Consider the following 121896-nt stretch of genomic DNA (forward strand, 5'->3'; position numbering starts at 1 on the left):
TGCTTTATTGTGCAATAATACAACCATGTGAAATGGTATATATGGGTGTATATACTGTATGTATCGCCCATTACTGTGCTGTCTATTTGTTACCTGTTGCTTGTTATATGTTTACAACAACTGCACATAGGAGCTTTGGAGGAAGGTTTGCAGGTGTGTTCTGCTCTACACATCCTGTTGCCTGACTGAATGACAATAAAGTTCACTTTGACTGCGCACACACTGATCTGGATCGAGACACGGAAATACAGAATGCTAAATGAACATCTCTACACAGGAAACGGAGTCGTGTCAACAATTAGACGCGGTTTTTTTAATCGGCTTATACGGAGCATCCTCCGTGTGAGTGCCTGCGAACGCCGTCACTGTAGAAATGTCATTAGAGGAAGTGTGTTAACATTAATTGGTGATTTGTTGAGCAGCCCGGAGCAATCGTCACAGCTGCTGTTCAGAAGACTGGGATTTAATAAACGAAGGAAAGTGTCTAAGATGCAAAAGCATGCAAAGGAAACCGTGTCATCGTTCCTTCCAGTGAGATTGTGTGTGTGTTGCGTTTGAATAGTGAAAGTCTCTGAGACTGAACCAGCTGGAGATACAGCGTAAAAATATCCTGTCCAGCCGTGTCGTGAGTACGTGCCTGTTATATGTACACATGGAAGATCTCATCTGGAATAAAAGCGTGGCACTGATGAGCTCAGATCATCCTTGAAGTCTCCCTGAATGGTGGGGGAGGAGAGCAGGGGGCAGGAGGACTGACAGATAGGGGCATCTGTCTCGGTCTGACTCTCGCTCTCTCTCTGTCCTCTATCATACAGAGGATCTAAGAGAAATCCCTCAACCTCTTCCCTGAGATGTTATTACACACATATCACTAGTGTGTGTGTGTGTGTGTGTGTGTGTGTGTGTGTGTGTGTGTGTGTGTGTGTGTGTGTGTGTGTGTGTGCGCGCATGAATCAATGCCACTCCAGTGGGGTGTGTACTGGTGAAAGGAAATCAGCCAGGGAAGGAAAGAGATGTAGCGATAATGACGGAGAACAAAAGAGCGCCTGGAATTCCGCAGCTCAAGTGCTGCTTCTTCACATTCCACAAACGGACATTTCGCTCCTAATGTTCCGTGGCCATCTGAGATTCCAAACGTCTCCAGAGTAAGAAACTGGAGACCAAACGCAAACGCTGGACATGCCGAGTGCATTCCTCGTTCCTGGTACAATAATGGATGTGTGCTGGGCTTTGAGAAGAGCGTGAACTCTAGCGGAGTCGACACACTAACACACTGCAGGGCTGGAAATGTCCCACTAGATCAGGAGGGTAAAACAAATCCTACGCCTGGGTGTCAGACACAAACAAAATGCCTGTGTGCTTTTAAGCCTCTCTTTTTGTTTTCTAAACCAGGCCAAATACACATGTCCAAGCATCAACTAAATTTACTGGAGCATCTTCTGGAGTAATTTGAGGGTGATATCTATTTCATCCAATCCTGCAGAGAAATGCAGCTTTAAAAAGAATACACAGTTCAAGAGAAGTAAACATCTGGGAGTCTGTTGCACCTCGTGCAACTCCAGTACAAAAAAGGAAATGTAAACCTTAAACACGCGTGACACACAAACAGATGGTGATTCAGGTCAGTTCTCAGTAGAGGATCAATAAATCTATAGGCAGAGCTGAGGAAATATTGAGCAACTCCTTTAAGCTTTAAAGTTTAACAATTCAACTCTATTTTATTTGTACAGACGCTGTCCCGAAGCAGCTTTACAGAAAGAGCTCGAAGGATAGCAATGATACGTTTAAAAAGAATATGAGCCAGATGTGAGGATGACGAGGAAAAGCTTCCTGAGGAACGAGAAGAAATCTTAAGAGTAAGAAGACTGGAACGTGGAGAGTCTTATATTTGAGAGTCTAATCAGGGCCACACACATCAGGGGAGATGTTTCTGTTAAACTGTGACCAAGCAGGATATGAGTGTGTCTCACACACAAACACACTCAGCCTGTACGAGAGCTCGTGCAAAACTCAGAGTCATCTCCAAAAGCCCCTGTGCTGTGAGCCAGAGCTGGGGGGGGTGGATGATAAAATAAACAATGCCACTAAACAGAGTGCGTCAATAGCGCGTGTTCCTGACAGGACCCATGTGTTTTCCCCTGTAATAAACAACAATCCCTCCCATTCTGTCAGCAAGCACATTACAACAAGCGCATGCTTTATGACAAGACCCCAGTAATACGTGCCCTGTGATGAGCTCTGTGCTGCGCTGCTCATTCACACATGATTCACACAGAGGAAACAGGGGCCTCTTCATCGCTACATGCTTCCAGTCTGCCTCATCCACAGCTACTCATTCAGTTCAGGAAGAGCGCAGAAATAACGACCTGCTTTAACGCTGCCAAAATTCATCTCCTGGTTCCCCTTGAAGTTTTTATGGAAGCAGAGTGAAAACCGAAATCCCCAATATGAGGAGGACGTCTCTGGATCTGGGTCGAGTATGGGACTAGATGTTTTCTACAGCTTGGATTAGATTTAAATTAGATTAGACATGCTGCTGTCTTTAGATAGAGAAGATCATTAAAGACCTGTATTTTTTTGCATGAATGTAAAACAAAAGCTGCTCGAAATAAAAAGACACACATATGCACACATGCAGCTGTACTGTTGTTCCTATTAAAGTGCACAGTGAGCATATAGTCCAAACGTTCATGAGCCGCTTCTGTTAAGACAATAAGCAACATCCTGTAGTCACCGCCCTGTGTCTCTCTGCGCTCACTATTCTTTTCCACTGACGGACTGAACATAGACGCCGATCTTCCTAAGAATAAAGTTCATCGCCGCTCTATTTTAGGAAACCTCTGTGCAACACCTACAGCGGTGACGCTGCTTACGAGTAACCGGATAAAGAATGCATAAAGGTTAAAGGTCGAGTTACTAGACAACAAGCTGGTGTGAGAAGGAGAAGGTGAGACGGACAGAGCGAGGTCATGACAGTTAAAGTTTAACGTGTCTCTGTAGAATCAGCCCAGTAGGAAGTTTGATGGCTGTATATTTTTATAAGATGTCCTACTTTACTTTCAGAACCAATTTAAAGAGAGAAAAAAAAGCTCCTTTTATCTCTGGAGCTAATAATTATCTCAAGCCTCTTAAAAAGATGAGTCACGGTATTATTCGAGCACAGCCTAGACATGGCGAGAGGGTAGGGCTCTGTTCCTGACTGCTTCTCTGAAGCGGAATTATTAAAAAGAGCAGAAGAAAAACAGGAACTTAAAGAGGGGGGAAAGAAAAGAAAAAACACCATCACGGGTGCAATTATCTAACACGTGTGTAAATGATGTGAGGTATATGATATGATCGCGATGTTTACAGACAATAATATCACAGTGAATCAGAACACACCTGAAGATCCTGTTTCAAAGCTAAAGAAAGCACAATCATCTACTTTGGCTCGCGTAGTTAAAATCTGATTCGTACTTCTGCACTGAAACACACACGTGTTTATCTGCAGTGTGTCTCAGAGAGAGGGCTCATGGGTAAAGCTTAACTTCAGGAGGCTAGCAGACATGACCATGTGCACGTCTCCAGCATCCTAACAGTGCGTCACGTCCAGCGGCAGTTCGTACACAGAGACTCTGGAGAAATCAGGATGGCGTTAAACACCACCGCCTCAAACTGACTTCAATAGAGAGACTATTACACTTGACATATGCTATAGGCAAGCAGGATGCACTTATTTCCAGGGATTTCAGAACAGCGCAACAGATATTGCGTCATCGGGCAGGCGTGGCCTATGTGATAACCTAACCCTGGCCGTAGTTTTTGGTTGTTTATTTCTTTTCGAAAATAGCTTAACTGTAAGATAAATGATATATAAGCATAATAGATATAAAATATAATTGAATGACTGTTTTGTCCTTAGTTATCCATCGTAGTATGCTAGAGGGCGTTTTTCCAAGACCTCCAGAAGCACGCCCACTTTACGTCGTGGTAACGAAACCCCTGGAATTTAGTGAATGCTATAGGCAAGCATTGTTTTTGCCGCATTTAGATGCACGTTTCCTGCGTGTAAAGTGTGCACAGTATAATTAATATCATTAGCAAGTTTTATAAAGTTTCCAGCTCAACTACATCACAAAAACCTAGAAAGAAATACCTAAAACTAGAGAAAAAAGAGACAGGATTTCTTCTTTTTCTCTATCACCACATGGGAAATAAGGTCACTTAATACTACTAAATATAGTAAATACTCCTGCTTTTCCTTTCAAGTGCAAGGGTTCTGTACATCATACATACTGTCTGTACTCACACTTTAAATTGGTTTGAGGATTTGTTTTTGATTTAGCACCAATTATTTGTTGTTGTTTAAAAATAAAAGGCTGCTACTTCTTTCCCAAGCACTGGGTAAAGTAAATCCTGCCCCTAATAGCCACAGTTTCCTGTTACGGTCTTGCGCTCAAGGCCAAATGTAACTGGGCCTCGGGAAAGCACCGTATGTCAGCACACAGTAATGTGATGCACTGGAACTATGACATGAATGCGAAATGTGTAGCTCATGAACGACACTCCGCGTTGTGGGTTTGAGTGGGTGTTTAAATGCGATCGACGAATGCGTACGCATTCGCGCGAGAGATATTAACGACTAAAGGAAAGGGAGAGGGACGTCTGGGGCTGCATTTCTCTCACACAGAGTCAAACAAAAGCAGGTCACAGAAACAGAGGGGAGAGAAACGGAGTCACAAACGACTCCCCATCCCCCTGCTCCATTTCTCTGATCCATTTCCACTCGCTTCATTCTTCATTCATCTTACCCACATTTCTTTTTACCTGTCTGTCTGCTCGTTCCATCTGACTGCACCCCAATGAGGAAGAGAAAAGGAAAGCAGACATCAGCGGAGTTGATTCTCAATACTCGGTGGAACAGAACAAGTTGAGCGAGATCATTTACATGCTTTAAGGCTGTAATTGGTGAAGTCTTTGTGGAACAACGCTACAACACAACAGCTACATCATGAGAGTAAACACTGATGTGGAATTAACACTTGCTTTGAAGCATCTATTCTGTGTTTCAAGTGCATGAAAGAGCTCAAGCTTTTCCACACACACTGTAAAACTCACCCCGAGCAACGGGGGGAAAATGGCTGGTTCAGTTATGCAAATTAAAACCTCATAAAACAGCACTTAGAGAAGGTTAACTGCAGTCCACACACACTTCCATGAGGGACAGTGAGTAAGTAGCTTTGTCTCTATCTAACGTTCTGCTAAAAAAAAGCCCCGACTCTGGGAAAACTTTCATAGACAAAACCTTCAATCTATCAACCTGACTGATATTGAGCTGTGATATCATGTGAAATGCCAATCAATCACCCACCCAGGCGTCTCCATCAATCACCACTGGAGTAATAGCATCTGGGCAGGAGTGTGGGGGTTTATCTGGTGGTGTAGTGGGTAACTCCAGGGTCTCCGTTTCCATCCTTAACTCAGACTTCTGTCAGAACAGGAAGTAGTTTTGAGCGGTTTTTTTGTGTGTGTGTGTTCCTGCTAGGTGTGAGTGTGTGTGTGTGTGTGTGTGTGTGTATTCACAGTGTACTATGTATATTATCATCCTTACACAAATACACAGGTTTAACACCTTGTATAGTAAATTCCACAAAGCCTGTAACAGTTTCAGGTCTGGTTAAGAGCTCTGACTGACAAGTCGAGTTCTAAACACTTTCTAGAAGTCCTGCCCACTTCTCCCAGGTCACATGTTCTCACCTCACACGTGCTTCCTTGTTTCGGGCCATGCGGTAACGTACGTTAAAATCCATCAGTACATGTTTGACTCGGTTATCATTAGTTGCAAATTTAACAGCGATGGTGATGAAAATGTCACAACGGCTCTGCGGCTGAAATGTGAAACCAGGACAAAGATATCGAGGCTAAATTATTAAGCAGCCCTACAACATCATCATGAGGACGATCAAGTGATTAAAGTCATATCAACAATGAAAATGTGGGTCATGTGGACATTAGGAAGCTGATCTGTAAAAGGATTTACGCTTCCTCTGCACTCCTTAACCATGGAATGGTGGAAATGCTCATTTTCCTGTCTTGCAGTTCTGGACTATTAAATCGTTTATCATGTAGCGTTAGAATGAAAAGTCACAGTCAGGGGAAACTTCCACATCACAGCAATCCTGAGCAGGAAAAAGCAGAATAAAAATAAAAAATTTTAAGAGTAAAATACTAAGAGTAATGAAGTTCTATTGAAGTTCATGCGAGTGTTTCTTTAAAAAGCTCTTACATCATTTTTCAGTCGAAATGAGATCCCTCACTTCCAGTTAATTAGAAAACTACTTCAGCTGCATTTTTTTTTTCCATTACATCCAAAACTACTAACTAAAATAAAGAGCTGGATTCTTGATAACTCAGATCTGTACAAACTGGTGAGATTACAGGGAATGAGATAGATCGTGTATTCAGCTTGTAGCTGCACAGCACTTTCACTACCCTGATGATGTGGTTTAGTCTCTTTCACTTCAGCTGTCAGGTAACTGTTCCGTCTCTGTGCTTAGGAAAGCTGGATTGGACTTTCTACCTACACGGCCTACTCACTTTACTGGTGCAATCTGTTTAGCGTACACACTTACAGCCTTTATCACATTCGTCACATTTTGACAAGCTTCCACTCGGGGGATGAGCTCGGGATTTTAATTTAACAGCAAAGTGTGTTAAAACAAAAACTAAAACAACCATAATAAATAAAGTATGATTTGTACTTTGAGGTAAAATTTTTAAAGGCATCATGATAAGATCTTGCTCATGTAGAATTCAGAAATGAGAATTACAGGTAATTACAGCACACACACAGCAACCCCAGACTGAGTAAATACCAAAAAAAAAACCTTAGTAAGGGGAGATCATAATAATTAGCCAACTTGCACGTCATCTGAAATGTTTTGTATAGAAAGTGGCAGTGTGGGTGTGGTCAAGAGTCAGCTGTGGATGGAGAGGAAGCGGGTCAAACCGACAGGTAACACCTGGCGATTCTCATCTGTCGCTCATTACTCCGAGTGTCTTGTCATGTGTTCAGTGCTTCCCTTAACTGATGAAAGAGAGATAGAGGGAGGGAGAGTGAGAAAGTGATACACACACGACAAGCCATGTGAACTGATTCTCCTCATGATCATGAGTCTGGAGTTCCTCCTTTGCCCCGTTTCTACCAGAAAGAACCGTGTGCTGGTTCAGAGCTAGTGCTGGTGTGGAGGTGGTTCCACTGGGGAACCTTCTAAGAACCGGTTTGCCTTTCCATGGGCTAGAGAGCCGTCACAGAGCCGAGTCTGACGTCACTGTATACAACGTTATACAGCAATGTTAGTGCAGCGGCGACAAACTAAACAATGGCAGATGTTGCTTTACTGTTAATGCTCATGGCTTTGCAAAGCTACATTGGCATCCAAACGCGGCGAATCCTGATTTAAAATGATTTAAAAATGGCGCTAACTACGTTCTCTCTTGTTATGTTGGTCACAGTAACCCTGCCCCTGGCCCCTGACGCAAGCGGTTCTTAAGTCTATACCAGCAATGTTTTGGTGCTACTTAAGGACCACTTTTCCTGGTTCAGAGCCGGTGCTTTGGCTGTTGAAACAGAAAGAACTGATTTAAAATTAGGCTCCGAACTCAAACTGCCTCTGTGAAAAAGGGGCACTGAAGTTCCTGCTTCCTGAGTCTTCCTTTACTCCCTCACACACACTTACATCATTTAGCAGACACTCTTATCCAGAGTGAGTGACTTTTTTTTTTTCTTCCAGTTTATACATCTGAGCAATTGAGGGTTAAGGGCCTTGCTCAGGGGCCCAGCAGTGGCAGCTTGATGAATTCGAACCAAATGACCTTCTGATCAATAGTCAAACACCTTAACCACTGAGCTACCACATCTCTCACACACACACAGGGGTTTTCCTTTTTACTTTAAATATGCAACTAGAACACAATGCTCTGTCAGACTTCAATCTGATCTCTCAGCTCTTAGGCTTAGGTTAGGGTTAATGTATTAGACTCTAACAATAAACAGAGGAGATATCACGCCCAAAGTTCTAATCGTCTACTGTCCTTATCACAGTTGATCACAGACACACACCCACACATTGTAGACAGCTAGAGGAGAAACTCAGTTCTGCTTGATTGCTGGAGTGTTTATTTCATGTGTCCTGCATCATCAGCTGTGTTTTGCATCAGAATGATTTTGGGATTCAGAAGTCGAGATGCAGCACAACCCCTGGACTGCTTCTGACAAGCGTCTACTGCAGTAACACACACCTGAACGCTGGCTGCTGGGGATTCATCCTGGTGCTGCCGATCCAGTCAGTAATTTGACACGTTTGGTTAAGGACACTGTTCATTAAACACCTTCGGGAGGTGTTAATCATTTACAGAGAGCAGGTTGGTCCACATTTCTTAAAGCGACAGACTCACAGTGGAAGAGATTAATAATAACCAAAAGCAAAGCAGAAAAGAATAAATAACTGATGCATATCCATCTCAACAACCTCCAAGTTAGTCTAAAAGACAGCCATGTAAAAGGAAAGTGAGTGAAATAAAAGAGGTGGCAGAATGAGTGCAGGACAGAGAGATTGAAGCACTTGGCCCTGAGCAGTCGCATCAACCCATAATGCTTTGTGCTGGCTGAAGGAATGGGCCAGTGTGACAGCTAAGCCTCATAAAAACAGGAGAAATGAGGCATTTTAAAGGAAAAACTAAACTCTGAAACACAGTAAATCTGTTTATATATATATATATATATATATATATATATATATATATATATATATATATATATATATATATATATATATATATATATATATATATATATATATATATATAGTAGTGATGTCTTTAGGGTTTCTTTTGCTAACCTGTCGGTTGGTGCAGTATTTTCACTAGTACTGTGAGACGTTAGTGGCTGTCAGTGATAGTGATAGATTTTTGTTTAATTTTACAAATGTTCAACGATGTAGATTTAACCACAAAACATTTCGTTATCAATTGCAGTTCAAAGGAATTTCCATGGTCCCCAAGCGGTAACTATCCACAGCAGTTCCATGTATCTCCAGGCTGTCCGTGCGTCGCTCTCGTCAGCAGCAGAGTGCGGCCTCCGAGTGATAAGACTCCAGCAGCTTTCAGCTGCACACAATCCTGAATTAAACTTGTTACACTCAGTATCATGTCGGAGAAATCCAAAGTCATCCAGCAGAAAAGTTTAGACAGTCCATGCTGGACTCAACGCTTCAGCAAGCAATGCAGATACACACCAGAGCGGTGATGAGTTACTGAGACTCGGTCCATCGTGTAGGGGCTCGTAGACGGCGGTGTTAACTAAAAGATGAAGCTTTGGATCCTGGTCTGTCTGAGCAATGTGTACAGATGAGGAGGTGAGACGGCTGGACAGACTAAAGGACTAAAGCTCTGCTGCATAGATCTCTAGAGAAAGAGATTTCCTGTGAGCTTGAAAAAGATTGTGGGTAAAAAAAGTGTTCAGGTGAAAATAGCCTAATGTTTATACTAAAAAGCCAGTGCAGAATTTCAGTACAACAACTATATCTCGGCTTAGCAGCACCACACTTCACAGCTCACGTGAACAACAGTCTCGCTGGAGCTCAGAGGAGCAAACAACCCAACAGCAAGCAGCCAGATGATACAAGTCCCCCTTTCTCCCAGCTCGGTTAGTTCACATGTAGTACACCTGAGCTGTCATCACCACCTCACTCAGCTGCACTGTTCAGAATCAATCTGCACATGTACTCAGCTCCCAGACAAAACACTGTCTCTCACCTCTAAATATCAGCAGAAGATGCCAGTCTTTGATTCGGATCAAAAAGAAATGTTTGGGATGTTTTTACTCCAAACCACAGAGATCCCTCAAACTATTCTGTACATAACAAAGCCCACGCAAACAGCTGTAATAATAGCATGGTCTGCATTCAACACAGGGTTCAACACCTCATATGTAATGTCAATATTTTCAGTTCTGCCACTGAGGGGAAAAAACCGCTGCATGTGATGGATAAATACGTGATGCTGGAATAAGTGAACCGTTTCATTTGACCATCACGAAGCAGAAATTCATCAGCTACAGTAAACTTCTGCCAGCATTTTATCTGAGATGTTCCTTCACCATATACACTGCATGGTCAAATGTTTGTGGACACACAAACGTGGGTCTTCCCCAAAAGCACACAGTTGTATTTGAATGCTGGAGCAATGTAATTTCCCTGTCCTGACAGTGGACCTGTGCACAAAGCCAGCTCCAAGAAGACACTGTGTGTATCTCAAAGTGGAAGAACCCTGAACTCTGGAAGAACCCTGAACTCAAAACCAAATCTTACATTTCCTTACATTCTCCGTGTTTAAGCGTCAGCTCCCTGCGTGTTCTTTTAGCTATATGTTGTCTTTGTGCTGCATTTTATTCTGCTGGGTTTCAAAATTTCCACATATCTGTATCCGTACTTTCCAAATGTCAATAAGATCCTTTGTCCTCTGTGCATGTGAATTACTATGCCAGTAAAAACTGAAGTACTGTTAAGCAGACTGCAGCACAGCCGAAGTGTGTAGTGATGCACATCACAGGATTAGGAAGGCTGTTTGACATCTATAGTACTGAGGTAGGTCCAAAAACAAGCCAACAGGCAATGAAGGATTTTTTTTTTCCGTTTCTGGTTCGGTGGAACTACATAAGAACCTAATAGCCGTGTCTTGCGATCAGCTTGTCTACAAATATGAAACTAGGAACCAGAACACAAAATGTGCTGTAACTGTTCACACCGATGCCCTGGCAATCAAAAAAAAAAAACAACAACTGCAGCTACGAAATACATCAGACACAAATAACCGGCACATGGATGATGGCCTAGTAGCTGTGGAACTAGTAGCCTGTCCACAAAATTTCCTCATCTACAAATATGAAACCAACAACCTGGACATGAAAGCTGCTTGAACTATTAACCTAGCTGACATGGTGAAGCCCTGACAGAAAAAAACTGACTCTAAAAGTCAAGAGTGAAATCTGCTCATCTGGGAAAATCAAACTATTAACCTGGTCACCTTATCAGCTCATCCTGAGTGCTTATGTTACTGATTTGTCCAACCCTGCATTGTGTGTGCTGCTGGAAACAAAGACTCTGAAGCGTGCGTGTGTGTACGCGTGCTCAATGACAGATTACAGTGGCTTGTATATGCAGTGAGGCTGCAGAAGCAGCAAATCCAGCGTATAATCAGATTGCAGGCCAGCCGTAATCTAATAAAGACTCCCCCATCAGTTTCCCCTAAAACAGCACTAATGTTTTTAGATGAATCCCCAAACCAAAGCATTCCTATAGACTGAGCCATGTTTGTCTCATTCAATTTCTCTTCCTCTGTGATCTCAGCTTAATCTGAATAATTCTGCTACTTTTTAAGCCAATCATTAAGCCTCTATGATACGGAACCCTGTGCATTTCCCTTTCAAACGCAACCGTAACATATCCCTGTCTTTCAGTTCCTGTCTTTCTGCCTGCACAAGAGTAATGAGGATCCTCGTGCTGCGTGCCAGAAAACGTTGAGTGAGGGGGCACTGAGTACACCATCACTGGCCTAAACTAGGTCAGCATGACCTTTCTCCACCACACAGACAGGCTGATGAGACCAGAGTAAAGGCACAGCAGTTAGAAAGCAACGCTAAACTGTGAGCCGATGAAATAAAGCAGACAAGCACACACACACACAGAGAGAGAGAAAAACAGAGAGAGAGAGAGGGAGAGAGAGAGAGAGAGAGACAGAGACAGAGAGGAGAGACAGAGAGGGGAAACAGAGAGAGAGAGAGAGAGAGAGAGGGGAGACAGAGAGAGAGAGAGAGGGGAGACAGAGAGAGAGAGACAGAGACGGAGACAGAGAGGGGAGACAGAGACAGATAGAGAGAGAGAGAGAGAGAGAGAGAGAGATTGTGTATTCAGGTGGCAGAGTCCACAGAGGAGCCAAAAGCACATCAACACATGAGTGTTAATCATACAACAGCTTTAAGTATTAAATATGGACAGCTGAGGATAAATACACATGCAAAAGACAAAACAGGTTGTGTTAGATCGTTAACATTCAAAGCAAATCGGCAACACGGATATTCAAATAATGTTTAAATAACAGAGGATCGAATATAATGAAACAGAGCCGTCTGAAGATCCCGAACAACTGACACACTTTTCATCTTACTGTAGTAAATATGTGCTGATCGAGCAACCAACTTACCAACAGCTCATGTTCTGACTTCTCCTTAAAAACAAATGACAAATATATTATTTCTCCATGTTCTCCATGGATCTGAAGAGGATCAAGATGCCTACATCCATGGGTGAGAACCAAGAGAGCTAAACTGCCCCTGTTCTCAGCCTCCTCACTCACTCTTATTATCTCTCTCTCTCTCTCTCTCTCTCTCTCTCTCGCTGTCAGTCAGTGAGGAGATATGTGGAACACGGCAGACTGGCGACATTACTCTGTGTGCATTACACAGTCCAGCGATTCAACAAAAATCATGTACTCGGTTCTGGCTTCACATGTCTCTGAGGAAACATTCGTTTTCTACACGGCTGCCCAAAACGCTCATCTGCTGTCAAAGATGATGCGAAGCTGGACACTTCATCTACATTACCAAGTATCACAAAATATCAGAATTCATTATGGTTCCATTCAATCGACAGACTGAATAGATACTGTAGGAAATTATGTGCTGTAGGCAATATTTTTAAGCTCTGTGCTAAAAAACACAGGATGGATTGATGATCCACGGCCACAAACGGGAAACATACTTTGATTGTGACTCAAATAAACAAGTTGTTGCTCTTGAATATCTTCATCCTCACTAGTTGGTAGCTGCTGTATGATGGCTTAAAGATGGTAACCTACCAAAATGGAGAGGGAAAACTATTTGATGATAAACTGTAAGTCACTGATAGCAAGAAGTCTTGCTTAAGTCCAGACTCTAGACTACTAAGATGAAGCAATTTTAGATCCTATAGATAACACAGATAGATCGACAGACAGACGATTATTATATTACTGCCGCTTCATTTACTCAGAGGATCTATTTGTTAGTTGACGTAAAGGCCTCAAAACACGTGCAACTCGGTTCTTATAGATCTCAGTAAAAAGCAGGAAGCTAAAACTCGCTGACAGATCGACCATTTCAACAACAACAAAACACTACACACGGCATGTATAGAGAACAGAGCATCAGCTCCACACTTTACATTCTGAGTTCTTGTTTTATTATATACTTTTCTGCATCATGAGAAAAACTGCACACAAGTGATATTAAGTATATTGTTAACGACCCATTGCTTTGCTTACAAGACGACATCTCAGAGCTGTGGTGAAAAATATGCAGCTCGGTGATGTGTTTCAAATACAAATCAGAAGAGACATCAGTGACATTCAACTAAATCTGACTTGGTTCTCTGAAACAAAACAGTGTTACAATCTGTAGATTATACACACATCCCAAAATGAGCATGGTTCAATAACATGAGTGATCCAGTCACCACAGAGGCTCATTCCTTTTATTTCCAATGCAAATCTATCTTAAAAAAGTTTGCATCCTATATGTTTTCTGGGCAAAAAAAAAAGCCAAAAAAGGGGCAATTTATCTACCTAAACAAATTCATGATGCAAAATCAGACCTAGCTTAAAGAAGGATGTGATTCCTGGCAGAGTTAGAACAGATAATGTCAAGAAAACCAGAACAAAATTTGCCAAGCAATCCAGCAGAGCTAGAACTGATCTGAAATGGTATTACTACGACGAAAGAGATTTATTAAAAAAAAAAAAAAAAACAACATTATTTATACAGTATTCAGAAAAAGAGATGCAAACATTTAAACTCAACTGTACTTGAAGGGTTTGAGACTTCACTCAAGTCTTCCTGTGTGGAAACAGTTGAGGTGCAGCACTTCCTGATGTGGTTACATTCACCACCACAGGAAAAACAATCTGTGTCTGTGATTGTGTGTGGATTTGGTCTACTCAGGGCTTGTTTAGATTCCAGTGTTTTGAATGCACAAATATAGGTTCAAACATTCATTACAGACAGACAAACAGACAGGAAAAGTACTTGAGTCTATTTAAGTATTTTATACCACTATGCTGTCACCTGTGAATCCACTTCATAGCGTTCACACAGACACACATCACTCCAGCTGTGTGGATTATTTTCCTATGACAGCAAACCCCGAAGCGTGTTATTCCTTACATACGCTTTAAATTACAATAGATAAACTTTTTATAAATAAAACACAAACAAGTAGAGGGATCAACTTAGGTATCCATATACACCCAGACGTACCTATACACAGACAGACAGACAGAGATAGAGGCAGGTAGACAGATAGATAGACAAACAGATAGATAGACAGACAGATATTACTAATAAGTTTTGACACACACAGCGTTTCTGAAATACTACAGAAATCACATATCAATGCTGACTGTGAAATTACGGATTATAAACTATAAATCTTTAAGATCTTAAACAGCTAGCTGTAAAAGGCCCATATACCGCCCATATACACAAACACACATATTGGGTCAGAGACAAAGATATTAGCTTCCCAAATGTGAGCTGAAATTACTTTGTGTGTATAATCGCACCACCTCACTGTCCGATTCCAGGCGTATATATTAATAAAATAATCCTATTACAATAAAACGCTCTCCTGTGCACAGCTAAGGCGCTAACAGTTAGCATAGAGCTAGCAATCCGAGGCGAATGTGCCACGCCAGGTCATTGTTTACATTGCTAACTAACATACACTGCTTTTTCATCCGTGTCCATTTCAGATAGTCTGGAATATTGTAAAAAAAAATAATAATAATAATAATAAAAAATAAATGATCGTCTACCTTTCCAAATAACTTTATCAGAACGTCCAAAGTGTGCAGTGTATTTGTTTATAGGTTTAGTCGTGTGGCTAAATCAGGTTGATAAAACAGATAAACACTGCTGTATCTGACTAGCGTTAGGTTTGTGATCACAGCTAATAACAAGCCTGGGCTGTGAGCGGTGTTTGGGCTTGTTTTTTATCACATTATCTGGATTAATAAGAATAAAGTGTAGAAGTGGTGCAGGGCAGCTAAAAGGTGGCCCACATACATATAAACCCATACTAGGTAACAGGCTAATAGTGTAAGTGCTAGTCGCTGCAGCTAGCTAAGCTAATACTGCTAGCTAAGGTTGTGTTTCATCTCCTACTTCAAATATATCTAGTGAATGAACACATTATGGTTCAAATAAGTCACAGGTATATTATAGTCTGGGAAATTGTGTTATCTGGTAAACTGGGCTTCACTAGTCTCAGGTGAAGTAAGGAGTTAACTAGCTAGTCTCAGGTGAGGGAAGGAGTTAACTAGCTAGTCTCAGGTGAAGGAAGGAGTTAGCTAGCTAGTCCCAGGTGAAGGAGTTAACTAGTATCAGGTAAAGGAGTTAACTAGTCTCAGGTGAAGAGTTAACTACTAGTCTGAGACCTAGAATTTCAGACCTGGCTGATGTGACTCATTTCCACATCAATAAACACCCCATCAAGTTATTTCTGTTCAATTCAAGCACTTTTTAATTAGAAGAACTGCACAAAGCGGCCTTTTGTGGCTGTACAGCGTTCACACAGACACACAACACTTATATCCCGGTCACGAGCGCTCACCAGATTTGAAAAAGGCTGCTATGTCGGCTGCGTCCTTCGCCGCCTCCTCGGCTCCTTCCCCCGAGCTCATGGCTGTGGAAGAAAGCGCGGAGATAATAATGTCCAAACGTCAAAAAATCACCCTTCCCAGCTCTGACGGATCGTAGGGGATAATTCCGGTCGTGTGCTGTTAAAAAAAAAAACAGTGACACGAACGGAAAGGAAAGAGTGCGCTTCTGCTAAGCTAGGGACCACGAGCAGTCCTCCATCTTGGATAATACACATTTACTATCGCCGGCCGGCAGCGGATCCGACTGGAGGCCGCTCGTCCAGCAAAGGAGGGGCGGGGCTCCGCTCGTCCAGCAAGGGAGGGGCGGAGCTACGCTCGTCCAGCAAGATAGGGGGCGGGGCTATGCTCGTCCAACAAGTGAGGGGCGGGGCTACTGTCGTCCAGCAAGGGGGGCGGGGCTATGCTCGTCCAGCGATCACGATATACACACGCACACACTACATACAATCAGAATACACACACATACTACATACACACAATCAGAATACACACACATACTACATACACACAATCAGAATACACACACATACTACATACACACAATCAGAATACACACACATACTACATACACACAATCAGAATACACACACATACTACATACACACAATCAGAATACACACACATACTACATACACACAATCAGAATACACACACATACTACATACACACAATCAGAATACACACACATACTACATACACACAATCAGAATACACACACATACTACATACACACAATCAGAATACACACACATACTACATACACACAATCAGAATACACACACAACCATGGGCGTAAATTTCATTTAACAGTAGGCGGGGACAAAAAATATAAAATTTCTCATTCGCAATTTTTGAAGGGGGACACAAATAATACAGTCAAATTGTACTTATAAAGACATGTCCCCACAGTGACAAACTTTGCTTTTATCATTATTTTCAATGTTTTTCTCAGGTTTTTTTTCTACTTACACAATTATTTAGGTATACATGCATATATTTTTCACAATAGAGAGTGCAATATTTTTTAAATAATTGTTTTTTTTTGGGGGGGGGGATCCTCGGACACCCATGCACACAACATACTACATACATACAATCAGAATACACATACACATACTACATACATACAATCAGAATACACACACATACTACACACATACAATCAGAATACACATACACATACTACATACATACAATCAGAATACACACACACAACATACTACATACAATCAGAATACACACACACATACTACACACATACAATCAGAATACACACACATACTACACACATACAATCAGAAAACACACACCACATACTACATACAGTACACACACACACACACACACACACACACACACACACACACACACAAACACACATCAGGCCACCAAAATCTATACAGACTGCAACATTTTTCAAAGATAAAAATGCTAAACAAATTCACACATACAAACGTTTCAGTTCCAGGTTGTAACATGACAAAAATGTAGCACAGCACAAGGGAAGTGAATATTTATTCAAGCACCGCATTTCAGAAATATGAAATATATGAAACAAAAGCACATAAATAACATAATAATATGTTAATAATTAATAATAATATCACTAAAGGACTGGTTAGTTTTTCATTATTAACCAGCTATTAATATTATAAATATGAAGCACATTAAGCAAATATCTATTTATTAAATACATTAAAGTTCTCTGGCACATCCCACACACTCAAACCTAAACTGTGTTGAATTGAGAGATATTGAGTTTAAATTACACAAACACTGTGATTTCTGTGTTCTACTGCGATCTTGACTCACAACCAGATTGAATGCAATCCCTGATCAGGATAAAGTTGTTACTGAAAACAAATGAAACAATTATAAATGTTTAAATCTATGTGTTTACTATTTAAGTGACCAGTCAATTAGTCTGATAACTCAATAATCTCTAATGTAGTACTGAAAAAAAAAATTAAATCATATAACATTTTTGCCTAATACTATATATTTATATTTATAATTATTTTTATTATAATTATTTTTGCCTAATATTTTACTCATAGTGCAGTTTGGATGTGTTTTTAAGTTGTAAAATTAAAAAATGAGGATTAGAGATAATATTAAAAAAGAAAGAAAAAAATAAAAAACAAAAAACAAATTTTCGACTCGGTTTTAGAAAGTACTACAAAGTTTTTGAGTATAAAGCTGCAGTATATGAAAGGGTTTGATCAGCGTTATACTGACCCCTGGTGGTTAACTGCGTTACTTTTCCGTTACACTTAGTATCCTGGCATTATTTTTCCATTCATACCACCGTACTAATCCTAATAATAAATCAATTCAAAACGCATGTTCTTATCCATCAAAGTACATGTGCAACTGTTAAGAAGTTGAAGAATTTTGGTGCAGATATTTATGGAAGGGGTCTCATTTATGCCATTTGGCTTAAGAGACTTATCTAGCGTCACTTATATTTATCTCACTTTACAAAACAGAGCAATTGAGAGTTAAGAACCTTGCTTTAAGGCCCAGCAGTGGTTATACAACAGTGCTGGAATTTGAACTCACATTCTTTTAATCTGCAGTCTAATGTCATATCCATTGAGCTTCCACAATACTTTCTAAAAGTCAGAAGGTTTTTCACCAGCGGATTTTCACCATGTGACTCTTCTCTTCTCAGCAGCATATCAAGTTGCATTTTCTGTCATTAAAAATAGTGTTGGTAAAACTCTAGGTTTTGATACTTTATCCAGGATGCCAAAAAGTCTGACATTTTTGAGAGCCAACAAAGCTGAGATCCCTGCACATGATCTGATCAACATAATTGTGTACAAGTTTCTTAAAAGTTTCTTTTAAGCCGAGTCTTGACCTCTCGCCACATTTATTCTCCCCGTGTATAACTTGCTAGTCTCATGCCTGCAAACTTCTAGGCACTTTGAAAAACAGCAACAGCTTCAACCGCTCACAACCCGGCACACGTCTTTATAGTCCATTTTTAGAGACATTACTGGACCTAATTTTGCTTGAGAGCACATATAGAACTCACTGGATGTACATTTACATCATTTAGCAGATGCCTTTATCCAGAGTGACTTACAATTTATACAACTGAGCAATTGAGGGTTAAGGGCCTTGCTCAGGGTCCCAGCAATGGCAGATTGGTGGTCCCGAGATTCAAACTCACGACCTTCCAATCAGGAGTCCGAATCAGAATAAGAAAGGTCTTTATTGCCAAGTATGTTTTCACATACGAGGAATTTTTTCTAGTACAGGAGCTCCACAGTGTAAACATAATCGCAGTGATAAGAAATGAATACATACATAATAGACAGTTGCATGTACAGTGGAAAAAATAATGTGCAAATTGAAATATAAATGTGCAAATTGAAGTATAGATGTGCAAGATCAAATAAAGATGTGCAAATTAAAATATAAATGAGTACTTGTAAACAATGTAAGAATAGGGTTTGTTCTGTGTATGTTAGGTGTTCATCAGACATATGTTAAGTGTTCATCAGATGGATTGCCTGAGGGAAGAAACTGTTCCTATATCTGGTCGTTCTGGTGCTCAGGGCTATGTAGCGTCGACCAGATGGCAACAGTTCAAAGAGTGAGTGTGCTGGATGTGAGGGGTCCAAAATGATTTTCTTTGCCCTTTTGCTCACTCTGGAGAAGTACAGGTCTTGGAGAGTGGGGAGAGTTGTGCTAATGATCCGCTCAGCAGTCCAGACTACCCTCTGTAGTCTTCTGAGGTCGGACTGGGTGGCTGAGCTGAACCAAACAGTCACTGAGGTGCAGAGGATGGATTCAATGATAGCAGTGTAGAACTGTTTCAGCAGATCCTGTGGCAGGTTGAACTTCCTCAGCTGACAAAGGAAGTCCAACCTCTGCTGAGCCTTTTTCACAATAGAGTCAATGCGAATGTCCCACTTCAGGTCCTGTGGTTCCCAGGAATCTGAATGACTCCTCTGCGGTAACAGTGCTGACCATGATGGTGAGTGGGGGAGAGCAGGGGGGTTTCTCCTGAAGTCCACAATCATCTCCACTGTCTTGCTCCAGGTTGTTAAGGCTGCATCAGACAGACAGCTGTTCAACCTCCAGCCTGTAAGCAGACTTGTCACCGTCCTGGATGAGGCCGATGAGTGTGGTGTCATCTGCAAACTTCAGGAGCTTGACAGAGGGGTCATTAGAGGTGCAGTCATTCATGTACAGGGAAAATAGCAGTGGGGAGAGAACACAGCCCTGGGGGGCGCCAGTGCTGATGGTGCGGGTGCTAGATTTGAGTTTTCCCAGTCGCACTAGCTGCTGCCTGTCTGTGAGAAAGCTGGTGATCCACTGACAGACAGAGGAGGGTACGGAGAGCTGGGTTAATTTCTGCTGAAGGAGTGATGGGATGATGGTGTTGAAAGCAGAGCAGTAGAGCACCTTAACCACAAGAAGTAGTGCAGCACCTTAACCAATAAGAGTAGTCCAGCATCTTCACTGGCCATTTTTGTCCACATAGGCTGCTCAGGTACTTGTTCAGTCTCTTGTCATTTCAAGACTGGATTCACCTGCTGGCAGGTCTACCAATAAACACAATCCGTCGTCTGCAAATGATCCAAAACGCAGCTGCTCGGCTTGTTTTCAACCTGCCAAAGTTCTTGCATACCACCCAGCTGCTGCGATCCCTCCATTGGCTTCCGGTAGCTGCACGCATCAGATTCAAAACACTGATGCTAGCCTACAAAGCCAAAAATGGACCAGCTCCCTCTTACCTCAAAGCCCTCATCACTTCTCGCACTGCACCTCCAGTCTACCAGCACTGCTCGACTGGTCCCACCATCTCTCAGGGTAAGAGGCAAGTATACTACAAGACTCTTCTGGCACCAAGGTGGTGGAATGAACTTCCCCTAGGGGTCCGGACAGCTGAATCACTGGCTATTTTCAAGCGGCGGTCAAAGACCTACTTATTCAGGAAACACTTCAACTAGCACTTTTTTCCCTGTCTTTCCCTTTATTTAAAAAAAGAAACTTTTTCATTGTAACTTGTGAACAATGTGAACAAGTTGTGAACAATGTGAACAAGTTGTGAACAATGTGAACAAGTTGTGAACAATGTGAACATTGTGAACAATGTTTTAAACTCATGGTATCTTAAGTCTGTAACCTAGTGAACCAGCATTAATGTATCAAATGTTAGAGATTTAAGCACTTATGTATGTCGCTCTGGATAACTCATTTAAATCTTGTAAAAACTGTATATCCTGCATTTGCTGCTATTGCACTCTGGTTAGACCTAAACTGCATTTCGTTGCCTTGTACTTGTACATGTGTAATGACAATAAAGTTGAATCTAATCTAATCTAATCTAATCTAATCTAATAAAGGCGTCTGCCAAATGCTGCAAATGTAAATGTTAACCACTGGGAGTAGTCCAGCACCTTAACCACTGGGAGTAGTCCAGCACCTTAACCACTGGGAGTAGTCCAGCACCTTAACCACTGGGAGTAGTCCAGCACCTTAACCACTGGGAGTAGTCCAGCACCTTAACCACTGGGAGTAGTCCAGCACCTTAACCACTGGGAGTAGTCCAGCACCTTAACCACTTCCCATCTTTCTCCAGTCCCTCAGATTGGTCATGGTGAGGGATCAGGAGCAGCACCAGTGAATGTTACATACTGTTTATATAATGTTACACACAGTGACCAAAGGAGCATTTAAAAAGAGCTTGTGTAGCTCTGTGCATGAGTGTTACACACGTGTTACTCTAAAGGGCCCAGGGCTGTAGATGTTTTGCAACGTTATGCAATCGTTGTTGTGTAACTTCCGGTCTGCGCGTGGCTTTTATTCTGTAGTGAAATATAGCAGTGGAGGAAAAGAAGTAAAATAAAAATAAAACGTGGATTGAAGACAAAGTCTCTGGGAAGATATCGACTGTATTTTTTTAGGTTTACGCAGTTCCAGTGCATTTATAAGCGCAGTAGAGTCGATTTGGTTTTGTATGTTGTACCGGAAGTTAGCGAACTAGCTTCATCGAGCTAGCTAGCTGTAATGCGGCTAGTTCTTTAACGTTATTGTAACTGTAGTTAGTTCAACTGGACCGCTGAGCTAAAAGAGGTTCATGCGTCATTTAACTAATAACTAATCACTAACACAGAGACTAGATTTGGATAGTTTAGCTCTTTTGTTTTGTCAGAGACGGTTGTGTTTATCTTTGTGCACCAGCAGCGGATTAGCTCATGGCTGACTTACTGACTGTTTACGACGACGGAGAAGCGAACTCGTTTATAGACTGCCCGGTAACTGTTTATCATCTGTTCACACTGAACCAGTGAGATAAACAACCTGACTTCTGTTTCATATACACTCGGTTAGCTGAGTTAGCTAGATAACCTGCAGCAGTGTGTTTTTATTATGGTGAAAATCTGAAAACAGGAATATTGCTGAAAATTATTATAATGTTGCATGGAAACGTCTCTCTCTGTTTGTGTCTCTCTCTCTCTGTTTGTGTGTCTCTCTCTCTGTTTGTGTCTCTCTGTTTGTGTCTCTCTCTCTGTTTGTGTGTCTCTCTCTCTGTTTGTGTGTCTCTCTCTCTGTTTGTGTGTCTCTCTCTCTGTTTGTGTCTCTCTCTGTTTGTGTGTCTCTCTCTGTTTGTGTCTCTCTCTCTGTTTGTGTCTCTCTCTCTGTTTGTGTCTCTCTCTCTGTTTGTGTCTCTCTCTCTGTTTGTGTCTCTCTCTCTGTTTGTGTCTGTCTGTGTCTATCTGTTTGTCTCTCTGTTTGTGTCTGTGTCTATCTGTTTTTGTCTGTCTCTCTCTCTTTCCCTGTTTGTGTCTGTCTCTTTCTGTGTCTCTCTGTTTGTGTCTGTTTGTCTCTGTTTGTGTGTGTCTCTGTCTGTCTGTCTGTCTGTCTGTCTCACATTCTCTGATTCTCTCTTTGTGTCTCTCTAACAGATTTGTGACAAAAGAATAAGGGGGGATACTAACTATAAGATCCATGTGACAACTATGCAGCATCTGAAGGTATGTACTGTACAAGGTGAAGAATGCAGAGTACTTTATACTGACATGAATCACAAACTGTAGCACAAATAACTGCAAATATACCCGATCATTAGATGGAAGGAGTGTACTAGATAGAGTGACTATGAAAGATGATTTAGATAGAGTGATAGATGTATATGGATAGAGGGACATGGATAACATAATAGAAATGAATTGTGAGACAGTTATTGTTTGAGTTATGGTAGATGGGGAGAGAGATGGATTGAAATGTATAGACAATTCTATAATGAGGTAGATGAATATGCAGTAAGATAGAACAAATGTTTAGTTTATTGTTTTTGATAAACTGCCATTGTTACAGATTATATGCCAAACAGTGACATAAAATATCATCTGGCCTTCAGAAATCCTGCGCATTTTCTAACATCATTACACTGTTTTGTCTTCAGCAAGATCACATCCTTAATCTTACGCAGTCTTTGGATTTCTCCAAAACTATCACAGTTTTAAAGTAATCGTGTAGATGCTTGGATCCTCCACGATTCCGTTTCATGTAACGCCTGCAGATGTGTTTCCTTTACAGTGTTGTGATGATCACAAACTTCTCATATGGACTCGATTCATTTGGTGCGTCAATGCGATCGACGTTCCTTTGCACTGGAATTCTTGCCATATTTGGGCTCCAGTGTTGTCACTGTAGTTCCTCATGCTTGGCTTAGTTTACACTGCAGGAACCGCTGCATACTCACTAACTGTTCACTGTCGAGGTTAAATTGACCTGTGTCTTATTTTGCTGGAGTCACACCCTTTTCTGGGGTCTGGAGAGCCTTCATTAACGTAATAAAAAGATTGTGGATGAATCAAGAAAACGACAATGATGGACAAATCAAAGAAATGATCATGCCGGCCGTTGAAGATGTACAGAACATGAGTTGGTTCATTTATAGCTCTATTATAACACTGCCTTTTCTCTTCATATTTGATGCAGTGTTTTGACTTCTAAATGAACTTTTACCAAATTCTTACGGTTTATTAGTGAAATAATCATTTCACTTTATTCTCCGCTTCTAATTTCCGTATAGTCTTGTAAAGCAGATTTCTAGTTTTGCTAGAGATTTGGCTTCTTTATCATTAGCTAAGATTCACCTCCTTGTCACTGAAGAGGCTTTTGGATGACACTGCAAGCAACCAAACATTTTGTCACTACCACCTGCTTTAAACAAACCTCTTGCTTAACTTTATTATATTTAGTCTAATACAACTTTTTTTATCCTGTGACTAGATCTTGCTCTCAATTTTATTTTTCATAAGAACTAAAGCAAAAAAACAGAAATGTATTCCCAGTTCTTCAAGATCCTGAAGCATGTGAGCAGCTAAGCACATGAAATGTATGAAACGCCCTGTGAGCTGGATGTGGCGCTTCTGACACACTGGGCTATTTTCTTCCTACACAATCTAGTCACTTGTACTCTTGTTTATTCCTTGAAGGAGAGAAAATATATCTGACGTTAGGATTGATTGTCATGGCTTTTTTCCTGCATCCTTACTACAACAGGACAAATAGGAATGTTAATTTTATTACAAAAATCACAAGGTGAGTATTAAACATGGATGGATTGTTGGAGCAGATTTTGCTTTTTTTTCACTGGCAATAACACATTGCCGTATATTGCGCTTACGTTAAAAAAAGGGCAATGTAAGTGTTGCATTTAACATGTTTACTTTTGTTTTTGAGAGAAACTGCTCTCAAGTCTCAGCAATGATATGCTTTACTTACCTGTGTACCTGTTTTTCCATGCACTTTTGGCCTTAACTCTACAAAGAGGGAGATCGCTCTAGCCGATAAGGGTAAGTCCACTTAATGCGTCAAGACAAGTTTGATCATTTTATACCATTAGTAGCCTGTTGACTAATAGCAGTTACCTGAAAATCCCATTATACACAACAAAAAAAACCCCAACATAAAACGATCTGTATAATGGTGAGTTCACATGGGAGTAATCACAAAGCAGTTGTAGATCAATTGTGTTTAAATCTCTTACTTTAAACAATATGTACAATTTTTGAAAGCTTTTCAGCTCTCAAATTTCTATTGCATGCATTTTAACCTTCATTTCTCCCATCGTTAGTTTCTCCTTCACACATAATGCATACCAATCTGCTAAACTGATCCTGTTCCTCCTCGGTACATGGAGTGAATAATGTAACTCTAGGAAGGGTCCCACAATGGTGGATACCCTTCTCGGATTGAAGGTCTGTCTATCCAGGACAGGGGCAGGTGATCCACAGAGACTGCATTTCCACAAGGACAAAGTGAACTGCCTTTCATTTTCTATCAGACAAGTAACAAGGAAATTAAATCTGTAGTCATTTCCACTCAAAGACAGCATGGCTCACTGTACCACTGTGGACTCCTAACCATACGTGACTGTGGAATCACTGCACTTTAACTTTGAGATTTCGAGCCATTTGGGAGGCTGGAGTCCTAGATTATTATCTACACATCAGAGGCAAGGATACTGATCAGCCTTTTTAAGGTCTACACATGAAGTTATGCTTGCGTCTCAAGGTTTTACCTCATCAAAGACAAGAAGTATGTTCCAAGTATGTCAAGTCAGAAGAATATCATGTCAAAGAAGCAGGAGAAGTTGACCTGGCCTTGTGTGTCAAATAGAGATCAGCAAATGTATTTTCCCTGAAGATACATGTGATATTAATGCAGGAATGTGATGTTTAGAGCTGAAGAGGACTCTCTTCATCTACCGAAGGACCAAAAGACCGTTTGCCTGTTTAGGAGGCTTTTGATACGGTCTAAGATGAACTGTTACTTGTCCTGGTTCTGTTTGATCTGCTTTAGCCTTGAAACACAGGTGATATGAAATCATCTGATACACAGTCACTCCAGTGGAACCAGCCCTCGCTCTTAAATTTATTTATTTATTTTTGGGTAATGGCTGAGTAAAAAAACATGGTGGACATTCCGAGACGGCCGCATTCGGTGATTGTTTCCCTGTTCAGTGGTTATGACCTAACCACAGCGAAGGTAAACATGTCAAGTACTCCTCTGTGTCAAGAAAACCTATACAAAGGCACTGAAGCTTTTGAGTTAGGTGAACAAATCAGATCCTTGTAACAGTGCACAATACACCAAAGCCTTAAGATCAGCTGTTTTTTGCTTCTTTGTGAGATGGTTGATGGACAAGCAGTGTAAGCTGTATCTGGTAGCCAGATGTGTTTGCGGAACTCGAGCCATCTGGTACCAAGACCAGGCCAGCTCTCATACAAGAACCTGGACATTGATCAGAGTGCGCTGCCAGTGAATCCTTTCTTTCTGGCAGCTTGTTCAATCCCACTGAAATAAGCATTGCTTTGGATCAAAGAGTTGGTGTAGGTATGTCCTGGTGTGCAATGCTCAGGCTTTCAGATTCTGATGTTGTTTCCCAAATGGAAGAAATGATGCCACAAAAGCCTATATTACATTTGTCTCATTAATGTTTTGTTCACCTGAGCTGTCAGCACAGGTCTATAGAGGACCATAACTGATCACATGACTGAAACTGTTTGTTTCAGCTGTTAATTCCCGATATCGCAATTTAAACGGCGCAAGTACAAGATCTACTAAAATCACAGATATTGCACCTAGCATTTGTGTTTCAGTACTCAGGTTTATTACTGATTTAATTTGGTCTTACTATAATGCTTGACTAATTTGTCATGATTTTATAGGCCTTATCCCAAATCCAATCCCATTGCCAGAATGGACCGGTATCAAAGAGTACTTGACGTACCTGAACCTTAACGAACCCATTATTGGTAAGACTGAGTTCTGATGTGTGTTTATAATTTTTCTGTTTAATCAGAAACTTATCTTTTTTTTTAATGTACAAAATTTGATTGCTTTATTCAATGACTGTTAAATTTGATTGTGTGTATTTTATTACAGTTTGTTCTTCCAGACAATCTTATCAGGTTCTGTAATAACTTGCACTGTCTCTGTTTAGGGCTTGGTGACTTGGTTCAGGAGGAAGACTTTATCTCAAGTGATGGTTCAACCCTGCTGCGCTATAGGTGCAGACTGTGTACAGTGCAGATGGACCTTTGTGACATGGCCACTCATGTGGTGGGTCGCAGACACCGGCAGAAATACTTGGTAAGTCTCGACGGTAAATATTTCTTTCTTTCTTCACTAGAGTGTCAGAAACAGGTCTCATTCTATATGTGTTTCCAGGAGCGACATAGGCCAGACTTGGTGACATGGGAAAAGAATTCGGAGAAGCAAGCAGGAGTTGTCGCAAGAGCGAAGGCTGCAATAGTAGAGAAACAAGAAGGATGGGGAAATCCAGTGGTATGTATTCATACATTTATCTTTTCTAACATGCTAAAAATGGATGTTGTTATATTTTTGTTTGAGTGTAACTTTCACATGCCACATGAAAGCAACCTTGTGTTCAGACCAACCTTGTGTTGTGCAAATACTATTGACATGATTTATATATATATATATATGTATATGTATATGTATATATATATATATATATATATATATATATATATATATATATATATATGTGTGTATATGTATATATATGTATATGTATATATGTATATGTATATATATATATATATATATATATATATATATATATATATATATATATGAAGAATTATTTAAAAAACAAAACAAGGACTCTTATTCCATATAGTCACCTCACTTATAAATAATGGTGAGTGAATAAAAAGGCTAGCAGATAATCTCATATCTTATTTTTTAATGATTGATGTAAGGAGAGTACACCTTTTAGTGCAACCCAAATGTTGATGTACAAGTGCTGAGGTGTGTGTTTGTGTGTGTGTGTGAAAAAAAAAATCATGTATCTGCACACATACATATACTTCAAGTGCAAGTGTTAATTTTGGTGGTCATTTTTTCTTTCAGCCTCTAATCAGATCAGAAAAAGGAAGATCAGTGAGAAATCGAGGTGAGTGCTGTACTTGGAGTAAATATACTGCAGTCTCTTATGTTTAATTTTTAATGCTAGATTTATTGTATTAGTATATAAAAGTGTTCTCTTTTTTTTCGGGGTGGGGGCATTTGATATAGCAGCACAAGCTTGTCCGTCTTCTGTTCAAGAAAGAGCCTCTTCTGGCCGAGACAGGAGCAAGCAAAGCTTCTACAATCAATCATATATGGAGGGCAATTCTTACAGTAGGCCATCTCATTATCATGAGGATAACCAATATGACCAGTCTTATAGAGGTGATGTCCCTGACCACCAATCTGCTCTAGGGGATAACCAATATGATGCCCCATATTCTCAAGATGGCAGGCAGAGGAACTTCTACAATGAGAGAGAATACACGGAAAGACCTTTTAGTGAAGATGGAATGAATGTAGGGGCTTTTCCAGGAGAAGGAACTCCTGATAGACAAAGATACATGGACAAAGGAAATCCACAGCCTTATAAGGATGAATGGTACCCGGAATCAAATCCCAACAGAGGATCGTACAAGAGTAGAGAAGGCAATGATTATTATGGCAACATTTCAGAAAACAGGTTTGGTGAGACCGGAGCGGACTATCAAGAGAGTGGGAGGATGCGAGAGCCGATGTACATGTCACACCATGGACCAGGACCTAGCATGGATGAAAGGCAGCAGCAGGACAGAAACCTGCCATATAGAGAGAAAGGTAGAGAAGGTTTTCAGGATGTGAATGAAACTGAAAGGCGTGAGTCTTTTGACATGCAGAATTATAACAAACGACAAAGGTTCTACCCAAATGAAGATGATCTACCTTCAAAAAAGAAAAGGAAGAGCAGATTCTCTGATGCCTCACCACTAGAGATGGCACTTGCACAGAAGAGGTGAGAATAGACTTACAAGGTTTGGGTGTTGTGTGGTGTTATCTATTAGCATGCCTTTGAGATTCCAAGAAAGCAATGTTATCAGTAGGTAGGATGCATGGTATTACTTCCTCTCCCCTGTCAGTCAGATCGGCACTAGGCTTTTGACGTTGTCTGAACTTGTATGGTTCAAGGGCAGTTGGTTCTTCCTCTGAATGTGGTACTCTGCTCTGTGCATGTAGCTTGAGTACCAGTTTGGAAAATCTATGCAGTGGTTGATCACACAGTACTCACTGTACCATGTTGGTAATTGTTGTGTGGTGTGGATGAGCTACACAATATGGCCAAAAATATGTGGACCCCTGACTAAAACAGCAATATGAGAGTCTTCCACAAACCATTGCTATGTAACTGAAGTGTCTAGAATGTCATTGTATGAGGTAATGTCAAGAAATCCTTTTACTGGAATCAAGGCACCCATATTTGTTTCAACATGACACTGTAGTAAACCAGTAAAGCTGTTGTCATTATTTTTATTTTATTTGTTGTTGTTTTTTCCAAAGCCAAGTCGATGCCATGCTTTCAAAATATAAGCAGAAAGGAAGGGGAATGCCTTATATGAATAATCAGGTACGTTTTCAAAGCTGTACAAGCTTCATCTGTTCAGTGTTTTTAGTTCACATGTGGTATAAATCAATACACCGGGTCTTACTAAATGCCCTGTTTATTTAACAGGCCTCTGGAAGCAACATGGATTCAGCTGCAACTCCACGTATGGAAAATGTTTTGGATGTACTGGTAAGTCCAGCCTTCATCCCTGCTTGGTCTGTGACCTAATCAAGCAGGTGGAGGTTTTTTGTTTGTTTTGTTTTTTGTTTTTTTGCTTTACTTGATTTTACCTTGGAATTTCTTTACATTTTTTTTTTTGTTTGTTTGAAGAATGACATTCAGATCGAGAATGTGCAAGAGGCTAACTTCTTGAAGGATAAATTATGTGCCCTTCTTAAAGAATTCCAAACAAATAAAGTCCAGCGCACTCAGGTAGGAACCAAATTGGTTTCATTTGTGCTCTCTTTTGTAAAATTTGACTTGTGTAGTCTAAATTCTTCTTCTCATTTCCCCTGCATAAGGGTCAGGTTTCACAGAGTTCCACAGATTTCACAGACAGTTATCACAGCGGTAACAAAATGGAGCCACACAGAGAAATGCCAGATTTGAGACGTTTTGATGACCATAACTTTCAGCAGCATGTGAGATACGATCGTGACATGCAGGGCCCTAGGGAATATTTACATACAAGGCATGGTGAAGAGGCTCCTAAAAGCCTGAGGCAGAACAGAGTTCCTGAAGTGTCTGAATATCAGTATAATCCTTATCGAGAGGGCTCAGCTGGCCGATCAGAAGAACGCATGGTTCACCATCCAGATGACAGAAGAGTCTACAGAGGTAAACTGGAGCTGTTACCGCAAAAACAAATGGATGAAATCTGGCCGCTTTCATACTCATTTGTTTCGAGTCGATGTGACACTTTATATATTTTATAATATATAAATTAATTATTTGATAATTATAGGAATGACTAATTAAAAACGTTATGTGCATTAAATCCAGATTATCATCCCCATCACAAAAAGCGAGCTGAAATAAAGTTCAAAAAACCCATTACACTTCATTTTTACCTTTTTTTTCCCTCAGAGGCTGCTTGGAATTCCAGACCTGTACGAGAAGAAGAAAGGGTCTACACCGAGCAACATCGTTATCGTCATGACTATCGTTCTGGTGGAGATCTCTACGACCCGTGTGAGCCGTCATCATCTCCACCTTTAGAAACCGGCTCCTCCACTCTTGACAAGCTTGCCTCCACGCTTCTGGAACTGGTGGCACGCAAAGCAAATTAAATGCACCCTTTGAATCAGTATGTTCTTGAATAATGTCTAGTACTTCTTTAGACATTCACTGATGTGATTAATTATTAGTTTAATCTACGTAATAGTTTAAATAGAAGATGACACCATTCTACTGTGTTTGTTTTATGTAGTACTGATTGGTGTATGAGTTTGTGGTAATAAACCATTTTTGTTCCTCACTGCTTGACTTCTTTTCTCTGAAGTTGCTCAAATGTGGAAGCCATTGCAACGTGTAACTGATATACAGTGAGTTCTGTTTTTGGATATATGCTTTTATAATTTCTATAACTGTTGCTTGTCTTTTAACATGACTTGAAAAACACATTTTAGTAGTAATATTCTTTTTCAAAATCACGGACAGAGTTGGAAATAAGTTTTTCTTTTCAAATTATTTTGTTCATTTTATTGTGGACTGTGCAATTTCATTCAGGTCAAAGGTTTTCAATAGAAATGAAGGGACAGACTTACTTAGTAACCCTACAAAAAAGGTGCTCTAAAGATTTTTCTGTATTTTATTCGTTCATTCTGTGTTTTTATTTTGGCAAGTGGTGAACCTGCTTCTTCTGCTCGATTCTCAGTGATTGCCTGCAGAAGGATACTTTTACTTTGAAAGCTCATGCTGAACACCGATGATAACTTAGCAGCAGAAAATCATAGTGGAATTACACTATGACTATGCATTTACTGAAAGTACATTATGAAAGAGTTTACTTGTACACTGCATTGTACAACACTCATTATACAATTCAAGTTTATTTCTATAGCACTTTTTACAATTGACATTGTCTCAAAGCAGCTTTACAGAACATAAACATAGAACAAAAGGTTATAAAGAATAATATAAAGATTAATAAAATACAAAAATTCAAGATTAACATTGGATGTATTTAAATGTGTTTGTATTTATCCCCAATGAGCAAGTCTGAGGTGACTCAGGTGACTGTGGTGAGGAAAAACTCCCTTGAATGGTAAAGGAAGAAACCTTGAGAGGAACCAGACTCAAAGGGGAACCTCATCCTCATATGGGTGACACTGGAGGGTGTGATTATAAATATACAGTCTGACAAATGTATTGATGAGGACTTATTAGAGAACTCATATGCTAGTAGACACAACCCTGTTGTTTTAAGTCCTATTTCTGGGGGTTGTTATAACTCAGAGAGCTCCTAATTGTTTTTACTGTATGCATACATTCAGGATCAAGTCAAGTTAAGAAGCTTTTATTGTCATTTCAACCATATATAGCTGTTGCAGTACACAGTGAAATGAGACAACGTTTCTCCAGGATCATGGTGCTATATAAAACAAAGAGAGAGCTATAAGGACTTAGTAAGTTAGTCCTAGATACATAAAGCGCATCTGTGCAACCGGTTGTAAACAGGGCAGGACAAGACAGTGCAGGACAAAAGACAGTGTAAACAAAACAAAAAAAAAAAACATTACACAAAAGACAATAAGTAGAAACAGTGGTGACCAGTGTAAATACTGTATTGTGCAACAATATTGCATGTGCAGAAATGCTGGAATTAACACATTAGTATTATAGCAGGAGTTACCTGAGATATTGTAAAGTATTGTGCAAAACAGCAAATGACTGAAATGTGAGACAGCATGTGTAAAGACCAAAAAAGTGTGCAAAAACAGCATGTAAACTGTTTAATGGATATATAACAGATTGATGGATAGATGACAGTATGATGGATATATAACAGTTTGATGGATATATAACAGTTTGATGGATATACAACAGTTTGATTCATATAACAGTTTGATGGATATATAACAGTTTGATTCATATATAACAGTTTGATGGATATATAACAGTTTGATTCATATAACAGTTTGATTCATATAACAGTTTGATGGATATATAACAGTTAAAGTGAAAAGTGACGTGACATACGGCTAAGTATAGTGACCCATACTCAGAATTTGTTCTCTGCGTTTAACCCATCCAAACTGCACACACACAGTTTGATGGATCCATTTTCTGCACTGCTACTATAGAGAGGCCCCGGGGCCTATGACAGGGGACTTGGGGTACAAGGCAGGGCATAATCTCACACACAGACACCAGTCACCCTACCATGCATGTGTGTGACCTCAGAACAGCACACAACCGTTTACTTTCCAGAGGATTAATAGAAAACCAGGAAAGCTACACACTCCACAAATATTTCTATACAGACACATCTAATGTGCTTTATGCTGCTTTTACAAAAGCATAGTTATCAGAAGGGTAAAGAAACAAATGCTGTCCAGATGTTTAGTGATATCAGTAGTTTTATTGTCCTTAGACTGACTTGACAGATTGGAATTTATATAAAAGATTTCCATAACATCTCCTAAGTGTGAGCAGTTAATAAAAAGCACATAAAGCTGTTGATGTCTGGCTCCTCGGTTTAAACCTGAACTCGCACTTGTGTACGAGGCGCTCGACGTCACAAGCTACGCAATACAACTTCCGGTTTCTGAACCAGTTGTCAAAGCGGCGGCCATCTTGGCTCTTGTAAGCGTTCCGAATAAATAAAAAATAACGCTGTTGCGGACTAGTCTACGAATTCGTCACTAAAAGTAAGTACAGAATTAAATTTCCTTGACGTGTTCGCGTTCTCTTGTTATCGTGTGTAGACATCATATTAAGGTCATGAGGGGGTTTCCTCGGACCAATGAACGTTCTCATCCAATGGACGATTGTTTTGGAGGATGAATATAGGCGCCATTTCCCTCCTCGCTCTCTGAGGCGCTTATTGGTGGCTAGTGGAAAGGAGTGGAAGTGACTCGAAACTGTGAAACACGTTCCGCCATCTTGGCTCCTGGTGTCTATCGTATACGGTTTACGCGGTGGTCCGTGTTGAGCCGAAATGGCGTTAGTTTCTCAACTATCGGAGTCCTTAGAAACCTTGATTGGTGGAATCTAGTCCGAGGTTTGATTGGTCTGAAGGACAGATCCAAACGTAGTCTTTATTGGTTAGTATGCGTTTCAGGACTTTACAAACATTTAGGAAACTTGTGCATAGGATTAGTTGAGAGAGTTTGTCTGTGTTGCTCTCAGCTGAACCAACATAATATACAGTATGTTTGCGGCCTACTCATAACACCGAGCTTTGTCTCCAAACTTTCAACCGTTTCACAACTTTACAGTCTGGGGTTTTTTTTATTGTAATGTTACTTATAAATCTAAATGTTACTTATAAATAATCCGCTGGTCGATTTTGTCTACTGAGTCAAACAAAGCGGATTTTTTAAAAGCTAGCTGTTGTTTGGTAAACAAGCTGCAGCTCATAGAGGAGCTCTCTGTGTTCACTGGGCACTTTTACTGACTGATATACTGTAAAAGTCCCTGTTTCTCTTCTTCTCAGGCGACCAGAAAATCTCAAGCTATCGAAAAACAGTAACATAAAACATGTTAAAATGGAGTAAATGCACACTGGAATGTTAGTCCTGTCATTTTTCCTTGAGAGAGTTTTTTTTCTTCTTGTAACTTTGTAGCCAGGTCACATTAGTAAGTGTGGACTAATGACTTGACCCCATGAAATACAAGTCACATTTTATTATTAGTACGAATAATTGTTGAAATGACACACAAATAGACCGTTTCGAGTCTCTGTGTGCCTTATTTTTCGTAAATTCAGTACTAAGTTAAATGTTAAAATGTTCTAGTTCACATGTGAATGTGGCTCATTATGGTGGTGTTCATGAAGTCCTGCTTGATAAAGGCTCATTTAAAGCAAATCTCGGTTTGCTCTGAGCAAACGAGCTCAAAAGAAGTGATCACGAGACCCAGAATACAGAATAGTGACCTTTTTAAGTTAGAGGAGTGTATAAAAGTGTGAAAGGATATCAACGGTAAAAAAAAAGAAATGTAAAGGACGTGAACAAAAGTACATATCAGCAAAAATCATGGACAAGATAAAAGTCCACGTTCTTGAACTGTTCAGAACGTTTCACGCATGATATCCTTAAATATCTCTGATATTATTGGGATGATAAATCCTATCTGTAGCAGGTCACTTGCATTAAATGGCTTTATTTTGAATTAAGGGTAAGCAAATGTTAGTGCTGATTTCTTATAGAGATCAGCAGTCATTAGAACCCATGTATCTTAAAATAACAGCCTTGGAAATAATCTGTGGCAGTGATAACAGGCTCACATTAAAATGTTGGTGAGTCAGAGTTGGAACCACACAGTCCTGCACTTAGGCTGCAGTGTCTGATAACAGTAGGTGTTGCTGTAACACAGGAAGTGACAGTTCACCGTCTCCATGAAGGAAATGTATTCAGCAGCCATGTTGTTTATTTTAGTGTAATTAGTAAGACGATCGGTTCACATCTGAAGTAATAAAAATCTTTTTGCTTTTATGTTACAGTTGTTGTCTTTGCAGTTTAGAGCGAGTTGTGTATGATAGGACCCGGCGTAGTGAGACGCTTCCTACGCTAAGGTTTGTTTAAGGTTGGGGTTCAACAGGAGCCTCCCACCTGTGTATAAGTTTAACTGTAATGAGATAATGAGTCTGCACAGTTTGTGACGTTTTAAAGATTCCAGCTCTCATTTTACAAATGAACACGTCTCGCACTCTGTTTTGCTCTCTGTCTCGCTCTCGCTGTCTCTCTCTTTCTCTCTCTCTTTCTGTAGATGCCACAGATTCACTACAGCATGGTGCTTGTGTAGTTTAAAAACTGTTGAAGACATCTTTCCACATATTAGTCTTTAACCCAATAATGCATGCTAGTTGTCACTATCCAGAGCTAGTGGTCAGTGTGCTCTCTTTACAGTACGGTCTCACAGGCTAGTGTCCATCCCATTTCCACGCAGTCCCAGATAAAATGGGAGGGCTGTGTCAGAAAGGGCATCAGGCATGAAATCTATGACAAAATCAGATGTGCAAATCAGACGATCCACTATGGTGACCTGGAACAGGGAGAATAAACACTATATTCTGATGTTCAGGATTTACATACAATAAAATCGCAGTAAAGTTAATGTTTTTGTTTTAAACTTTAATTGTCGGTGGGTTTTTACATTTATGGTATTTGGCAGCTGCTCATATTCAGTTGTGAACTATCTTTGAATAAATACATCCTAATTCAGATCGGGGACTGTGTTTTTATTTCAAATAACCGAGTTATTCATTTCACATTAGTGAACTCTTTGGTTTCCTGTATAACCATTGAGAGCATCCCACATCCCACTCATTATTATTATCATCATCAACTGCACTAGCTCTGAAATTTGTACCGGAAACATGAAGCACATCAACAGAAGCATGTTTAATGCGTATTGCTAGAGATTTATTTTGAACTATTAGTTATGGTTAGAAGACTCCTTAGACAATGCAGAAAATGTGATATAGTATCACGTAGCAGGAAGTTTTCTGTGTTGTTGTAACACAGGATCTAGTTCCCAGTGACTTTTCACCCTGACACACTTGACCAGGAATTTTTCAGGTGCTTAATGCTCATCAGAGTGCATTAGCAGTATATTTAGAGTATATTTGCAGTAATACTTGATAAAATGTTTTGGGGTCACGTTTTCTCGTTGGTGAAGTGCAGGTCTGTGAATAAAAAGGGATGTGGTAGCCTAGTGGTTAAGGTGTTGGGCTACCAATCGGAAGGGCAGAGTTTGATTCCTACATCCACCAAGCTGCCACTGTTGGGCCCCTAGCAAGGCCCTTAAGCCTCAATTGCTCAGTTGTATAAAAATGAGATAAAATGTAAGTCGTGAATAAGGGCGTCTGCTAAATGCTGTAAATGTTAATATATGAATATCCATGATTCACTGTTTATACTGTGCCTGTCAGCTTGCATTTCTTCATCAAAGGTAATCGTAATATCTGGCAAATACGCTTCAGTGCAGAAGTGTAAAGCAGCTCTAAGTGGATGAGTTTAAATGTGATGAAGCGTTTGCTCTTTTTTTGCATAAAGTTAAGAATCATGCTTCGGTTAAACAAATTATTATCTCTCCTGCTCCACTGAGGTGTAATCATTCACTAGTCTTTTGTATCCCGTTACCACACAGACAAACATTAACACTTTGCCTGACTATAGTTCAGGTGAGGAAATCATAATGTAGCTGGATTACTGTCAGTAAAATCTCCAATGTGCTGCCTGGTTCTGTGTGTTGCTTGTTTCAGAAACATACTACATTTTGCTAAAATGTGATGGCTAACATAATACAAGTAAAAAGTCATGAAGGTGTATAAGGTCATTATCCTCTTGTACCAATGTCCTAATGCGGTAGATTGTGTGCGCTTCATCTTTGGCCTATGTTGCACAGAGAAAACATTACTGTCTGGCTAGCATCTTATTGTGCTTGGTTCCGTCAGTGTCTTCACATTCTGTACTTGCACCTGACTGCGTAAACATCGTCTGCCCCTCGACAGATGTTTTTAGATCTGCAGGCATAGAGATTCAGAACAAGTAGCTTGAGCTTGAATTACAGCTTCAAGGTGCATTGCATCACCGTGAAGAGCATTATGATTAAACACACACACACCAAATGAGAAACTCTGGATGTTAAAGCTACTCGTCCACCAGCCCGACCCCCAAATCTGCTTGTCCCACTTGTAGTGATTTGTCTACTAATGCTCGTCCTCACGGAGCCGCAGATATTCATTGGAACAACCGGGATAACCTTGAGGTCTTTCCGCCATTTCAGGCTTGTTTAAAATGCCTCCATCTTCTCTATCAACAATACAGATCTGTCCTGGTCATCTTGTCAGATTTTTATTTTATTTTACCACTGTAATTTTAAGAAAATGCAAATTACTCTAGTATGTCATGTTGTGACATAAATATATTTTCCTTGTCCTCTGTTCTGTAAAGCTCTCTTGAAGTGGTGGATTGTGTTGTGTAAATCAGTAACATGCTTTCCATGAAATGAGCTGCTTGACTTTTATTAGAAAGACAGCAGTTGAAATAACCTTTGTTATACAAGTTGTTTTTTAATATTACCTACATAACAAGATTGAAATAAACCCACAGACTGAACAGACATTAGCTTTTTTCAAGCTGATCGTCTTCATGGTTGTGTATCTATTTCCGGAAGATGTGTTTGCATATGACAGATTTTGTCAGCATATTTGGCCTGTTCACCTTAAGGTCACCTCTAACCGCTCTGTTTCCTGTGAACCGTGTTCTCTTTATTGATGCGCTGCTTACAATTTCATGTCATGTTAAACGGCATCAATGAATTGCACTTTCTATAGAGCTTCAGTGCACAGATGTCCTTGCGTGCCTGTGTGACGGCTTATCTGCCCTGTGTGACATTCCACTTTAAATCATCCGGCGACGGCATGCGGCAGCCACTCTGACGCGCCTCAGAGCCAACCGGTGGTCTCTGGGTGATTTACGTCACCGGCCGACCAGCCAGTGTGCGAGTCAGAGGGGCGGGATCTAGAGACATTTTGTTTGACATTGTAAATAAGCAAGGCACAGTTGTTGGTGAGAAGCCAGTTGTTCCCTCCAGCTCCGTCCAGCTCCAGCAGGAGACGAGATCAGCACAGAAGGGTTGTAAAGCTAGTGGACAGAGACCCTCCTCCACCTTCGTCGTGTCCGTCTTTTTTCCACTCCGTCCTTTTGTCTGTTGTTTTCTCGCTGTTCATTTTTTTCCTTCCCTGACCCCTACCCCACTTCTCAAGGTAACTTAAAACAGGAAGTTGACTCTCTGTGAAAAGGGGTGGAGCAGAAATAGTATGAGGAATGGGAGGGCGGGCGCTTGGGCGGTCGGAGGGTGGAATTACACAGCCTGAGGACAGTCAGCTGAGCCAGTGGAAGAGAAAAAGGGCTCCATGGGATTTAAAGAAAAGAGAAGAAAAGGGTGGGATCTGGAGGAGAGGCGGGCCATAAGTATCACGTAGCAGGCTAGATTGCTTACTTTCAAGTGTTAAAGGGAAAGCAGGCAGGAGATTTTTTGTCCAGCACTTGCTATACTGATCTACAGTCGCTCTCCTCCCGTCTCTCACTTTCTCTGCTGTTTTCTCTCTGACTTCACATTGAAGCAGGGGTCAAGTGAAAGACAAACAGAAGCGTGGCCAGGCACAGATGGACTGAAGGCTGTAGGTGCTTTTAGTATAGTCAGAGGAGGAATGGAAGGGGGCTGTGTATTTAGGGAAGGGGGGGTAGGAGTTGATGGGGTAGTGAAAGCGGAGGGGGTTTTGAAAAGGGGGGTTGTTGCTTTCCTCTCGGCTTTGGGATCGGCGTGCAATGCCGACTGTCTGCCCAACACACAGCCTTTGTTTGCTCCCAGGACAGAGCCTGTGGACAAGAGAGTTTCTCTGTCCAGCTCTAACAGAAACTCGGATCTTCCTCCAGGCTGCAGTGCACTATGAAGGGCACAAGGTAAGTCTGACATCTGCGTTTGGGCAGCGGTCCCACAAACCAACCTGTGTTTGTTGTCTGTTACTCTCACTCTGTGTTCATTTGAAATGGGATGCTTTCTCTGTCCTGTTCTCTGTCCTATACCGTGTGTCTCCTCCTCCTTTTTCCCTTTTGCTTTCTTTCTTGGGTTTTTATATTTATATTAATAGAACATGGAATATATTTTGAAATAAAAATTCAACTTGAAGCTGTCATATTGTTGACATTTTTCTTTACATGCTTCTTTTAACCAAAAATGTCATAGTGTCAGAATTGTTTGGTTCCGGACATGTTAACAACATGTAGAAATGTCTTTTGTGTATCTTTTGCGTTTTGAGCGGTGAGAAGATGATGATTGTGTTTGTGAACAAAAGTCCTGCTTCACCTTCAAGGCCCAGTCCTTCATGGCTTGTTTACACTTTACTGACAGTGATGTAGAGCAGAGGGCAAATATGCTGGTAGTGTCTAGGGGACAAACTTGAGATGGTCCCATGATAAGGTTTAGAGTTGGTTTGTGGGAGCTACTTGTCTTTTCCTTCTTTCTCATGTTTCAACAACTCCACTGAGGTACTTTTCTCTCGTTTAGTGCATGCTAAACGAATCTGAGATCCATTCCGATTTCTGTTCTCCTTCTAATTGAAAGTTTCCACCAGTACCTCAGATATTAGAGTCCTGATCTGTGGGGGGTGGTGCGTATGCTAAAAATAGCTCCAAGTTACTGCCAAATCCCACTGCAATTTGTTGTTTGCATGAGACTTGAATATCATTTAAGCCCTCACTGCTCCATTGGCAATATGGAACCAAAAAAAGTGATGGAGAACACGAGCTTCGGACGGTAGAGCGTCACGTATGCTGTCGATCCATCCAAAGGTGACCTTTTGCACATTCTATCTGATGACCCAGGCACTTTAAACTTAGGACAATGCTTTCAGATTGAAAATGAATCTGCCAAGTGTTTTCTCTGGAGCTAGCATTAGCTTTTTGTACCCGTCTGTGCTAGTGGGGCCTGTTGGCATATGAAGGTCACAAGAATGTGAGAGCGGCTCGCACAGTCACTCAGTCAGCAGGGAGAGCGTGAGACTGAGAGGACAGTACATGCCTCACGGACCATCACACAAGAAAGGCTCTTTCAGCATCCGTTTGCTCTCTGGAGACACCGGCACGCAAATTGTCTTCTCGGGTTTAACATAGGGTCAGCAAGAGCTAGAGCAGGAGGTCTCTGTTCCCCTCTCTCTTTCTTCTCTGCTACTGTATCTCCCGCATTTTTTCATCCCTCCCTACCTTACTCATTTTTCCCTCCCTCTCTCCTCTATTCAATGACCTTGAGAGATCAGTAACCGCTTCCTGGAGTTGGTATGAGGCTGAATAAAGGACATGTTTAGCAGCAGTGAGCTATAGGTGCACTGTGATCATTCATAGGTCATACAGCACAGCTCTGTTGGCTGTTATCCCGTTTCAACTGTCTTTAGCTTTCAAAACAAGCAGAAGGTTATTAGCTGGTTAATTTGTAATTCGTCGTAGCATTGCTTGTCGCTTTGTTTTGTCGGGGTTGATGATTAACCAGTAACCGTGGCAGCTTTCCCCCCGATTGTCCGCTATGTGAGAATGTCACAGTGGTTACTGAATCCTCAATAGATAGCTAAATATCACCAGACTTGTGTGTTTAGTATCCTTGAGATGACCTTTTAATAACATGGGAACGTCTGTGAGAAAAGGCATCTGCTTGTGCCTGTAACATTGAAATTCATGCCCTGTTTATTTTGAGATGCATTTAGTTTTCAAATCTAGCAGTTTGCGTAGTCAAGGACATCTTGTAACGCTTGACAGAGAGAATCTCTTTACCATGACGTGTTATTCGTAAATAGTTCAATCCATGTAAAAAGTCTGCTAATTCAATGGCAGAGACATACTTTTCTAAACACACACCATCCCTTTGTTCCAAATTGTTCCGTGCCCATTTCTCTGTACCACACCCCCCTCCCCGTGCCTTTAGCATTTAGATGTCAGATAAGGTTGTGTTACTCGTTTATATCTGCTCTCATCAGTGCTCTATTTTCAAGGAATGAGGGCGGGGAGGAGAAAGACATGAAATGATAACATGATCTAGAGATCACTGGTAGTAAAATCCTCCCCCTCACTCATTTTTAGAGCATGTTATAGTTCAGGTTATTTTGTGATTAGTTAAATTCTTTGCGTTAAGTTGCAAGTGACCAAGTCCGTCCTTTAAACACCGATCAGCCAATCATAGCTTAGCAAATGCACCTAGGCAAGGGCACCTTGGACAAACCTTCGTTTCCCAGATGTTGGGTGGCAGGGGGAAGGGTTTGCAGTGTAGGGTCTGGATTAAACAATATACAAGCACTATATCTATATGTGCATCATGGTTTTCAGCTAGCTAGCCTGTATAAAGTATTTCCTTGTCATTGTTAACACTTTGCTTTTTAAGGCTAAACATAGCTAAAGTATGAGCTGATGTAAGATAATTGATTGTTATGAAGCCTTGTGTAGATTAGTCCCCTATTCAAAGGGTTGCTGACAGTTTAACTAGGATTTAGCCTCCGTCTTTTTTTTTTGGTTACATGCTGCTGAAAGACTGTCATGTTATTAAGACTTCAAATGCTTCCATGGCCCGGAGCCAAGCAAGCAAACCTGGTGGTGCATTCAGGATGGGAGGAATGGTGTACTGTCTTGCGCTGGTCAATCACACAAAACTAGCAAGGTCTCGTAGGCGGAAGCGGGTCGTAACTTTCCTCCGAGTGTGTTCTGCTGCCCTGTAATGCGACACGATCAGCAGCTCCAAAAGATGCGCTAGGCATTGGTGTCGTGTGTCTCGAAGGAAGAACGCGTTTGTCTTTAACCTCCCTGTAGCTGTGTGACAGAGGAGAGACAGCTGACATTTTGGATGTCTTCGCTGGAAATTTCTAGTGGTAAATCTTTACCTGGGACACAGAATATTCCACATGACTTGTTTAGAGACGTAGCAACAGTAACCAGGGGGGGGGGCTTAGCAAAGGATCAATCTGGTGGGGCGTTTGTAAAGTTAGTTGTTTTAATAAGGTGCTGTTGACATTAGTCTTGGACTTTAGACATAACAACAGGAGTCACAGTGTAAATCAGTGACTGGTTTTTCTTTAGTAGACACAAAACCATGTTCACTTCCCTCATAGCCTGGCCATTAAAACAAGCAGAATTTTAAGACTATGAAGACATTTTCAGTCATTTTAGTATTTTGCCTGACTGTAGTTGTGTCTGATGTTAGTTCTATCTTCAGTTTTACCGCACATGTCTGATTTAGTATTCATTAGTATAATTAAACATTCCTAAATGGAAAAACTTTGTGTGGTCACATAATGCACTAGTGTTTGTGCAGTCCATCATTTAAAACTTGGAAAGTGCAGTCATTTGGCCGGGAGCAGAGTTTCTCGTTGTGTTTGAGTCAGCACAATAGGCACATGCTTTTCTCAGGGCTCTCGAGAGGCTTGGAGTTGCATCTCGTGACCTGCTCCATCAAACATCAAACGAGTTACGCAAAAGAAACATGCTCTGTACGTCCTCCTGTGTAACACCTGAAGCAGCTGCCATTATAATGGAGCTAATTAAGTGCGGCATATTTCAGTCCACCATTTTCACCCCAAGCAGCTCTGGGAGGTGTGAAATGGAGGCGCACACCTTTGCTGAGGTACTAGCAAGCGCTGCGGTGCCACCTGCATGAAACAGGCCGGGGCTAGCAGAAAAGATCCTGCTGATTCAGCTCGTGCAGGCAGCATTGACTTTTCGAGAGGCGGAAAAGCAGTAGACGCTGCCAGTGAGGCAGGCGCACAGGTCAGGAGAAATCCAACACCACCACTGCCCTGTTTGCTGAAGGGCAAGAGCAGTCAATGCCTGAGAGTACAAAAAATGCAGACAGTTCAATTATTTGTTTATCAAGTGAAGACAGCAGGTCCCAGGGTTCTGTATATTAAACCCTGGTGGCTTTTGAGACCTGCATGTACATGCGTATGATGTAAATATGCATCTGCATTCATTTGGTTTACGATAGACCAAGAAACAGCCTGTTGTTGGTGGGTCATTTATCATGTCATGTTTCAGAATAAAAGGTTGACATGGCTACGAGTTAAAACAGCCAGCCTGGCTATGCTGATGCATCACTCCTTAAATGGAAGATTTGCTGTTTTAATTTGCTGCCCCACTTCTTTGGGCCTTTGACAGTAGTCCTGCTGTTACTGTGTAGTAATTAGCTTGCTAGTTATTTAAACAGTGTTAAGTGAATCATCTAATTATTATTTCTTATCTGTGGCCAGTTCTAAGAATCAGCCGTCCCTATTCAGAGACAGAACGACTATAACAAGACCAAAGCCAGATGCTGTTTTTATTGTTTCTTAAATTAACCTTGGCAAAACTAATCAAATGCAAACAGTGCATTTCTGTCCAAGGCAATTTCTTTTCTGCCCCCCGCTATTAAATTGATGCTAAGCGATACTTCAGATCCATTAGCATTAACACAGTGTTCTAGTTTTTTTTTTTTTTTTTTTATCATCACACTTTCAACTCTAAAAAAGGGACATGGCCATATTTCATGCAGCCAGGCCCAAGTCAATACATATGATTTATTTATTGGAATTGTTTCTGCTCTAATGCTATTGATCTGTATTCTCATTTTAAAAGCAATAGATTTAGTGAGCAAGCACATAGTTATTGGTCTCTGTTGAAAGCTCTGTTGTGCTTATCCTCTCGTTTGTAATAATGTATGCAAGGGTGTTCTGCTGCATTTGACCCATATCATGATGCCACACACAAGTCTGATTGCTCCTCTGACTAAACCCTTAGCACTTTGTCTTGATCTTGCACAGAGCCTAGTTGTCTTTACTTTGGCTTGTGCACCAGTGGCACCCCACCCAGCTATTTTTGTCTTTCCTTTTTTCTGCCAGAGTGGTTAAAGGGAAAAAGTGTGAGCAGCGCTGCGTTCCCCAGAAGCACAAGCTCAGGCAGGTTGGCTGAACTTGTGAGCAGAATTCCTCTCATGCCGTAGTAACCTGCCAGCTATACTCTCTAAGCCCCAGCCTGATAACCCAGGCCCACTCGTTTCACAAGTGTGTGTGTCAGTGTGTATATGGGTGATTTCTTGCGATACACATAGAGCTGCCTATTCAGAGTGTCACATTTGGTCCAAACCTCAGAAACAATGTAGACTCCAGGGATTCCAGTTTGCGGAAGAAGTTTGGAGTGGTGTTGCTCCTCTCCTGTACACTGCTGCGGTGTGGCACAATGAATAAACATGGAAGAACTTTCAGCTGAGAACGGACTTATAAAGCTTATAATTTGTTTTCTTTTTAGTCTAATTACAGTTTTATTTGCAATGTCAGGGGCCTTAATGTTTGATTTCTCTGATGTCTCTCTCTCTCTCTCTTTTTTTTTTAGAAGGTCTAGACATGTCAGGAGACTCCTTCGGAGCCGCTGGAACAGATGCCCAGCAGAACCTGCAGTCCTTCTGGCCCAGGGTCATGGAAGAGATCAGGAACCTCACTGTGGTATAAAATTCGTCAACCGCTTCATGATCTCTCTAATTAAATGGGTGAAAGCATGAGAATACTCAAGAGTTGCTCAGAATAGAAGAAGCAGCGTGTGATAATAGAAGCGTTAAAGGGACCGAACAGTAAGCTATTGTGAGTCACAGGTTTTATTAGTGGGGTATAAAATTAGGATTATTGTAGGTTTAATACACCTTTTAAGCATTTAAACGGAAGTAGATGAAGTCATATTTTATAACCATCGGTTATAAAAATCAAATAACATTTTATTGGAACACTGAAATGTTGTGGAATCAGACAAACTGGAAACTGTTTATTTGTACTTCTTACATACAGAGGATTATTTTGGGAGGTTTGCAAGTCTACAATAGAAAAGAAAATAATGCAATAAGACAAAATTGTTACAATCCTGCATCTCATCGTTTACATTCTTATTACCTTACATATAATCACATCATAACTGGGTGCCATGCTACATTCTGGAAGCTGCTGTAATTAATCGACTCACTTCCAAAAAAACCATCGCAATTCAGTGAAATAAATATGAAATGATTATCTGATTGGCTGAAATTCAGAGACGACTACGTGGTTCTAAAAGTTGACGGTGAATAAACAAAGAGCAGAAAATGCTAAAAAGACAAACCTTATGTCACACCGTTTAGTGTCAGCAGGTAAACAATAAAATAAAAGTTAATTCAAGCACGATATCCAACTTTTTAAACTAAATACACATCGCCTGTAGTGTTTTACAGTTTTATTGAAATCCCATGAATATGCTCCTGCTCAGGTGGAAAGTGAAATTCTGTAAACTTTGGTGTTGTTTGCGCTGCATGTTTCCCTCATTGTGTAAATTAGCATCCGGATCAGTGGATATTTACTTTGATATCTGTAATTGGCTTAAATGTAAATGAACCTGCCTTGACACATTCCCGCTCGGTTTCAGAAGGATTTTCGCGTGCAGGAGCTTCCACTTGCTCGCATCAAGAAAATCATGAAGTTGGACGAGGATGTGAAGGTAAGAGTGACAGGATCGGTGATCAAGCTTGTACCGTTGTCACATTCACTCACCTAAATCATGTCCTTCTCTTTGCCTGCCTTCTCCCATTCACTTGGAATAGTGTGAATAAGAGAAAGACTGTTCATTGTTTGTTCTTTCATTTCTACTTAAATCTCTTGGCCATCTTGTCTCATTTGACCTCTTCTGTTGGACAATTGAGTGCACAATTTGTGGCATGAGCAGTACACTGTTTGTATTTAAAGGTAGTCCTGTGTGGGAAGCATGCATTCATGTAGAGTGGTGTTCACACTCTTAAAATAAACTAGAGCTTAGAGTGGGAAGAAGGTTAAACTGGAACAGAAAGCCAAGGCAATTAAGAGCTCAGCGTCACTGACAGGAGAAAAGACCTTGGGACACACTGTGGTTCAGCCTTACTTTGTGTGTGTGTGTGTATGTGTGTGTGTGTGTGGCCATGAGAATTTGTGTACGTGTGCCTTTGATTGCGTACCCTTTAACCCTCTCCATGCCAACACACTGTAGATGATCAGTGCAGAGGCTCCAGTGCTTTTTGCCAAAGCAGCTCAGATCTTCATCACAGAGCTCACTTTGAGAGCGTGGATACACACCGAGGACAACAAACGGCGCACACTACAGGTGAAATGCTGATCTTTAACCTCTTCTCTGATCCTACCATCACTGATTCTTTTGATAATTACCAAGTCAGGGCTTTTTCTTGTCATAATTACCACTATAACCCTTCTGGTCAAATGGGGAAATCTTCAGTTTCTTTACATATTAACACTTGTGTACATCTCTCTCTCTCACAGATGTGTGCCAGATTTTTGTTTTGGATGGAGCATTAGATTTGAGTCCTATTTGATTGTAATTCCACAATATTAAAAATACACTTAAATACAACAATGTTTCTCAACAAGATAGATTCGTGAGACACAAAAAAAACCCATAGTAAATTGATATATTATGGCGTCTAGAACTAATTTTAGATCTCTTTTGATAGATTGATACCTTTTGCATTAGGAGTGGTAGAATTTAGATTTAGGCAGAACCTGTAACATCAAGCACAACACCACGGAGTATGTAAATTTTATCATGTGTTGACTCCTGTTGCTAAGGCGGCGTGTTTGCCGCACTGGCCTTTGTGAAGGCCTGGCGTCAATCAGGGTCACCCTGACAACGCTCATCACTAGAACAACTGTGAGGATATGACCCTTAGCCACCAAATATTAATCACAAGGTTAAAAATAGCTGCTGATGTGAGGGGTGGCAATGGGGAGGTGGTCCTGACAGCACAGTATCCTGAGGAAAGTAGCACATGGATTAGTGGCGGGGGTGGATCGTTACAGACATGAAGTTGAAAAGTCTTCAGATTATTACTAGTCATACTGTATGTCTGTGTCTCTTCAGTTATATATATATTTTTTTGCATAATTTCAACAAAAAAAAAAAACTATTTTTGATCAACATTCTATACATGATACTATTGTCACAAATTGCAATACTGCCTTAATCAGTGTTTTTTTAAAGTGTATTTATTTCACCCTGTTTTTTTCTCTCTTTTTTTTGTCTTTCCCAGAGGAATGACATAGCCATGGCGATCACCAAGTTTGACCAGTTTGACTTCCTCATTGACATTGTCCCAAGAGATGACCTCAAGCCACCCAAACGACAGGTGGGAACCCATGACAAGAGTTTATTACTGACGTTAAAGACGTAAAATCCTCAAAGATACCAAGTGACGACTTTGTGATCCTGAGGAAGAGGAGAACTATGCAACACCACTCCTGGGGGCTTGGAGGTGCTGTAAACATCCTTGACTGGAAGCTGGGGGTAAGACCAGTCAAGGCTTTCAGTCGGATGTTTGCAGCATCCTGCTACCACTGAACGTCCACTCCATCACCGCCACAAATACTAAATGACCACAGTGTCCTCCAGGTCACAACACAGACCCTGCTATAAGAGTGCCTCAGCCACTCGACATGTTTCTCCAGGAGACACCTCCACTACGGCAGCACTATCGCAGCGCTCACAGGCCAAAGCTTGCTATTGTATGTCTGATTAGCATGGCTGATGTTATCAGACGGCTCCTGGTACCGCTGTCATGTTTGTGTGTGAGCAGGTGTGTAAACATCCTACACTCTCAGCTGTGACATTACAAAGCTGGGAGAGGGATGTTTACGCTCTTTCTCACAAATTATTCTTCGCCTTCTCATTAAAAACCTGACATCTTTTTATAAAATGTACAACTACCTTTTGGGTTATTTAAAATGACACATTCAGTATTCATATTATTTAGTTCAGTCATTAAAAACTGTATTGACTCAAGTACGAAAATACAACTGACCATTTTTAGCCCAAAGAGTTTTTTAACATGAGAACAGTGAATATTTCCAATTACACCATCTATCTATCTATCTATCTATCTATCTATCTATCTATCTATCTATCTATCTATCTATCTATCTATCTATCTATCTATCTATCTATCTATCTGCCTACCTACCTACCTACCTACCTATTTAATGTTTAACTTGGTTCTCAGGGGTATTTTGATGTAGATTTAACACATAGACACGTGATCTAAGATTTGCTGTGTAGAAAAAGTGGATTTCTCCTAATGTCAGTAACCTTTCCATGCATCGGTCATCCCATGATTTGCTTGACCGGTAGTGACTGTTGTCATTTTTCCACCACATACAAACTGGCATTTAAAATAGTAATAAAATTAAATAAATGTATTTCCATGTTTTAAAAAAATGTATAAAAATTTAATTCCTTAATACATTTTTGATTTGTAAAGTAAATAATCTAAAGTATTGCTGGATATGGTGACAGTTGACGCAGGTAAAGTTAGAGAAATCAAGCCTAGTGCAGCTGCTGTCAGTTCACAGCATGAACTCTCACATTACTCTACCTAGCCCTTTACTATTAATTATTTATTCAAGGTCAGCCTCTAGTATTACAGTGTTCAAATATTTTATGGAGATGTAACCTAGTGATAGGCTTTATCCTATGTGTGTGTGCGTGTGTGTATGTAGGAGGAGGTGCGTCAGTCGGTCGCCTCGACAGAACCAGTGCAGTACTACTTCACGCTGGCGCAGCAACCCGGCGCTGTACAGGTGCAGGGGCAGCAGCAAGGCCAGCAGGTGGCTGCACCCGCCACCGCTGCCACCACCCTCCAACCAGGCCAAATCATCATCGCCCAGCCTCAGCAGGGCCAGGTAAAACATACACACACTGCAACCGTTCCCTTCCTGTATACACACTCAACAATAACCTTCACCTTGACACAAACAAAATACAGTCACATTTGCACTGGGGTCAAATGTTTGTTTTTACATTGACACTGGATTACATTTAAACTCTCTAGTTACACATGAGTAGGTGGAGTGGAAAACATTCAGGACATTCAGCTCCTTATTAGCAGCTCTTTCAATCACTGTGGCATTTCACAGTTTGCTATTGTACATCCTATAGCTCAGACAGACATACTAGTATCTGAAACTTTACCATACTAGTAGCTGGTACACACACACACGCACCAAAGCCTCAGACTTGAGCTCACTCCACTTTGATTACTTGATCCACACTTTAAAAGAGGATGCCGAGCGGTGTCATTCACACTTTCCTATCAAATGAGAAGTGCAGAACCCAGTCACCCTCTCATCCACCACAGTGTAACATCATTCCGGTCTCAGAATGTGAACTCGCTGCCCCTTCTGCTGTCGCTTTCTCTCTTTATTCTCTTTAGTCTTATACACTTTCTTTTTGGCTCTGTATCTGAATATCTCTCTCTCTCTCTCTCTCTCTCTCTCTCTCTCTCTCTCTCTCACACACACACACATACACACACACACACACACAAACACTCACTCTTTCTCTGTTCCCTATTCTCACTTACACAGAGCTTTTTCCCCTCAGACACTTTGGTGATCCTTTTCACATCTTTTGGTCTCCTGTTCTCTTTCAGTCCTTGTCATTAACCTAATTCAGTTCTATTCACTCACTACTCATCTTCCTCACTGTCCCTGTTTGTTTGAACTTTTGACTTGTGCCCTCTTGATCCCCTTCGCTTTATTCAGGATCTTTTCTACACACTCACTCTCACTCTGCTCTATTTCTCAGTGCTGAAACCTTATTCTGTGTGTAAGGATCAGTGCTGTTTCAGCATGCCTGCTATTCGCTGAGCAGTCACAGATGTGACCAATGCTTTCACGGCAGAAAAAAGTATGCATAAGTGAGGTCAGCCAACTATAATCGGTCAGGATTTTAATTAATGTCTGAAATAAACAAAATGAATAAAAGAATCTGTTTCTGTGAGCTGACTGGACTGTTGCTCTAGCTTTGACCATGAGGATGGAGAAAGAGAGATGCCATGCTTTGTTCTATGTTACTGCTACCACCCACCACCAAGCTTGCAGTCTCACTGCAATTGTGACAAGTGCACCACTTTTAATCAAAATTGCTGTTTTCGGGCCATTATTCATCAGCTTATAAATGACTTTCTTTTTTTTTCCCCCCAATGTCTATGAAGCTATGCTTCAACTTTTTTTTGTTCTCGGCATTTTATGCTCTGTGTCACTTACCATTTGCTTTGCATGTGCTTATTGCTTGATCAAGCTTTTCTGTCTCACTCCATCGCTCTCTCTCTTTCTCTTCCTCCTGCCATGTGTTCATCCTTAGGTGTTGCAGGGGACCACCATGCAGCAGCTACAGCAGGTGCAGGTAGCTCAGTCACAGGCTACCCCGATCACGGTAAACAATTCAGAGCCCAAACTGCACCTTATATGTAGCACCTGTAGCAAAGGTCATGCTGCTTGCCTTCTTATTAAACTGTGTGGCTTATTATCTGGGAATATATGGATGCATTGATCTGAGAAAGTGTATCGGTCTGATACTGATCTGAAATGCTGGGTTGGTATCAGATTGGATTTGATGCATTTCATATATTTTGATGTATTTTCATGGCCCATGGACATCACCTAATACTTTATCTCAAATTGAAAATCGTTTTTTTGTGCCATCAGTAATCCAATCATATCACATCAGTGGAAGCCAAAAAAAAAAAGAGTGATCAGAGTAATCAGGACAGGATTCTCCAAGACCTGAAGTGTTCCCACTGTACATATCTGTATCCATAGTTCATCTCCTCTTCACTGAGGGAGGTCGTGGCAGGCAGATAATGCCAGACTGCTGAATAAATTGCTCATGTGTATTGGGTGTCCTTCCTTGAAGACTTGGCTGATCGCCTTTCATGGTTAGGCGATTTACTACCCAGGTTTCTGTGCTTGCTGCAAGAGCTCAGAGTTCACAGACTTACCGCGCTCCTCTTTCTTAGTCCTTGGATCAGTTTCATGTAGTTCCCTGAGGGCTGTCTAGAACATGGGACGATGTGAAGTATGTTGTAAGCTTTAGTATCACTGCTGAAAGAAAACCACCAGACAGGTATAGGGTGCTCTTGCACAGGGTAAAACTTTATTTGTTCAGACCCTTAACACTTCTCTAACTAGCTTCTTCCTTCTCTCTCCCTCTCTTATAGAGCGCTCCGGTGACCATGCAGGTGGGTGAGGGCCAGCAGGTACAGATAGTGCAGGCGGCTGCACAGGGCCAGGCTCAGGCCCAGTCAGCGCAACCAGCCGGTCAGACCATGCAGGTCATGCAGCAAATCATCACCAACACAGGAGAAATTCAGCAGATCCCTGTAAGAACTGCACCAGTATGCCCATGTCATTAAGGATGTGGTGTTATAGCATCTCTAATCTTTTTGCCTATATCAAGTCCTTAAAAAAAAAGATGACCTTTGCAAAAGGTTAGAAGAGTAAATGTGAAATCATTCTGTGACTCTGTGCTCATATGTGAATATTCTTGCCACTATAGCGACTTGTTATGCTGCATATTTTTTAGCTGCATTTTAATACTAAACATTACAATAACAATAAGGGTATTTAATGTTTAGGGTACATGGAAATATTTTGTAAAAAAAAAAAAAATCTTAATTGTTGAATATTAGCCTAGAATTTTACAAGGCAGATGTATATTATGCTAGAATCCCACATGGCATGGTGACCGTATGTTAGGTCTGAATTCTACGATGGTCCATGTATTGGTCTAAAAACTATGATGCAGGTTATTTTGTGGTGCTCATTGTCTCATGGTGGTGTTACCACAGGTGCAACTGAATGCTGGAGGCCTGCAGTACATTCGTCTGGCTCAGCCAGTTTCAGGAGCACAAGTCGTTCAAGGACAAATACAGACCCTCGCAACCAACGCTCAGCAGGTAAAACACACGAGAGCCTCTAATGAAATTATCTGCTTATAGAACCACAGTAGCAAATATCAGAATAGCTGCTGTTATTATTATTATTATTATTCCTGTTGCTTGATTTCTATGACTTGTAACTGGACAGTCCGTTTTGCAGTGTCATCCTTTGCAGGGACATGATGTACGTTTTGCTCTGCAGGTATCACAGACAGAAGTGCAGCAAGGACAACAGCAGTTCAACCAGTTCACTGATGGTCAGGTAAGGTACAGAGTCACACTGTTACACTAATTCACTCTCCACCATGGTCTGTTTAGTATTATTACTTGTGTTTTTATTTGCTAATGAGTAGCAAGGCAATGTTCTGCTGCATCTGCTTTGTCTTTGCTTACTTTTTTACTTTAATATAATTCCTACTTCTCATTTATATTTTATTAGTTTTTTAGTACTAATCATTTCAAGTGAAGGTGAAAAGCTAATGATGCTCTAATTATAGTGAGAAGAGCAAATACTCTCACTCGCAGATGCATACGCATAGCACTTGTATTCTTAAATGCCTTTTCTTGTGGATGGAGATGTCACAGTACAGACCATTCCAAACTGTAAGGGTGTGGACAGTAACAGTGATTAATACAAGGAGACAGAATATCAGTGTCTTTCTGTTACAGGCCTGGTACATCAGCAACGGGGATTTTAAAGGAATTCTAATAATAACTGAAATGCTGTGAATAGAATTGTTTTATTATCGAGATGCAACAAACGTCTGTTGCTTTATGTATCCTCTCTCTCTTGTCCCTGCAGCAGTTGTATCAGATCCAGCAGGTGACGATGCCAGCAGGTCAGGAGCTTACTCAGCCTATGTTCATCCAATCAACAAGCCAGACAGCTGATGGCCAGGTCAGCACGCAGGTCAGCGCTGACTGATGCGCCTCGCTTCCTCCTTGATGCCCAGGCACTGACTGCGCTGTAACCACACTGTTCCAGACCAGCTCAATCAGGGGGATCCCTACCATACCACTATCAATACCCACACACGGCACCATTCTATTATCATATGCAACACCAACAAGGCTAACAGCTCTAACTACACTCAGCCTTAGAGCTTTAATGCAACTTTTTCTTCTTCTTGACTGCAGTTTTTAAGAACGATATACATGATCACACTGTGGCAGAAATATATTTAGCTTTTGCCACAGCCAGGTTATCCTGGTAAGTTTAGTTCACACTGCTCCCACCACACTGTCTGGCAACACACATCATGACCCTATTTTCCTGTCTTCAGCCAAACAACACATTATTCTAAATACAGTTTCCTTAACATTACAAAGCTTCAGTGTTTTTCCAGACTGAGTGGTGGGAACATTGTTTTCAAAGCTGAGATGATGTGGTTATACAATCACATAACACTATCTAATCCGAATGTTTGGCCCCAAATGCTCCAGTCTTCCCTGCAGTGCACTTAGAGCATGTATAGGTGACATTGGTCTGATTGATGTGTGAAGACTCCACTGCCTTGTGCAAGGCCTGGGGAATCCTGCCTCTGAGCTCTGTGTGGTTCTGAAAAAAAAAAACTTCTGTCCTGGCTCGAGTTTCTTTTAAGCCCTGATTTGTCGAACATGTTGTCTCGTATACAATTCAAAACTTAATGCTAAAGCCATAATCTACACATTCTGTACATGTTGATCTCTGTAGTTTGTATGATAACTCAAATTCATTTTTAATCGTATTAGTTAATTGTATAGATCTGCAACTTGAACATGTGATATTGTTGAAAGGGCTTCTTACTGTTGGATTTTCTACATGCAAGAGAGTGAGTGTGTGTGTGGGGGGGGGTGTTTGGGAGAGAGAGTGTGTTCGGGAGAGAGTGTGTTCGGGAGAGAGTGTGTTCGGGAGAGAGTGTGGGGGGGTAGTGAGTGTGTGTGGGGGGGGATAGTGAGTGTGTGGGGGGAGGGAGTGAGTTAGTGTGTGTGGGAGGGAGAGTGTGTGTGTGTGGGGGGGGTAGTGAGTGTGGGGGGGGGTAGTGAGTGTGGGGGGGGAGGGAGTGAGTTAGTGTGTGTGTGTGTGGGAGGGAGAGAGTGTGTGTGTGTGGGGGGGGAGAGTGTGTGTGTGTGTGTGTGCATGGTTGGGTGGGTTAATAGTGTATGAGTGTAATGGTTTGTGTATCTGTTGTGTTTGATATTGTGCATTAAAATCCCTCTTTGGACCAGACATGAAATTGTTTCTTCTTCGCCTTCTCTCTGTGTTCTTTATACTCTATTTAATGCTAGTGGTGATAAATTGTTGTCTTCCTTTAATTGTCCAAATAATTACAGTTTTTAGCATGTTATGTAATCTATAGGTAGATTTGTCTTTAAAAACTCTCTCAATCCTGAAATGCACAAAAAGTTCACAGTAGTCAAAATAAATTCTGTTCTATGGAGATTCATTCTGTTTGTTTAATGCAGGTGGTATTTTTCTTTCCCCTCCACACGGTGGTGCACTTGGATTTATATCGCTTGTATTTTCTCAGTATTGCCAGGTTACTACAGAATGAAGAACTGTTCTGGCAGCGACTTTTATCTCCACTTTTATGTTCCACTGAATCCCAAGTTGAACACTTTCAGAGACTCCCTTCCTGCACTGACGGTCTGATTTTTAAACCTCACACTTCACTATAATTTAGTATATTAGAAACCGCAAGCCTTAAGTTCATTCATAAGTGGCTTGTTATTGGTCAGATCTATAGGGTGTGTTCAGTATATATCATTTATTTGGAACTTATCTTTTATTTCTAATATTAACATTACATTATGTACTGTACACTTTTACTTTTTGGGATGTTCATTTTTCATATTTCAGTAACTTTTACAAAAATAAACTTTTAAGGTTATAAATATGTGTATATATACTACATATCATATACTAGTGTTCAACAGTCTTCAGCTGCAGTGGCTTTTTCAGTAACTATGTGATGATCATGAACTTGAACAGTTCTTTTCTGTCTAGATATTATGCATGCTTCATATTGAGAGGAATAAGGCCTTAAAATTTGAGGACGTTAGAGTTGTGGGTTCTCCTGAGTTCTAAAAACGTTCCAAATTTTATTAGAAGGTAATAATGAAGCACAAGTTGTACGTTACATGTCATGTTGTGTAACATGTGGTGTTCCTGTTATTACTGGTTATAACAGCTGTGTACAGCTGTTCAGTCATCATTCTTGTTGTCTGAAGCTTATCTTAGTACTGAGAGATCAGGTAGTATAAAATACACATAGCTCTCCCACCTAAGACATCAATCAATCAATCAATCAATCAATAAATGTCTGGTAACAGAAAGTTCATCATATCAATGGTTGTACATTTTTATCTAAAAGCACATTTTTTTAAATGGTGAGTTTTTCATTAGTCTTATTACGGTTTACCTGCAGAATTACAAGAACAAGAATTACATTAACACGATTTGAGTTTCAGCCTGAACTTCTGTCAGAGCCGTGCTGAAAATTAATCAACAACTTCTGACCAATCAGATTAGAGAATTCAACAGCGCTGTCATTTTCCTACAAAAGCACCACTTGTGCAACTGGTGATGCACACAGTTTTTAAATTTCTTTTAAAATATTCTAAACAGATTAAATTTCATTTGAAACATTATACTGAATTTTTGATAATGAAAAAAAAATTGAAAGTTCTTTAATTGACTGATTAAAATGGGTTCCTTAAGGGTTCTCTGGGGGTTTAACATTAAAACAGAAACTTAAACAGTGATTTCTTTAGTTGTGTAAACTGGTACTTCACTTTGCCTCTTTGTTTAGTCTCCTAATCGGTTTTACAGGCGAAACAATGGCCTCATTAATGCTCTCGACCCTAAATCACATCAGTGCTGGATTGTAATGCTTAAACCTGCTTACTGTTGTCCTGCACACTGTGTGAAAATAGGATATCATCTGTCACTACTTCAGTTTATTCTTTAGTCAAATGCTAGTGTACAGAATAGTAATACAGTGCCCTCATCTGTATCTGTACCTGCATCTGTATCTGTTTAAATCCCCAAACATCTGCATCTGTATATGTTTAGCTCCTCAAACATCTGCATGTGTTTCTGTTTAGCTCTTCAAACATCTGCATGTGTTTCTGTTTAGCTCTTCAAACATCTGCATGTGTTTCTGTTTAACTCTTCAAACATTTACATGTGTTTCTTTTTAGCTCTTCAACCATCTGCATGTGTTTCTGTTTAACTCTTCAAACATCTGCATATCTCAGTTTAAATCTCTCAACATCTGCATCTGTTTCTTTTTAGCTCTTCAAACATCTGTGTGTGTATCTGTTTAGCTCTTCAAAGGTCTGCATGGGTTTCTCTTTAGTTCTTCAGACATCTGTATCTGGCTTTCTATCAGTTTAACACTCTTATATCTGAAAATGTATGTTTTTAGCTTTCCAGACATCTGTATCTATATCTGTTTTATCTTTCCTTTGCACAGCCAGTGGCCTACAAGGAGCAGTGGCTAAGTTAGAAAGTGACTTGGGATGAATGTTAAATTGAAAGCCTTTATACACAAGCGCAACACAAAGCAAACCCAAGCACATTGCAGCACAGAGGGTTGAGCAGCCCTTCATTGTCAGTCTGCAGACACACATTGCTCATGGACAATCAAGCTTATATACCTAATCTCGGACTACCTGAAAAATAAACTGGATACTATTGCACTTACTATGGTTTTAAGTACGTGCGTCACTGTACTTATTACAAACATGGACAGATGTTAATCGAGTGTGGTTATGCACTTTTGAAATCACTTAAACCAGCATAAGTCATCAATGTAAAGTCCATTGCGCATCAGCAGTATTGATTGGTGGTGTAGGTGTATCAGCCATGTCTCCAGCAATAATTATTTGATTTGTCTGTTGGAAAAGTTGTGCAATTTGTGCTGATTATATATAATATCTAATAGCTGCAGTTGGTCTACAAATGTGAAGACCAAGCTATTAGTAGTATGTGGTGTAGGCAAGTGAAGGCCACTGGTGTCTCCATCCTGAACCTCTTTACTAAAATGTGTGGAGATCCAGTCTGCATTTGGAAACTAAGACCAAATAGGATCCTCTATAAAGGCATGTATTATTTACCCCGGCTCCTGTTATTTCTGAAGATGGCAGTGATGTAAGGCGGCTGTGCTTAGCTTGTTGGCTGGTGAAGGAGGGATTTGATATACAAAAGGCCTTTTCAGCTTGAAACGGACTCTGGCTTATTTTCCCCTCCCACTGCTCCACTCACAAAGGTTCTCTTTTCACTTGTAGTTCAGAGTCGTGTGTCTGTCGAACTTCATAGTAGGTGGGACTCTTTACGCTTGTTGACTTTGGAAAGCTCCTCTGAAATGATGGCTTCTTGTTGGATGAGTAACGTGTAGATTTCTGGATTTGGAGTAGTAATAAACACAAGAATGGGAGCCTGAAAAAAACTTTTTTTAAACTATGGAAATCTGGCCAGCGTTTAAACGACAGTTTGATCTTTTTTCTTCCTTAAGGGCCACAGTATGAACAATTATCTCAACATGCATGTGTGGCTTTTATTTTTCATTTCTTCCAATAACGGCAGCTTGTGCTAAAAAGAATCTAGAGTAAAGAGCAAACAGAGAGGAAGAGAGATTTTAAAATGTCATCGGATGTCTGGTTAAAGCACATGGATTCCTGGGTGTCTAGGGAAGACAGGAGGTCCGATCACTACTGATGTGTTGTTTTTTTTAAATTCTGTTAAAGGTCCTGTTGGACCTCTGATCTCAGATAGATCTCTCTGGGACATGACATAGCTTATAACTTGAGGCAGAAGATGTCTGTTCATGAGTCTTTAGTAAATGTGGTTAAGAAAAAAGACTTTTGGAGTTTACTGGCTGAGTGGATGTTAGCGGAGAACAAGTGTTTCCTTTACATCCAGACAGTGACCTTTCCCAGCTGTTTAGTGCCATCAGAGTTCTAGGATGAAGCCTGACAACCATTGTAGTGTAGTCTTATTTGCAGTGTGTATTTTTGCACAAGTGACAGACAGCAATTTATTTTTAATGAGTAGCCAACAAATTCCCATATCAGAAGAAATGCAGAGACAACTGGCGAAGTTTGGGTGACTTGATAAATGTGAGAGAAACATTTCTACGTAATATAATCCTTATATAAAGCTGTGGCTTGCATCTAAGTAAACATTTTTACATATTTCAACAATATTTGCACTACAGTCTCCATTAGCAGCTAATAATTTTAGTTTAATACATTTAAGTTAAAAATATATTGGTGCTCAAAGTGAAGTTCCTACAGTAGTTCACAAGTTAACACAATTAGCACAGTTTGGCTATATAGTATACAGTAATAGAAGATTAATGATTTATTATCACACTATCTAGGGTCACATGTTTATTCTTATAAATGAAATCAAATTGAATTGATTTGATTTGATTTGAAGTGGGCATCCACAGAGGCTATTACTATATACATACAAGTGCATAAACTTAATGCATGGTACTGACTGCTGATACCCTTCTAATGTTCTCAAAATAAGTGTATCTTATAACTGTAGCCTTAGTTAAAAGTTTCCCCCTGTAAGAAGCCACCAGTTTGTTAAATGCCACAGTTAGTGGTGACTTTCATTTTCATTTCAGTCGGACATTTGTGTTAGAGAGAATTAGGAGAATTAGTAGACTGTTTCATAACCCTGTTATATTCACAGTATTCAGGCCACTGCAGTAGATATCCTCAGCACCTGTTCATGTAGGATAATCCCGCCTTGGCATAAACAACATGGGATTTTTTACACTTGTAGTTTCCACAGCTGGTCCCAGGTTTTCGTGGAATTACTTTGGGGTCTCGGCATAATTAGGAGAATAATTCAATCCCACAGTAATACTAGCTGAAAATATACACTGGGTTATTATCATCAACAAATATGCACTCTAATGTCCTGGAGCAGAATGATTCCAATGAGGTCCAGAGAAATGAAAACTGTATAGTGCAAGAGGTCAGAATGCATGAACCTGCCACTGTACCCAAAGTTCCCACAGGGGCCCCTGTACTAAAGCCAAATATTTCAGATCGATATAAATCCAACCTCATATACAACAAACACCGTACCCAATGGTCCCCACATCAACTTAATGATAATTAAACAATATGCCATAAAACATTATTTAATGATTTCTCCATTACGTCTTTTTATGAACATACATAGAACTAGTTCTAAAATATTTTATTATGAAATATATTCAATACATTATAGTGTAAAAAATAAGAAATAATTTCATGTCCTTTTCTATACTGTATTTAAGTCATTATATTATGAAAGTGTTATAAATGTAAATTATGAGAAATTACATATTTCAATTTTAAATCTTTTAAAGTTGGTTAAATGCACAATTCTAAAAGTGTGAACATAATTGTTAGAGGTTCAGAAATACGTAGTCAGATACAACAGTAAGACCCATAGTTTGATATTTTTACTTGTTTTTACAATAAATGCCTTTTTTCCACCCAGTATTGTTATGTTGTACTTCTTTTGTATTTTGTATTTATTATCCATTGTAGTTTGTGAATACTTTGCATTAGTATCACTCTTTACATGTATTTCTGTCTATCGTGATGTTGAATTAATGTGTCATGCCGTAGTGCTGAAAACATTCTTTATAATATATCATGGTGGCTTAGTGGTTAACACGTTTGCCTCACAACTCCAGGGTTGGGGGTTCGATTTCCGCCTCCCCCTTGTGTGTGTGGAGTTTGCATGTTCTCCCCGTGCCTCTGGGGTTTCCTCCGGGTACTCCGGTTTCCTCCCCCGGTCCGAAGACATGCATGGTAGGTTGATTGGCATCTCTGGAAAATTGTCCGTAGTGTGTGAGTGTGTGCGTGAATGAGTGCGTGTGTGTGCCCTGCGATGGGTTGGCACTCCGTCCAGGGTGTATCCTGCCTTTGTTCCCGATGACGCCTGAGATAGGCACAGGCTCCCCGTGACCCGAGAAGTTCGGATAAGCGGTAGAAAGTGAGTGAATGAATGAAGTTCTGTGTGGAAACACAACAAAACCAGACTTTCTGGAAGACACATTATATGTAAAAGAGTGATAGTTACTGATACTGATCATAATCCACCCCATGCTTGAATAGATGTATGTGTAAAATGTTGATAACAGCATTTTCTTTCAGTGGTGGAAATTAAAACCTTATTAAAGTTATTATATAATGAGTTTTTGTAGAAGGAGGCATGGTGGTACAGGGGGAAGCATTGCCACCTCACAGCACAAGCTCCACAGTTTAAAGCTCAGGTTACTCTGTGGAGTTTTTGTGCATGTTCTCCATGTGTCCCTGTGGGTTTCCCACAGTTCCCTTACACCTCCCAAAATCCTGTTCACTACACACTAGGTAAACTGTCCCTGTGTGTGTGCTTGTGTGTGTGTGTGTGTGTGTGTGTGTGTGTGTGTGTGTGTGTGTGTGTGTGAGTGTTTGTGTGTGTGTGTGCCCTGCAATGCACCAGTATCCCATTTAGGCTGTATTCCTGCCTCACTCTCAGTGTTCCTGGTATTGGCTCCAGATCTACTGCAACCCTGAGCAGCATAAAATGGTTACTGAAGATGAATGAGTTTTAATAGCGAGCCTGACCAGTCACTTCAACTGAATGGTTGGATCCAAACTTGATCAAGTTTTATAAATGATGTCAACTTGGATCACAAAGATCAGCAGTGTAAAATCGTATCCAGGAATCCCATCTATTATTGTGCACGTTTAAATAATGGCCTAATAATGAAATAGTAAGATGATGTTCATTGATGGTCAGTGTGTGTCTTTTTTTAAATAGATAAATGTTTTCAGAAGTTTTCAGAAGCACTGCAGAAGCAGGACAGAAGAAGCTCCATGATACTGTAGATAAGCATTAACGCATTAACATGAGGATCCCCGCCCTCGTGGTTCACCTGCGCTGGTCGGTGCGCGCGGCGGCGGATTTAGTGCGCAGACTCTGTAGCGCTCCTCCAGCGCTCACAAGCGAGGCGGCAGAAAACCAACAGCGGCGGCGCCTTTGAATCTCTCTCCCCGGTCAGACTCTCGTGTAAACTGACACAGAGTAGACCACAGATCCTGAGAGTCTGAAGGTTTTGTCTGAGCGTGATGCACGTAGTTGGAGTCGCCAAACAAAAAGCTGCAGCCAAACTTTTCAGCTCGAGGAGCAACACAACTTCCCTCAACTGTTTTTTTTTTTCCCCTGAGTGGATGTAAGAAGATTGTCGGCTTCTGTGCGGCTGACTTGGGACTAACAACACAGAATGCACAGGCGCTGTTTTGAGCAGATGTCCACGACCTCTAGATCAGCAGCTCCCCGTGACGCACCGATGACTTTTCCCTTTTGTCTTGGACAACTTTGTCGTTACGCGCAGGTGCGTCTGCGCTCTTGAGGCGCACTAACATGCTTCTAAGATAACAGCTTTTAAGAGAACTGCTTTATCTGACGCGTGCTCCAGCTTTCTTTTCGCTCACTCATTCTATCAAATAAGACACTACACTGACAATTATGGCGCTTTGGTATCAGAGTTGAGATCCATCCCGGCTTTAACGCAGAAAGCATGCTGGGAAGCCCGTCCAATAACGGCGGTGTGAGGATGCTCGCTCCCCCCGCGGCCGACGACGACAGGCGCGTGGAGTTCGTGGCGCTGGCGGCTGTAAACACAGAACCTCCAAGTCCTGAGCGTGCGCAGCCTTCACAGCGCACCGGCCTGTTGGGGACTCCGTTCCCCGCTCCCCCCGGACCCCGAGCCACCACATCCGCCTCCAGCAAGCGCTACCGTAAGATCCAGAACTTCCTCTACAACGTGCTGGAGAGGCCAAGAGGATGCGCCTTCATCTACCACGCGTTCATGTGAGTCACGTCTAACTGATAAGTGAAAAATGGTTTCTTTTGCAATTTCTCATGCACCTGACTGGGGAAAAAGTGTCGAGCTGATAAATATGAGCGGAAGCAATAATGTGGAGCATGCATTCTGCTCTCGCAGCAAGAAAAAAAGCTGTTAGACTAAATTGCGCACCTGCCGTGCTCTCACCTGGAGGCACTGACACTTCTGGAATTGGAATATCCCAGAAATCAACTGCACCATACAAGCATGAGTACTTACCAGGGACTCATCTTATTATCATCCCCCCTAACACACCTAATCAAGTTTACAATTTCTGCACAACATTTTGCACAATTTATTATAAAGCTGTAGAAAGCCTATTATAAACTCAGTACATTGTTAGATGCAGATTAGAACTCTTTCTATTCTATTTCTAATATACACATTCATGATCTCTCTAACCAAGCCAAAAGTTTCCACAAATCACCAAGTTATACAAAACATTAGGTGTAACAATGCTGCGCTTTAAGTTTGTTTGTTCTCTCTGTTTCCAGTGCAGTGTCTGTGTTGTCCGATCAAAGCTTTTCGGGTCACTTTTGTGTCCCACACTCAGCGCTGTACACTACAAATACATATACTATATCTTTGTAAACTCGTGTACAAAGTAAAGAAGTGTAAAGCTTTATTGGAAAACCCGAGGCACATATTCATATTGTTTATCTACACAATATAGAAAGTGCGGCTAGAATTGGACTCCATGCAGTAAAGCATCCACACCTTAATGTCCTTTGATCCACTTGGTTGTTTAGACTGTATATTAGTCAGCAGTTATGGTACATTTCATTGGAATATTAGGAGTACGTCCGCTGCAGTTAAGAGTATATCAATCCCGATGGCATAAACAGACTGATGGGTGGCAGGCACTTGAGGGAGAGTGAACATCTACTCCACAACAAACTCAGTCAGACTCCAGTAAGCTGACTTTATTGTTTGCACATGGAGGAAACAGTATACCATAAGCCACAGTTAACAGCCTTATATACGGAAAGTCGATTCTCAGTACAGTTATAATCTGGTTATTGTTGTGTGTAAACTTGAAACCACATATTGCATTAATAGCATAGAAATCACCGCTTCTTTGCCTTCATGAAAGTAGTAGAGATCTTGTTGTAAAGAGTCAAGATCTCCATGATTTCCACTGTGTTGTGTAGTTTCTTTTCTCTCAGCTGATCACTCAAACCTGAGTCTGCCCTTCACGCGAGGTGCTTCACTAAGCACAGCCCAGCCTAAATAAAGGCTACTAAGGTCATCTCTTGAGGATCATATCTCATATGATGACATATCTCTCAGCTTACAATTCATTTTATTTTATTTCAAGTATTAAATCAATAATGTTTAACGAAAAGTAAATCACATGCCAGCCTACATATAATTTATGCTTTGAGAAGATTCTACACATTAATGTACATTAAATATATAACTCGGAAAAAAAAAACTAGTCTGACTGGTGAACATTTAGAAACTCAAACGTAATTCTAAGACACAGATAGTATAGACTACAGTAAAGAATATACACTATATGGCCAAAGGTTTGTGGACGCCGTCACAGCCATATGTGGTTCTTGTACGAACAGTTGCCACAAAGTCGGCACACTATTAAATGTATTTGAATGCTGGAGCATTACAATTTTCTTTCACTGTAACTATGAGGGCTAAGTCTGTTCCAGCATGACAATGCCTTTTGAACAATGTGAGCTCCATGAGGACTTGAATTATCAAAGTGGAACACCTCAGATTTCCTCACCTAAAATCAGTGCCTGTCTTCACTAATGCTCTTTGGCTGAATGGACACAAAACCCAAGGTTTAGGTCTATGGTTTAATATGGTTAGATGTCCCCATGGTTTAGTTCTATGGTTTAATATGGTTAGATGTCCCCATGGTTTAGTTCTATGGTTTAATATGGTTAGATGTCCCTATGGTTTAGTTCTATGGTTTAATATGGTTAGATGTCCCCATGGTTTAGTTCTATGTTTTAATATGGTTAGATGTCCCTATGGTTTAGTTCTATGGTTTAATATGGTTAGATGTCCCCATGGTTTAGTTCTATGGTTTAATATGGTTAGATGTCCCCATGGTTTAGTTCTATGGTTTAATATGGTTAGATGTCCCCATGGTTTAGTTCTATGGTTTAATATGGTAAGATGTCCCCATGGTTTAGTTCTATGGTATATTATCTTTGGCGAAGAAAGGCACACTGGTGGCTGGGCAGTGATGGTCCAGAATTTAGTTCAGACACTAAATTCTTTTGAATGTAGGCCAGTTACCACAGAACAGACAGCTTTTGCACAGTACAGTTGTACAGTTGTTGTGATCATGACTGGTCAGATTGGTCAGGAACAGAGAGCGTTCAGTCTGCTGTGCCTCACCTACTGGAGTTTAAACAAACCATGCTGTCTGTCACCTTCTGTTTACATCTGTGGAAACCCAAGAGAAGACAGCATACAGCAACTCACTCTCTCTCTCTCTCTCTCTCTCTCTCTCTCTCTCTCTCTCTCTCTCTCTCTCTCTCTCTCTCTTTCTGATAAACTGATCCTAAAGTTACAGTAAGTGAGTCATGCATTGCTCCAAATACTTTAAACCGAAAAACCTATTAACAAACTCGCTTAAAATGAAATACTTTATATTTTTAAAAGCTTTTAAAAAAACTTTTGTTTTATTGTTTACTGTGTCAGGAATGATCATGTTTTTAAATTAGTCTCATGAAAAACCTGACCATAGTGAACCAGGTTTAAAAAATTGTCATTTATACTTGAGGCAAGTGAGGCAGTAAACTAAGATAAGTATCTAGTTATATGAGGAGCTGTAGAACCAAGTTTTCAATAGAGACAGCAGATACTAGTCTCAGAAGTGAAGTATAAATGCGGTAAGTGCACACTGTAGAAAATAAGTGGGGACTAAACTAGGATACCATGCAGAGCCTGACACCACGCAAAGTTACAGTTACCACGCTGAAGTTTTATCTGCATATAACAGCATGTAGAATGTTTAATACTTTTTATACTACAGCAATTTGCCAATGGTAACATTTAGTTTTACATTAAATTAAATAATATATCATGCATTTTTATCTAGAATAGAAATGTTTGTAATATGTAATAAAATTGACCAGTTTCATTTACAGAATACATCAATTCTGTTCAATCTTGAGACATAAAGTAATGAATAACAGTAGTAACTCCCAAAATATTTCATAGACAATGTTTTATAGTACTACGCAGCTCTCAACTTACTACACAGTGAATGATGCATTTGCTTCACATAGTGTATTTGTGGACACAAAAATATTTGGCAGGAAGTACTTTATTTATAACTGGTGTCTGAAGAGCGGCCCATTAAATCTCAGTGTATGCCTTGGTGTACCTGAGATATTATTACAGCTGAGGATGTCCTAGCTTTGCTCAACAGTGCGTGTTAATTGCTTGAATTAGCTCTTTAAATTTGAACTGTTATTTGCCTTCCAGAGCACAGCATTGGACTCCGAAGCTCAGATGTGAAGTGCGTCTTGATCAGTTAACTGAGTTTGCAATTAAGCAGCGAGTGTAAATGTCTCAGTCACTTAATTAAGCCTGTGAGTGGGCAGCAGATGGAGGGATCGCTATTGGAACGGCTGCTGAAATCAAAGAGGTGAAGAGTAGCGTAGCGACACTGTATCATTACGCAAGCGTACATTTTTCTGCTCCGTTTCAGCTGTTGCACAAACGACTCAACTATTTTGAGCATGTCCTTCAAACAGACATAACACAAGGTGGCTCCTAATTGCAGGTCTAGCTATAGAAATGTCAGGTCTAAGAAAGATGAACAAAGTTCTTTGGGACTGAAAGCAGATCAAGTGGGTTAATACGCATCTGAAAATGTAAAATGAAATGGTTGTAAAGCTGCTCTGATGATAAGACATAAAAGGAATTTATGAATTTACATAAGTTTTGGAGAATGACTTCAGAAAAATCATATAAGGGATTCAGTATTTCTGTTTAGTCAGTGTAATAGTAGAGAGCTTTGAAATGATTGCATTACTGCTGTGACTTTAGTGTGTTAAGATCGCAGGGGGCTACAGAAAGTACTTACCTGGTAAATAAATCAGGCACAATTCTTGTTCCAACCATGGGCCTCAACTGCTTCTCTTCACACCACATATAGAAAAATCACATGGTGTCTTCACCTGACCCTTAACACACAAAGCTTTTGAAGGTCACATACTGCTCCTAGCCTTAACCCTAACCACAACTGTAAGCTGTAAACAGAGGTGGTGACGTACAGCAGCCAATAAAACCAGGGAAAATAGCTGTAAAGCTGCACAAGGTGGCGTGATTTGAGAGTGATTGGTTTCTATCCCAAGTAGAAGGGGGTTTTACTTCATAAAAGACTTTTATTTTCATAAAAGACTTATGCATTATATTATACAATGAAACAAAATGATTTGTGAACTTGGTGTGAAGAGCTAACAGGACAAACTTTGATACTGTGACAAGCAACAAGCAAAACTCAATACTACAAAAACTACATTAACAGCTCCAAAAAGCTTATTTCAAAGTGAATTTTAACACCACCATTACCTTTTATTATGCTGAAGACTTTCTAATGTGCAGCACAACCAGAGATGACAGCAGACCTTTACTAGACCTGTTTTATTTACTTAATGTATTATTCTCATAACGCATTGAACATGGACAACTAAAAGTTACTTTCTCTTCCAGCTCACCATACAGGGGTGTAACAAATGTTCTGTTCTGTCAGAGTGTCACAGAATCTGGAGGTTGTCTGGCCAAAAGGTCATGTGTTCATTCTGGAAGTTGACAGTTTATCTATGATTACACCAAAAACTTTGCAAAAACAACACAGCGATGAAGTTTACTGTACCTAATTAACTAATTTTCACCCAAAATGCCAGCTAGAACTTTACAGAGTTCCAGTCATGCCAAAGCGAAAAGAAGCCAGCCAATTAAAAAAACTCAAACATATGTCCTCTCAAGTCAACTTTCTTTCCTGATTCCGTATTTATTTTGTCATTTGCAAACACATTAGGCCACAAATGACTGCATGTTTTAAACTTGCGCCCTGTCTCTGGATTATTTAAATGAATATAAAACTATACATGTTGTTCCCAGGGTACAAACACAGCCTCATAGAGAATAGAGCTGTATGTATAAGAAGAACCTACATGACTGCTTTGCTCTTTGCTCTTTAATAATGCATTGTTTGTGCTTTTAAAGACATTACTCAGCAATCAACAATCAGATCAGGGTAGAACCTTTTTCTTTTGGGAAGATCATTGATTTTTTTGAGCATCGGCAAGTGTGTTGTTATGTCCGGCCTTGAGCTTGATATTACCCAGAGATCTTAGAGGCAGATGATTGGAGTCAGGCTTAATCACAGTAAACATAGTTTGGGGGGGGTGTGTGTGTGTACATTTCACGCTGTTCTTTTTAAATTAACCAATACATGCTTTTTTCTCCTGCATTTTTTGCACCGGGGGTCACAGATAATAAAATAAAACAACAACAACAACAACAACAACAACAACAACAACAACAACAACAACAACAACAATAATAATAATAATAATAATAAATTGGTATTTTATATAATAATTAAAATAAAAAAATAATTTAAAAAAATTAAATTTATTATAAATAAAATAAAAAATAATAAAATTTGATGTGTTTAATAAAGGTTAATATCTGTTTAAAATAATTTTGTATTTGCATGTATTTCAGTGCAAAATATATACAAAAAATATGTTGAATATTACAATAACTCATATTCTGGAAGTACAAAAAAATATTACACTACATAGCATTTCTATATTTATCACCTTAGCGAAAAAAATGTAATTAAATGATATTTTATCATTTTGTCATTTGTCTTTATTCACAAGACTAAATGAAGGTACTGCTGCGGATCATCATACATTTTTGTTACCTAATATAAACCTAATATAACATGTATGTCTCTATCTATCCAGATTTACCTGGTGGAAAATGTCTTCTGATAAGTTTTAGGACCAGAATTTTTAAATTTGCTTAAAGCTACTTAATCTCTAATGCTGCTGTCATTTTTTCCTTCTTTTACATGTTCAGACAGTTTTTGGTTATTTTCTGTGTTTCCTGCCATTCTCCCAGAGTGCCTTCTTTTAACTTTTTATAATACACTCATGTCAGTCCAGCTGAGAGGGATTCTGTTTATGAGAGAATCATCTTAAACCCTCATTATTAATACATGAAGAAATAGATGGGCCAAAACTCTCACACAAGAGTAGATAATAAAATCTGTCAGATACAGCGATGGACCACACTGCCAGTCGGCCATGCTACTGAGCCTCCAATACCACGCGGGCCTAAAGAAGGGCTGAATTACAGGTGTGTGTGTATGTGTGTGTGTATGTGTGTGTATGTGTGTGTGTCACCCAGCACAAAATCTCAGGTCAGTGGAGTGGAATGTGTCACCCCAGAAGCCTATAAATAGGTAGAATGCTGTTAACCCATGCGAGTGTGCCGAGTCTGTGGCTTTGCCCTGCTCCATCAGACCACAAATCCATCGCAGCTAACAGAGGGATTTATTTTGCAGGCGGAGTATAATAGGTTTGGACGCCTCATGAACTGAGTTTTGACCTGGCTCCTTTACTTGCACACTAATAATATAATAATAATAATAATAATAATAATAATAATAATAATAAGAAGAAGAAGAAGAAGAAGAAGAAGAAGAAGAAGAAGAAACCTGCAAATCACACATTCTGAGTGTGCACTTTTTTAACTTGTTATTTTCAAATATTTTCACATTTCTAAGCAGACACAGACAAGAGCTGCTTTGCCTTAGTTCGCTAGTAGACACGTGAACTTTATATTAGTCTTTAAAAAAACTAGATATGAAAAATCATTTAATACATACATTTCCTATCATTAAGTCAAGTCAATAAGCTTTTATTGTCATTTCAGCTATATATAGGTGACGCAGTACATAGTGAAATGAGACAACGTTTCTTCAGGACCACGGCGCTACATAGAACAACACAGAGCTAAGGACTTAAAGTTAGACCTAGACACACAAAGTGCATCTGCGCAACCTGGTGCAAACAGTGCGAGACAAACAGACAGACAATACAAAACACTACAAGACAATAAACAAAAGCAGCACTGATCAGTGTGCATACTGCATATTCTACAGTACATGTGGAGAAATATAGGAACACTTATATGAGGCATTGATATGCGCTGTGCAAAACAGCATGTCATTCTTATTGGTTTATTTCTGGTTTGAGACGTATATATTTTTAGAAGAACCTACATTTTCTTATTGTCAAATTATTCACATCTTTTGTAAACATGTTAGGTCATTTGTTTCCAAAACCAAATTTTTTTAATATCATTATTTATTTTGTATTTATAAACCTACTCTTAAAGTCTACTTAAAATGCACAGACAATCAAATCCCACTTTCTCTCTGCTTCATTCCTTATATTATTCATTTTCTAAATGTTCCCGTTCCCAATACTTTTTGTGGTTCTAGCAGACATCTGTATATGTTGATGATTTAAGGAGAGTGAAATACACCGTAAAAGTTGTGGAGGTGTAAATAAAACACTTTCTGCACTTCATCTCCGATTAACCTGCAACCTTGCGTGTTTTATTGCTCACAGCAGTGAAGTGTGTAAATTATGAGCCATTATGGCGAATGTATTTGGTTATCTCTCTGGCCTCCCTTGTTGGCTTTCCTACCCATTATCTCTTTTTTTTCATGCAGTTTTTAATTAAAGCCTAAGATGCAGCGTATGCTACACTACAAGTTTTCTTGCCTCAGCAAACACGCTGTCTCCTGGGTCCACTTTTCTGATTGGCAAATACCTGCGATCAGGTCAAATGATGCCCAAGTTTAACATTTATAAGTTTGGCTTTTATGCACTATACACATAATTGGAACAAAATGGCTCATGGATATTATACCAGATCCAACATCCAAAGTGTTACTTAACAGTAAGGGCTGTGGAGATAAATATCAGATTAGATATTAATTGTAGAGTGGAGATTAAGTGTAGAGGGGAGATTAAGTGTAGAGGGGAGATTAATTGTAGACGGGAGATTAATGTAGTCTTCCGGAGTAGTTCCTAGAGTCTGAGGCTGAAGGCTGAAGCTCAGCAGAACGAGCTAATTGAGGTGTTTGCTGATGTCCCAGACATTTTGGCTCTTCATTATGCGTCATTATCAGAGATACAGCCTCTCAGGTCAGGGAAACAGCTGCCCCTTTGAGAAATCCATCTTTTTTTCATGCCTGAGATGCTAAAGCTAAAGTCTAATTGAGCAAGAAATAAGATTAGTGTCAGAGTAAATAGATTGAATTAATGCAGATGATGATTTGGTGGGATTGTAGCTAACTGCCTCTGGAGCTGAGATACCCGGGGGAAAAGAGCATAGCCTGGCACATGATCATGAGCAAAGCTCCTGCCTCTCACATGCCTCTCAGATGACTACAGATTAACATCATCTAAAATTTGATGTGATTTCTATTCAAGGTGCCTTTATAAGATTGTATAGTGAATTTGAGTTAATCTTGATTATTATCTATGTTTCTCATTTCTTTTCACGTTTCACATTAAAGCATAAAGTTCCGTGCTTTACTTTGGGTCCTGCTTGTATGATACGATAAAAACCTTCACTTAACCTGGTAATACCCTTTCTGAATGTGGAAGCTTGTTCAGGGGTTCACTGTTAGCAGGATAAGTCGAAAGACAGTCTATATGTCCTTTTTTTAATTAATTAATCTATCTATCTATCTATCTATCTATCTATCTATCTATCTATCTATCTATCTATCTATCTATCTATCTATCTATCTATCTATCTATCTATCTATCTATTTATTTATTTATTTATTATTTATTTTGCTGATTGGAGTTAGACTTATATATTGGGAGTAGATGATTCAATGTACAGTTCAGAAAGATTTATTTACGTTTAGTACTCAGCAGTCTCATTTCAGGAGAAAAAATGAGATGTCATTCAATCATTCATTTTTCAGTAACTGCTCAATCCTGCTGTTTCAGGGCCGGTTAGTAGGAAGACCATGTATATTTCTAACTCAGCAATATTGCTCCACAGTTATAGCACTGCTGTTGATGTGCCCAACCAACCAGTCACTGATCTGACACTCACACAATGCCCCTGAACAAGCAAGAGTGTAGCTAACTAAATTAATAACTAAATATTAATTAAAACTAAATAAGTTAAAGATACATCTTACTGTGGATATTACATGATAGCTCTATTCACAAGAAATGGGTGACAGATTTATTCTGTCAGGAAATCTAGCTAATGAAGTATTCCCTTAAGACTACACTTTACACTGATATGATTACATAATATAACTGTGTGTAAAAGGTGTTTATATCGTTGTACCTTGAATGACACACATACAAGCAGAATGAAACCAATGTGCTGTAAATTTAGATATATACAGGGTGCACATTGCCCCAAAACTCCCCTTAGCTGAAATACGGTAATTCTCAGGACTTGTTGAACTTTTGGCTGGTGGAAAAGTCCTGTCATGCAGGGGAAGTGTACGTCAAAGGAGCAGGTGCTCAGGCCTGCACTGTGTCGTCTCTCTGCTTTGATTTCTGTTCGGAGCACATAAGCATTTGTACTTCTTACATGACAAAACATGATGGTGCTTTTTGCCTCTGTTTATTTGGACTGGCCTCCTGGCAACATTGATCATTGTGGTTTCCCTGTACAGGTTTCTCTCTCTCTCTCTCTCTCTCTCTCTCTCTCTCTCTCTCTCTCTCTCTCTCTCTCTCTCATTTCTCTGCAGGTCAGGTCATAACATTAACCTACTCAGCTTGTAGAACCTGCTACACTTTATGGAATAAATGTACAAATGGGGATAGTCTGAGAGGGTGTGTGTGTGTGAGAGAGAGAGAGAGAGAGAGAGAGAGAGAGAGAGAGAGAGAGAGAGAGAGAGAGAGAGAGAGGGAGAGGGGTGTATAAGAGAAGGTAGAAAGGTACTGTGGTAGTGAAGGACAGAGTGGCAGAGTAACACACAGATTTGTCCTTGTCATACCGGTGAAGTCCTGATGAGAGGTGATGAGGAGGATTCATTTCTCCTTTCCGAGCAGAAATGTTTCCTCATGGGACAGCCTGTCTCTCCTAAGATGTACAGTGGCTGGTTTTAGGTTTCAAGAATAATGACGAACGTAAGCTGTTACCACACTCACATATTCCACTCTGAGCATTCACAGTGTAATTTACGAAAACTGTTTTACTCTTTACGCTTACAGCAAGTGTGTCATCTGTGCTCTGTTCAGTTTATAGCGGATCACTGGGATAAACTTAGTAACTAATTGATTTGTGTCCAGTTTACTTAATAGTCACCAATGGAAGTTCTCCGAGACTTCAATAAAATCTACTAATAAATATTTACTAGGTCTTTTAGCGACCTCTAATAATTTAGGAAATAAGACATGACCGTAAATTCCGTTGGGAATGTCCTGACTGTATAGCTCCTATGTTTTGTAATATGACCCACTCTTTAATCTGCACTAATCTATGTTTATGTAAGACTATTTTTGTCTTTAAGACTCTGATACAGCTCAGTTTAGCACAAACATTGTTGCTCTGCTAAGTTTATTTTAAGTAGAGGCGGCCAGCAGGTTACCTACGGGCGCAACCACAGAACGATTACAGGCTTGTGGATGGTGTTGCTGTTTTAAGGGTAGGGTTTTGGTGGAGCCACTGATGTGAAGTTTTGATGTTGCCGTTTTTGTGAACAACAAATTTCTGACTACACTTTAAAGCAAACAATGCACAAAAGTGAATGCACATGCAATATTTCCACCTTTTGTCTGTGCTGAAACGTTTTCCTCCTCACTAATTTATATTGTGCAGACATGAGCAAATGTTTTGCTCCTGTGAAATGTTAGATTATATAATGCACTTGATTACCAAAAACACTTGATTACACATGATTACTCAGTCAGTGACAAATCACTGTAAAGGAATCGAAATCATGACAATGTCACACAATGTGTGTGTGACAATGTGTGTGTGACAATGTGTGTGTGTGTACATGTATATGCTTGCATTGCAAAACCTGTTATTTGCCTTTTTGACATCTCTGCAGTTGTTTGTACTCTTATTAAATTGTTCAGCTCATTCAATAACAATACATATATAATTTTATGACACATAAATAACTTGTGTTTGTGAATATATCTTTGGTGCCAGATGTTATTCTATTATGGATTTAATTAATTTATTTTTTAAATATCCATGTTATATGTCTAATGAATTAGAACAAACATAAAAATCATGAGAAGAAATCTAGAAGCTGAAATGTTAATATGAAAGCAAGTACATTTATGCTAATAATTAAATTGTGTGGAAGCAGTGGAATGCCTACATTGTAACAGAAAATGTTGTGAATAACAAAAATGAACATTCTGTACCAATACGCTCACACACCAAAAACTAGGAACAGCAAAAAAGTAACAAAGGGGAACTGAACTGTTTCCAGTTGCACACTAGGCTGAAGAGACAAGAACATTGCAGGTTGCAGGTGTGTGGAAATAACAGAGACTTACAGAGTGACCGTTGTACTGCTTGTGCAAAGACAAGATTAGAGGAAGTCACACACAGTGGAAGACACACATACATACATACACTCTGTTCAGACTTAGGTCGGGACAGACTGACTTCACACTTGCAAGTGTTTTAAATAAAGAAGTTTGATATTCCACAGGACTCTGCTGTGTTCTTCCCTGCAACTTAGGAAAAGTTCACTTGAACTATTATCTCTGATTAATAGAATAGAATTTCCTCCACATAACTCTTGTAGATATGGGCCAGCAGTTGCTAATAATGTTCGCATCAACCATCAGTGTGGGGAAAGGAATAGGAACCAACATGCCTTGTTTGTCAGGGAGGCGGGGATAAAAATAGACCCAAATGCAGGATAGTGTAAAAATAAACTGGTTTATTAACTAACAAACACAAAACAGGAACAAAGACACGACGAGTCTTGACACGAGACGACGAAGGAAGAGGACCGCCATAGGCATTTCATAAACAACATAAACAAATGCACGTGACCAAAGTCCGGGCTAGATCCTGACATTGTTGATGAGAGAGGTCAACAGAGAATGGTTGAAGCTGACAGAAAGGCTGTAGTAACTCAGATAACCACACTGTATAACTGTGGTGAGCAGAAAAGCATCTCAGAATACACAACACTTCAAACCTTGAAATGGATGAGCTACAACATCAAACGACCACGTCATGTTCCACTTCTGAATTACAAGAACAAACAGGCTGGTCTGATGAATCCTGATTTCTGCTTGAGGCTCACAGATGGTAGGGTCAGATTTTGTCACCAATATCATGAATCCATAAACCCGTGGAATGCCATGTGTAAACAGTCCAGGCTGGTAGAGGTGATCCAATGGTGTGTGGAATGACTTTTTACGCTAGTTAATACGCTTGAATACTACAGCCTGTTTTGAATATTGTTGCTGATCCCTTGTTGCATCCCTTCATCACAATTTGCTATCTTCCATCTTGCATGATATTGAACCATGCTACAAAGCAAAATTCATCTCAGACTGGGTTCAGGAAAAATGAGTAATGGCAATGAGTTCAGTGTTTTCAGTAAAGGTAACAAAAAAAATATATAATTTTTTTTTTAAAGGGACACCCTACCCAGTACTAGTGTGGTTTTCCTTATAAAGTGTAGATTTTATTATTATCTGTAAAAATCAAATTTGTAAAAAGAAAGATTAGACCTGATGGTGTTGTTAATGCTTTTGGCATCAAGTTCAACTTGTTAGAGATAAGAGAATAGCTGTAATGGTGTTGCTGGTTGTTCTGTTGCTTCTCAGTGTCTGACAGTAAACTCACAGCGTCTCTGTGCGTTATTGTATTTCACTATGATTTAAAAGAGGGTACACACTACAGAAGCAGACCACTTACCCTAATAGGGAACCCCTGTCAAACTCTCCACTCAGTCATAACTACCAACAACGTGTACCTGTCCTGTCTCTCTCTTTCTGTCTGTCTCTTTTTCACTCTCCCTTCCGTGCGCTGGTAGGCTGAAGCTTCATGTATGGCTTAAGTGTTGTTAAGAACCTTTTAATTTATAATGGCAGGTTCTATAAACATGTGGGAAAACCTCACCATGGAGACAGTACTAAAACAAATTCATAATATAGAGGCGTATTTATAAGGGCCAACTTCCCTGCTCCTCACTCATGAGTCTGGCATTTGTGTGTGTGAGTGTGTGCACGTTTGTGTCTACTGTACGCTCACACACTCACACACACACACTCACACAGGAACCCTTAAACCTAGTTGATGTATATCTGTGTTTTGAAATGTTTTTAATTGCTTTTTTAAAACTGTAAACACCAGCTGATATACTTTTTTGGCCCTCAATGTAATGATAATTAAAAAAACAAACAGAAAAAACACATCACACTCTTTTGATGTTCATTATCTATTTTTGATTTGTTTTACGTACAGCATAATGACTTAATATACATGTGTGTATGTGCTGAACTGTACAGATATACTGTATACAGCAGTGGCCATGAATAGGTTTAGATTTATTTTGGCACCACCATGCTTATCCTTCAAAACGCCAGTTTCTATGCATTTACTGATGATTAATTTCAGTATCTCAGTGAGGTGCATTCCTATCTCTTCGTGTCTCCTTTCCAGGAGCCGATTCTCTCGCTCTGTGTTAATAGTTTCCATTAGGAGAGAATAGAGAGAGAAAGCTTTGCCTAAAGGTCAGCCTGATTGGACCATAAATACCACATCAGCAGCTCATTCTCCATTAAAGCACACGTGATTTTGCACTGTGCACAGCTTTTGGTGTCATCCTGCCATAAATTTCACAACGTTTGTGCAAGTAATTGTGTGTGCGTATATATATATATATATATATATATATATATATATATATATATATATATATATATATATATATATATGTATATGTACACACACCTTTGTAAACCCTTATATAATTGCACAATTTGTCAGCAAGGAAGAGGCTAACATTTCGGGAATTTTGTTTGAAATTGTCATTTCATTTTTCAGTCTACAGAGAGCTTTTTAAAATATACTTTCATCCAGTATCATTTTTGTACTGCAGTTTGGATCCTAAATTTTGAGAATATACTTGTAAAAGGAAGAAAAACCTACCACCACCACTACCACCACCAGTAGCACTAATAATAATAATAATAATAATAATAATAATAATAATAATAATAATAATAATAATAATAATATATTATATATTATTATTATTATTATTATTATTATTATTATTATTATTATTATTATTATTGTGATAATTATTATTATTATTATTATTATTATACCTTTCTTCATTATGTTCTTCTTCTTCTTCTTCTTCTTCTTCTTCTTATTATTATTATTATTATTATATAATGAAATATCTATAGTTTCATACAATATATTGTTTAAAATAATTCGATTATTTTATTACTTTAATTATAAATATTAAAAAAACTATATTTCTGTAAACCCACCAGCTCCCAGACCCTGTGATCTGAGGCTTTGCAGCATGAAATTTAGCTGAAAAATAAAATGAAGAAAATAATATAATGCAGGTCGGACTTTACATTGTGGTATTTGTTTACAGGTCAAATTCCTGATAAATGAACATGAAACAATGTGAAACAGTTTGTAAATCTATCTTAATATGTCGTGTTGAAGAGCTGGTTGTGTTCTGAAGGTTGTGATGATCCTCAGTTGTAGCTGGTGTAAAACCTGTTTGGCTCTGAGTTAGAGTATAATGAGTTTGTGCGTCCTGACAGGGAGCAGTGAGGTAATGTTTTCATCTCGTGAATTTGGTTAGACAGACAGAGGCTGTTCTGTATGCACATGGCTGTGTGTGTGTGTGTTTCTCAGAGTTTAGATGGCCAGGTGACTGCTAGTGCTTCTCAGGAGGTCTGGATCCATCTTCTGAAGTCTTTAAGTGAACTAGAGCTATACAGTATACAGTATATGAACCTTTAATTTCCTGACCACACTCGCATCTAAAAAACTAACAGTACCAAAGGAACCATTATATATTTGTCAGAGTAGTGCCAGAGGTGTAGAACTACAAGATGTAGACATAGACAAGGTGTAGAACTATCAGCACCACACAAGGTACCATCACACACCATGAAAGATCAAGAGCACCTGAATCACACTGGGAGATACGTAGCATTGTAGTACATGTATTTCTGTTATGTGGGAAACCTTAGCTGTTCATGTTTATGGGTCTTGTGCTCACCCTAGCTGTTTTTTCTTCGTCTGATGCTGTGAGCAGCCATGTTGATCTCACATCATAAATGCGGCACTGGATTTGTAGCTGGGTTGTAGTTCATGAGCGGGAATTTCGAATTCGATGGGGCGTTTTCTTTTGGGAATTACAAGTTATGATCTGTAGTCCAATGCAATGTGTGTTAGAAAAAGTGCTTTGTGAGCTTATATGATGTAACAGTGGTATCTGATGTATAGTCCCTATATCTGTTTTTGCAAGTGTTTCATCATTTGCTTATTCAAAATATTATTTTTTTATTGAATTTAGTTAACTTGAATTTAGTGATTGAGTCAATTTGTTTGTTTGGCTTCAGAAAATAGTTAACCTTGCTTTGACAAGAGTCGAATCATTTTTTTTATTAATTAAATTATACATATATTTCTCTTATAAAATTGAATAAATATTTTTTACCGTTAGTATAAATATTAGAATTCAGTAAAATCGATTAACATTAGTAACATTGATTTCAACCAATGGGGAAAAAAATGCTAGCCTGAGAAATGACCTGTCAAAAACGCCATGCATTTCAAATCACGGTCTTTGAAACATCTCTGTATTTCAGTAATCTCCCAAGGGGCTTCCTCACTTCTTCTGAATGATTGGATTTCAGTCACTCAGCAGAAATGCTGAAGCCCCTCAGATGAATGGTGAAACATCATCACGATCAATCTGCTTTGATTTATCCTCATCTGTTTGCACTGCTGTGAATTATGTAAACCAGCTCTAATGTCCAGATGCTTCGGAAAATCTTTCACTACCCAAATGTGGTATGTTGGATGTTAATCCATTTCATTCACTTCACCTGTCACTAGTTTTAATGTTTTGGTTGACTGGTGTAAAATTTAATGAAGTTAGAAAGCCAACATGCTCTTATCTGGATTGGCGGGTCTTGGCTTAATTGGATATTTGGAAGATTTTCCTATTTGTGGTATTACAGAGGAGCACCATCGCAAACCTAATAGCATGTTTATCTAATAAAATTCACAGGAAAAGTGTGCTCAAAATATATTCATATTTTACTGCAATTTGTTAAATGTGCATAATTATCGACTATGTTGCCATTTCACAATTCAATTTTGTATTGTGTATTATTAGAATACATGAATAATTTAACAAGTTGCTCTTTGAAATATCTAGATAAAACCCTCAACTACAGCATCAAAGCAATTAAAATGCATCCTAATACATTTTATATAAAATATTCATAAAATACATAAAAAGACTTTTATACATTTATAACATAATTAGTTTTTAAAATACCTATAAAACTATATAGGTTTTTTCTACTATAAAGCTTTCTGCTTAAAATGTGTTGTGATGTGTATTAATCAGTTGATCAGTATTAATCAAAAAACCCAGTTTATTATTTATTTCGATATCATTATCGGATATGTAATTAAATGATTAAGGTCATTAATGAAACCTCAATGTTATTAGAATGGGGCATAGAAGCCTATAGAGGTTTTAATAATGAGCGTAATCATTTAATTACATATCCAATATTTTTGTTCTACAGCTTTGATTCGTAGAGACAGACTTGTCTGAGGCAGCAGACTGATTTTAGTAATGTGCTTTCTGTTCAACACACAGAGAATAGTTGTGTGTACTGGTGATGTAACTGCCTGGGATGCTCTGTACTGTGTCTCCTAACAGCTGCTGTGGTGCTGACAGGAAGGCTAGTGTAGCCCTGACTGAACCCTGAATAGACACTGAAGCCTTTCATGTCAACCAGAGATACTCTGTTTGAAGTCTGGGTCAAAGACATTTATTGAGTGACCTTATAATCATACAGTGAAGGATAACAGTAATGCTAAGATAACACTGGACATCTTCTTCAAATGTTTCCTGTGTGTTGTCACTGCTTATCAACAGTGTTAAACATATTGTTGCTGGTCAGAGGACACTGTTATGGGAACCCAGGACTTCCATATGCAGCAAGATATTATATACAATCTACTGTACCATTGGCTTGAAAATATTTATATATTGCTGTGTGGTGGTCTGGTGCCTAAGGATCCTGTGTTCTACTCCATGTGGCCCGGGTTCAATTCTCAGACAAGGAACCAACCCAGCCACCTAGGGGTTATACAGTACAAGGCATGGAGCCTGTGCAATTAAATAAAGTACTTCCTCATAGTAGCATGTTAATTAAGACAAGGTCAAGTAAACTACCCCCAATCCTCACAGGATTTCCTTAGTGCACAATGTCAGATATTGTGCTTAGCAAGATTATCCTTGAGAAGTAGCTCTGATCACCAGAAGCATGAACTTCTGCTACCTTTTTCTCATACCACACAGTTCACACAATCCTATTATTCACAGCTCAAACTGTTCACTTTTTTGTTTCTCTGCCTTTAAATCCAACATTGCAGTCTGTTGTAATCTTCCTTATTAACTAGACGTTCCAGCTAATATTAACTGGATTAATCTTTTGTTCACTTAAAAAGATTACCCTAATCCCTTGTTTGAGTACTTTTGTGTATTTGCACTGTTTTGCACTTTAAACCTTCACTCACAGTTTGCTAATGCAAAACCATATTCGGAACCCAAGAAGACCAGAATAACACTCGACACTATAGAAGGGGATCTGAAGGAAAAATTAATAATAGAGGTGAGACAATGTGCATGGCTGTGCAGCAGATAGAATTGTTCTTTACAGTTCCAGGGTCAATCCTACATTCACATGATGGTCTATGTGGGGCTTCAGTGCAGTGTCTCTTCTCTTCCATGTGGGTTTCCTTCAAGTTCTTTGGTTTCCTTTCACCTCCTGAAAGCAGCCAGATGGTGGATTGTCTCTTTCCTGTTTTTGGGATAGGCCGTGATCATAAAGCAGTTATTAAAAGTGAGTGAGTAAGTTAACAGTATCAGTATTAGTGATATTCAGTCTCGACCTGAAATCATAAAAGATCACAAATCTGTGTAACAATAAAAAGTGTAAATTATGATCTACATCTGACAGTAATGTGCAGGCTTATTATTTATTTATGCATCTTATTTATAAATCTGTTGATTAGAAACTACTATAAATCGTTCTGTAGAAAGTATTCAATTTATTTAAAATGTCCATCTCAACAACAGAAGCCTGGAGGCCATGTGCTTCCCCATATAGGATTTCATAACTGGGTGGCAGCAGCTGGAGTTGGGGATTACAATGGGCATTCTTCAACAAGCAGATGGATAAAGAAACACTGAACCAGCTCTCAGTAAGCCTGATGAGAATCAATTAAAAAAATAAACTCCTTGGGAAGTACAAAGTTTGATGCTACCAGCTGAACCATGAGATGACGTGGGCATCGGAGCTGTGTGAATACTGTCTAACCACAGTAAGTAGGATTGATGGAAACTCATCCATTTAAAATTGCTCCAGAAATTGCCTTACTGGACCTGGTTGGGGAGAAGCTCTGCAGCTCTGGTCCAAAGCCTACAGAAAACAGAAGAAGAATTTGTTCATTGCTGAAGTGGCACGGTGGGAGAAAGAGTGGTGTAAAGTAAGGTCGACCTTATATAAGTGCAGGGAAAAGGGCTGTAGTATTTGTCCTGCTGAGGTCTGTGTTTTTTGTTTTGTTTTTAACTTATCTGAAAATGCAGCTTTATGTTTTAGTGCTCCTAAAATTGGAAGGTCCATGGTGTGAAGTCTTTTAGCAAGAAGTGTGTATGTAATTAGAGTAAACTCCAGTTAAGCGTATTTTGTGCTTTGAGAGAGGTTTTGGGTTATTGAGAATCATGTGCTGGGGTACAACAACAGTGTGTAAGCATTTCTGAAAAACTGTAAATGTTAAATGGGGTGAATCATTTAACCGGAATGTCATCCAGTCTGTTGGAAATTTGGGACACAGAGAAGCAGAAGAAGGAGAGATGAAGAGCGTGTAATAAATGAGTATGACTTATCAGCTCCCTTGCTTCTCTAACACACTTTTACAGAACCATAGCCCAGAGGCCCTGACTTTACTTTTTCTTTTTGCCCCATGTGTAAATAAAAGCATTATATTTTGCAGTGGTCCGGCTTTTTTTTAAGAGTGAGGTTAGCAGTGTATTGAGTGGTGAAATGTCATCACATAAATGCTTTAGCAAGGACAATAGAGTTTTTTTATGTAGATACACTTATATATAACTATAACTATAACTATCTATATATCTGCCTTAGGGTACATGTTGTGCACTGGTGGTAAATTTGGGAAGTTTAGGCCAATGACAGCTTGTTTGTGCTGAATGGTGCTTATGGTGCCTGTGTTAAAGCTTGGTAATAATTGTCTGTGCACAGTAATGATATTGTCTGGAAATGTCAAGCCTCTCAGCACCTTCCATGCAACAATTAACCACGCTCATATCCCCTCTCCCACTGTACTCAGCCACCTCAGCAAATATCAACAACACAACACTGTCAAAAAAGCTTACGATTGTGCACATTGCCCTTTTCATCCAGATCTTCATGCTGGTTTGAGGGATTGCTGCATAAATGTGAAGAACACCACTGTGTATTTGTGTTTGCTTTTGAATGTACGGGTGTAGACGTGCAAGTTTTTTAAGAGCTGAAAGATTCGTAATTCATAGTTGGTTTAACCAGATTTATCATTATTGCTGTAACTAAATTACCTAAACTAAATTTTAAATACATCCAACGATCCTGACTCAAATATGTTTTTCTTTTGTGTGTGTTTTATTTAAAATTTAGTTAAATCTATAGCCAGGTTATACTGGAAAATCAACCATAAGTACTGCTTGACCTCCTGTGAATTCACATGAACATGGCAGTTGTGTTTGGATTTTATTTGATTTCATAAAAAATAAGTTATAAGGCATGGAGCAAATACAAACCAAAATACAAAACAAAATTTGACTGAATACGGAATGACCGTTCAAGTGAAAAAACATCTAGAAAGAACTGGTAACCTCAGTCTGCTTATATTTTATTATTTAAATGCTAATGTACCTTACATATGCATGCTTTAACATGACTCATTATTGGTTGTGCCTTGGTTACTTGGCTGGGGCTTCTCCAGGATATTCCTGGTTTGGAGTATCCCTGCTTTGTGCCCACTGTTAATGAACGACTGACTACTTCCGCATTTATTTGAGTATCGATGAATAATTTTTTTGTTCTGTTTCTCAAACCTGGTTACTGTGCATTAATAATAATAATAATAATAATAATAATAATAATAATAATAATAATAATAATAAATTAATGAATAAATTTTATATATATATATATATATATATATATATATATATATATATATATATATATATATATATATATATATATATGAAGGACTCGGCTGTTGACTAGGCCTCCCCTATGCACACGAGTGCTTAGTGTTTACTTAACTGTCAGGGAAAAGAGTAATGCCGACCTTCTGTGGCCAGTTTCACTCTCTTTGACTCCAAGCACTGACACACTGGGACACACTGCCTGAAAAAAGTCTACACTGAGCAGCTGGGAACATCTGTCTCTGTCTGACACTGTCTGAGAAGATCCCTGTATATATTCTAGTTTATGACTTGCTTTCGCAAACCTTTTTTGTTCAGTTCCATTGATGTGGGAAATTTCTCATATATCTTACAGATTCTCTGTTATGAAAAGAAACTGCCCTGAATCTTAAAATAAGGTTAGAATACAGTTGCATGTACCAAGTAAGCAGTAAAACATGTACCGGATGTACTGTTATGGAAAATACTCTATAACAAGGTGGTGTGATGCATTTCCACCCCACTGCGGACTACTGGTAGAATATAATGTATAGTACAGTATAATAATGTTAAACATGTTAAGTGATAAATATTATATATGTATTCATCCATAACAGGGGACTTATAGTTTGCCTACATGTAATGTTTTTGTAAAACATGTCCCAGCCATTTATCGTGGTGTTTTTTCTGGAATTCAGCCTTCTATGAATATTAAAGCTTATATTCTCTGACAGAGTGTCAAGGCTGTTCAGCACTTTAGTACTCAGCTTATTTTATTAGGATGTAGTAATATTTGTTTTCTCTCATGGGGTCTTGAAGGCCTTTAATCACAAATTCTGCCACTCTTTGCTATAGTATGCGCTTTATTTTCTTCCTGTATTTTGGGTCTTGCTTGCCTTGGAGAAGTTGACAATCCCCAAAGACTTTGTTCAGCAGGGATTAGTAAAGCGGGAGCTCTGGTGTGTGCCTGGACAAATTTGCTGGCTATCGCTATTTAAGGTCTGCAGGTGCTATTTATAGAACTTTCTACTGTTACCATCTTTCCCCTACCAAGACAAAACCTTGCGTGTGTGTGTTAGATGGGTGTGTGATACTCCTGCGCCTTCCTGTAAAACACAGGACGAGTAAACACATCTGTTTAGCCCCTCATCGATCATGCCTGAATAAATTGCCTAGCTAAGCACTATGTAAAACCCTATTCATCATCCAGCATATTTAGACAAATGTCCCATGTCTCTCATCACACATACGATGAGTTTTTGTACATTAATAATTGTTTCCAGAAACTAAACAGCAGAACAACCTTCAGATTAGCTAAGATTAATATAAAGCTATGAGTGCGGACAACCTGGACCTACTTCTGCAGGTCGTACACTTGAGTATACGAATTATACTTGAGACTGCCTTGGAAAGGAATATAAAACAAATAAACCTGCCTAGTAGAATAGCTTGTTAAGTAAATAGGGTATTTTATAGGTGATAAATCAGATATGGTATAGATCTAAATTAATTGTATTATTAATTATTGAAAAAAAAAACACAGAAATACACACAATCTGTGATGATGTACTTCTCTTTGTATGTTTAAGATTCTTTTTTTTTTAAGGATTTTGGAATAAATATCCTAATCAAGTGTTATGTAAGGACACCAAGACTTGCTACGATACAAAAGAAAGAAACACCACACCTGAGGTATTTAAAGTGCAGGAAATCTCTCCATGCTAATATAGTTATTTCATAAAAATAATTTAGTAATGGACATTTCAAATCTTGCTAATTCCTTCTTAAAGTCTCTATCAGTTGACATGTCTTAAACGTCAGTATGAAGTAAATTATTTAAACATGGTTTCCAATTTTCTGTATCTACAGTACGCAGGTTAATAGAACATTTTTAATTCATAAATGTTTCACAGACAAAATATATATTTATTATGATTTTATTATATTTAATTAAAGTCACTTAGCTTTTTATTTATTATTTCCTCAAATGTGTCCATATAAGTATCAGGAAATACCAGTGCAGGGTATTTGGGCAAAATATCTGGCTTTCATGTTCATTCATTCATTCATTCATTCATTCATTCATTCATTCATTCATCTATCCATCCATCTTCTCTAACTGCTTTATCCTGGTCAGGGTAGATCTGGAGCCTGTTTAGGGAATGCTCAATGTGAGGCAGTAATACACGTTGAATGGGTTGCCAGTCAAACTTTTGTGAGCCAACTGTTGTAATATTTTTTGTTGAGGAAATGGGATCAATTTTAGAGCAGTACAATAACATTATCCAATATATGTGAAATGAGGCATATTTGGTATTTTTAACAAATATAACTCTATAAATATTTATATAATAAATTATTATTATTATTATTATTATTATTATTATTATTATTATTATTATTACTAATCATATTTATTTTATTACATTTTTTTATTACATCTGAAGTTCATCTGTGGCTCTCTGCCATTATTAATAATATTTTAATAATAGTAACAGTTAGATTTTGTGAGAAACCACAACAAATAATATTTTTAATATGAGCCATAATGTCTGAAAAAGGTTGCGTAAATGGAAATGGGATTATCTGAGAAAGTGCTTTTTAGACACTTCTTATTTTTGAGTTCTGACTGTTCTTTATCTTTTAATTTACCTGAAGTGTAATTACTCTAAACGTCTTATAGATCAATCCTCTGTCATCTGATTTGAGAAAAGCATATATGGTAATAAACATGTTCATTAAACAATTCAGTATTTCAGTGCTTATAATCTGTGGTTCACAGCTTTGAAACAGGGTTTAAAACTCCATAACAGAAGTAAAGCTATTGTATTTTTGTTTGAAAGATGTTTTTTTTTAATAAACTTTAGAAATAGATGATCATGTAGAATGCAGGTAATTGGTGCAGAGTGTACATGCAGAGACAGGAACTTCAAAGCTTATTATTTACTAGATAAATTGCCTCCTATTTACACCTTCACAAATATAGTATCTGAACTGAGCTCAGTCACATGATTATTGTGAGATCAGGAGTTTTGTTTCTAAATGCATGCATTGAACAAATTCTAAATGTAATAAAACAAGGTCTAAATGGTGATGGGTGAAGGTTGATGAGCACTGGCGTTCCTCAGGGCTGTCCTGAGCCCCTTGTTGTACTCACTCTCCACCTACGACTGCATAGCCACTATCATCTCCACTTCCATCATTAAGTTTGCAGACGACACTGTGTGACATGATGAGAAACACTACATAGCATCATTTGCACTGAGCTCCCTGACCTGCAGTCTATCTTGGTGCAAAACTAAAACCTGGAAGATAGTGAAGGATCTCAGCCATCCAAACAATGGACTTTTCTCTCTATTGTGGTCAGGGAAGCACAGAGGGAATGAGGAGGAGTTTCTTCTCACAGGACATTCGGGCCCTCAACAAATTGGGCACCAAAAAACAGATACAGTCAGACAGTTAGAACAGTGTGTTCTACCCATTATTGGACTCAGCTCATTTGCACAAAGTCTGTAATGTAACTCCCATTAAACTCTCTTGTATAATTTTACTTATTCTTGATCACATTTTACTTTATTTGTCCTGTATCTGTCCTTACAGCTCGGAACTGTACTGTCACTCTGTGCAATTATTTAACTTCACTCCGGTTTTACTCTCTCTGATAAAGTATGACACAACATGCCATACTGTGTATGGTTATCTTTGTGAATTTGAATTTGTTTGTAAGATCGGCCCAAACACATAAGGATACTGACATTTATCACATGTGTGTATACAAAGCTGTATGTACTAGTTGTTGACAAATCACACATCTAAATTGCTCTGCTCGTACACGGCCACAACCGTTTTCATCAAATCACCATATATGGTAAAAAGCTCAGTAGCCTGCACACTGTTTGATGAGGATGATATGGAGCATGTTGAGAGGTCAAAGAAGATAAAGTCACTGACATTGAAGCAGAGCTACTGTGGCAAAATCTAGAGTAAATCCAAAAATAATTTTTTGGTAAAAAATAAATTTAAAATATATATATTTTTTTGGATTTCATGAATACATGTGTGTATACGACTGCTCCAGTTCTCAATTAGAAAATCTAACAATTGTGGAAAAATCCCTAATTACTGTCTCATTTTCACTGCTGTATTTGTAAATGTAATTTATTGATATATGATACAACACGATATGATACGAGTAAAAGAAATGAATGTAAGATGTGTCATTTTTTTTTGGCTTATTGTTGGTTAGGAAAAGACAGACCTGTCTCTAATTCCACATAAATGTGTCTCTGGATGAAATAGTTATAAACACCATAGTGATCAAATAATATTGCAGAAAGAAATCAACTGATGGCCTACTCATCAGTGTGCACCAAATCTCTTCATTATACCTGTCAATCTTCTGTTGTGGTCTTTATAACATTTTATTTAAAATGTTATCTGTGTTACGCTTCTGAACCTTAATGTGAGCACCGAACACAATAATTAGGCTGATGTTACTGACAATAAGTATGATGAGAGCTCCTACTACCACTAGGTGTTTATACACAGATCCTCACGTACAAGAAGAACAGTCTGTATGTAGAAAAGTGTGTATGTGTACACAAAACTGGGAGTTCTCTGGCAGTGCGATTAAGTTATAATCATAATTCCTAGATATACTCAGAACCTTACCATCATCATCATCATCATCATCATATTTCATATATGTCAGCCATGTAGCAGACAAAAATATTGATATGACTTATAGCCAGGCTGTGTGCTTGTTTGCAGGAATCTGAATGTTTTTTCGCTTTGACCTCCAGAGACGACTGTTTTGCTGATTTTGTAGATTTAATTTCTGCTTTTTTTTCAATTGGCATTTTTTTCTCTCTGGATAAAGCTCAGAGAATATGACTAAAATTTGCCACTTTGTTGAAATGTGAGCCTGATCAGAAACTGATCGGCTTTTGGGCCTTTCTTCCTCTATCCTGTCTGATTTCTGCTGATTCAGGTCTCCTATTGTCTTTCTTGGCTCATTTTACCAAATATCTCTTAGGAAATAATGAGGTAGGCTGAGCAGGGCAGTGAAAGCCAGTGGAAAAAATGAGTGTGTGTAGATCCGGTGCATGACTCTTATGTTGTGCGACACTTAATCAAACATACAAGGTAATAAATAGTTATTTAAGGTCCTTGTTTCTTGCTCTTTGTTAGTGCTGACCGATGCTGATGCTGATAAACATTAATCTGTAGTTTGACAAAGTGGATTTGTTTTATGTTGGTTTATGTGTTTATGTTTATGTGATTTCTGTTATAATCTTCATTTCAATGAGGAATATACCTGTGTATTGGGGTGAGATGTGTCTTACTGTTTGTTTTCCTAAAGATTTGTCTATAGTATAATGATCTTTATAAGTCAGTGGAGTCTGTGATTTTAGTTACACTGGTGGAAATCACAACCTGCCATCACCGAAGCTGTTATTATAGTTATTAGCGTTTGTCACTTTAATGTTTAATCCTTAATGAACCCGTAATAAAGGAAAACCAAGTAGATTTGTTCAAATGGACCTAAATTATAAGTGTTTTTCAGTGTAAATGTTCATGAATAAAAAGCTAGATAGTTTCAATAAATAGACAAAAATAGCACAAATAATGAAACTGAATGTTTATGAATCAGCTCATTTTAAATGGACGACAAAAAATTCAAAATTCATTTTATTGGTTAGAATATTGGCCATCGATAAAATAATAACGAATGACTTCAGTACTGCGAAAGCACTGCGAAAAACTTACTGTATTCCTGAAGGTTATATCAGGTGCTTAGTTTTACTCCCATTTATCTTTATGTACCTGCCTCAGGTGTGTCTACACTCGATCGGTCCTTATGGTTTACCTGATGATTCTGTTATTATTATTCTTTCTTTCTTTTTATTTTTAGAATTAAAATTAAAAATTAAAAAATGTAAAATTAATTAGAAATGAGCACGAATTATTGGACATGGTGTGAAATAACCCAGGAATACAAAGAATTATCCCTAGAAGAAAAGAAGAGTTTGGAATTCCCAGGAAGAAATCCCAGCTGTGAATGACAAATGGTTTGGCCAGATGACTGAGTAGAGAGCGTTGCTCCAGCAGTGAAGAGATGGCGTGCTGCAGGGTGGTAGACTGGTCCTGCTGGACTTTGCATTAGCCTCATGCAGCATTGATCTGCTTCCAAATGTTCCGTCATGGACAGGGGACAGGGAGCGCTGATCCATTATTATATTCTTTGTTTAGGGGATTTCAGCTGGAAACACCTGGAGCAGCCTGGAAAACTCCCCTGCATGCTGTATGGTCCCCGGAGATCCATGCAGTCTTCGGCAGCTCCACCATAAAAGTTTACACTTGCACTAGTGATTGGTGATTTTAATTTTTTAGGTTAGAACCCAGGCATAATTTGTACAATTTTTGCTTAACAAAAGATTTTGGTTATCGTTTAAAATGTTATTTCAATCTTTAGTTACTTAAATACAAGTATTTTATTTCAAGATTTTTTTAATTATTATTTATTTTTACATACTGAACTGCATATAATTGTTTATTTATGAAATTATAATATAATATTATCTGTTTAAAGACATGTCTTTAATGTTGTGAAGTTAATGTCATAATAATTCCTAGTGATTAATTTGTATATCTCAAAGTAACTTGTTTAATTTAGACCAGTTATGTAAGTTATGTACAGACCTATGTATGTGAAAGAGGTACATAATATTGTCTTCCACATAATAACATTAATTTAAATTGTTTGATAAAATAAAACAGCAGAATTTCCTCTTTTTTTACATTCATGCATTCAAAAATAGAATATTATAAGGACTTGAAAATGCAACTGTATTTATTTTTAAGACATTTATTTTTTATTTTATAATTTACATTCATCCCAGAAACATTTACATTTATTTCAAGATATTAACATTACGGTATATTTACATTTAACCCAGGATAATGGAAAAGCATTTTTAGTTGTATGGCACTGTGGATGGTTTCACACAGTAGACAGAAAAATACAGAGCTCAATGTGGCTAGTGTGGTGTGAAGACTAATAAATAAACAGACTAAGGCAGACTGTCTCCTGCAAGCCACAGCGTTGGCCAGAATGTGGGGCTCCAATTTCTTTCTCTTTCCCTGTCTATTTCCTACATAAGCGTGTTGGGCTTTTCCACTGAATTCTATGGCATTGGAGATGTGCACCTGTGTGTAAAGCTCAGTGCCAGCGCAGATACGAGTACTGAGCCAAATGTACAGAATCAGTCCTGATGGATCATTTCTCTGGGTTATAGTTAAGTCTCTTTTATGCTGCTGTGTAATATGTTGATTTAATTTAAACTTTCATTTATTCATGTGAAGCAATCCAAGATCCTTAAAGAGTGAAAAATCAGTCAATTATTGTGTCGATCATTTAGAGTGAAACCAGAGCTTGTCCTTGTGGTGATTTGTAGCCATTAAATTGACCTTGTGTGTGTGTGTGTGTGTGTGTGTGTGTGTGTGTGTGTGTGTGTGTGTGTGTGTGTGTGTGTGTGTGTGTGTGTGTGTGTGTGTGTGTGTGTTACAGTTTCCTGCTGGTGTTCAGCTGTCTGGTGCTCTCTGTTTTCTCCACCATTCCCACTCATCAGGAAACTGCCAACCAGGGCCTCTTCATCTTGGTGAGAAGTCCACGTGCTTCATTATGCATATCCATGTTTAAGAAATATCCACTGTTAAATGCATCAGCAAAATACTTGTTGAAACATCTGACTGGTCTGATCTTTTATGTGTAAACCACCAGAGTTTGAAGACAGAGCTAGTGGGTTTTGTGTTGTGTGTAAAGTCTCACTCAGTGGCTCCATCAACTGATTCCACTTTATACTTTATAGTACACATGCTAAACCTTAAAATGTGTCATCTTACATGCCTTTAACCAGTATACAATGTAACTTTGTCATAACATATGCTTGTCTTACCTTGAGAAGAAAACATTTGTTTGTCCATTTGTCAGAAGTAAAGATCTAGTTTTGTTTCTAATGCTGGTATTAGTTTAGTTGATATCCATGTATGGATATTGATGATATTGCTTCCAAATCCACGCATGCAAATAAATGTTGTTAAATATGAGAGAAGGCTTTTTTCTGGAGAAATGTGTGTCATTTTAGAGGTGTGTCCTAAAATGTGGACACAATAGGAGGCATTTATATTTAGCAAGCAGTATGGAATATGCCTTAGTTGCACCTCGTTTTTGCAGCACATTGTTTTTTAAGAGCATTATGACAACTTTTGTTACTCAGTACGCATAAACAAGTTAAAAGGTTTTGTTACAACACAGAAATCTTTGGATATGTTTTTGTGATTTTCTTTTCTTTATTGCATGCAGTAATGTCTTAAGATTAGAAGACTAATTTTCTGATTGGCAGGTTGCAAGATGTTATGTTTCCTTGTGGCCACATTTTGTTTGCATCCTGTTTTCCCGTCGGCTCTTTGCAGTCCGAAAGGGCAGTGTAAGCAGTGCAAGGATTCAGGTGTCTTCAACCAGTAATCTTAATAGCGATAATATCCATTCAGCCATTATGAAGTGCTATCGAAGGGGGTAATGGAAGCCTCCCCCCCCCCCCTCTCTCTGTGATGATATAGAATGTTGCCCAGCTGCTGAAACACAGCCATTAGCTTATGGGGTCAATAGTAGGCCTATATTGTATGTGGCTATATATTTATACAAATGCATGTAATCCATCCAGCCAGCCACCTTCTCTGCCTTTCAGGTCACGTGACACCATAAAGTGCATTGTTTGGGCTCGGCCATTTTGGAGTGTTGTTTAAATTCTCGCTGGACAAATTATATTCCCTGGACAGTATGAATATTATTCATAGCACACTGTAAATCCAGTGAATAAACAATAAACAGGCACTACAACACGGACATTTATGTTAGATTAAGTTGACAGGATGCATTACAGAGTAGACGATTACATATATTAATGTGGATTGAAATATTTTATTGACCCTTCTAGCTAATAGGTACTTCTTTACTTCTGAGGTTTTTTTTTTTGTTGGTTTTTTTTTGTTTTGTTTTGTTTTAGCATGCTAAATAATTTCAGATTAGTAATGTTTAGATGACAAACAGTGGTGTTGTCCTAATTGAGTCTAGACAGAAGCTAGAGACCCTCAGCTTCTCTTTAATGCTGTATTGAATATTCTATACGTATATTATAGAGTAAACAAATGAGTGAGTTAACGTCTCCATACACAGCAGAAGCATCCCATTACAAGTAATCAATACATGAACAGGATTGGGTCAATGATAAATCCATTAGCTAGCTCAGCAGGCAGGTCAAAGCTCAGTGTGATGCCTAGTGTCATATTTTTGTAGCCCAGAATCCAAATTGAGTAAGTTGAAAAGTGATAGCTAATGTAAAACAACATATGGCAAACAAGCTTGCTAGTTGCATTGAGTGCAAACTGTGTACAGTCATGGTCAATATCGTACTCTGGTAAGTCACTGGTGAAGTTTTCAGCTATGAGGTTTGGTATTTTGTGCTAAAAGATTATTTGACCATGGTTAAGGAAAGGATTTTCTCTCGACATGATGAACAGCATGTTTTGTAAAGTTTGTTGCATGTTAGTGATTTGGGAAAGACTGCCTTTTATCCACGTATGCAAATGAATTAGTAAAATAATTAAATAAAATTCTGCCAACATGATTTGCCAACATTTGATTAAAGAAGCCAGATGCAGCTAGAAAATAGAACTTGTATCTCAAAATGTTTATCATGGTAATATTTCAGTAAATAATACAACCATTCTTGTTTTCCACTCATAGGAATACTTTTTCAGATTGCATTGCATTTTATTTTTTAATAAATTTAAAATTTTTAATTTTTGTATTTTAAAAATTTTATTTAAACTTTAATAGTGATGGATTCAAAAATTATCCCAGGGCCTAGTTTTTCCCACTGTACACTACAGATTTCTTAGAGGAAGAGGGAAAAGTCTGTACACTAAAGGCCTGAAAGCTTAATATATGCTGTGTGTGCTACAGGAGTTTGTGATGATCGTGGTGTTTGGATTAGAGTATATTGTGAGGGTTTGGGCAGCTGGCTGCTGCTGTCGATACAGAGGATGGCAGGGTCGTCTCCGTTTTGCCAGGAAACCCTTCTGCGTTATAGGTAAAGACTGAGATTCCTAAGAATATAAGTGTTCACACTTTACCTTGAAAGTCTCAACTCCACTCACTGCGCATATGTATTTGCCTGCACGTCTCTAGACTTTATCGTGTTTGTGGCATCTCTGGCTGTGATAGCGGCTGGAACGCAGGGGAACATCTTTGCCACATCGGCTCTACGCAGTATGCGCTTCCTGCAGATCCTGCGTATGGTGCGCATGGACCGCAGAGGAGGCACCTGGAAACTACTGGGATCTGTAGTCTATGCACACAGCAAGGTAAATACACACATACACATGCAGTTAAATGTTCCCAAACCAGTTTCTTTGGAGCATAAACGCTGATAAAAATGAAAGTGTTTTGTAGCAATTTTATTGTTAAGACTAGAGCTGTTCTCAAATGACCATTTAACCCGCTAGTAATCACATGTACACATGAGATCAGATGAACAGACTCTCTGATTGTATGTACGTTATTCTATGTTGCTGTAGTATTTCGTTATAAACACTTTATCACCTGTTTTAGGAGCTTGTCACAGCATGGTACATTGGCTTCCTGGTGCTGATATTTGCCTCATTCCTGGTCTATTTGGCTGAAAAGGACATCAACACAGAGTTCTCTACCTATGCAGACTCCCTCTGGTGGGGAACTGTGAGTACATTGCTAAGCTGTAGTGTGTACTCCAGTTAATTCTTTGCACTTGGTGAATAGTGCCTCTCAAGAAGCATTAGCACAATAACATCTGCTAGCTGACTCCTTATCCTCAGTGTCTGCTTTCCAGATTACCCTCACCACAATTGGCTACGGTGACAAGACTCCACACACATGGCTCGGTCGGCTTCTAGCAGCTGGCTTTGCCCTGTTGGGGGTCTCTTTTTTTGCCCTGCCTGCAGTAAGTACACCTGTCGTTCCACATGCCTGTACACTTTTTATCATGCATTAATGCAACACTAAAGAATTGTTGTAATATGTACAATAAACAACTGTGAAATATATTTGCAGAGAAGAAATGTATTAGCTTAATGCTGTATAAAGTAGCATTGTCTCCTTTGGCTGATGCAAGACAAGGTCTTTGCTCAACCTTCTGATCTGTGACTCAATTCCTTAACCACTGCAACCCCACAACTACACCACAACACCACTGTAACTCGCTCACACTGATTCAACAATCTCGACATCACTAAATTAACGTCACTGACAGAGTGTATTGAATCAGTTCAAGTTAGTTTTGCTAGTTGTTGTGTCTCACTGATTAAGGTTTCATACAGTATCACAAATTTGAGGGTCATAAGAGGGTCAAATCCCAGCACATTTACATTTACATTTACATTTACAGAATTTGGCAGACGCCCTTATCCAGAGTGATGTACATAAGTGCTTAAATCTCTATCATTGTATACATTAATGCTGGCTCACTAGGTTACATACTTAAGATACCATGAGTTTAAAATTTTGTTCAAGTTAAAATGAAAAGCACCATCGAACTAGCATGACTGAGATATTAAGAGAGACACTTCAGCTCATTTGTACTGTGCATAGAGCAAATGCAACATCATGTGTCATTTTTAACTACGTAACATATAACGGTTCTTTATTGTAAATATTTTTTGTAAAACCAGGTTGCCAGGAATCTACTTTAAACTCTACAGGACTTTTTTACAGTGTAATATCTCTGTGTTCTCATTGAAGGGAATTCTCGGTTCAGGTTTTGCACTGAAGGTGCAGGAGCAGCACAGACAGAAACACTTTGAGAAGAGGAGAACTCCAGCAGCCACTTTAATACAGGTGATGATCTAAACTGTACCAAATCCAACAAGTACTGGATGAATCTAAGTCTGGTTTTGCAGCTTTATTTATGTCCCTCTTTGTTTTTAGGCAGCATGGCGTCTCTATTCTACAGATGCTCGTCATTCATATCTCACAGCCACCTGGTACTTCTATGACAGTATGCTCCCGTCCTTCAGGTAAATACGCTGTCTGCTAACCGCCATCTAAAATCAGAACTTGCTGTTGGTTTGTTGTGCAAACTGAACTGAACCGTCTCATGTAGAAGCCCTGTAAACGATTCACTCCTTTCAGAGGCTGCTTTGCACTTTGAGGTACTGTAACAGGCCCTCTTCATAAACGTACCAACTGAACCAGTCATTATTTTAAATAGAAGTTTGTCATCATATTCATTTTATTGTTAATTTCACACACCTCAAATGAGAGACTAACATAGCCTGTTATTTATTTTTGGAGCCACTGCATCAGATGGTATCCAGGAGTTATTTAAGACTTAAGTTGTTCTAACAGGTTTCTAAACATTTTTATTTAGAATAGCTCTGAAATTAATTGGTTAACATGGACTCATAATAATAATAATAATAATAATAATAATAATAATAATAATAATAATAAATTTTAAAATAACCTCATAATCGCTTGCTCTTTTATGCAGTGAAAATAATGACAGTTTGTGTTGTTTTGGGGAGCTGATATTAATTTAATATAGAATATTAATTTAAAGTTAACTTACCCAAAGACTGAAAAATAATTAATAAATTATATTTTATTATTATGTTTTATTTTATTTTAGTATATTTTAATATTTTATATTTATTTTATTATTTATCTGTTTGTTTGTTTTTCTTGAAATGTTCTTATATTATTAGAGTCAACACTTTGACCCAACCTTTATCTTCCTCTGAATGAAGGACAACAACTGAACGGCGTTGAGTCCTCTTAATTATTAATGCTTTTATTTTATTTCTAATCACGGTGTTTTGTGCCTCAGTTCATTCACAAACACTCAGTTCATTTCTTTTCAATATAGTTGACTCCCTGAAAGGACCTGAACACAGCTTTATTTATCGATTTTAATGTCCCTGGTGCTTTTTTTCCTTTTTTTAGTTTCACATGTATCCTCAGTGATGCTCGCCATCATTTTTAACATTTATTAAACATTTATTAAACATTTATTTATTATGACTAATTATTTTTTTAAAAAGGCAGAATATGTGTTCTAGGTATTTTTAACTTTTTCTTTATCCAAAAATTTTCAAATAAAAATTGGAATAAAATCAAGTATCAAAAATAATCAGCAACTTTTAAAATAAAAATTTCTGTCTTTTTAAGTATGTATTTGCATAATCATTTTGCTCTCATTTTATGTTTTTTTCTTTTGTCATGATTTTATATGTTTAATTTATGTTTGCTCATGGGTCAGAGAATTGACGTTACTGTTCAGTCACCTTCAACGGCAACGTAACACCAAGAAGTTTCTTCACAACTACCACACGCTGCTGTCAGGGCTTCGGCCCTACAGTTCCCTCTATGTGTCGGGGGACAGGTATGCTGCTGTCCAGCTCCAAAATACACACCATGTCTTCCATCTCATTCTGAACACACATTATTTACAGCCCATTCATGTATACATAAATTTCTGCCAATATTTTCACTAAAAGAAAGATAACCTGTTTAGACACAATGCAAAAATGTCACAAGATACACTGAAGTGCTGCAACATTCAACCTCAGAGGTACTGCAAAAAGTTTGTGCTGCCAATGCTCAGTTTCCTGCAAATGCTTTTAACAGATTACTCACACTACTAACACTCCTGCTTTCTTGCACTTTTGTTTTGTTGTCATTTTTATATGCTTAGCTTTCACTTTAGCCTGATTCTGTCATTTTCATGTAGTATGTTTGTAATTGCTGTGCACACACAAAATGATTGACAGACATACAAGGACAACATTGTGTTATATTAATGCTGCTGGTCAGCACATTTGGGTAGAAATTATATATATAAAGGAAAACTCCACTTGGTTTCACAATAAATATGTTTACTTTGTATTTATTGCAATGTATTTTGTTGATTTATGGCTTTTTATGTCGTTTCTGTCAGAACAGAATTAATGTGAACATTTTTCAGCAATCACAGACATAATCACAAACATGGGCAGGTTTGTACAGAGCATATGAACATAGATCCTTTTGAGCAATGTTCAATAATAATGAGAAATTCAACACATAAATAGTGGAGACAGCAAATGTGGTACTCAAAGGTCCAGATTGTTATTCAGCTATATGATTCAGTTGCTCTTAATTTCACTCAAATTGCCTAGCTAGTGATCTACACGATGACAGACTTGATGCTGTAGATGCAGCACATTAGCATGAGAGTCGACGCTGTTTAACAGAGTGTACAGATGATGAGGTGAGAGAGTTTACATACCAACATGTTAATGAAACGATTAGAATTCATTATAAAGCATCATGTGAAGTATGATGATCCCTCAGGGTGGATTTTTCCTTTAACACTGTAAATTCAATCTGCTATATTTGCAAGTCCGTGCATTACTCATCTTTTCTTCTTGACCATTTCCCTTTCTCTTTCTCATTTATCTGCCATCCTTCCATTCTTCCACACTATAAGGAATTCTGGAGTTACAAGGTTTGTGCTCAGCTTTTGAGAGGGTTTTGATTTCTCTCATGAATAAAGCTTGGCTGTGCTTTGCTGTGCATTCTGAACTGTGTTGTCTTTCTTTACACTGATTAGGAAGATAATTTGAAAAGTGATTTGAATCAGTTAGTTTTGTTAAGCATATGGACCCACTCATTAGATACTCAGGGTTACTTTCTATTTAAAAAAAAAAAAGGTTTTTAATGGCTAATTTTCACATGTGGAATATCTGCATGCTGTCCCTGCTTGCTAATGAAACCTGTCTTCTGTCCTCTTCTTGGTAATTGTATTACCTGTCCTTTAACCTAATCTTTTAAACCCACATTTATGCCAACAGCTGATCCCTGGATAGTTTCTCAGGTTGTGAAGTGTTTAGGAGCCTGATAAGGTTTGCAATGAGTGATCCCTGGATCACAGTTTCACCCAACTCATTTGGATATTAGTCGGTCCACCTATGACAAAGCTGCACTTGGATTTTAAATGTCTGTTATCAGCTAATAAAGTGGAAGAAAACACAAAACAGTTAAAAAAACATACAATCCCTTGGCCTTGTTCATAGAATATCACTACTTGTCAAAACGTTGTCTTTAAAAAGTCAAAAGCAGTGCTATATCTCCAGTTTCATAATATTGGTTATGCAAGTTCCTTCTTTTGTTAGCTAGTGAGTCACTAGCTAAAGTTAGCAAGCTAATTAACAGCTATGACAATAAGTCTAACTCAACAAATGAAGCAAAGCTATTATTAGATTTTGTACTGTTTTTAATAATTTCTCCTTTATGAATCGAGCTGTAGACATTATCAACACCACTGTTATGATTTGTTGGCAAATAATTATCCTGCTAGTTTACAAAGTAGGGCAGAGCTGCCAGATGCTTGATTTAAGGTGATGAGGTACATCAGAAAAGGCAAAATACAAGTTCAATTTAAAATAGTACAAACATGCTTATGAATTTGTTACTGCTGCTACAATATACAATACAGGGTTGTCAAGTAGGGTTGTGGGGGGTTGGAGATGTCACGCTTGCCTGTCTTCAAAACTTGAGAGCCCTGCAATATATATCCTTAAACTCTTCCCATGTGCTCGGTTTGAATATCATAAGCATTGGGAGTTTGACAAAATGACACCATTTCAGCAGCAGAGTGAGCAACTAGGCTATGTAGGTGAATATATGAAAATAATTAATAATTAGCTAATGAAGATTAGCATACAGCTGTACTAACAAGCTTGATTTAATGAAAGATAAAGGGAAACTTAGTTTGTTTTGGCTATTAGTGCAAGGAAAGAAATAAATTATGTAAATAATTATGCAGTTTCCATTTTTAAAAATTGAAACTGAAGATTGAATCTAAACATCGTACAACATTGCAGACAATAATGTTTTTAAAGATTGCACTTTTTATAATACATCTGAATCACTCTATATTTAAGCCCTGGTTCCTATGTTTTCTTTCTCTTTAAAGTAATGAATAACTCCACCTCCAGAAAAAGGCAGTTTAGCATTTGTCCATTTACAATGTGTATAAACTACAGAAGAATCAACAAGAAGTCATTTCTTTCTAATTAGCTGATAATAGACTCAGAAAGAGAACAAGTGTAATTGCTGTATCCTGCCATGACCCACTTCCCCTCACAGCCCTCACGCTTTGCCCCTTTGCCTTGTGTGTCTCCTCAGTCAGCTCATATCTAAAAAGCGGGGTTTCTTCCGGATTCATGGTGGCTGCAAGCAGAGGTATCCATGTCACTGTGCCTGCTACACATTAGGCACGACTCTCCTTTGCCTGACAGTTTCAGGGCCTTACTGGTCCAGAGCTGCTCGCTCACTGAGCCCCGAGACAAACAAGTGCTATTTAAACAAAGTGTTTACAGTTTAAAGTTTACAAATGAGTTCAGTGATGGTTCGTTCACAGAATAATAAAATGCAGTACTTGTCATTCATGTAATTATCCATTCGGCCAATCATGTGACGGCACTGTAAGGCATATAATCATTCAGATACAGTTCATGTACACATTAAACATCAGGATGAGGAATGTGTGATCTTAGTAATAAAAAAAAAGCTTTTCTGCTCACCACAACAATAAAGAGTGGTTCCTGTAGCCTTCCTGTCAGTCTGATACAGACTGTCCATTCTCTAAACATTAATATGTCTGTCTGTGCATGATGTTATGCATTACACTGCTGCCACATGATTGTCTGATCGGATAATAGCATGAATATCAAATGCACAGGTGTTCCTAATAAAGTTACAGGTGAATGTATATGGTGTGAAGCACATAGTGATAAGAAATGTTAGAATTTCACCAATTCATCCTCAATTGACTCATTAAACAAGTTATAATTAGTTGTAAATTATTTAACATTGTAAACATTTGTCATTTGTGTTGGTTTACAGCAGAATTAAGTAGAAAGTCAAGCATTTTTCTCGAAATGTATTTCTATCGCTGTCACAACTAAAGAACTCACACTTCAAATTTGCCTTAAAATGTTTACTGTAGATACGATTTTGCACATCACTAAAAAGAAAGGTGGCTCTGGGTTAGTAATCTCTGAATGTGGCATGTAGCGTGTGAAGAGCAGAGCAGAAATAACAAGTGTAATTCTGCTACTTCCCAGAGATTGAGGTTTACCTGCTTGTGATAAAAGGTTTTAGATAAACCATGAGTTCATAATAAAGAAATGAATGACAATTCTTTATAATTTACTAAAAACTGTTCTTCATGGTTTATTTCAGTACAAGTACCAGCATTAGCAACAAGATTACCAATCTCAGGGGAGATTCTTTCATGGCATGTTTGAAGATTTTAAAGATGACTGAATGTTTAGAAGTTCAGGAGTAGTTCAATATGAAGTATGTGTATGTGTGTATAAATTATATAATGTATGCATGTTTGACAGCGTTTCTCTTTGAGATCTTTCGATGTTTGGCATCAGACTCGCATGTGCAGCTTGGACCCGTCTCCTGCATACACGATAATGATGTAATGCGCTTCTGATGAACTGCATGTGACTACGGCCCTATGGCAACACTTAACAGACAGCTTTAGCAGAATAATATTTGCATGAGCTATATAGGTTATAACAAAAGATTCCATGGAACCCCCGAGACCAAGAAAGTAAATCTCACAAAGTTATGCCTTATGATTTTTGTTGTCCTGGTCTCAGGGTTCTGTGTTAATGTTATATAAAGGTAGGGAGTATTTAGAAATCTAGCAGATTTATCATAGTACATAATGATCTAGTTATTCTGCACTACATGGACATTGCATTTGCAAACTCTTCACCTGAAACAGCTTAGTTTGCCTTATAAAGCTTGGTCTCAGCAGTGTGTTTTAACCATGTCTAATGTGCATGTCTTTGCTTAATGGCCTCGAAGTCATTTTTGTGCATGAAAATGGGCAATTACGTCTTATTTTAAATATAATCATTTTTGTTATTCTATCAAACCAACTTGCAACTTGAAACTGCTCTGCATGCTAATATGCCTGCTAATGCTCTTTAAGCAATTTGAATATTAATGTAAATGGCTGACCACTAAATACCACAATTTATACAGTTTTATTACTTTTGTACATTTACTATTGTTTATTGTAGCGTTGTAGGTTTTTGTGCACCAGTGTGTTGAAGACACCACTGTCCTGACTGAGCCGTGCAGATTATTACAACCTTTCAGTGAATTAGAGAGTTTGGTTATCACTATATACCTTTTCATTTGTCTACATTATGTACAAAAACAATTCTGCTTTTAGAAGTTGTCATGTTTAGGTATGACATCAAATTAAATATCAATTTTGAATCAATTAATTTTAAATTAGTTCCAAAATATTAGGATGGATAGATAGATAGATAGATAGATAGATAGATAGATAGATAGATAGATAGATAGATAGATAGATAGATAGATAGATAGATGCATACATACATACATACATACATACATACATACATACATACATACATACATACATACATACATACATACATACATGTGCATGTGACTGAGCCCTGAAGGTTGATCAATCAGAATGATTAATTTGATATGCTTTTATTTACACACTGGCAATAATATGATGATTAAAGTATTTAGGTTTATTAAAATCTACACATACAAAGATGATTTTGATTAATCTTCTCTTTTCTATCCTTTTAAAACATTAATACACTGTTTCCTGCCTTTCTGTCTTTTTTCTATTCCTACCTAAACACTAGAAGCAGTAACTAAATTTTATGTTTATTTTTACATTTTAGACTATTTATCCACAAAGATTTACAATGATAATAAAAAAGTGAAAGTGCTTCACATACAGATTTGGCTTGTCTAATGAAATCAAGCTGTTGTTTGTGAATACAGTGTTGTAAATTTCCTGGCAGTGGGAAGATTGGATTTCGTGACCGCATTAAGATGAACAGTTCACGCTCCACTCAGGCACTTCGGAGCAAGGTTTCTTCCCCTGTACCACCAGGGAGTGTGAGGCAGTCCCCAAGCAACGAGAACGTACCGGAATCCACCAGTCCTACTAAGGTGCAGAAGAGCTGGAGTTTTAACGATCGAACTCGCTTCCGCACTTCCTTGCGGCTGAAAGCGCGCCCTGCTACAGATGGTACAGCTCTCACATGTACAGACCCCTAATACATACTGTTCAGACAAAGCCCTGACCCAAAGACACACAAGCTTCTCACATGATTGTATTCTCTCTTGTAGTAGAAGGAGTAGGGGAAGAAAACACAGAGGACAAGTCATACTGTGATGTTGCTGTAGAGGATGTCATCCCAGCAGTGAAGACTCTGATTCGAGCTGTTAGGTGAGTCCACAAACCAAAACGTTTTCACATGATCTTTGATTATAAGGTTGCTTTATAAGACCTGATCCTAATTTCAGGAATTCTCTGTTTACACCATTTACAGTTAAAGAACTTCAAATCACTGGCATTTGGTTCTTACATATACTACAATAGTCTGAGTTGAATTCCCTTCTCCCCTGAACATTTAATTTACTGAAACTTAATATACACAAGAGAAAAGTGTTCTCTCCGTCATGTTGATGCCTTGGCCTCCCAGGGCCAGGAGTCCAAGAGAGCATAACTAGCCATGCTCTCTGAGTGAAAGTGATGACATACTTTCTCTCTCTCTCTCTCTCTCTCTCTCTCTCTCTCTCTCTCTCTCTCTCTCTCTCTCTCTCTCTCTCTCTTACTCTCTCTCTCTCTCTCTCTCCTGTCAATTGTAGCATTTCTAAGGTCATGCCTGTAGAAGAGGGCAGTTAGTGCTTTGATTGTTCAGCTGTGTTCACTTGCCCTATGATGTAGCTTGAACAGCAGTTTTTAAAGATGCGGTAGCTTCATTGTCTCAGAGGAAACGTGTTATGATCCTTTATGATCCCCTGGTGTGATATGCAAGCACTAGCTACTAGTGAGTGAGATCTGGACCAATTTGGAAGAAAAAATAATTAACAGAACACTAGAACACTTTGGCTTTCTTTTGGTTTTGTATGAGCTGCATGATCACAAAGGAGCTTCAATTTGCTCTCTCAGCCTTGACCTTTTATAGCTATTGTTAACACCAGCAATTTTAGGGTTCTGCACAAATTGTAGTTGCCTTGTAGTAATCAGTGATCAATCCATTCTTTTAAGGAAATCACTACATGAATGTAAGAAAGCCGTAAAGCTTTGATGGATCACTGCTAATGATGCAAAATGTCTTATATGTTTTATACGTCACTAGTGTTTTGACAGTGAAGGGTAAAGTATATGACGGGCGTGGCAGCCGCTTTGTTTAAAGAATTTTTGCTTAAGCTTGCTGAAAGTAAAACATACACATCCTTTCAAATGCCATGGCTATTATGAGTTGTTATTATGTGACATGAACAGTATATAATTCTGTTATTATGTGACATGAACCGTCATATACATTTCTGTTATTATGTGTATGAGATTTGCCACATAGATAAAACATTACCATAAAGATCAGTACGGTTTCTGTCAAACTGTATTGAAAAATATTGACCAAATTCAGTATACAGCTGTCTACACTCAGAAAGATGTGGCGGAGGTATGTAGTGTGAAATCTATTTCTTTTCCTACAGAAATCTAAGGCTATGGAATGATACATCATGTTTTTCTCACTGATGTTCTGATTTCTGAGGTTTTTACTTGCCATTTTTATTCTTTTTATTCAAACCTCATAAAAACATAGTTAGAAGCATACATGTTAAAAAAAATAAAGGAATTTATGTAATTATTTGGTTTTTCTTTTTAGTGATGCATATAAAATTACTATTGACCTGAGTCCTTAGACCTTGATTTACGTATAGGATTCCTTAATACTCTCAGAATGGTTTGTTGCTAGCTCATTCGTATTTAACTTGTTGTTTTTTTTTTGTTGTTGTGTCCGTATTCAGCATTGAGTGTCTTTGTGATGCCACGCTCCACAGTTAGGGGTTAATGTCTCATATAAAAGTAGACACTCAGAGCTTTAGGAATTTGTAGTTTGCAATCCATAAGTAAATTTGTAATTTGTTTCCATAAGTATTTCTTTTTGTATCTAGCCCACAGGGGGCAAACTTTTTATAGAAAAATTCCAAAAAATAACAAACGTTAATTATTTATAAACGTTCACACAAATATTTCTATGTTTAAAGTAAATGGTGATATCCAACCCGTTTCTTCTCTCTGACCCAGTTCTTCTCTATGCCCCAAGTGCTTGTGTGCTTCGTAAAATGTGTTTGTAGGTTATCTGTGTATGGTTATCCCAACAGCGGAAAAAACATCTCGTCTATTGAAAGCCAACAGTGTCCTGGGTGTTTTTGCCATAAAATAATGAATTTCTATATACTGATTAAAAATGTCTCATATCTTGATTTCCATTCCTCCAGCAGACCGGACCGTCAGCGTACTTGTACTGTATAAAGGGTTAAGCCGCTGATTTTGTCCACATCTTTGCAAAAGGTGTACAATCCCCACATGTGCATCACTGCTGGTGAAACATGCTCTACAATTTTGCAATTTATGTAAGACTTCCTGGAAAAGACTGATGTCCTTTTGAAAATGGCTAATTTTAGCCCGACACAATGCTGAGCTTTCACTTTTAAGAAAAATGTTGCTGGAGAAAGCCCAATACATCTCATGTGTCCTTGAGCTCATCTGTACTTTGCCATTTTCCATGTGTACATTTAATAATAGCGAAGTTTTAAGCATCTCCTTGAAAGACAATAATCCGTGACATTTGCTGCAGTACCAGCATTAGTTTTCTGGCTTTTATTAATGGCAGCAGCTAAAATGTGGCGTGGAGCTGGGCTGACAGTACAACACGTTATACGGTACACTGCCATGGACACACAGTCAGCATTTTATGGAAACCCTTGGGGAGTCCAAATAAATGTGATTTCTTTTTTTTTTCTTTTCTTCCCCTCTCCTTCTCTTTTTCCTTCCCCTCTTTTTTTATCCATACCTGAGACCCACCCTAGCAAAATTTGCAGCTATCTGCAAAATTAAAAGATGAGGACAATGCAGGCTAAACTCAAGCGTCATCAAGAAACTTGGGTTCCGGAGGCTTAAAATGTTCAGAGGTACAGCTGTACAGCTCCTCCTGCATCCTGCCAGCAGAAAAGGGACCATCACACAAGCAAACATGCAAAGCTCTGCACTTGCCAATCGCACACGCAAGCTTTTCCTGCTAAACAATAGTCTTTTTTTAAACACCCCTCTGCGCACAGACTTATTTTCACCCATGTTGGTCAGCAATGCTTTTTAGTCCAAGTTCAGTCACTTCTCCTGCCGACCAGTCATGGTTTTGCAGCTGAGCTGTGAATCTGTCTCTCTGTCTTGTCCTCTGTTAAAAGATAATTTTGTTAACAGAGGTTTATCACAGGGCAAAATGGTTGCTGAAAGGGAAAAAACCCTCTCTGGTCTCATGATCCACCTCATTCGCTTGGAGTAATTTATCATGTTGCAAGATGGCAGTTTCAGTGCAGCTGCTCATCGATGCTAACATTAAGCGTGTTTTGTTTGTTTTTGTCGAGTCAGCTTCATGAGTAATATGAGCACAATAACTAGCAGCAGAGCTGGAGCTCTGGAGAGAGACCATCCTGGCACTGTGTCATTTCTTAAAGCTATGACAATCAGGCATCTCGCAAAAGCAGTTTTGATAAAGAGCAGGTAATACAGAGCACTCTGGCCATGACCAAGTATGACAAAAGACATATTTTATGTAGTTATGTTACTAACATAAATGTCAGTGTCAAAAAAGTGTCACTGATCTTAAGGATATAGAATGAAGGCTGAAAACTATAAACATTTTGCAAGTCATCATGCTTAACCATTTGGTTGTTTCGGGTGAGCCCTATAAAGCTGAGGCCTATGTCAGTAAACACTGGATGCAAGGCATGATTACACCGTGAATGATATACAGCTCATCACAAGTCTCCGTGTCCACACTCTATCTCATCTTGGGTGATTTAGCAAGCCCACCATGACAAAATCCATTCAAAAAAATGGTTGGATTTCACTTTTGGTGTTGTGGTAGCTTGTATCTTTCACACCCTGAAATATTAATGCATATGTTTGCCTGTACCTTACAAATTTTAGAACATTTCTATAATTCATCCTGCTATTTTTAGTCTTGTGGATTATTTTGTATGAATTCTGCTGTAGCCGTGCACCAAAAAGGAACGAAACATCTGGAATTCCGGAGCTGTGTGTAATTTGTGTTTATTTATGCTTTATATGTATGTGTGTGTAGGATCCTGAAGTTTTTGGTCGCCAAGCGCAAGTTTAAAGAAACGCTACGACCCTATGATGTGAAGGATGTGATCGAGCAGTATTCAGCTGGACACATAGACATGCTGGGCAGAATTAAGAGCCTGCAGATGAGGTTAGATTTAATAAGAATTTGAACAGTGTTGTTTGTTTGGAGAATATTTCCATTTCATTACCTTTAATCTTCCATAATCTGATACCATATTTCCACTGCAATGATAAAATTCTATGAAGGAATAAACAAACAAATAAATCAACAAATACATGCTGTGGGTTTACCATTTGTCTGGTACCTGACAAAATCTGTCTTTAAGTAGATGAAAATATATTATTCCGACACATATTGCATGTTTATAGGAATATTTGAGTTACTTAATTATTTAGCAGGGGGGCACGGTGGCTTAGTGGTTAGCACGGTTGCCTCACACCTCCAGGGTTGGGGGTTTGATTCCCACCTCCGCCTTGTGTGTGTGGAGTTTGCATGTTCTCCCCGTGCCTCGGGGTTTCCTCCGGGTACTCCGGTTTCCTCCCCCAGTCCAAAGACATGCATGGTAGGCTGATTGGCATCTCTGGAAAACTGTCCGTAGTGTGTGAGAGTGTGAGTGAATGAGAGTGTGTGTGCCCTGTGATGGGTTGGCACTCCGTCCAGGGTGTATCCTGCCTTGATGCCCGATGACGCCTGAGATAGGCACAGGCTCCCCGTGACTCAAAGTAGTTCGGATAAGCGGTAGAAAATGAATAACTATTTAGCCGTTTATGTATAATAGATAAGAGAAACACTTCAAAAGACACTCTGGAAAAGACACTTAAGTGAAACACACTTAGGAATTTAAGTATTAAGAAAATATTTACATTGAAAGTATACATTTAATATAATTTTACAAAAATGAAACTAAAATGTGAGAATTAAATAGAAACACACACACAAAGTTATAGACTGCACTGACTAATTCTTCTGCCTAAAGGGTAGATCAGATTATAGGCCGTGGTGCTGTTCTGTCTGATAAAAGGGGAAGGACAGAAAAAGGTGAAAAGACTCCTCCGGAACTGGATCCACTGGACGAGCTGAGCATGATGGGACGTGTAGTTAAGGTGGAGAAACAGGTAGGCCTTGAAGAAGTTCTAAACACAAATGGATTTTAAAAAAAAGAGAGAGAATAGATAAGAATTATGCTCATATATCGCCCAAAACCTTTGGAGCTGAAGCTGATACTGTTCTATGTGATTCATTTGGTCATATTTTTTTTCAGTGTAGTTCTGTGTACAACACTTACTACATTGATATTTGTAATACTGAAATGCCAATTGTTTTATATATTCAAATGTAAATATAGTTTACCGAGATATAAACATCTATTGTTTTTTCAGTTCATTTTATTATTCATGATGAGATTCATAAACTTGATTCATAAATCCACAACACCCATATAGTAAAGTCCCATATTTCTTTGTAAATATACTGTATAACTTCAGGTTAGTTCCCATTGTTAGCAACACAGTGGATGCCAGTGGCAGCAGATTTTAAAGCCACTGTTTGAACTCAGTTATTTATTACATTTTTGTTCTTAGTTTCAGGAAACTCTTGAGACTGAATACTGTGCATTAGATAGATCTAACGTTTCTGACATTTCTTATGGATTTACTCACATGCTCGTGTTCAGCCACCGTTAACACTGAGGATCTCTGATCTCCCAGGTGCAGTCCATTGAGAACAAGCTGGACCTGCTGCTGAACTATTATTCTCAGTGCCTAAAAAAGGGCTCGTCCCATTTCACACTGTCCTCCTTACTGGAGCCTGACCTCACCTCTGACTACCACAGTCCCACTGACCAGAGAGAGCTCTTCCCCTCTGCGAACACACTCAACATCTCCCATTCAGACAGCGGCAACATGGAGTGAGACCTCAAGGAAGATGAGCTGGGACTGCAGCCACGGGACATGCAGCCAGGAGCTTCAACTCTTTTCTTTTCAGCCTTTCAAATGCTCCAGCCATTATCACATTCTGACATGGCGTCGGCTACCTCTACACTGATGTATGACTTTAAGATGTTTTATGACTCGAGTCTGCACCTTGTTACGACCCCATTATGATGTTTATGTCCATCAATATTTGAATGTTATGAATGTACAATTAGTTTGTTTGCCTATTATCAGCACTAGACCTTTGTTTCTTTTTATTTCTGAATCCAGTATTTGTCACATAATATGCACCTCATATTTAATATTCATGTCTTTTGTTGTTCTAAGTCACTTAAAGACCTCTACCTTTGTGCTCATCTGCATTTTCTAAAATTATTATTTTCATATGTATGTGGTGTTAAAAGAAGTCTGTGTGTAAACACTGATATGTCCTGTGAAGAAAAATAAGTGTATAAGATATTAAGAGCTAAAGAGGTTTTTCTTTAGTTCTTGTGTCCTGGTAACATTTCAGTCTTCCGAAGGAGGGGCATGGAGCACTGTAAAACACTAATGACCACTAAAAACTGTTTCATTTCCTGTCACCTCTTCCATCTCTTAAAACCCCACAAATGTCTTTGTATTACATTTTATGCACATTTCATTTGTCCTTTATTTCTCAATGCTGTGATAATAATTCTTAACATGGAATAGTTCTTTTTGCTGTTTTATTTTGTTAAAATCTGTACACTTCAATAAGAATTCTATTTTTCTGAGATTACGGATTTAATCTTCAAATGAATTTGAATGGAGTTTGAATTTTAGACTTTGTTCTCTGGTTCACTTTTAAGTTTTGAGCGAATGCACCATCTTTTGTGCCACAGGGTGGCGTTGAGCGTCTATTGAATGTACGACATAACCCTTAACCTCATGATGGGGACAGCTTTACAGTCAAAAGCTGGACTAAGGACAAAATTCTCTTTCCTAAACTCTTGATCTCTTTTGTTGCATGACCCAAACACACATGTCCATGAAGGGACAAATGAAGCAGGTCCAGTGTGGTCCCCTCACAGTACTTTTACACACCATGGAAACATCTTAACTGCTTGTAGCACTTTCTATGCTGCACAGATTCGAGTAAAGCTTTCTTTTTCTCCCAGATGTCTCTTAAGAGCCCACTGTGCAAAACAACAAAGAAATAAATAATTAATCAATAAAGGATATATAGATAGCAATTGAAATGGATATTTCTCCATGAATAGTAATGCATGTCTGGCGGCCTTTTTAGGAGGACTAGTAGCATAAGTAGCATACCTTTCTTTTTATAATTTAGACATAGATGAGGATTTATATGCCCTGTTCTTATCTTCAGATCCTCTTTCCTTTGTGCCTTGCCACTTGTTTTCATCCTGCATGTAATTCAGACCAAATGAAATGGTGCAGCCCTACTGGAATATAATGAGAATATACTGTATGGTTCTGCAGTATGGGCTTTTCTACATCTGTTAATTTTATTGTTTGTGTTTCTAAACCTCTCTAATTACCCCTACTTTAAGAGGCATGTAATGACACAAGTCATTAGAGGATAAAATAGGAATGGTCACATATTATTTTTGTGATACACCCATTGGGAATTGTCATGGTTTCCCATATTTGCCCCATATAGACTTAAAAGCAGCATTTTTGAGCAGAAGCAAAATTAATTGACTGATCTAAGACTTTAGTCTTTGTGCATGAGCTCCATATCAGTATCTATGCATGTAATGTAGGGAGCAGGGATCCAGCTTTAATAAAAATGCTGCAGACAGTTTGGTCATACAAGAGCATGAGAGGAGAAGTAGAGGAAACAGCACTTCTATGCCTTATCTTCAGAATTAGAGCACACGGATGTGTTTACGATATAAAGGTAGACCTAAGCTTTCTTTTGGCCTACTGATCATGGCATTAATCAATTATTTGAAATGGATTGAACTGGAGTACACACAATCCAAATGGATTTTTCTACATTATTTGCACCTACACATGATCGGATATTGTATGCTTTAGCAAACAAAAATTTTTTATCTTTCTCTCACAATGTACACACATTTTGCTTTTCCTATTGTTTGTTTATTCTTTTGTTTATTCTTTTAATTTCATTCCCTTCCTTTTTCCTGTTTTATATTTCTTACATTTAGGTTTTTTAATAATTTCTCTTACCATATCAATAATTTCTGCTGTTGATTTTGTTGAGCTGCACAAAGCTACCTTTAACATTTCTGTTTTATTAATTGATTGTGTTTATGGATATGATTCTTATCTGCTAATGTGAGAGATAATTTGCTCAACAATATGTATGTTGAATCTTATATGATTGTAAAGAAGAATAAATAAAGCCAGATTTTGTTTAAGAAAAGCATTATTATTATTATTATTATTATTATTATTATTATTATTATTATTATTATTATTATTATTATTATTATTTTATTAATATTGTTATTATTATTAGTAGTAGTAGTAGTAGTAGTAGTAGTAGTAGTAGTAATTTTCCATTACTATAAATACTACACTATATGTACTGTATATATAATACATATTTCAGCTAGTGGAAATTAACACTTGAGGGGAAAACATATAGATAAAAAATAAAAATCATTAAATAAAAGCTCATTGGGTGCAACAGGCAGCGGTTCTGAGCTCTGTGTGAAGTTTCCTATGTCACTGTGAGTTTCCTCCCATGTCTCAAAAACTGGTTTATTGGCTATGCAACATTGACTCTAATTGTGACTGACTATGTGAATCCAGGGTGTATTCATACCATGTTATACCATGAATGTTCCTGGGATAGGTTCTGAATGCACTGTGACTCTGACCTGAATTAAGTTGTTGGCTTCTTCTACTAAATATGACTGAAAAAAATATTAATGAAATATTTAAAACATATTTAAAACAATTACCACTAACTTAAAATTATTACTTTGAACTCTACACCTTATATGTTCCTGTTGTTGGTAAGGAGGTCTGAAGTGAGGTCAATGCTCCAATTCATCTCAAAGGTGTTGAGTGGGTTTGAGGTCAGGACATTTCCATTGATGTTCTTCCACTCGTCTTCTCACACCGCACAGAGGCAATGAAACAGTTCTCAGCCGTCATCAAGTTTGTTCTGTGCACATCAATAACTGACATCAGTTACTGTAACAGTGAGCTCAATAACTCAAACAGACACCAGAAGACTACAGAGAACGGTTCGGACTGATAAAAAGGAATATTGGTGTTCCCCGCCCACCCTTAAAGAACTGTATATATCCAGAGTGAGGAAAAGAGCTCAGTTTGGATCTCTCACATTCAAGTCTTTCGGTTTTTGAACTTTTACCATCTGGCCAGTACTACAGAGGCCCAGCACAACCAGACACAAGAACGGTTTCATCCCACAGGCCATCTACAATGTGCAATAATCTTATATTTATTTGTTACCAACTCCATCCTAGTACATCTCTGCATCACATTCTATTCTGTTCTATTCTATTAGATTCTATTCGATTCTATCATCTATATCACAACTTTACTACAATTTATTTTTCACTATAATTTCCTTTTTTGTCTCTTTGTATTTACATATGTGTATTTTTTTTAATTCTCATCTTATTTTTATCTTCTGTGTTGTTGTTTTTGTTGTTGTTGTTGTTGTTTGTTTTTTTATACCTATAATACCTTATTATACCTTATTATATCTTATACCTATATCTTATTATACCTTATTATACCTTATACCTATATCTTATTATACCTTATTATACCGTATAACTATAACACCTTATTATACCTTATCCTGTATAAAGGGATTAGTTTCCCTATGTGTGTATTTAGGGACATTTCCGAATCCGACCGCTAGGGGGAACTGTGACGTTGCATTCGAGAACAACTCCACGTTCTAACGATGTGACGTCATACAAACTCTCATATTCAAGATGGCGGATAGACCGCTTATCTGTACACAAAGCGTCAAGCTGAACGAAATGTAAGTTATAACCCGAAACACGGTCGTGTGACTGTTTAAGTTGAGATTTATCGGAAAAGTAACGTTAGTGGTATTACATGGGATGACCGAGAATGGAGATATAGTTAAGGTAAGAACACTGAGGTCAATTATTTAGTCTGTTAATATGTGGCTAGCGTTAGTTAGCATCCTGCTCGACTTTTAAATGTAAATATACCGTTATTTAACTATCTATCGGTGTACAGAATGTTCTGTTTTATTACATATTAATCACTTAATGGCTTTGTGTAGATGTCGGTCGTGTGAAAGTCTCAGAACCTTTTAAACATAACGTTTACTGCTCAGTAACTAAACATCATAATCAACGGGTCTTGCTGTTGTAGGAAACTAGTCAACGCCGTTGTGAGGCTTTATTCCACAGAGATTGTTCACAAATGACCATTTTAACCGCGTAGAGTTTGATGTTATCGAGTTACTTCCTCTTCTTACTCACGTTACATCATCTCTTTACATAAACACTAATTCCCTCAACAGCCTTGTAGTTTATTTAAACCTTTTGAGGTTTATTTGTTACTGAGAAACCACAAAGCTCTCAGACTATCTCGTAGACTGTTCGTGAATGGAAACACAATGTAATAAAGTGCTGACTTTGTTCTTCTTTAAATAAAAGCCCATGTAATGAATTTATTATTAATCCAAGACGGTAAATTATATACACCAATCAGCCATAACATTAAAACCTCTGAAGAATTATGTGGAAAGCAATGATTGACCAAATTGTGGTACTGACTGGGTCAGAGCGTCTCCAAAACACAGGTCTTGTGTGGTGTGATCATTATGCATCAGTCAGTACCCTCAAACCAAGTGGTCCAGGGAAGGATGCCAGCGCCAAAGAGACGGGGACATGGTCTTGGTGCCAGATACCACTGCGCACTTTCAGTTTTCTTATGGATCCCGTGCCATGACACATCAGATCTATTCTGGTTGCACATGAAGAACTTGCAGAATTTTAGACAGCTGGGTTTAATGTTCTGTGGTTGCTGTATTGTTACCTAACTCTTTGAATTAACCTTCACTTCCATCAGCGCTGTTATAGAACATTAATCAAACCCTTCAGAGCAGTCAGACACGGAAATGTAGTAATAAAATAAGTACTTATATTGTGTTTCACGTAGTTACGTTACCAGTTAAACTTTTAGCTTGTTCACTTAAGGAATAGTTCTTCTGAACTATGTTACTGTCTGTACATCTCCTCTTAACTGAACTATTATCTAGCTGAAAGTTTGCATATTACACCTTGTGACTCATCTCATATGTCAGTGTTAAGATGGTGTTTTGTATAATGTCTGTTTAAGAAGCTCTGAGGTGTTTGTAAGCTACAGCAGGAATGTTTTTCTTCACAGCTGAGCCGAGGGATGGAGAGCGACTGCAGGATTCCCATGTCATGTTTAAGGCCCAGAGTTCTGATCCTGCACGCACTTTTCTGGGGATTTGTGTGTCTCAGGTTAGTAGAACAGAGTATAGAATCGTAAGGTATAATAATGTAGATGACTTTCACTACTGTGTCAAAAATGTAAGTATTATCGTGTTATTTAGACTTGAAAACTCATGTTAATATGGTATTTTGAATTATTTATCGATTTATATACTTATTTTGACTTGTACTTTCCATGTAATTGAGGTGATATTGTCAATACCGTTACTATTTATATTTACTTGATGATATGTCATGGATATATCATGCCTTTAATATTATTTAAGGTATATTATTGCACTGAAATTGGCTTTTGGAGTAAAGGAACTCTACATGTGCCTTTTTAGGTCAAAGTTAAATAGTAAAGATACAAAATAATGTGTCCTTGAAGGTACTACCATGCTGGCAAGGGAAAGTTTCATTCAGTACTAATTTTTTGAGCGCATGTTTAACATGCATGATATCTTCATATAATGATACAGCACTTCAGCTTTAATGGTAAACTTTTCTTGTTTTATTTTGTGATTTCAGAGTGTTTGGGTCAGCAATGCTTGGTGAGGAGAAGCCCACAGGTGTCTGTTTCTTTACATTCATTACTGACATTTATAGCATATATATATATATATATGTGTGTGTGTGTGTGTGTGTGTGTGTGTGTGTGTGTGTGTGTGTGTGTGTGTGTGTGTGTTGAGAGATGCTCACAGCACCCACAATTACATTTTAATCATGTTCGTTATATTAGACTTTCAAGTACAGTAGTATACATCATAATTAATATTCCTGTTAATATTATTGTCCCTTAATGATACAAATACAAACCATTAATGCTAAATATAATATACCATAATTTGGCACAAATGACAAACTGGAAAACAGATTAAAGTCTTTCATCAAACTTGATAAATAAAAATACAATAAAATAAAAAAAACTTATTTAGTTTGAGGTAAATGTTAGCATGTGAACACAATCCAGGGGGTTTATTGGGGTGTATACATGATCATTTTCTCTGCAGATGGATTAAAGAGTCAGATGAAACAAATATAGTGAGTGTGAAACAGTGTGGCTGTGACATTAACATATTGCTATTTGGTTATGTTCTTGTTTGCAGTAACAAAGGCAGCGACCATGCCGTGTTGGCAAGTGGAAGAGTTTGTTGTTGCGACAGAATGCACTTTGTGTAGTGCTTTTCAAACGGTAAGATTTTTTTCCAAGACATAACTTTTACTTACAAAGCATCCTCTACCTGATAACCATCTCATTGTAAACACACTGAGTCGTCTCATTACGAACTCGTATTAACACATCTGGTGTTTTTCATGCAACTGCATGTCTTCCTGATTCGGTCACGAACACGATTGAATATGTTCTTCTTTCGTCAAAGGCATTCTTAAAGGCTATCAGAAAACATTACATTATATAAATGATGAAACATTTTGGAAGGCGTTTTAGAGACACCCTGTAGATAAACGAACTCTGTTGTTATCAAGATTAGTATACCACAGCGCTATTGAATAATTGAAGGATTGGTCAGAAGATGGCGTGTCAGTAGTTCTGGCTGTAATTCAGATAATGGATAATAATATTAATGCACTCATTCTGGAGAATATCTTTCTTTTTTGTGTCTGTGTGTTCACTGATCTAATCTAATCTTTGTGAGAGGCTCTAGAAAGTGAAATGATGGATTTTGTCCTCCAATTTCTTCACAATTTGGTCATATGTCAGTTCTCACCCACCAGTTTTCCGCTATCACATTACAACTAATTAGGGAGTCTGAAGGATTTTGAACAATGAACAAGTTTTATTATAGCTGTTATAATCGATAACAGGAATATTTGTCCAGTTATAATTATTCATTACTGATAATGCAGATTGCTGTGGTATGAAATAAACAAAGCATTTATGGAAGTTTGATTATTGGAAGCTAGTTAACTTCACCAACTCACCATACCATCACTGATTATTTTCCTTTAACAGCATGTCTGTTGTTGTTGTTGTTAAACTCGTAATCTCTCTGCAGAAGACACAAACAGCCTGTATCCAGACAGGATATGTGGAGAGGATTAACTGTACAAAGTCCAACAAAGATGAATACAAAAGGTGAGGATTGTTTCTCCACATTATTCCATTCACTAATCTTATCTTTCTTCCTCTGACAAGTAAATCACTTAAATGGTATTTTCATTTAGATCATCCAAATGTTTCCCAAATGCCAATTATTGTGTCTTGCTTTTGAATACTATAAAGCTCTCCAGCAAGAATGTATTATCAAAAGAGCATCATTTAAATACAGAATCACATTCACGTCCACATTCACGTCCACATTCACGTCCACATTCACGTCCACATTCACGTCCACATTCACGTCCACATTCACACAGTGCCCAAAAAAAACTAACCACCTGTACGTATGAGCCTTAAAGGAAGCAGCACTGGTTTACTTGTTAAGCCTTTAGCAGCCACAGTTAAGATGTCTACATTCCCATTACTGGGTCATACCACACATTAAATACAGCTTGTTCTATAATTATTGGCACCCTTTATAATCATGGGTGAGGAAAAAAGGTTATGAAAATGTCTTTTTAAAGTAATTAATCTTCCTTTGAAAAAAATGAAAGAAGTCTAGCCACTAAATTCAGTCGAGTGCAAGAAACGTAACGTTTCAGCTACATTGTAAGTGATATTGAAATACATAGCTCTGTCATTATTTACTTGTAAAAAATCATTCTCTTTTTGCACTTTTCACACTGTCATTGCAATTTTTTACCATTTGCACAAAATGGTAATTTATTTAAATTATTATCCACAAATTTAAATCCTGCATAAAATGGGTGAATTAATACCTCACTGTATTGTTTGTCTAGTACAGTTCATAAATTATTAAATGATCGTGTGTGTGTGTGTTTCTAGCTGCCGCTCAGCAGTGATGGAGGAGCACCTCTTTTGGAAGTTCGAGGGTGCCATGTTAGGCCTTACTGTTGTCTTTGCAATATTAGTGTTTGCCAGGCAGAGATCTTTAGACCGGCAAGCCGCGGAAAAGGTTCGCAGGCAGATCGAATCTATTTAGTACTCAGAACTGCATTGAGAAGTATTGTACATGTAATGAGAAGAGCTCTGGAGTTAGTTTTCTCATCAGCAAGCAGTTTCACTGGTCTGGGCTGTGATCACTGGACTCTTGTAAACATATTACAACATTTTTTCACACTCGTTTCTCTTGATACTCCACAGTTAAATTAACTGTGAAGCTTCCAGGATTGATAAGGAAGTCAGCAGCTGAATCAACAGACCGTATACTAGAAAAGATCAACAGTTTGTTTCTTGTCATCTTTTGTATTTGAGTTTCTCTTCCCTAACAGATAACTCACAGCTTATACTACACGTTCTCATTAACACATTCTCTGTACTCTTTCTGTACTGTACATGTTCTAATTAACAATGAACTGACCTGACGTAAAAGCGGAGTTTGTCATCAAATTGCATTGTTTATTAGAATTCTGCTCTTATTTACTCTGGAACTGTCATGCTGAGACATTTTAATAACAAAATGAATCTGACCTTGCACTACTGTGTGTTTCAATACGTCTGTTAAATCAAATAATAGGGAATGTAAACGTGGAAACAGGAATCAGGTTGTTTTTCTTTATTTTGATGCAAAAGTGAAAAAAAAGACTATTTTTACATGCTTATAAATTGTCCTGAGAAATGTTTGTTCTAGTTTTACCGATCATGTTTAAACATCCATATATTCCATGTTCCCACAGAAATGTTTATTTAGTGCAAAGAATGCATTTACATTTTTCAGTTTCAATCTTTGTGGTATTGTTTTTAACTCGTTTAATAATGATTTTGGTTCTGAAACATGGCTTCAGTTTAACTACAAGTGTTTGGTTCTCACGGGGTGCATAGTTACAGTGTCTCGTCGTCATTGTGAGGTTTTATTTATGAGATATATTGATACATGCTAGGCACTGCACATACTGCTGCTGACTTTTACACATTATAATACATAACTATTATATAGGTTAATGTGCAAGTGTTACAGTTCAGGTACACAGCTGATCTTCTTGTGATACGCTGTGCCCGTGTGGTCATGTGTGTGCGCTCTGGCAGTGTAAAGCAAATCTGTAAGATTTGAGTTTTTTCAATTTCTTTGATGTAACGAAGGAAAGGCTGCATGCTGTTTTCTCTTTAGCCAGTTTTACTGGTCAGCCCCGACTGTAGATCATGTATTTTTATGAAAGATGTGAGACATTTCCTATTCTCTCTATTTAAAGGGGGAACTGAAATAAACCAAATTGAACAAAGTATTTTTGTGGGTTCTTTTTTAAACAACACAGTAACAAATAGGGTCCTTTGCATCATTTGGTTCTTGGATCCTAATTACAAAATTAATTGTCCAGTCGTACAATTTATGCATTTATACCTACAACTTCTCGACTGGTCTTGTATTCACACAAGTAAAGGTAAGGCATAGTAAAGATGAGCGAGGATGATCATTCTACTGAAAAAGCTAAACATTTCTTGCTGACAATTTAAAGGCTTCTTGAAAGCTATCACTGATTCAAACACAACACATTTATCATTTTATACTTTTACTTCTTGAATTGCACTCTATATAATCATAAATGTAATGATTGTATAGCACACTTAACGATGGACTGCTGTGAAGCAACTTTATAGGAATATAAAAAATCTGAATATATATTACTAAAAATTTACATTTATGTTTATCCTGAATGAACAAGCAACAGAGACATGAAAAAACTCCTAGAGATGATCTTGAAAAGAAACCTTGAGAGGTACCAGACTCAAAAGGAAACGATCGTCATATTTGAACGTCATCTTACTCTTTATAGCTCGTGTGTATGTTACAAATGTGTGTGGAACAGAACTGACATGTCCAGCAGATTACTGTCAGGTTCAGAAAAATATTCTTTATTCAGTTGGTTCATTTGGTGCCTTGTTCAAATAAATGCCAGGTCATTGGTGAGGTGAACGCTGTGTTTTATCTTGTTTGGCTACCAGTAAAAGGTCTTCTCTGACACAGGAAAGGGCACAATGCCATTAATTCTCAGTGTGCTATGCATTAGGAAATGTATTCTGCGACACCCAGTTAGTGCTCTGTAAAGTTCAGCAATGAGTCAAAAACCTTTGATGAGCACATCAGCTGCCAAAAACCTATTACTGCAATCAGATAAAACCCAACTGGGCAGTACAGCTGTATTTAGCCGCAAGCCAGTAATTAAGACATCTGATGCATTTGTGTTGTTAAATAAAAAACTCTCACCTTTGTGCCCTTTAATGTTTGTCGTTTAATTATATGACTTCATAATAATTTTTCAATAATGCATGCAGGATAGATATGTGGTCACATTTTACATACATTTACTCATTTCACCTTCACAGTCACTTTGCCTCCCCTAATTGAAATGTGCTCTTTAAAACCTTAGATTGTGTTAACATACATACGTACGTACATACATACATACATACATACATATATGCCTTTATAATGTATAATCTAATGTATATCACAATAAATGCTGAATTGAATATTAATTCATTATTAAATACTAATACAGTATCAAAGAGTCTTAAAGACATTTTATTAAACAAAAATAAATAAATGCAACCGTACATGTGTTTTATAAAACATACACAAAGAATTTACGAACTAGACAATCAGTTTTAAAGACGTCAACAACGTAAGATCCCATCAGAGCTAGCAGCACTGTGCCTGATGTTCTGTAAGCTCGGTCAGTAGCAGCGCAGGAAGAAGGTGTTACACGCACTCCCTCTCATACAGTCACACAGGCGGCCGATGCGTGGTCCGTGCTTCAGGGCACACCGTTCTCCTACATCACACTAAACACCAACGTAAGCATATGATCAGCATTTAAGCGTGTAACTGCACCATATTATTATAGTAACTGAGTCCCAATAATAAAAAAAACATTTCAGTTGACTGCATAGTGAAATTATCATATTTGAAAAAAGCATTGCACTGATTAAAAACCCAATTTACTGACATTGTTCAGAAGCTTGAAATGAATAAATTGTACTTGAACACTAAAATTGTTTCAGTTCTTACAGTAGTACATTTATGCATCATAAATATATACATTAATATTAGTCATGACAATTTTATGGCCTTATAAAATATAGCCAAATAATAGGAATGTCATGTTCATTAATTCATGTTACTTCAGGGAACCTGTTCCAATGCAAGGGCTTAGTGACATAGGATTTGTCTTTTAATTCAGAGAAAATGAATTACGTTAGGTTAAACATTAACATCACATTAGACCTGAATCTCCAAAAATACATCCTGCATCAATCAACATAGCTACATACTGTACTTCATCAAAACCTTAACGCAAAGAGTTATTACAGACCCTCAGATAAGTCTCTATACATACAGGAAATAAACACATTAACATTTTATTATTATTATTATTATTATTATTATTATTATTATTATTATTATGTACTACTAATTTTAAGATAGCCTTTAAGCATGCATTTTTAAATCATTATAGATGAATCAGGAACCTGTTGATAGATTTTAACAGGAAACATGACGAGCACATGATGAGTGGCAGAGACAATGGTGTCTTTTACAAAGAAAAGAGAGAAACAAAGAGAGATAGACGTAGAGAGAGAGAGAGAGAGAGAGAGAGATAGACGTAGAGAGAGAGAGAGAGAGAGAGAGAGAGAGAGAGAGAGAGAGAGAGAGAGAGAGAGAGAGAGAGTTCAGAACAATAATAAATTAGTTATTAATAAGTTTTACCCTCGGAATGATGCTGGCTCTTTTATCCAGTTCTATCCGATTGTCTCCTTCCAGAAGGGTTTCCAACGCTTCAGCCTGAGTAAAAGATGACAAGACATTTACAGATTTGTTTGTATAGAGAATTATACAGTGTGCAAAACCTAAGACACTTATTTATGATATCACTAAAATTGGTTGTACAATGTGACCTGATTTACCATGTCTCTGGTCACTAGCTGCTCCTCAGACAGTCTGGGGTCCAGAGAGCTGTGAGCCTGACACACAGTAATGAGCAATAACACACACACGCCGAGGTACACCGTTGTCCTGATGCTGTCCATACCGCTAGAGAAAGAGTTAAAAGCAGACACTTCAGAGTCCCTCACGTCTTCTTACACAGAATCACTGCGTGGAAAACTTTCTCTATTTATACAGCGCGAGCTCCCGACTGACGCGCTCCCGTGACGTCATCATCTGTCCTTTCCTGACAGATGTGAATAATAATCTCAAATGCTAAAATAAGGTCAAAAGAAAGGAAGAAAAGCTGGAGAAGAGCAGGAGACGGATGATATGTGAAACTGTATACGTCTGATTTACTGTGTGCACAGAGAGAGAGAGAGAGAGAGAGAGAGAGAGAGAGAGAGAGAGAGAGAGAGAGAGAGAGAGAGAGAGAGAGAGATGCTGGGGTGTTAATTGGGATTATTTTAAACTGTCTACACATCAGATACCATTTCTGGTTTAGTGTGCAAGAGTTAAGAACAATAATGAATTAGTTATTAAAATATGTTTTTCCCTCGGAATGAAGCTGGCTCTTTTATCCAGTCCTATCTGAGAGAGAGAGAGAGAGAGAGAGAGAGAGAGAGAGAGAGAGAGAGAGAGAGAGAGAGAGAGAGAGAGAGAGAGAGAGAGAGAGAGATCTGGGGGAACAAGGTGAGAAAATCTAAACTGCATATAGGGATTTTTCTTTTCGATGTTAATCAATATCAGTTTGTAGGGATTTTACATGTACAGCACTTATTTTTCTTTTACATTTAAAATGTTTCCAGGTTTAATTGCATGCAGACTGTCACTTACAGTCATGTTTATTGAAGTGTTAGATTTGCTGCACATTTGGGCTGAAATCTTCCAGCCTGCTTCGCTGAGACATGCATAACACATCATCAGCAGCACCTACAAAATACAGTCACTAGATGAACAAACCCAGATGAGGTGGAACAATTTTTTTCTCTTTTTTTCCTTATGATAACTTTGACAGAGTAAATGTACTAAGCACACATTGTTCAGTCCAAGTACAAACTGCACAATAAGACAGAAAGATCCCCAAGAGCATTATAAAATGTAAATACTTAATAATGTGAAATTATGAATTCTGATCTCTTCTATTGCATTTGTACTAGTTTTCCCATTTATAGTATGCCACTAATGAAACCTTGTGATATAATGCATTGTTCAACCCTAATAGTTTTTATTGTCAAGATGCTGTTAGGTGGCCAAAACCTCTTGGTGTTGTAAAGTACAAACCTGCATGACCAAAGTTAAGAACAATTTAGATTAGCAATTAGATTTAACCATGATTAAAAAAAATATTACTACACAAATAAACCGAATAAACCTGAGATTTTGTTTAATAATGCAATCACTAATAATAAACTCTCCTGTTTAACAGTAGACAACAATCACTACATAGTGTGCAAGGAATTAGTTTCCAGTGTCCTGAGCTTGAGTTCATATAAAACTACATGGGGCCATTGACATGTTTGTTAGGGCTGTGCAAATTATTTTTGCAAGTGTAATGGTTAAAATGTGCAAATCCTTGACGTTTGATAGTTTTTTAATTTAAGCCTTAAATGATCCTCTGGTTTCAGTTCTTTCCGTTTTATTCTCCAAAAGAAGTCCATGCAATTTTTACTCCATCAGAAAAGGTGTGGATTCTTGTGTGAATCATACTATGAGTCTGACAAAGCATGATATTCTTAATGAGAGCACGTCCAAATCCACAGATACCCAAGAGCAACAGGTGGAATAATGACCTGACGATATGAATTCTAGATATTTTCACCCACCATTTAGGGTTTGTTTTGGCTGCACCATGGCACTTATTCTCATTAAATGCAAGACCTAACAGCATGGGCGGGGCTAGCCCCTAAAACTTGAAGTAAGAAATGTTGTTATTCTAAAATTTTTGTTCGTCTTTTTACAAGGTTAAATAATGTCCAAATCATACTCCGTAGTTTATGGTTATAAATGTATGTGGTAAGCGTGAAAACGAAAACATCCCCCTTAGAAAATCCTCTGTTTTAGTCCAGCGGGTCGCCGCAGCTGTGGAGTAGCACAGGACCTGAGTGACTCGTCCATAGTCATAAACGGAGAGAAGTAGCGCCGGTCACAATGTTCTTCCGCAAGACGCATGCAGTTCT

At 38.5% G+C, this 121896-nt stretch overlaps 6 protein-coding genes and 1 long non-coding RNA gene across 24 annotated transcripts in view; 4 read left to right on the top strand and 3 right to left on the bottom strand.

The window, feature by feature from the left end:
* The window catches only part of trioa (trio Rho guanine nucleotide exchange factor a), an 88135-nt gene extending 72126 nt beyond the window's left edge, over window positions 1-16009 (bottom strand). For 2 of the 3 annotated variants that reach the window (XM_027176044.2, XM_027176043.2), the window contains exon 1: window positions 15684-16006. In XM_027176044.2, the coding sequence (XP_027031845.2) occupies window positions 15684-15753 (70 nt within the window). In that variant the 5' untranslated portion in view covers window positions 15754-16006. Of the gene's footprint in view, window positions 1-15683 lie in introns of all 3 variants that reach the window. The other variant, XM_047807649.1, reaches the window with a different exon arrangement.
* Window positions 16010-21355: 5346 nt separating this feature from the next.
* Window positions 21356-30638, top strand: si:ch211-13c6.2 (uncharacterized protein LOC100000125 homolog). 3 transcript variants are annotated; one of them, XM_027176048.2, is made up of 13 exons: window positions 21522-22007; window positions 22659-22727; window positions 24533-24557; window positions 26436-26522; window positions 26711-26859; window positions 26938-27054; window positions 27646-27688; window positions 27814-28573; window positions 29116-29182; window positions 29288-29350; window positions 29492-29593; window positions 29683-29998; window positions 30248-30638. In XM_027176048.2, the coding sequence occupies exons 1-13, from the start codon at window positions 21948-21950 to the stop codon at window positions 30448-30450; spliced, it is 2061 nt and encodes a 686-aa protein (XP_027031849.2). In that variant the 5' UTR covers window positions 21522-21947; the 3' UTR covers window positions 30451-30638. The 3 variants fall into 3 exon arrangements, with proteins under 3 accessions (XP_027031851.2, XP_027031849.2, XP_027031848.2); XM_027176047.2 differs by having other exon boundaries at window positions 21524-22007; window positions 27811-28573; XM_027176050.2 differs by lacking the exon at window positions 24533-24557 and having other exon boundaries at window positions 21356-22007; window positions 27811-28573.
* Window positions 30639-32875: 2237 nt separating this feature from the next.
* nfyc (nuclear transcription factor Y, gamma) lies at window positions 32876-52763 on the top strand. 11 transcript variants are annotated; one of them, XM_027176051.2, is made up of 11 exons: window positions 32876-33033; window positions 44236-44345; window positions 45289-45360; window positions 45883-45996; window positions 46937-47032; window positions 48399-48581; window positions 50044-50115; window positions 50900-51061; window positions 51530-51637; window positions 51780-51881; window positions 52422-52763. In XM_027176051.2, exons 2-11 carry the CDS (start codon window positions 44247-44249, stop codon window positions 52542-52544), a joined length of 1131 nt encoding a protein of 376 aa, XP_027031852.1. In that variant the 5' UTR covers window positions 32876-33033; window positions 44236-44246; the 3' UTR covers window positions 52545-52763. The 11 variants fall into 11 exon arrangements, with proteins under 11 accessions (XP_027031852.1, XP_027031855.1, XP_027031858.1 ...); XM_027176054.2 differs by having other exon boundaries at window positions 45292-45360; XM_027176057.2 differs by having other exon boundaries at window positions 32877-33033; window positions 51822-51881.
* A 7639-nt stretch (window positions 52764-60402) lies between these two features.
* Window positions 60403-108078, top strand: LOC113661660 (potassium voltage-gated channel subfamily KQT member 4). The gene is made up of 14 exons (XM_027176046.2): window positions 60403-61472; window positions 89592-89682; window positions 92049-92175; window positions 92274-92449; window positions 92697-92822; window positions 92953-93063; window positions 93861-93956; window positions 94047-94135; window positions 95380-95502; window positions 100985-101214; window positions 101316-101415; window positions 105347-105478; window positions 106329-106467; window positions 107059-108078. The coding sequence occupies exons 1-14, from the start codon at window positions 61180-61182 to the stop codon at window positions 107260-107262; spliced, it is 2037 nt and encodes a 678-aa protein (XP_027031847.1). The 5' UTR covers window positions 60403-61179; the 3' UTR covers window positions 107263-108078.
* LOC113661665 lies at window positions 106211-111144 on the bottom strand. Its single transcript, XR_007139388.1, has 3 exons — window positions 111065-111144; window positions 110233-110404; window positions 106211-106485 (listed from the first exon to the last, which is right to left on the bottom strand). It is a non-coding gene; the product is annotated as an uncharacterized LOC113661665 (long non-coding RNA).
* jtb (jumping translocation breakpoint) lies at window positions 111111-117015 on the top strand. 4 transcript variants are annotated; one of them, XM_027176066.2, is made up of 6 exons: window positions 111111-111259; window positions 112642-112742; window positions 113244-113266; window positions 113822-113907; window positions 114731-114810; window positions 115621-117015. In XM_027176066.2, exons 2-6 carry the CDS (start codon window positions 112654-112656, stop codon window positions 115775-115777), a joined length of 435 nt encoding a protein of 144 aa, XP_027031867.1. In that variant the 5' UTR covers window positions 111111-111259; window positions 112642-112653; the 3' UTR covers window positions 115778-117015. The 4 variants fall into 4 exon arrangements, with proteins under 4 accessions (XP_027031867.1, XP_027031866.1, XP_027031865.1 ...); XM_027176065.2 differs by having other exon boundaries at window positions 111112-111259; window positions 113244-113284; XM_027176064.2 differs by having other exon boundaries at window positions 111185-111368.
* A 377-nt stretch (window positions 117016-117392) lies between these two features.
* cart4 (cocaine- and amphetamine-regulated transcript 4) lies at window positions 117393-119965 on the bottom strand. Its single transcript, XM_027176002.2, has 3 exons — window positions 119698-119965; window positions 119501-119575; window positions 117393-118575 (listed from the first exon to the last, which is right to left on the bottom strand). Exons 1-3 carry the CDS (start codon window positions 119818-119820, stop codon window positions 118468-118470), a joined length of 306 nt encoding a protein of 101 aa, XP_027031803.1. The 5' UTR covers window positions 119821-119965; the 3' UTR covers window positions 117393-118467.
* Window positions 119966-121896: the final 1931 nt, after the last annotated feature.

The sequence above is a fragment of the Tachysurus fulvidraco genome, chromosome 24, assembly GCF_022655615.1.
Source record: "Tachysurus fulvidraco isolate hzauxx_2018 chromosome 24, HZAU_PFXX_2.0, whole genome shotgun sequence".
Lineage (NCBI taxonomy): Eukaryota > Metazoa > Chordata > Actinopteri > Siluriformes > Bagridae > Tachysurus > Tachysurus fulvidraco.

What these genes read in the sequence shown, in the direction of transcription:
- LOC113661660 (XM_027176046.2), top strand. Translation starts at nt 61,180, where the DNA reads ATGCTGGGAAGCCCGTCCAATAACGGCGGTGTGAGGATGCTCGCTCCC. An exon ending in TTCATCTACCACGCGTTCAT is followed by an intron (nt 61,473 to 89,591) that starts GTGAGTCACGTC and finishes TGTGTGTTACAG; the next exon opens with TTTCCTGCTGGTGTTCAGCT. An exon ending in CTTTTTTTGCCCTGCCTGCA is followed by an intron (nt 93,064 to 93,860) that starts GTAAGTACACCT and finishes TTCTCATTGAAG; the next exon opens with GGAATTCTCGGTTCAGGTTT.
- nfyc (XM_027176051.2), top strand. Translation starts at nt 44,247, where the DNA reads ATGTCAGGAGACTCCTTCGGAGCCGCTGGAACAGATGCCCAGCAGAAC. An exon ending in AGATCAGGAACCTCACTGTG is followed by an intron (nt 44,346 to 45,288) that starts GTATAAAATTCG and finishes GCTCGGTTTCAG; the next exon opens with AAGGATTTTCGCGTGCAGGA. An exon ending in CCCAGCCTCAGCAGGGCCAG is followed by an intron (nt 48,582 to 50,043) that starts GTAAAACATACA and finishes GTTCATCCTTAG; the next exon opens with GTGTTGCAGGGGACCACCAT.
- cart4 (XM_027176002.2), bottom strand. Translation starts at nt 119,820, where the DNA reads ATGGACAGCATCAGGACAACGGTGTACCTCGGCGTGTGTGTGTTATTG. An exon ending in AGCTAGTGACCAGAGACATG is followed by an intron (nt 119,576 to 119,697) that starts GTAAATCAGGTC and finishes TCTTTTACTCAG; the next exon opens with GCTGAAGCGTTGGAAACCCT. An exon ending in GAGCCAGCATCATTCCGAGG is followed by an intron (nt 118,576 to 119,500) that starts GTAAAACTTATT and finishes GTTGGTGTTTAG; the next exon opens with TGTGATGTAGGAGAACGGTG.
- jtb (XM_027176063.2), top strand. Translation starts at nt 111,342, where the DNA reads ATGACCGAGAATGGAGATATAGTTAAG. An exon ending in TGGGGATTTGTGTGTCTCAG is followed by an intron (nt 112,743 to 113,243) that starts GTTAGTAGAACA and finishes TTGTGATTTCAG; the next exon opens with AGTGTTTGGGTCAGCAATGC. An exon ending in TGTGTAGTGCTTTTCAAACG is followed by an intron (nt 113,908 to 114,730) that starts GTAAGATTTTTT and finishes ATCTCTCTGCAG; the next exon opens with AAGACACAAACAGCCTGTAT.
- si:ch211-13c6.2 (XM_027176047.2), top strand. Translation starts at nt 21,948, where the DNA reads ATGGCTGACTTACTGACTGTTTACGACGACGGAGAAGCGAACTCGTTT. An exon ending in CAACTATGCAGCATCTGAAG is followed by an intron (nt 22,728 to 24,532) that starts GTATGTACTGTA and finishes AACTCTACAAAG; the next exon opens with AGGGAGATCGCTCTAGCCGA. An exon ending in TGACAGAAGAGTCTACAGAG is followed by an intron (nt 29,999 to 30,247) that starts GTAAACTGGAGC and finishes TTTTTCCCTCAG; the next exon opens with AGGCTGCTTGGAATTCCAGA.